The sequence below is a fragment of the Epinephelus fuscoguttatus genome, linkage group LG3 (genome assembly GCF_011397635.1).
Source record: "Epinephelus fuscoguttatus linkage group LG3, E.fuscoguttatus.final_Chr_v1".
NCBI lineage: Eukaryota > Metazoa > Chordata > Actinopteri > Perciformes > Serranidae > Epinephelus > Epinephelus fuscoguttatus.
This window is the reverse complement of record NC_064754.1, coordinates 7,078,599-7,222,777: the sequence shown is the minus strand read 5'-3', so window position 1 is coordinate 7,222,777 and position 144,179 is coordinate 7,078,599. Positions and strand designations below refer to the sequence as shown.

General features: G+C 41.0%; 4 protein-coding genes across 5 annotated transcripts; 3 read left to right on the top strand and 1 right to left on the bottom strand.

Moving 5' to 3' along the window:
• Positions 1-22,844: 22,844 nt before the first annotated feature.
• Positions 22,845-59,003, top strand: zgc:92360 (uncharacterized protein LOC436988 homolog). Its single transcript, XM_049571806.1, has 11 exons — positions 22,845-23,332; positions 27,653-27,783; positions 30,516-30,607; positions 38,955-39,037; positions 39,136-39,248; positions 42,271-42,417; positions 44,622-44,705; positions 44,959-45,021; positions 50,901-50,972; positions 53,767-53,998; positions 56,626-59,003. Exons 1-11 carry the CDS (start codon positions 23,245-23,247, stop codon positions 56,652-56,654), a joined length of 1,134 nt encoding a protein of 377 aa, XP_049427763.1. The 5' UTR covers positions 22,845-23,244; the 3' UTR covers positions 56,655-59,003.
• A 1,278-nt stretch (positions 59,004-60,281) lies between these two features.
• Positions 60,282-61,355, top strand: uts2r4 (urotensin-2 receptor 4). Its single transcript, XM_049571808.1, has one exon. The coding sequence runs from the start codon at positions 60,282-60,284 to the stop codon at positions 61,353-61,355; it is 1,074 nt and encodes a 357-aa protein (XP_049427765.1).
• Positions 61,356-63,997: 2,642 nt separating this feature from the next.
• lgals2b (lectin, galactoside-binding, soluble, 2b) lies at positions 63,998-68,668 on the bottom strand. The gene is made up of 4 exons (XM_049571809.1): positions 68,646-68,668; positions 66,422-66,495; positions 66,086-66,257; positions 63,998-64,408 (listed from the first exon to the last, which is right to left on the bottom strand). The coding sequence occupies exons 1-4, from the start codon at positions 68,646-68,648 to the stop codon at positions 64,262-64,264; spliced, it is 396 nt and encodes a 131-aa protein (XP_049427766.1). The 5' UTR covers positions 68,649-68,668; the 3' UTR covers positions 63,998-64,261.
• Positions 68,669-70,432: 1,764 nt separating this feature from the next.
• gtpbp1l (GTP binding protein 1, like) lies at positions 70,433-90,571 on the top strand. 2 transcript variants are annotated; one of them, XM_049571801.1, is made up of 15 exons: positions 70,433-70,528; positions 70,831-71,021; positions 71,627-71,738; positions 75,020-75,200; positions 77,142-77,325; positions 77,965-78,129; positions 78,282-78,405; positions 79,710-79,824; positions 81,511-81,655; positions 82,369-82,551; positions 83,507-83,642; positions 83,850-84,028; positions 84,125-84,271; positions 85,737-85,787; positions 87,731-90,571. In XM_049571801.1, exons 2-15 carry the CDS (start codon positions 70,833-70,835, stop codon positions 87,842-87,844), a joined length of 2,025 nt encoding a protein of 674 aa, XP_049427758.1. In that variant the 5' UTR covers positions 70,433-70,528; positions 70,831-70,832; the 3' UTR covers positions 87,845-90,571. The 2 variants fall into 2 exon arrangements, with proteins under 2 accessions (XP_049427758.1, XP_049427759.1); XM_049571802.1 differs by lacking the exon at positions 85,737-85,787.
• Positions 90,572-144,179: the final 53,608 nt, after the last annotated feature.

Genomic DNA, 144,179 nt, shown 5'->3' with positions numbered 1-144,179 from the left:
GCTAATTCAGAATGCAGTAGCACATGTACTAACAGGAACTAAGAAATGAGATCATATTTCTCCTGTTTTAGCTTCTCTGCACTGGCTCCCTGTAAAATCCAGAATTGAATTTAAAATCCTACTGTTAACTTATAAAACTCTAAATGGTCAAGCTCCGTCATATCTTAGAGAGCTCATAGTGCCATATTATCCCACCAGAACACTGCGCTCTGAGAACACAGGGTTACTCGTGGTCCCTAAAGTCTCCAAAAGTAGATCAGGAGCCAGAGCCTTCAGCTATCAGGCTCCTCTCCTGTGGAATCATCTTCCTGTTACGGTCCGGGAGGCAGACACCGTCTCCACATTTAAGACTAGACTTAAGACTTTCCTCTTTGACAAAGCTTATAGTTAGGGCTGGCTCAGGCTTGCCCTGTACCAGCCCCTAGTTAGGCTGACTTAGGCCTAGTCTGCCGGAGGACCCCCCTATAATACACTGAGCACCTTCTCTTCTTCTCTCTTTCTCTCTCTCTCTCATGTCCTGTTACTGCATATCACTAACTCGGCCGCACTGCATGTCAGTAACTCGGCTTCTTCTCCAGAGCCTTTGTGCTCCACTGTCTCTCAGGTTAACTCGTATTGCAGCGGTGCCTGGATAACGTGACGTGTGTGGTTGTGCTGCTGCTGTGGTCCTGCCAGATACCTCCTGCTGCTGCTGTTATCATTAGTCATACTTCTACTGTTATTATACACATATGATTATTGTCACATATGTATGCTATCAGATATTAATATGTACTTTCAACATATTGTACCAAAATTGTGATTTGTGATATTGGGCTTTATAAATAAAATTGATTGATTGATTGATGGATGTAGGGTCAGGACAGATTATTTGGGCCTATGCTTGTATCTAAAGCCAGTGTTTGATTTTTCTATTTTGGGATACTGTTGAATAAAGTAGTAAACTCTGTAGAAGAGGACCCCATATATAGGTATAAACAGCTCAGTCTAAGGTAACAAGAACACCATTCTTATTTTCAGGTTATGAATATTATATTCCATTTCTGCCATTATGTGCTCCTAAATCCTACACACTGGACCTTTAAAAAGTGAGGGCGGTAAACCGTCCACCCTTCTCAGGATTTTCTTCTTCCCTGTATCCTTACAATAAAACATGCCCTCATGAAAACAGAAATGAAAAGACACACAAACACACCCACACATGCAGTGTGGCACACATATACACATGTGTAGTATATCCCTCCTCCCCTTTTGCCATATATGCAATTTGCAACGTATCATGTGGGGTTTAAGCCTCGGCCCACACTTCACATTCTGCTCTGCTCTTCATTTCAAAACGCAAACACTCCCGCGGACCAAAAGCCTCTGAGAGCCAATATATGCAGAGGCTCTCTCTATCTCCCCCGTCACGTTGATGGGCAATAATATTCCATCCACATTACATAACTCAGATAAACCTCTTAAAAACGCTATGTCTCTAAGTGTGAAAAATTGCTAATCCTAGTGGATGCTTCGACGGCAGGCGTTAGCCAGTTTAATTTTCAATAACAGTTAATATTTTAACATTTTACCAATGGTGGACACTTTTATCCAGAGTGCTTCAGAGGGCTGAATTTCAGCGCAGTTCATCTGCTGCCCTTGGCTTTCACAGCTGACACCAACACAGCGGTGGCTGCCATCTTAACAAACTTCAAAGGGAGTTAAGTTGTGTTTGTTATGTGTTAGTGACAGACAATTAAAGCAGACAAAAGAGAAGAGAAGGTTTTCTCGAATCACAGACTGTCATGTTAGCAAGTCAAAGCTAATCGTGAGTCTTTTGTTTCTGTTTGTCTCCCCCTCTGTTCTCTCAATTTTCCATCTGTCTCTGCTCATATCATCATAAACTCCAGACACAATCTCAGCTTTTTTGTTTGTTTATGCCTTATTTCTCTCTTCATTCTACAGATTTGATGTGGTTGTCTCTTGCCATTAATTTCCCATTAAAGCAATGTTGCAGAAATGTATAGAGGAGTGGAATTACACACATGCGTGCACACACACACACCCCAGCCCTACGCCCACATGCACCCCCACAGCCATGCACGCACAAAATGGATAAATTCAGTCAAGCAGCATTGTTAATAATTTTCCTCTAAAAGTGGGAGTATGATAATATACTGTCTTTCTTTCCCTCACTCACACAGCTTAATTCATTTAGTTCTATAAAAGGAAGCATTATAACGCACACTGTCTGTCTCTCCCTGTCTCACTCCCACATGCATGCTTCAGTAAAAATAGACTGAAGCTTGATGAATCTGCTTGCTGTAGCGGTGAATCCTCTCTGTCATCAATAGTGAAAGCTATTGTTGCTGCAATAAAAGCCCCGTCAGTGGGAGGGAGGAAGGTGGGGTCTCGGCGATGATAAACGCACCTGGCAGGGGCAAAGTAATTATTTAGCTGATGTAAAGTAATGTTAGAGGCGCCTCCCACAGCGTCACCGTAATCTTGTTATCTAAATGATGAGGTAGAAAGGAGAGAGGTAAGAAGAGAGGGAGGGAGTTGTAGGAGTGTAACACTCATCTTTGTTTACTTGGTCTTTGGACTGATTATGAAGTCTTAAATGTAGCTAACTAAACACTAGTGTTATGTATACACACCAAAATCTGAAAAGGAGATAATGAATATTGATGGAGAGGTGTGAAGAGTTGGAAGTCTTGTCTTTTAATTACTCCTGTGGCTGGCCTGAATGCTGAGGCTGCAACTTGAGGGCTGTGATTGGCTATAAGGTGATGAGGTTAGATCATAACCCTGCTACCTTCCTCTATTATTGATTCAGCAGTATAACTTGATAACAAATGATTTTTTTTTGGTGCCAGTAGGGTTGAGATTCAACTGCATTTTCTCCCCTCTCAATCCAATATTGAATCTGATTATTAAATCCTTTTAAGCCTCTTATCTCATCTCTTATTTTACTACCTACACTCTTCTGCCCACGGGGCTCAAGAGCTATGAAAAGTTACATGAATACAAACACGTAATAGCGGTAACAATAAATCAGACCAGAGGTTTTCAACCTGCAAGGCATGGCTCCCCAGGGGGGTGTGGGAGAGTTAAAACAGTGGCGAGGAGGGAAAGATGTGAGGCAAAGAGGTGAGAGAGACAGGTGCATGTTGGTGTTCTTAGAAAAGGAATTTAGTCTCAGTCAGGAACACTTTAGTCAAAGAAAGCTTTATTTCCATTTGCAGTATTATATTTGGCGGTATGGCTCTGTTCTGGGGCCTCTCTGCCTTTCCTCTGGCCTACGCAAAAAGCCTCTTCCACACGCCTACATGGAAAGCCAAAGGCAAAGAGAGCACACCTCCCTGCCCTTCCATGCACAGCAAAAAAGAGTACAAAATGTGACAACACCCAACCATGTTTGTTTTCCTAAACCTATATGTAACTTTACTTGCCTCAGTCGAACTCATGTAATTTTTATTAAGTACATAACTTTTTCAGTATGTAACATGACACCCAAACATATTTCTTTTCCAAAATCTATCCTACATAACTTTACTTTCCTAAACCTAACCTATGTGTAACCCAATTTTACTAAAACCAACCTACATAACTTTACTTTCTTAAACCTGACCTACGTAACTTTACTTTACTTTCCTAAACCTAACCTATATGTAAACAAATTTTCCTAAAACCAACCTAACCTACATAACTTTGCTTTTCTAAACCCAACCTTCATAACTTAACTTAGTCTGACCTTTCGTAACTTTACTTTCCTAAACCCAACCTATGTATAACTTTACTTTCCTAAACCTAACTTATGTGACTTTACTTTCCTGAACCTAACCTATCTGTAACTTTACTTTCCTAAACCCAACCTTCATAACTTTACTTTCCTAAACCTAACCTATCTGTAACTTTGCTTTACTACCTAACCTATATGTAACTTTTACTTTCCTAAACCTAACCTTCATAACTTTACTTTCCTAAACCTAACCTATCAGTAACTTTGCTTTTCTAAACCCAACCTATATATAACTTTACTTTCCTAAACCTAACTTATGTAACTTTACTTTCCTAAACTTAACCTATGTAACTTAATGTGAAGTATGTAACATGACACTGTCATTTATTGGGCACTAATTTGTGAGATATTATACAAACCATTGTATTTGCATTTTAATAAGATATCACGCAAACTGTCGTATGAGTATGTGTTGTTGTAAGACACAGATGGCACTTTAAAAATTGCATCAAAAATCTCTCTCCTTCTCTGAATCATCATTCAGTCAGTCAAATCTAAACCCCCTGACATGACACATATTTGTAGATTCAGTGTGACTCACATTTTCGGAGGATATTATTATCACTGATGTCCATTCAGAATAAATGTCCTTTAATCTGTCCAGAAAACTCCAGAATTTGCCTCAGAATCATCATGTTTTTTAGTAATCTAGTGATAGTTGTCAGTACATTAATCGGTACACTGCAAACAGGAACTGCTAATAGCTAATTTGACATATATTTAATAGTGTCAATCTGCCAAAACTGAAACTTATCTAGTTGTTACATTTTTGTCTGAGGGGAATAAAAGAATATTGAAAAAGGAAACCTGCTTTTGTCTGAAATGTCTTCAGTCAAGGAGTTATTGTTTTAAAAAATTACCAAGAGTTTTAAGTTGTAAACTTACCACCATCATTACTTCAAAGTGCATAATGTGCCGTGTTTTTAGTAACAGTAGTAACAGTAAGTGACGGGGCAGGGCCTGCCAGCTCTCAAGTGCATGAGTAACTAAAAACAGAATTTTCATCTACAGGTTTTTGATTACTCATCTGTTTACAGCAGTTTGCCAAAATATTCAATTTAAAACTTTAAATTACTGCTATTTGTGGTTACTTTTACAGATCTCCAAAACACCTTCTCTTCCATTTCACTGATTGTAGTTTGAATAAAGTGAAAATTCTGTTTTTAGTTACTCATGCACTTGAGAGCTGGCAGGTAAATAATGAAGGGCAACATTCAAGATGCTTTGTGTGTGTATGGGAATAAGCACACACACACACACACACACACACACACACACACACACACACACACACTCTGAGACATTCTGCCAGTAGACGGAGGAAACAGATGCTACCCAAGCAGAGCACAGTTTGATCTTCCTTTCGCACGCCCAAATGTCAAACTGTTGCAAGTGTACAGGACACACACACACACACACACACACACACACACACACACACACACACACACACGCTGACACCTGCAATGAAATTGAACAGGTAAAAGATTTATCACTCATCCAACATATAACCGCCGACCACTCAGCTTTCTATTTCCTGCATGCACCCAAACACAGAACACACACAAACCCACAGTTGGTGTGTTCGTGCATGCAAAACGTTTGTGTTCTTCAGTGTAGAAATGTGTTGGAAACAAAATGCTTGGGCAGTGGCCCTTGGCATCAAATACCGACGAGGGCTGTCAGCTATAAGTTATAGATTGAAATCATCAGTTGTAGACCTCTCAGTCGATTGAGACTGTTTCAACTTGAGGACATGTTTTTTTATTTTTGGCCAGTCAGTGTACTGTGCAGTGTACTTCCAGGCACATTCTGGTCCCCAGATTTTGCTGCAAAGCTTCAGACACAATGCAGCGGTGTTGAGGAAGACAGGCTTTGCACCATAAGGCTCTGACACAACATTATCTTTTGCTTTCTACTTGGAAGTGGTAAATTTAAAGCTCACAGCAACTTCATATGATACAGCCATGGGCTTTTCTTTGATGTCTTTATATGGAAATAAAAAAGAAACTGTCATAGTCATATTGAATGGCCAAATCAGATTGGACTGGCATAATTCTGAGGCGGGTACAGGCCTAATACCGACACACCAAAGGATCCTTAGGGTCAGTATGAGATGCACCATGTGATGTCATCTTTTGACACTCCAAGCAACTGCTGCAGTGTAAAGAGCAAGAAAGTCAGGACACCCAGTAGCTCACCTGGTAGATAGAGCACCCCATGTACTGAGGCTGTGACCTTGCCGTAGCGGCTGGGGGTTTAAATCCAACTGCAGCTCTATGCCGCATGTCAGCCCCTCTCTTTTACTCTGAAGCTGTTCTAGCAAATAAAGGCAAAAAGCCAAAAAAATAATCTTTAAAAATAGCAAAAAAGAAGTCCACATAACAAACTCCAGAATTTATCATAATTACAACGTAGCATGTTAGAAATACTAGCATATTGTGCTATGCTAGTGACATATGCTATGTGGTGTATACATCACAGAACATTAAGTTAGTCCCAAACATACTTATTTTAAACCAAACCAGAAGGAGGAAAATCTGTGTTGGAGGATTATTTGGAAAAGATGTATATATTGAAAAGATACTGCATATGGTGAGTGTAAATTGACACGCCATCCCTGAGCGTCCAAACCTGACGCCGTAGGGGTACCCATAGCATCGTAGTATAATGTGTAAGGGCCACCTACCAAACAACAGTAATTGACAAGTTGGGATTGAGAACATGTTGGCAAACTAACCTCGCTTTCCAAAAAAATGTCTCTACGAGGTTTAAATTGGTCCTTACACAACAAATAAACAAGGACACACAAACACACATTCAAGTGGCTTTTAACTAACATCCAGTAAATATTTGCTGCACACAGCATGAAGATGGCAGAGCTGCAAATGAAAAAACTATGAAGGGGAGAAAACAGCCATATTAGCAAAATGAGAGGCAGTGGAGCAGAGAAGGAAATGTTAATAGAAGGAACATTGGATGGATGATAAGGGCTGCAGAGGATCAGTGCTGAGACACCGTAGGAAGGCCAGTTATAACACCTTTTTATTCAGGGAAGCATTTAGTTGTGTACCTCTAGACTGTGATGCTGGAGAAATGGTAATTGATGCTGAATTTGAGGCTATTATGGAGGCTGTAATGGGTAAATTACCCACATTTGTATAATGTATGAAGATTTTTTTCTTAAACATAATGATATAAAATATACAGAAAACAACATAAGTGGCCATTGCAGTGCAAAAAAGTTGGATTTGTCCCCTGATAACACTCCAGTGGAAATGTACCAAAATTGACTCATTATCAAAAATAACAGCTCAGGTGAAACATCTGCTTTATATGCGGCAGCACTGCTCTGTGCAGGTGAGACAGCAGCTCAGTCAGATAAGAAGCAGCCACAAGGTGGGCCCTTCTCAAACCACCCCCTATACCCTCTCCCTATCCACGTTCACATGGAGAGTCCACCATATTGAGTACCGTACCAAACCAACTAGTGAGGAGTGGAAGTAAGTTAAAGGCTGAATCCAAATGTCTGGACTGCACCGCACTTGCAGACTTGCGGACTTTGGGAAGTTACTGGGAAGCCTGGGAGTGCTGAGGGCTGTCCAAACCCTCAATTCCTCCAGTCCACAAGGGGCCTAAAGTGGACTTTCTGCAGACTTCCAGAGAGTCCACTTAGGGTGCAGACTTAAGCAAACTTCAGTGATTTAATTGCCCACAACTCAACGCAATACAGACGTGATGTGGTAGTTTTTTTTTTTTCAATAGTTGACCAAAGGATCAAAACCTATGTATATGTTATACAGTTACTATAGCCTATTAAAACAATACTTGAATTGTATCATGATACAGAAATATGTAGAAATATAGGCTACAGGAGGAGAGCAATCAGAATGCATTGTATTATTTCAGCCTACCCTTGTGCAGTGTAATGTCAAATATAAAGGCTAGAAAAGTGGCCGAAAAACTAAAGAAGATCATCCGATGTAACTAACTTACTGTACAGGTCAACCTGAATTTTTTTTTGTCATAGCCCAGTCCTTATTTCCACCATCTCTGTATCTGAATGTCTGCAGTTTATATGTTATACAGAAATTTATTTTGCTCACTCACAGAACAACCCTATACATGGGATTTATATCTTGCTATCTGCGGGGGCCACTAATGAGATGGCAACGAGTAAAAAAACAGTCTCAAGGGCTGTTCATCAGCGGCTTGTGGTCTTTGCCCTTGCAGACTTTACGTGATGACAGTGAACTCGTCACAGTATATACAACTGAAGTTCCCAAGGGCTCAGTTCGCTAGTCCAGAAGGTGGACATTTGGATTCACCCATAAAACCCTGCGACAGTGAGCCTGCACCGATGCTGACTTACTGACCATGTGCAACGGCGTATTGCGTTCGTCACAGAATTTTTTCAATTTCAAATTTAAATTTAAATTTTCACTAACCAAGCAGTAGAGATCAACGTGTCTACATGTATCTCATGTCATTTTAGTCCACACTGATGTGTAGCCATGCCAACATACTGGTTTTGCCAGGGTTTTAAGATTGGAGCGAAGTGATATTGAGAAGACGTGTAGACTTAGAACGGCCTTGATAGTTGGTTCTGGCACACCACTTAACAAAGGCCTACTAATGACATTAGTGGCAGAGATTGGCTAATCATTAGCCTCCCGAAAGGCCTCATTGGCTGTTTATAATTTCAAAGAGAAACCACAATTTCATGTCATATTGCCTGACAAATCAGTAAACTTGGCAGAGTGAGCAGAGTCCAAGGTCTGGACCAAGGTAACGTTCGATTAAAAGCATTCAAATGGTGAACTCTGGGTGGCTTTTATTGTGAAGCAGCCACAGGAAATGCATTTGTCATCTTTAAAAATCACTCGATTTTTTTTGCATTTCACTCTCCTTTCCTTGGGGAGCAGATCTGTTAACTTCATCACATAATTACTGGACAGTTCATGGCCTCATGACTCCTTTCCTGCCATCGTACATGACGCGTCTGTCCTCTCAGGTGCTGACACGAGACAGAGCCCTCACACTGCGAGGAGCTGACACTGACATATGGGCTCCTGTGAGGAAAATTCCTCGGTATGAGAAAGGGAAAGTCTCTACTGCAGGTAGAACAGACAGACATCACAGTCCTCTTCCTGGGTCTTAATCTGTTCAGTCTTTAACCTTGACTTTCATATGCACCGCAGGAGCTTAGCGTGCATCGTGAACCTTGCATATGTCATTCATTTGGTTCATTAATCATTTCCATGTTAACAACGCTGTCAGGATATTCCTAAGAAGCTCATCTGGCCCAGATACTCGTGCAAACAAGGCTGCATAAAAAGTCCCCTGTGATCTATCTCCACCATCACGATCACTGTGCAGGTATACAATCACCAGAATGTTTGCCAATGCCTCCATAAATAGAAGCCGTATATTATTTCTACCAGAAACGCAGCTTAAGCATGTAATCCGTGTGTCATGCCCCTCTGCATGCATTCCATCAACATGAAATGATCAACGATACAAAACAGGCGATGTTGTTTGCAAAGAGGGGAACGTGTAAACAAAGAGAGGGAATACGTATAACATGAAAGCCTATATGAATAAATTGTGGAGAGGGTGATTTTGAGATGTCAAATTCTTCCTTAAAGGGTGTGAATAATTTAACGTTGCCCCACAAGGATACTCTTATCTGCTGCTGCTGCTGCTGCTGCTGCTGCTGCTGCTGTGCAGGAGATGAATAGGATCTGTGCATACTGCGCTCACTGTCGTTTATCAGATGAGAGATGGAGAGTTTGGAATTGTTGCATCGTTGTATTTACTGGAGGAAATTGTGACCGTGACACAGCATTGGACGACAAACCCGATGACTCTGATTAGGGATCAGAAAACGAGATTACAAAAAACAAGAGTTAGGCCAAAGGTATTACAAAGATGTATTAGCACATTAACAACCTCACCGGAGTCACAAAAGTTTAGTATAATTAGTTAGATTGTGCTTTGTGCCAGGGAGAAACAAAATATCATGAGTGTCAACAGAAACTATAAAAAGGGTAGTTCCGGTCCTTGTTCATGACTGGCTAAGCCATGTTGGAGGATTTTGTAAAATACTCTGTAAACACACAGCTGTGACAACATTATACCAGTATTACTGTGCCAATTTTGTTGTGAATTTGGATTTACTGGGTGAGCTAATCATGGATAAGTGGTTGAAAGAGAAGGAGATAGAGGAGGAAGATACAAAAGAAAGGAGACGTACTGGAATTGGCGAAAAAACAAAAAAAACGAGGAGCTGTAAAGGTAAGGACAAGAAGCCGGAACCATTAAACAGACTGTAGTCTGATAGTAAATACGCAGATACGCCGCACACAAGAGGGCTGAATTGCTTCTTCTTTTAATTTAGTCTTCATTTGAAATGATCTAAACAACGCGTTTCATCAGGTTTGTTGTTACATACAATGCACAGGTGTTTTTAACAAGGCTGCAGCTGCACTGAATCCAATCAGCAGTAGATTGGATTGTGTGCTGTGCAGACTCCATATGTGGTGCTGTACACATGCCCACCACCCACAAACACCCCATATCACACAAACAATCAGACATCGCATTACATGCACCCCACAACTGACAGTTTCATCGATTATATCTTCAATTACATCTCTCTATGTAGTCTGTTTACTGTTTCCAGAGCTGGTGGGCTAAGAACGATCTGACTATTGACTTTAAAACAATAGAAAATGGAGTTATACAGCCACACCATCAGATTTATGCTCTGAAAATAATGGTGAACCCTTAGCCCAGTCACCAGAGAAAAATGTTGGCAATGCACATTTCTGCAAACCATGCATACGTTACATTTGCAGTTTTCATACCTATCCTATCAACGTTCCTAAATTGACGTAGTATATGAGCTAACTTTTCCACTGGGTGGTGGACGGATCAGTGTGTCATCAATGTGTTTTCAGCAGCTTTTTAGGCACCGAAGGTGGGTGTTTTCTAGCTACCCGTTGCTGTTTTTCTGGCAGGGGTAGTGCCATGAAAAGCCATTATTTTTTAAAGAGACGTCACTGCTTTTCCAGCGGCACCCAGAACCAGGTATTTTAAGACAAAACATAATCTTTTCCTGACCACAATTAAGTGGTTTTTGAGCCTAAAACATAAATTGTATAAAGATGGACCACCCATCTCCACCTACTTCCAGTGTACAAAAATGAAGCCAAAATATCCTGAATACATCCGCCGCCATCTTGCGCAGGTGACGTCAGTTAGAGCCACAGTCTGCACAGCAGCAATCTCCACCGGTTTATACTGCAGCCAGCCACCAGGGGGCAGTCAAAATACTTTGGCTTCATTTTCGGAGAGCTGCCATGTTGTCCATCTTTATATACCGTCTATAGCCTAAACCTAAGCACATGTTAACCAAAGCAGTGATAAAATATGAAGTTTTAATGTATCCGCTACATAATAACATGAAAATGTAACATATCCATGGGTTGCAGAAATGTACAATGCCAACACTTTTTTCTGGGGACTTGGTTGACATGCCATTCAACTGCATTTAGTGCAACCGCACGTGCTTAAGGATGGTTTTTTGTTTGTTTGCTTTAAATAAATAAGACATAAGTAAGTGCTAGGAAGGATTAGGATATAATCTGAAAAGATGGAGTTAAAGCCTGAGGCAGAAGATGGGTAGTAACTGTGCTGTCCTAACTTTAAAATTAAAGATGCACCATTTGAATTTTTAATTACGTTTTGGCCACTTGGAGGCAGCAGACGAAGCTCAGAACGCACCATCATGACAGCACATCAAGCTCAGTGTTAACTGCTGAGTCTGTTGATTCTTCACTTGGACCCTTTTAACACTACACAGTAATTACACCAGCTGTTAAAACAAAATTAATTGATTAGTGGAGCTTTAAACAACTCAATAACAAATTTAAGTGACTAGACATGAGGATGTATTTTTTGTCATGCTAACAATGGTATTATTCACAGTGTTGTAAGCACAAAGGTGCACAAGGCAGAACATCTTAGTTTGTCGTTATCAGGAAAATCACTGCAGTGGCAAAGTTTCTCCTGAACAAAAAAGATGAACAAGTAGGGAGGGCAACACAAGCAAGGCTTGCTGTCTCGCTTATTTGTTGTGCCTAATTCTCCTCCTGTCTAACTTGAGGCGAGGCGTTTAATTGTGTAAGCATGAAAGCTGTCTTTGGAATCAATTTCGAGCTCAGATAAGAAGACAGGGGAGTTGTTTTGCCTTTTCTCCTCCCTGAAACACACACACACACACACACACAGATTGAATCAACCTGTGTGAGTCGTGTTGAGCCTCTGTGCACTGCAGGGTGAAGTGAGTCCTCTGAAATGTAGGCAAGGTGAAGGGAGGGGATGTATGACAGTGACCTCCCTCTGGCTCTGGCCCTCCTTCTCCGCCTCATTCATCTCTCCACCGCCTGACTGAGGATTCATCCACCTGATTACCCAGCAGGTATCCCACCTGCTCATCCCTATCCCAGCCTTGCTGCGCTCAGCATAAACAGCTTTGGGGTTCAGTCCTTGACCCGGAGCTTATTGCAACATTAGCTGCTTATAATATCAGGCATTCTGGAGTTTCAAGCTGGTCAGGACCTTACGTCCCCACCGGAGCAGCTGTGTTTGTCCCTGAGCAGGGCTCTTAAATCATACCTGTTTCAATGAAGATGTGAAGTGGTCGCAAATATCTTCCTTATTATCTCTATATTTTGCTCACTCAGATGCTTGTCACTGTGTCAAATAAAGGCAGTAATGAGGTAAACACTGAGATTCTGGATGCAACTGAGGTCAGGAATCAGGTCATGCAAAGTCAGGAGGAAACTATGGAGACCTTTGAATGTACATTTTGTAAATATTTCTAAACCTAATGCTTGCTAGTTGCATTTAAAAGCAAGTTCTCCACCCTTGGCTGAAGATATTACCCAGCAGCATCTGCATATCCAACAGCTGAATTTCAATGAGGGTATATAGAGGGAATCTACAACATCTCAATTAGAGAAAATAGCGCTGTCTTCCGTGTTAAAACCCCAATTTGTGATTTGGGATGCTAATACGGGCGTGTTGTTACATAAAGTATGTAGTGCAGATTTAAATGGAAGCAGGGAGGCAGGCACCAGGAGCTTGCTGACAAGTCGTCCCGCAGACAAAGAGGAGACGAGGCCCCTGGAGGAGGCAGAGCTGAGAGTTAATGATCTTTCTGTATGCAAAGGCTACGGTTCAAAAGGCACTGGGATGATAGGAAGTGGCAAAACCCCATTAACTCCATGACAGAGTCTGCCACGAGTAATATGCTCTCTTCCGCTTTCTTTCTCTCCTCCCTCGGTCTCTCTTTTCTCCCTGTTTCCTATCCTCTGTCTCTTATGCTGGTTCTTTTCCTTCCTGCCTCTCTCCTCCTTTCTGTCTCTGTCTTTTACTTAGTATGTGTCTAAGTGTCTCTCTTTGTCTCATCCTGTCTCTCATTCTTTCTTAGGCTCTCTTTTCTTATTTTTTTCATTTCCTCTTAGTCATTCTATCTTCTGTGAACCAGTGCCTTTTTGATCACATGGTTCACAGTAATCCAAATGTCTCTATAAAACCAAATTCTCTAATTTGCTTAATAATTGACTATCCTTGACTACCCTCCCCCTTTGTTGATATACCTGTCAAGCTTTACACCACATATGAAGATGGACAATCCGTCCCCACTTCGCCCCACTGTACAAAAATGAAGCCCAAATATCCCGGATATGGCTGCTGCCATCTTGCGCTGGTGACGTCATTTGGAGCCAGAGTCTGCGCAGTAGAGAGCTCTGCGGTATTAAGTTTATGCCCATACACCTGTCCGAGGAATTGTGGACAGCACCATTGACTGCGAGGATACCGACTGGCACAAACAGATAGCATTAAATAACTAATTTAAATGAATTCTATCAGAAACAAATACAGCTGCAGGCGTGCTGCGTTTACATGGGAACTCGCGCAAGACGTTCAGAGACGTTCTTGTTCTCGAGTCTCGTGAGTTGCAGGCTAACTGACCACGGTGAGAAATGATGCTATAGAAGTGGAGTAAATTATGTCTTTTCAAATCAATTTTGCATGCCGCGGCATCAGGGCACTTGGATTACGACGGATGAGGCGTTCTGACGTTTTTGAAATGCATTCGTGGAGTTTTATTACATTTTCAAAATGATTTTCAACGTGGGTTCTATGCACTTCAAGTGTATGGAAAAAGCTGGTTAGCTGTTAACCTCCAATAACCCTAACGAGTTTTGTGGATGACAAAACTACACTGGACTTCTTGAGTAAGTACTGTCTGTATTTTCATTCTAAAGTGGTCATTTCCTTTAATGATGAAAAATTCCTAAAATAACAAAAAAAAATCTTTGAGTTATTAGTTTGGCCCATGTCCAATCTGCTCTGAAGATGGATGCATCTTTATGTACAGTCTGTGCTTTACATTCTCATTTTTGAGACAATGAGTGTGTAGATCAGAAGTAAATGAAGCAGGCTTCACGTTTGTGGCCGGGAGTTTGTTGACTGAAATGATTTCATCAGCTGTAGCTAGCAAGAGTAAGCTAATGCTGAAAACCCAACAGAAGTATACGCACACAATGTCTACATACATGACATGAGCTAAAAAGCTAAGCTTCGTGTTCCAGGGTAAAAGTCAGCATCCTTACATTTGCTCATGTGGTTTTGGTTTTGGAAAAGTGAGGATGCCATCCTGTGAATGTAGCGCTTATCAGAGTCCAGTGGACCCTGTTTTGCTATGAAGAAATCCCAAAGTGATCTCATCCCTACTTATTTTGCCAGTTGGGTGGAAGCTCCAAGCATTACTACGATGGAGGGCGTTGGCAGTACCAGTCAACATTTGTATGTGGGCCCCATGTGGCTAGTGAATGAGCTGAAAATGGACCCTATATGGGACTGTCTATGAGTTCTGTAATGGACCCAAGTGGGCCCCACATGGGTTATGCAACGGCTACATGGGTTAAGGACCAAAATGGGCATCTTATGTGGGGCCCACTTGGGTAACACCACCCATTTGGGGAATTGGCATGTGCCCATTATGGAACCCTTGGACAGTCCCATGTAGGGCCCATTTTTCAGCTCATTTACTACCCACATGGGGCCCACATACAAGTGTTGGCTAGTGAGTGGCACAAAGGCAGCTGGAAAGGCAGTGATGTGTTGCTAGAACCCAACCCAGCTTTGATTGGCACAAATGCTGCAACCGATGTTGTTGTCTCTTGGTCTTGAAAACTGGTCTCCTGGGTCAAAGTGTTTATTGGACCCATCCATGTCCCCTCCCATCCACCCTGAGCAGACTTTTACACTCATAACTACATCTGTTGCTTTGAGCATTTAGTAGTGATGCGGATGTGTTTACATTTGAATTGGTGGAAAGCCCAATGCATTTCACACAGATGCTCCCAGCGTCATTAGAGTAACACCAGGGGGAACTGTCCTTGTGGTGTATTTTGACGCCCTAGAAGTGAGACCAGGCTGGAAATCCAAGGCCTTACAGGCTTGCTGTGGCTTATTATGGCTGTAAAGCTATGATAAGACAATGGCTTTTCATGGGCAGGGTTCACATTTGGTCATAATGTCTGAGAATAGTCTATGTGGTCAGTAAGTTTGTTTTTATTCTCCTGTTTTGATGAACATTTTCAAACATCACTGAAGAGATGAAAAAAATAGCACCAGACAAAACATCAGACGTGTGGATTAATAAGGAGCCTGCAACGTTCCTCAAATTAATACATGAAAGAAAAATAAATGCCACATTTCCATCACTTTTTTGACATCATTTGAGGTTTGACTGGTGCTCTGATGATTCACCATTCTGCAGTGGTTTAATTGCATCCCACTGGAGAATCAGTGCATTTCATTTAAACACAATTGAACAGGTGAGGTGAGATTTCTTGTATGGGATCATACATCTCAATACTAAAAGGCTGGATTGCACAGTATTGTAAGGTGTTACGCTCTGCATGAATACACAGCAAGTAGGCATGTGTTTTAATGACGGTCAGGTCAGTGTAACCACAGGTTTTCAAAGCCTGTTTGATGCTTTTATTCTTGTCTTTGACCTTGATGTGTGTTGATACAGTTTCTGCCTGATGGTGAAAGCTCCTGATTACTCCCACTTTGTGCTCCAGTCAGTTGGATTTCTTGACGTCAGAACTAAACAATTAATTCAAATGAAAGGTCTTCAAACATTTAGCACAACAGTTCAGGAAATTGATTTCAACATTGTTGGGCAACTCCTGTCGTCTAATTTATGGCTGTATAGCACAGAATAGACCAAGAGTCCAGACTCAAAGGCAGGGCCACAGACAGGGCATGATATGTCAGAAGCACCCAGCAAGACACATACTAATGGCCTGGACTTGCTGCCATTTAGTCCCTTGTCATACACAGCAAGCTTCAAAATGCCACCAACTGCGTGCATATAAATCATCAGAGACAGAGAAACTGAGCAGAGATACAGTGTTCATTTTTACCTCCAAATTGGTGCTACAAATAAGGGGGATACACAACCACACCATACCAACCATAGTCTTCTCATTGTCTTCTGTGATTTGATTGTAAATGTGCTGCAAAGAGTAAAATTGAAATTAAAGGCAGGAATTTCACACTGTTATGCCACCTTGCCATTCTTTATAAACGGTACAATCACAGAATTCACGGACAGAGTTGTCTTGTCTCTAAGCCAGCAGCAGAGGTAGTAACAATGCCGAATCAACCAGGAGATTTACAAGGCAGCTAGAAGCAGTTAGCAGCTAACTCAAAGAGGAAGAACAGCAACCAAAAATGTCCACAAATTGGGAAAGCAACGAGGTCTGGGAACTTCTTACCCTCTGCACAGAGGATGAGATCAGCTGCCATGTAACAGGGATGGTAAATATTTGTTATTGCAATATTATGCCCTTGTTATTGTTTATAAGGTGCTGCCAATGCTTGTGTTATGTCACACTATAGGGAGAGAGACGGTTTTGTGTTACAAGTCACACTTGTCATACCACTTTTGCTTCTGGAACATTGGCATGCTGTCTAAAATCACACAGTCGGCTGCTTGATGCTGCTGTTGTTTGGTACTGTGTAAAAAAGCAATGACAGCATAAAGAAGGGACTTTGTAGCAGCCCTATCTTGCCATCTCTGTGTAAAAAAGGCTATGTTGTTGTGTCACTAGTGTGTGACCATGGGTGTGTAGGTCTTAAAATGTGTTGTAGTCAAGTGCACTGTTGGTGCATTGCTATTCTAAGGTAGCAGAAAGTGACCACTGACCAACAAAAACCCGGTCTAAAGTCAAAATAGCGGAGTATTTTCCTGCTATTTAAAGAACACATTATTCATAGTAAGATGTGCCTACATTGGAGGGTCCACTCTGCTTGTTAAACACACAGGAATGCATGGATAGGTTACGAGTGGTGAAATATACATCAATAATGACGAAAATATTTTACATTCTCTTAAGTGTAAACAGAGCAGAGCGGAGCAACAGAGCGGCTGTCCGAGTCCCCATTGACACCCAGGCCACGCTGCCTGCGTGAGCAGCGCATGACAGCGACCACGCTGAACAGCCGCAGCTCACATACATGTTGTGTTCACACAGACAGTGCTGCTGCTACAGCATTTCAGCGGAGTTGCCTGCTTCTAAAACTACTGTATTTCCAGTTGTAATACAATAATCAAAAAAAACCTGTCTAGTTTTGCTGAAAACTGTGTGTGTCACTGAAAAAAAAAAAAGCAAGACTCCTATTCTCTAGATGTTTCACAGTTGAGCAGCAGCCGAGTAGTGCCTGAGCAGCGCTGCTTGTGCTGGCAATGTGGCTGCTCTAATCTGTTCACAAGAGGGGCAAAATAAAACACACGAGATTCTGCGATGCACACAGTCTGCTCATGCAGGCAGTATGGCCTGGCCGTAAGAGAGATGCATTCATGTACACAGAGCAGCGTAACTTTATTGATTATTTCAGAAGTTAAAGGTTTAGTTCTGTCGACAAGGTGTCAGCGCACCTGGCTGTTGTGCCTTAGGGTGCTTTCAGACCTAGAATGCATTTGCTTTGGTCCGAATCAGGAACTAATTTTGTTACAAAGCTGTATACTTGCCTAGAGTTGGTTCGTGTTCTGGGACCAGATAAAATGCCTTCCGCGAGAAGTCTGCTATTGATTAGTCAGAATTTCCATGCGGGACACTTTCTAATGTCACAATGGGGGGACAACTACGCAGGTTGATTTTAGCGCTGCTCATCGTGGACTATATTGCTGTCATTGTTCATTTTAGTCAAACCATACAGTTTGAAAACGAGGCGTGGCTCCAACTAGAAAACAATGTTTTGATGCATTTCCTCTTTCCTCTTTGATAAAGCTTGTAGTTAGGGATGGCTAGCCTTACTTAGGCCTGGTCTGCCGGGGGACCTCCTATAATACACCGGGCACCTTCTCTCCTTCTCTCTCTCTCTCATGTCCTGTTACTGCATCTTGCTAACTTGGCCGTACTGCATGTCAGTAACTCGGCTTCTTCTCCAGAGCCTTTGTGCTCCACTGTCTCTCAGGTTAACTCGTATTGCAGCGGTGCCTGGACAGCGTGACGTGTGTGGTTGTGCTGCTGCCGTGGTCCTGCCAGATGCCTCCTGCTGCTGCTGTTATCATTAGTCATCCTTCTACTGTTATTATACACATATGATTATTGTCACATATGTATGCTATCAGATATTAATATATACTTTCAAAATATTGTACTATAATATCCGTAATTAGAAATATAATATTATTACTTTCATTAATGTTGTTGTAAGCTACTGTCATTACTGTCTGTCCTGCATCTCTCTCTGTCTCGCTTTCTGTCTCATTGTGTCATACGGATTACTGTTAATTTATTATGTTGATCTGTTTTTCCTTATCCGCTGTGAGGATCCTAAGGACAGAGGGACGTCGTATACTGTAAAGCCCTGTGAGGCAAATTGTGATTTGGGCTTTATAAATAAAATTGATTGATTGATTGATTGATTGATTGATTGATTGATTGATTGATCGATTGATTGCATTGGATGTGCTTAATGTGCATATTAAGGCAGTACAGGAGGAGGTGCACATTAATAATCCTCCAGGACTGTAACATGCTCATGTTTAACCCAAACAATGTGTCATGTGACTGCAGTTGGTTCGGATCGAGGTTGGAACACGTTCTTACCACAAAAGAACCGCACCAGAGTTTGTTTGTAACCGAAACAACTGGACCGAGACCTTCTTGAAGAGGTGGTCTCGGTCCGGTTGTTTCGGTGCACACCTGAGCGTGATTGCTGTGTTCACACCTGCCCAAACAAACTGCACTTAGGGGGCAAACGAACTTGAGTTCAATTGAACCATCCCAAACAGGGCAGGTGTGAAAGCACCCTTACTTTATGGCCAGGTGCACTTCAGATCACATGCTATATCTAGTTTAAATAGGGCCCAAAAAGTTTGCTTGTGTCCTTTATTCTTTTATGTATGTAAAAATCACTTGACTGATGCCATTATGCAACACATCCAGAGTGAGGAGAATGGAGGAGGTGCTCTCTCATTCTCTATCTCTAAAACAAACACACCCACACACCCACACACACACAGACTTTAACCCCAATCAATTAGGTGTCACCAACCCACGGCTCGACAGTTGTTGGTATCCAACTCCAAACTTGTCAGAGAGAGAAAAGGAAGATTTAGGGGCTGGGTTGGGAAAGAATAGACACGACATTGTCTCCTGGATTGGTGTTGACAAATGAGCTCGGTAACGGAGCATTAGCCTTTTACTGTCATGGGGGAAATCCAGTTCTGCAAAATAACATCAAACCCTGGTTGCTCGCAGCCTGTCAAATCAGCCTAACTGTTATCTGTCTCACTTAGGCTATCACACTGGGGTAGTGACTGTTCAGTCGTGAGGGAAGTTACTTCAGAGAGAAAATATTTTGGTTACATTTTCACAGAATATCATTTTCCCTGTAACAGGAAGACTGTTGAGCTGCTGATTATTATTAGTATCAGTGATAACAGGCGGAAGTGCTCCTTCTTCCCACCAGCCTGTGTATCTTATACTTTTCATGGTGCTGACGGGAGGGGAGGGATATTTGATTAAAAGACAGACACTGTATATGTAGGCTACAAACAGCACTGACAGCCACACCTGTACCAAACAGAACTAAACCCCTATAGTCATAGCAGGCAGAAAAGTGGTGAGCTGTTGCCACCTACTGACCAAACATGGAGCTACAACTGGCAGCTGAGTGTGAGGAATGCAGAGGCAAATCTGCCCTCATATGAGCTGTAATGTTTAATTCAATTTCAGACCTTTAGTCTACATTTGAGAGGGAAATATTGTTCGCAACAACAACAAAAAACATACACCACATGCAAAGACAAAAGTATGTGGACATCGACTCAAGTAAGGGATGTCCTCAAGATGTTGGTATCTGGGTGCTGTGATGGGTGCTGTGACCACCAGCCAGTGGTGCCAGTACTGGGAGCAGGCCCTACAACAATGTGTTGAGCAGAGGATTTTATTTTCATTTATTTAACCTTCTTTTAACCCGGAAGTCCCACTGAGATCGAAAATCTCTTTTACAAGAGAAATGTGGCAGAGGAAGCAGCCAATCAAAACACATTTAAAATGCAACAAATACAACATCGAAGCTAAACGCCAATAAAACCAAGGCCCTGCTCATCGGCTCCAAATCCACCCTCACCACATCACAACACACCCCAGCTCCACCCATCATCATTGATGGATTACCTGTGCCCTTCTCCTCCCAAGTCAAGAGCCTCGGCGTCATTCTGGACAGCACCCTCTCATTTGCACCTCATATTAAAAACATCACCCGGACTGCATTCTTCCACCTCTGCAACATCTCCAGACTCCGCCCATCACTGTCCCTTTCCAGCACTGAAATCCTGGTTCACTCATTTGTCACATCCTGCATCGACTACTGCAGCGCCCTCCTCACCGGCCTCCCCACCAAACTCATCAACAGACTGCAAATCATTCAGAACTCGGCCGCCCGGATCACCACCGGCACCAAATCATCTGACCACATCACCCCTGTTGCCATCCAACTTCACTGGCTCCCTGTACAATACCGCATCCACTACAAAACCCTTCTCCTCACCTACAAAGTTCTCCACAACCTCTGTGACCTCCTTCAGGAATACACCCTCCCGCATCTTCCGCCCAACCTCTGCTGACTCCTCACCATCCCCACCTCACGCTTCAGTACCATGGGTGGTACATTTACACCTACACTACATTAGCCTCCTGAGACCCTGTGTCCTCATATGAGGACGTCACATTAAGGGTTGACTTCATCTTAAACTTTTTTATCATTATGGTCCTGGTGTCTAGAACAGCCTTCCCGAGGACCTGAGGGCAGCAGAGAGTGTTGATATTTTTAAAAGCAAACTTTTTAATTTGGCTTTCAATTGAATTTTACTTATTTATTAATCTGCCTTTTATTTTCTATCTTAGCCTGTCCTACTACTCTTCTGTTTGTTCTATTTTATTGTTTTTTGTCTGTTTTACTTCATTACTTTTTACTCCTAATATTGCCAGTTTTACTCACTTTATTCTATACTATTCTTTCCTTTAATATATTTTTATATTTTTACTCTATCCTTTCATGTATTTTTTAAACTTAATTTTATCTCTGGTGTTTCCTCACTGCAGATTTTCAGAGTTATGATGGCGTTCCCTGAGTTCCTATTTTTAATAACTTCCAATGCTTAATGCTTTTTTTTTGTTCTGAATATGTGAAGCGCTTTTTTGTTACATTACAATGTATGAAAAGTGCTACACAAATAAAGTTTGACTGACTGATTAAACTTTATTCTGCTTAACTTCATGGACACTTTTTTGTGCTTTCTTCTTGTGGTAAGAGCACAATACACTAATCCATGTAAAAACAAGATGGCAGCCATCTCTGCCAAGTCAGTTTGCAGCTGATCCCGACACAAAAGTGGAGAAAACCTGATCAAATTTTATGCTTGAAACTTGTTTGTAGTGTTGTGACGTTCACGAACAAACCGATTCTATTGAACGGCTTGTTAACATGAACGATGGGACAAACAATTTGTATAAAGGGTAAATCCAAAATAGTGATGTCACTGTCAAAGCAGAGTGATATGGCGCAACCTTGTGGAATATTTACAATGAATCCAGATCAGACTTTAAAATCTAGTCCACACATGTCAAATGAGGTTATAATCAATATTTCAGAATAATTCAAACTCAGATATTGGTGGGATATCTAATTTTGTATTATTTTGTTCCAAATCTCACCCCATCATACCTCCCAGTGATTGTTTCCAAGATAAAATGAGTTACCACCAGGCTGGCTTCTTAAAACTTAATAAATATAAAAATCAGTCAAATGAGCCAGTTTTTTGAACGGCTCTTTGAAAGGAACGGCTCACCAAGATCCGGCTCCCCTCAAAGAGCCATAAATCCCATCTCTACTTGTTTGATATGGCAACAAATTTGACCAATTTTAGCAACAGTAACAAGCTAAAACACTGTTAATTAGGAAGTACTCCTTTGAAGACATAAGGACTTTATTGTTTGTCTCATTTGAGGACACTGGGACTTTGTTTTTTATACTTACGGGTCCTACTGATCCCAAGCAGATAGGAGAAATGAAAAATGAATTCCAAACAAAAGTCTCAGGAGGATAGAGTGACTCATAAGATGTTGAAATGTGGCTTAAATGTGCATTTGCAACCACATTCCTTCATATTCATAGCCTGAAAACATGAGTTTTAATCTTGTAGGCCTGTTAACTCATAAACTTTGAGGAAACCTGGAAAAAACTTGATGAGGACACGTGATCTTTAATATGTCCATATCAAGTTCTGTCATCTTCCTAAAGGCCAGCTCAGTAATCTGACAGGTCTACTGTGTGCTCTTCTAAATGCTCCTGTAAGTGCCGTTTGCCTGCTGCACACTGCGCGCCGGAGTAAAACACTCAGTGATCTAACCTCGAATTATGCGGAAAAGCAAGTTTGAACAACCTCTGCATTTCACTTCCTAGTGTAGGGTTTCATTCCCGTCCACACACACCTCCTCTGCGCACAGGCGGGCTTGTCGCTGCGATTTGGCTCCAGACTTTTGTCAGGACGCGTGTCTCAAGCCACCTGAAAGGTGTCCGCACTGGCTTTTAGGGGCCCCGCAGCAAAGGACAAGAGAGAATGGACGTTTCCGTGCAAACTTTATGAAGAGGCCTTGATTTCATTCGTCTGCAATCGGAGGGAAACACCTCGCCTCTGCTGAGGGCGCGTACCTGTGCAGACTTGTCCACAGCCCGTTAGGAGGGACTCCAGTGGGGGAGTCAAGGCCGAGGAGACACACCTTACCCCCCACCCCCACCCTCTCTGTCTGCCTGTCCCTCTCTTTCTCTGAAAGCGGAGGAATCTGAAAACTGAGATGTCGGCAAATGATAGATCAACGCGAGCACTGAGGGAGATCCTGCAAAACCCTGGAAATGACGCTTGCGCAGACTGTGGCGCACCCGGTAAGACTTACCTATCCTAAATAGCTGTAAAATGTAGTGAACAGGGAAGTCAAACTTTGTAGCGTATCTTGGATCGCTGAGACGTGACGTGCACGGGGTGGCGGTGCGGATCATTCACCTGTGCCAACACAAGATATCCCTCAAAACATTTTTACTGTTCAACCATTGCAGCCAAAAGTACTTCACTACTGATTTGACCATAACACTGTAAGGGCCAGACACTCATTGTGTGCACTCTGTTATCTGACCTTAGATGTGTGGCAAGGTGAGTCAGGAGTAGAGAGTACTTGGGCTAACAGCGCAGGTGAAGCCTTTCTCTGAGGTGGAAGCTGCAAGAGAAGAAGCTCTCACAGTTCAAGTCTCTACATGCAGGGTGAAGGGCTTGTACACACCCTCACCCAGTGCTTTTAACCCACCCAAAGAGGTCCTGTATGCTCAGTTAGACATTTCACATAAGAGCAAGTTTACTGCCCCACAAAGACTGAGCAGGTTACTGAAGAAGTGAATTTGACTTAAAAGGGTTTAAAGCAGTAATTCTCACCTTGTAGGGCTGAATCTGGTCCCAGGTAGGGTGCTGGGTGGCCCCTCAACTATCTTCTAATTAACCATTAATTATTCACGCTTGGAGTTGTTTTTGTATTTTTTATTTATAACATGCTAGAGTGCATAAAAAAACAACAACAAAAAACATAGGGAGTTTTTCCATTACCTGCTGTGAGGGTCCAAGGACAGAGGGATGTCGTACGCCTTTAAGCCCTCTAATAAATAAAATTAAAAATGTTGCAATATGGTGACTATTGTGATAAAATACATTGCGATTTATTACCTGTTTATAAATGATGTCCCCAAAGGAAAACTTTGTCAACATCTGCATTATCTAATAAGAAAGTTTTCAGTCTCCTCATCTCACTTCAGCCATTTTTTTTGCAGCAAAATATATGTAGCGGACTGAAAAAGCAACTGCGTATATATAATTCTACGTAAATTTAAATAATATTAATAATTTGTATAATGAAATACTTGGCATTGTGTGACAATACAGTATTGCCACAGAAAAATATTGCGATACTATAGTGTATTGACTTTACCCCACCCCTAGTTAGCACTGGCGCCTCACAGTGAGAGGGTTCAACAGGGATTCAGGTCAAGAGGGTGCTGGGTTTGAACCCGCCAGCCCCCTGTTTTAGCGTAGGTTTTCCCTGGGTGCTCCAGCTTCCTCCCACAGTCAGACATGCAGATTGGCTTAATTGGTGACTTTAAATTGTCCGTCGGTGTGAATGTGAGCGTGAATGGTTGTCTGTCTCTACAGCCCCTTTTACACTGCCAGATTTTCCGCGAATGTTGGGCCGTTTTTCCGGCAAGCTGCGAGCGTTTAGACACACAGAGGCAGAATTGCGAGTTGATCTGAGGTGCCTAATTTTCCGCCTTGTAGGGTAGACATATTGGCAGAACCCTTTTAGCTTAAACAGACTGAGGCGTCCTTCCGCAACGGAAGGGGCTGTTGAAGACTTGTGGGAGGAGCTGTTGATGACGCCACACGTGTGAGCCACTGGCGGTGATAGCAGGAATTAGCGAGCTGCTAGTGGCAAGAGGGAAACGCAAACCTGACAGACACTGTAAAGATGAGCAACTAGGGAGATCTGTCTAAAAAGAGTTTATGTGTCAGCCCTGTGACAGTCTGGTGACCTGTCCAGGGTGTAGCCTGCCTCTTGCCCAATGTCAGCCAGGATAGGCTCCAGCCCCCCTTTGACCCTGACTTCGATAAACGGTCATGGATAATGAATGAAATGAACAAATAGAGGATATCAGTCAATCACAATGGGTATTTTTTCAGTTAGGCTATAGATAAACTTTTGGAAAAAAAAACAAAAAACAAAAAAACATGTAGCCTAAATTTCGCTCAAAGCTAACAGTTGCTCACCAGCTAACCCTTACTTGATACGGCTCTGTAGCTTTAGTCGTATGGACTACCTCTCTTGACTGCAGTTGGGCTTTGGGAAAATTTTATCTCAGTTTTGTAGTAACTGCAAACATAACATGCTGTTGATAGGCCTAACAGACAGCAAAAAGTCAAATTCTGGTTCATTTCCATTGAATCGGGGCCCTGAGGCACCGTGTTGCTGGAGTGAAGCACTGCAACAAAATAAAAATTATATCACCGCCAGGAGTTATCTCTCCATCTTTTATATCATACTTATCTAAGTAAGGCTGTCTGGCTGCACATCTTCTGATATTTGTGTCTATTGAGGAGCTCGACTTCCCAGGTTATGTGACTTGCTCAACAACAGCTTTATCTGCCAGGTGCTAAGATTTAACCCCTCTGGTCACATCGTGGCACATATTCCTGTCATTTCCTCTGTTCCTCATGTTCAGAGACGGGCATGTATGGACTTGTTCGTTTTTATTCAGCTTTCTCTCCGGTGTTGTCAAATGGTGATGTAGCAAAAAATTAGGCATAAGTATTAACCAGCCAAGCACGTAGCATTTCTGATCTGCAGTAAATGATTGGAAAATTAAAGAATGTTCTGTTCTCCATACTCAGACATCTGTGATCTCTGGTGATAAGGTACGTCTCTCTCTCTCTTTCTGACACACACACACACACACACACACACACACACACACATACCGATGCTCTGTTTACTGGCAAGCTGTAGAATGTGTGTCAGGAAGATAAGACAGGTGTGGTTAAAGCAAGGAAAACATTTCTTGTATATCAGTGCTCAAGAAGAATTTATTGTCGTAGCAGTAATCTGCTCATGAACGTAAAGTTTATACAACAACTGAGTTGCCCATAAGCAAAGCACAGAACCCCAAACTCTTCCTGAAGAGGCAAACACTACAGTCCAAATACTTATCTGATGTGAGGCTTGGTGCAGCTTGAAAAGTACATATGGGAACTTTAAAATTAAATTTTTGAACAAGGAATGTGTATTTTTTTTAGGGATACACAATGTTGGATATCCGATATCCAATATGCCGATTCATAACAACCTATTTGACGGATATCCCCACCTAATTTTAGTGATCATAAAGTCTCTACTGTAGCAGAATTAACATCATATTAGAAAAAGAAGAAGATATACTTTATTAATCCCAGTGGGGAAATTCCACTCTGTTGTCATATACACCCAGACGCATACTGTAACACACACACACATCAGAATCAGAATCAGAATCAGAATCAGACACGCAGGAGTGACTGCAACAGGCTGCACACGCACATGCACAAACAGGACCTATACATGCATTAAATGGAGAGATGTCAGAGTGAGGGGTCAGTGCCCGGGAGGCAAACTGGCTTCTCTCCAGCTACCAGTCCATGCTCCATATTTTGGTCTGGAAAGGGACTTGAACCGGCGACCCTCAAGTCCCAACCCAAGTCCCTGTTATGGTGATGGCCCACCAGCAGATGGAGACACGAAATACAGTACTTTTAAATATACGTGATATTCATTCATTGAGCAAAATTGAAAAACTGATAGCGATGATGTATCAATATTATTAGCATGTTGACCGATTCCGATATTTAATTTTAAATCCAATATTAAATATGTGTTTTGCTGTCAAAATAAGACTCCCCTGAAAATACGCAAACTTAAAAAAAAGATAATACATAAAAATCCGGAAATTATTTGTAGATTTATCAGTCCATCGCCACAGTCTACCACAATTCTAATCATCGAAGCAAAAAAAAAAAACAAAAAAAAAAACCTCTGGATTCACTCTCTTACATTTGAAGATTTGCTGCCTTTCTCTCCATAATTGGTTAGATATCTTTGAGTTTTGACTTTTGGTTGGACATAACTAATAAGCTGAAGGCGTCACCTCAGGGTTTCCCCTGGAAAATTGGTTAACAGAGAAGATAGCAAGTAGCCTTTGCCGTGAGATGGAATGCCACTACTTGTTTTCCTGAAGCCAAATAAATCTTACATTATATTTAATAAAATGTAGTCATTTCATCTGACTGCACCTTGGTGTCTCAGGACTTGTGATGGTAATTTTGTCATTATTTTTATTTGGCTAAGAGAAGAATTCATTTATCAAAAAAAAAAAGACAGCGTCATCTACAGAATCAATCAGTAAATAAACAAGTTTTAGTTACAGCCTTAAATCTGAGTCACACAAAACATGTAGGTTATGTCTTGACTCCCAAGACTTTATATTGACAAGATAAGGATAAGGATTCCTCTCTCTTAGCCCATCCATGTTTTCATCCATGTCATTGTTCTGGCCCCTCCATGCCCACTTCAAAATCTCCCTTCTTGTCCATTTCTCCCATTCATCCCATTTGTTCTCTGTCCATCTTGCTCTCTGCAGATCCCAGCTGGGGCTCCTGCTCCTTGGGTGTGTTCATCTGCCTGGCCTGTTCTGGGATTCACCGCAATATCCCCGACATCAGCAAGGTGAAGTCCCTGAGCCTTTCACACTGGGAGGACCACGAGGTGAAGGTGAGACCACAGAGCCAGCAGCATCCTCCCCTCAGTGCTATATATTTTAACGATGATCTATTTCAGGATGGGTTTTTTTCATGAATATCAAGCAGCTGAGATCCAAAGACAGCATTTCTTATTCCCCAACCACCCATAATTAAGCCCAGATAGATCCCTAATTTGGACCAAAATGGACAGAATAATAGTGAGACCTTTGATGTTCTTCTTGAATTGCATCTTTTCAATGTGTTGGAGGGGTTGCTCTCACTGTATGGAACTGTGGCAGTTATTTGAAAAAGCTGGTTGGGTGACGGATTACGGGGTACCAGGGTTGCTGCTACAAGCCATCTGGTCCCTGCATGACCAAAGTGAGAGACATACTCGGCGTAAAGTCAAACACGTTCTCGGGTAAGTGTTGGCCTCTGCCAGGGTTGTCCGTTCTCACAGATCCTGTCAGTGATAGTTATGGACAGGATCTCACGGCGCAGCCAGGGGGTGGATGGGGTCCGGTTTGGGGACCTCAGAATTGCATCTTTGCTTCATGCAGATGATGTGGTTCTGTTGGCTTCATCACACCGTGACCTCCAGCATATTCAGGGGTGGTTTGCAGCAGAGTGTGAAGCAGTCGGGATGACAGTCATCACCTCCAGATCTGAGTAGTTCTCTGCCAGAAACCGATGGATTGCCCCTTCCGCATTGGGAGAGTTACTGCCTCAAGCAAGGGAGTTCAAGTATCTCGGGTGCTGTTCACAAGTGAGGGTAGAGTGGAGCATGAGATGGTGTGGCATCTGCAGTGATGCGGGTGTTGCGTCCGACAGTTGTGGTGAAGAGGGAGCTGAGCTGGAAGGCAAAGCCTTTGATTCACTGGTCCATCTACGTCCCAACCCTCACCTATGGCCATGAGCTCTGGGTAGTGACCAAAAGAATGAGATTGTGAATAAAAGCGACAGAAATGAGTTTCCTCTATGAGGTGTCTGGGCTCAGCCTTAGAGATGGGGTGAGGAGCTCAGACATCCAGAGGGAGGTCGGAGTAGAGCCGCTGCTACTTTGCGTCAAAAGGGGTCAGTTGAGGTGGTTCAGGCATCTGATCAGGATCCTCCTGGGCGCCTCCCATTAGAGGTGTTCCCGGCACGTCCCACTGGTAGGAGGCCCCGGGGCAGACCCAGGACCAGCTGGGGGGATCACATAGCTCATCTGGCCTGGAAACGCCTTCGGGTCCCCCAGGAGGAGCTGGAAAGTGTTGCTGGGGAGGGACACCTGAGGGGCTTTGCCTGGTGTTCTGCCCAGCCTTGGATAAGCTGATAAAATGGATGGCTGGATGGGTGATGAACAGTTTGTTTCGTTAACATCCAGCTGCCACCCTCTAAAGTATTGATGTGTACCTCAAAATTTACAAAACTTCAGTATACTGACTTGTTATTAGGCTGAGCGATATGGAGCGCAAATATCATGATATATTTGACTGAATACCTCGACATCGATATTGTGATAATATTGGGGGTTGACTGTTGATGCTTTCACAAACTGTTTACACAATGAGATTTTTGAAAAATAATCATCAGTAATGTGGATATAATGACCAAGTGGGTGAAGGCAAATAATAAAACAGCTAAACAGTCTGTTCAGCCCAACTTGTAACATATGATCACTGCTGCTTTGTTACTTATTTCCAGTCTGGTTTTTTTTGTCCTGTACCATGGTTACATAATAAGTCTAGTTTTGCTTCTCAGTGAATAATATTTGGCTGGAATAAATACTTCCTCAGCACTTCTATCACCAGCTAGGCTCTGAGATGTTGTGACACCCCACTTCTTGCCTTCCTTAAATATTATTTTATGAGCTTCCCCTAAATGGTGACTTTTTAGATTTAAGGACACTCCACTGACTAAAAATATGTCAGGCTCGGTGTGTCTGTGTAATATTTGTTCTCCTTTGGCATTAAGAAGAGAAATGTGCTGTCAGCCTCTTCTGTCTTCCAGCAGAATGAAAAATATGGCTTAAATGACCCTTAAACACAGGAACAATAACAGCTGTCCAATGCTGAACGATTCTAAATAGGTTTTTTTGCTCTTACAAACCTCGCAGTGTACGCTCAGGGAAGACCTGTATGATATTGTATTCTCTTTAAAGAAATAGTTTGACATTTTTCAAAATAAGCTTATTGACTTTCTCACTGTGTTAGATAAAAAGATCAATACCACTCTTTTGTTCAGGTTAGTATTAAAGTTAAATGTTTTCCAAAGTTTTTAGATACTGTATCACATCATAAGTCCTGCATCATAAAAGTGATTACAGTCCATGGTATTTCAGGTCTAATGATGGATGACTGATCTTACTACAGTGCTGATTATAGAAAAGTACACTATTGACAGAATACTACAAAAAGTACCACTTAAAATGCAACCATCATGAAAGGAAAAAAGTTTTTATTTTTTTATTTTGGAGTTTTTATGGGGAAATAAATCACGTGCACATCAGGACATCGCATTCTTGCCCAGAACATTTCCCAGTATTCCCGAAACCGGCACCAGATAATAAATGATGTTGGTACTTTGCACATCTTTATCTGAAAAACATTTGTCGCATTTATCATGTCAGCTCCCTGATTTATGTGTTTATTGTAACATTTTTAAGACTGTATTCCTGTTGAGTTCAGTCTTGTAACTGTGAAACTGGCTGGCAGTGTTTCAAGGTGTCATTCACCCTTGAATAATCTGTTTTATGTCATGTGTGTTTGTGTGTTTTATTAGTTCATGGCTGAGAATGGTAATGAGCTGATGAAGAGTAAATATGAGGCTGCTGTTCCCGTCTACTACTACAAGCCAACCCACAAAGACTGCCAGTGAGTAACCTCAGCAATACACACACATAAAACATAACTGCTATCAAATGTACAGTTTTTAAATGTTCTTTTTAAACATAGTTTTTAATTTAATTTTATTTTATGCTATATTGTCAACGGAGTGTGTTTGCATACAGAAATATACTGACAATGAGTTACACTTAAAGACCCCCTTCAATGAAAATCAAGTTTTGTTAACATGTTCATATTGTGTTCATACAAGACATATCATGAGCAAAATAAGCGGTCAGTGCTGTGGCTGAGCATTTCTGCCTTGGAACTACAGTGTACCAATGACAGTGTCAAAAAATCGGGTTTAGACTTCCAGGGTTTGTGACATCACAAAATGCAGGATACCATTCTCATCAAATTGTGGGGTGTCAGAGGAAAAGCCAGCTGTGGCTACATATTGGTATTTTACAAGCTAGTTTTCAGTTTCACTTCAACTTGTCAGAGCTGGCGAGTTTGTACAATGTTATCGAACATTAGCCATCAGGTGTTTGATAATGTAGTCAATCCAAAGGCTCTGGTTATCTATGCCTGATTATAAGCAGAGGTTTGTGTGTTTGATGAGCAGAATCAAAGGTGAGCGGGTACACTCGGGCTGCAGGTTTAGTCATAAAGTGTATAAAAATAATTGATGTAGCTACTATGACGTCACCCACCGGTTTGTGGGTGGCTGTTATTAAGCAATGAGTGTGGCATTTTTGCTGTTGCAATCTTGGATTTTTGCAGCTAGAAGTGAGCATATTTTGACAAGAGGGTGGAGCTGGGGAGGAAGGAGGGGTGGATCTGACTCATAGACTGTGATGGCATCACGCAGACAGCTTGTGACTCAAAGTGGCCACGCCCTTAATTACGTGTAACTTTAGGCCATAATGACATTTAAATTGGTGAGCTATATAAAAATTCAACCCCTTCTGTACTAACCCGGTCTCACTCCGAAGTTGTCAAAATTCAGTGCTTGGGCAGTGAGTAAGCTGTCCATTCATGTCGGCATGATACTTGGCCAGTCTGCGTTATTGTTTTATGGCACCCGGTGGTGGGACAGTAAGAAAGTTAGGGAGGCGGAAGTTCGAGTATCTGGTTGATTGGTAGAACGACCACCCACTTTCACCGGTATCAGCCAGGTGATTGCCTCCAGTAAAGAACTATTTGGACGGGATTAGTTTTACATTGGGATGTGGATTAATGTCAGTTTACCACAGGATGTCTGTAATATAAATGTCTGATTTGCCCAGGACAAGAAATCTCCGTAATTCTACCAGAGATGGGAGTGGTAACTCGGTTTGCGCCCTGGTGTCACCTCCCTGACGGCATGTGCGTGCTACGTTGCTTCCTGTAAGCATCACATGAAGGATAATAATAATCATTGATTAGCCCAATATGAAATATTGCCCATGATCAGGATTGTGTGTACACAACTATTAGCAGTATGGATATATATTAGGCCTACCTAACACAACCAGAAGTCTCATGGCTCTGAAAAGTGCTATCACTATCATGACTGCCGACAACACCGAATGCTTCTTCAAGCGCCTCCATCATCGAAAAAACACGGAAAGCTAGTTGTAAATGCATAAAAATGGTTGTAAACAGGACGTGACGAAATATTTACATACATTTTTACAGAGGATCGCGTTCGCACGTGATTAATGTTACCCGAGGTATTTTCTCCGGACTGTTTGACAGAAGGTAAAAGTCACCGTAATTTTTACTGACATTATCTGTAATGATTACAGACATGGCACATTTGGACGGGACTAAACTCCCTGGTAATAATGACTTTACCTCACGTCTCCACGTTTAACTAATCTCGTCCGAATAGGGCTTAAGATTGTAAAGCCAAATCCTGTTCTTTTTCCTAAACCCAACCACGTGCCTGTGTTGGCTAAAAATAACCATGTGTGTTTGTCGTCGAAGGACAATAACATCAATTCACGGTGTTGTGCCAAGGTAGTACTTTTAAAAAAAAAAAAAAAAAAAATTAAGAGACTGTATTCAAACGGTGCATTTCCTGTGAAAATGGAAGTGTATTTTGAAATAAGACAATGCATATAACGGGCAGAACTTGATACGGCGTACCAGAATGTCAACAACCAACGCACCCAGGGTACCTTACACATCGTATCTCGACGTGGAAAGTCCATGACCAAAAGTCAATATGTGATGAGGTTTGAGAGCGAATGTGTCTGTACAGTTGTCATGAACGGGTAAATAAGCTATAGACCCCAAACTGTTTTTTGCACCACATTCTAAACAAAGTTGGGCACTTTAACATGGGGGTCTTATTGGCTTCTGGAGCCAGCCTCAAGTGGCCATTAGAGGAACTGCAGTTTTTTGCACTTCTGTGTTGGCTTTTTTTTTTTTTTTTTTTTTTTTTTCCCAGCCCTCGAATTTAGTGCTTGGGTTCAGTTAATACCAGGAGTGGAACTTTGAGAGTGAGCTAGGAGGGAGAGGGAGCACTTCCATATCCTGTAACACACTTTTCTTTGCCCTGATGTTACTCATCAGTTCTGATCTTGACTGACTTTTGTTTTAACATTTGAGTAAAACTTTATTAATATAAGATTTTTAAAGTTCCCTTCATCAAATGATGGTTTCACAGGGAAGCTGACTTTCTAACAATGTAATCATTGTTCTCATTTACCTTTGAAGGTTGTGTTTCTGAGCTTGCAGGGCTGAAAGCTCTGTCCTTCTCACAGCAGCTGGAAATCACACAATGCCTTTAGAAACCAATCAGCTCCCCATGTACTTACCTTTAAAATGTTTCAGAGTGAAAGACAGACATATTCGGCCCCTGTGACAGCACTCTACTGGAGCACCTTTTGGCAGCGACTCACATGTTCTTGGATATGTCTCTATTGTGTGATTTTCCGCTTATCCACCAAACTGATTTGCTCAAGCTTGGTCAAGTTGTAGAGGGTGTGTCTGTGGAAAGGTTGCTTCCTCAAAGTCATTCCAAAGATTATAAATGGGATTCAAGTCTGGGCCTTGACTCTGCCATTCAAGACATTTTTGGCATTCTGACTCTGACGTGACTCCAGTAGACCGGCACCATGACAGTAAAACTGATAATAGGGATTATACTGCTGGATGTTGTTATCACAGGTATCATCATCTTGGTGAATTGCTGCTGTAGTCCTATTGTGACACTGATTCTGGCTGTCGGTCAGTGTTGGGCCATTGGTAAACATCCGTGGCCTTTGTCGCTGTGGTGTTTACTGCACCAGTGGCCCTCATTGGTGGTAGTTGCCTTTTTTGTAGTTGGCATTGGAAACTGCGGAGCCTGTCAGTGAATTAAATCCCTCTGATTGGTAGTTCAGTTCAGCGCAGGGAAGAGAAATGGAAGTGAAGAGAGTAAACAAAGAGCTAAAGTCAAGAGGGAGTGAGACCAAAACAAACTTGTAATGCAAGATAAGATTTTTTCTCTTTAGCCATTAAGCTTTTCTGCAGAAATGTTTCTTGATGGTTTGTGTTATTGTTCACTGGCGCATGGTAAATGTGCTTTGTTCCTTCAACATGGATTTGTGTTGTTATGGTGCGTTCGTTTTGTACTTGGAGGTCGGAAAATCCCAGTTCCCAGTCGGAAGTTTAAACTCGAACACACCCTGAGATTGGATTTCCAACTCACGGACTTACGAATTCAAGATGGCTGCCAGTCACATACATAGTGAGTAAACACTCTGCTAAAGTACTGTTTATAGTAATTTTATCTTATTTGTTTTACATTAGGTCAGCCTCATCTGCGGTGTTCATCAGTTGGAGTGCATGATGATTTTGAAGCTGTCTATACTCCGAAATTGCATGGGCACCAAAGGCCTTATTGCAGGCGTCCATGTTTTTTTCCGACTTCTAACTAGAATGCAAAAACTGTTGTCAACTTGGAGGTGACGTCAGTCCCACTTCCGACTTCCAACCTCCAAGCAGCATTAATGTGCTAACTGTCAAGATGGTCTTCTGGTTTCCCTTTTTGAATGACAATTACACAGGCATTACAGGCTACTGCCGCCTGCTGGTGTGGAGATTTATTTCCTCGTATGCAAGTGCAAACATATATGTTGGCCACTGGCTAAAGTCTTTGCAGTTCATGTGCAACATTGTGGCCAAAACAAAGGCGACCTGAGGTGACAGTTAATCCTTAATTCACCAAGTTAGATTTGAACTGCTCTGTCGCTGCTTGTCTGCTGTTTACAGTCCGGTCACGTTATCCCCACCTCCCACCACCTGGAGTCGCGGTGTCTGTCAGATCAGCTGGCTGTTCCACCAGTACAGACCTAACGATCTTGTGGCGTGTGATGTCCACTACATACAATGAATTTAATAGCGAGAGAAGCACCTGTATGTTTGACTGTATTAAAAATCATTCTGTGAGGATTTATGAATAGCTGATAATACCATATTACCACCCAAGCCTGGTAATTAGTAACTACATACATGCATATAAAAAGTATAAAAGAAGGTATATGAAAATGATTGTAGACAATAGACACTGCCCAACCTTAATTGCTGCTGTATGTGTGTGTTGGCAGATCACCCACTGTCTTTAATCACCTGCAGTTTGAGGATCTTAAACGTTTCAGACTCCTCTCCACTGTGAAATAAGTATTCTTGACAGAGAACATTGCCTTGTTCTCAGCCTGAACACAACGCTAACCATTTCTCATTAACAGCCAGTTTCTCTGCCCTTGTACTTTTTCTTCTGGGCTCTAACAACTTTTGCATCGTCTGTTAAACGTCATCTGTTTCATACTTTCTTCTATGATGCCTTCTTGCTGCTCCGTCTGATCTCTGCCCACTCATGAAGTGATCATGACATTTTACAATGAAAACGTGATCTGATTTTGTAATATTACTTCTAAATGACTCAGTCCTGAGTGTCAGCCTTTTGGCATTGGGTGTGTGAACCGGCATTCGTGTTTGCAGCTTGTGAGGGCATGATTCTTTGAGACATTCATTTAGTGTGCCACATCATCCCTTGTAGCTGCTATTAGAGTCGCTGTCAATCATCCACAAACAATAGACACTGATTTAATGAATAGGTTACTTTATTACATACACTTATAACTGCAGCGAAGTAGAGCTGGGGACAAAAATGGCACAAGCTTATGGCATTTTACATTGTATAAATTATCCCAGTGGCTAGCGGACTTTTCCTCTGCTCATAAGAAGCTGGGGACAACAGCAACATTTAACAAAGGTGACGTTATAAAATCAGCTCCATTAGGAGGTGTACGTCAGGCTACGGCGAAGGATACAGTGTAAGCTCCATGGCGACGCAGAGCCTAAGTCTTACAGAAGTATAAATCTCACACGAGAAGGTCCATCTCTGGCGCAGCTCAGCGTGGCACGGTGCATCTAAACTGGTAATGGAAACTCGGTGCAGTATGGCTTTACTTGGCGTGGCCAAAAGTGACAGTGGAAAAGGCCCATAGTATTGTACATGTGCTACTGCGGTAATTTCATTAATCTCACAGAGTGATTTAGCGTAGCATGTGCGATTTATAAACTGATGTCTGATGATTTATAATCCTTCTAAATTTGCAACAACTTTATGTGATCGTAAAAAGCAGTTTGCGTTTTGCTGCTGACGAAAGAGAAGAATAAAACCAACCAACGCAATTTTGAAAACCATTTCTGAAGCAATTTTGTCAACTGTCTTTGCTGCAGACCTGTCTATGGGTCGCCTCCACGTTACCTGTAGACACACTTTGATGGTCTTGTCGTGTGTGTTCCTGTCGCTGCACCGGGCACTTCCCAGTCAGGAATGTTTGGAATTCTGTGTATGTGAAGCAGGGAATTTTCATGAAAAGAGCAAACCCAAATGATACACAAGCTGCTACAGTCATGTCCAGCCCTCTGGCTGACAATGTCTTTGCTCGACCGAAAAATGTAGTGTGTGTGTTCAATAGAAGGATCTGTAAAAATTTGCCTGAGGGCATCTCAAATTTCCACGCCCTTCTCTTCTCACATTTATACACACATGTAGTTCATTGTTCGATCGTTAATAATAAAGAGTGGTGCAGAGGAAGGCGGGTAGGAGAGAGGGAGGAAACACTTCACCTCTTACTCACCTCTCACAGCTGAATCAGCTGGATTCAACTTGACCCATTAGATTTTTATTGGCCTCTGTCTTCACAGAGTCACACACACACACACACACACACACACACACACACACACGAACACAAAACAGGACAAGTGAACTGTAGACAAAGATTTCGTTACACAGTGTTTTGACTCTGAGCCAAGTTTTCTGTCATTTAAGGGTAGAGTTTCAAACAAACTAGTTTCTAATATGTTAGCTTTCATTCTAGAGCTTCTGTTAGGTATCGGGTTATCCAGGACAGATATTTTCCCCCATATTTTCCTCTTCGCAACCTTCATTTCACAAAATATCTCTGTCCACACCAGAACGCTTGTCTTTGGCAGTCTCTGAAAGTGTTCAGGCTAACAACATCTTTTTCAAGGCCGCAATCATCACCATTGATTCTGCTTCAATATAAGATTAAAGGATCTCGCTCAAAGGTACAAGTGATGCTCTGGACATGCCACTTTTTCTTAAACTTCTCATCGGCAACAATCCCACTCTCAACATTGTCCTGCTGATTCGACTGGGCCTGATCCAAAACCATTGTCTCTGGGTGACTTTATACCTTGTATCTAAGGGGGACCAAAGAGCAGAAGAGATTGCTCCATCTGTCCACGATGTGGTGCAACAATAGAGACTTTAAGTACAAAGTAATTATTAGTCCAAGCAGTGCAAACAAAATTTAAACAAACTGGCAGTTTGCCATTGTTGTTGATTCTGGCGTATGCTAATTATACAAAGCAGTGATGGGCATCCATGAATAAAGGAGATGACGTCAGTAGCTATGTTTCCATCCAAAGGTGATTCGAATCATTGGGAAATGTGCATTAAAAGAAATACGAATCCTGAGTTTTTCCATTTAATGTATGGACTTTGGTGAAAAGGTTTTCCGCAGAACCGGAAACAAAACAAGTCTCGCATTCTTCTTCTTCTATGTTTTCTGGCGGTTGCCAACCAGCTTGTAAATGCATTACCGCCTTCCCGACCCGGAGTGTGGATATCACCATGGAGAGAGGTGCGCTACGTCAGACTTAACTCGAACATAACTGTTTCCATCCCCGTTTTGCGAATGACCATTTTTTCGAATCAACCAAAACCCGGCTAAAGCGAGCGTATTTTAGTTTGTGTAAATCAGGGGATTTTAATTCAAATTTTGGCGTTTCCATCATAATTTTTCGATGCAATACTTCTAGATGTGCATCTAAACAGGCTGAAGGAAACATGGCTACTGTTTCCCAAATGATCTGTTTTACATGTCCACATGGATACAGAGTAACCTGATTTTTGAAAAAATCTGCTCCTTAAAAGTTGTTTTATTTTAAAACTCCATTTGTGGACGAGTGGCCAAAGTGTTAAGTTTTCAAAAATATCTGTAGTATGTGTAGACAGTGCCCAAGTAAGACCTTTATTGCTGTCTGGTGTGGTGTTGTTAGCTTTGCTAGCTAGCTAGTTAAACAGCCAATAGCAAATGTTATGGAAAAGTAGGAATATTTTCAGGCATTTTGTGGTACACATATTATTAGCAAATATATTTCCAAACATACATATTTTTGAATTATGTTTTGAATTTTAAAATTGTCTAACTTCAAATCCCCATTGTTGGCTGTTAGCTCAGCAACTGGGCTGGCTAACAAGGATAGCTAACGTGACAATAACCAAGAAAATGCAAAGCCGTAAACACAAGGTTCAGTCTGTCAGCCTGTATGTACATTGAATGAGTATATTTGATGTTCCATTGTTTCACACAACAGTTGTTTCTAAACTTATGAAATGTTTAAAAAGCTTTATAGTTTTTATTGCAAGGGGTGGCAGGAGCTCAGTTCATAGGGACTTGGGTTGGGAACCAGAAGGTCACTGGCTCAAGTCCATGCCCGGACCAAACATGGAGTGTGGACTGGTAGCTGGAGAGGTGGCAGCCCATGCTCCTGGGCACAGCCAAAGTGCCCTTGAGCAAGGCACCGAACCCCCAACTGCCTTGGGCGCCCATCCATGGGCAGCCCCCACACTCAGACACCCCCCCAGGCAATGCACATATATGTCCTGTTTGTGCATAGTGTGTGTATATGACAACAGAAGGAATATTGAATTTCTCCTCAGGGATTAATGAAGTATATTTCCTTCTTCTCCTTGAAAATGAAAGCAAAGTAACCCATCTACTCTTCCTTTTATCTACCACAAAGTACACAAGAGGCATATACGACTGCTTTCAGCTGGTACTTGTTTTACAAGCTACATAACATCTGTTTGTGTGTTCAGGACGTTGAGGGAGCAGTGGATTAGAGCAAAGTATGAGAGGAAGGAGTTCTCTGAGCCTGGGAAGAACTTTATATATGAGGAAGGTGAGTGTTTGTGTACGACACAACACACACACACATATATGCGTGCACATACAAAAGTTCACTCATGCTAATGAATGACCTTTGCTGATTTCCTGCAGGAACTAAAGATGGCTTGTTGATGAAGAGGGGGCGGGACAATGGGCAGTTCCTCAGCAGGCGTTTTGTCCTCTCAGAGAGGGAGGGGACTTTGAAGTATTTCACCAAATATGACGTAAGCAGCAGCTTTTAAGTAGACTTTGAGTGGCCACATGCAGCTAAACACTCTCTTAACCTACACAAAACCATGACCGCAAGACGGCAGTAACCCACTGTAATTAGACAACGTCCTAGTTAGTGTCGTTTGAAGGCAGTAGTTCTCTGTCAGCACATGTGCAACACCCACACACATATGCGACCACAACACAAATATCTTAATTAGAGAGCCCTTTCAACAAATCAAATGTTCTGCAGACAACACCCCCGCTTTATGTGCTGCAGTATTTTTACACACAGCTTATAAGGCACTCATACATACCTACCAAAAGCCTGCGAAAAGTATCTCTACCTGCTCCCTCTGCTGCGTCTGAGCATGCTCAGACAAGCTTAACCAGCAGTCTGTCCTCAGTCAGTGTGGCTGATTCACTAAGCTGTACACCACCCAAACCAATTAGGGCTGGAAGCACTGGGAGCTTTTTGTTTGTCACGGTAAACCAGCTCAAGGGAAGTGGGAATAATATATTTTTAAAATGGAGAAAAAAGACTGTCACTCTCCTTTTGTTCACATACAGTATGTCCTGACATGCAGATATTTTTTTATTATGTTTTTCCTCCCTCTTCTCCAGGACTGCTCCTCCTGTGAAATATTTCACTTCATATTCTCTTATTGACTCTGCTACAGCACACAACTAAAAAACCATCCTCATACAGTCACAGCGGTGATAAAGTGAAAGTGTCGCTCAGGTGCTTCAGGTTTTTTCAGCCACTGAGCTGGTCAGGTTTCAGACGAGCAAAAGTCTGACTTCTTGCTACTAAACAAATTTGTCTCACTTACACTTGCTATATTTGTCATGCTGGGAGAGCCGATACTCACAGTGACGGAAAAGTGTAAAATCTAATCAGTTGTCAGATCTCCAGTGTAAAAGCACGGGGCGTTTGCTTTCTGTTAAGGTCAAGGGCAGAGGGTACACGCAGACACAGGTTCTGGTCCCATTTAAATTCAAGTCAGGACAGAATAAAGCACAGCTTCCACAAACAGTTTTGGCTGGGATTAGTGTCGGTCTGAGACATGATTGTTATCAGTGATGCAGACTGATGTGTAGGTAATAGCTGTAGATGTTATTTTCATGGTTAGGAAGAGCACAAAATGTGCCCTCAAGCCTTGAAACCCTGCACACACCTTGACTCCATAACAATACTTTTTGTTCTGGTCAAGCACTGACAGCAGTAACACAAGTTGTTTTTATCCAGAAGTTTTTGTTTTGTTTAGTTTTTGTTTTTATAATCCTGACTGGTCAAGAAAAAAAAGAACCACAAGGTTTATTATTTTTTTATTTTACATCTCAGCATAGTTTCTTTGTTTTTATCCATTCATTGACTTTTTAAACAATTTACAAAACTATATTTAAAATAAAAAGCTATCAGGGTAAAATATAAAGGTTAAAACAGATGAGTAATAGGGCAATATAGCACTAAAATAATATCACAATATTTCAGGGTATTTTACACAGTATTTGTGACGATATGACAAGTTGGTCTCATTTCTTTAGTTTGTGAACAACAACAGTAACTCAGAGTAAGATTCAGATTCTGTATACAATATTATTAGCTCAACAAAATAAAATCTACCACAAATTACACATTTAAACAGCTCCCAAATACAAAAATGTCCCCTGGGATCTATATATATAAATCAACAGGTAGTATAATCTCAAATGATTGAGTTGTTTTTTTTCCCACCTGGACCTTTATGCTCTGCCATTTCTCCTCTAATCATCACGCTGTAACCTGTGACAGGCTGCTATGATACCACAACTATCACACATTCGCATATATGGAGTTTTTTGTCGAGCCGCAAGCATCACATAGGTTTACATTACCAAAATCATTTGACGACACGACTCCTGCATGCGCACAGCGAGAGAGGAGAGGGAGAGACGCTGTGTTGCTGCCAGAGGAGCCGCTGAATGAGTTCCCTCTGAGCGGTAAGTCACTAAAAGAGTCTGAGAAGTCCGGAGCTGTTCATAAAACATTCAGGACGCCACAGTTTATTCCACACTACTGAAGCTGCTCCTCTTTTTGGAACCACTGCTGAGTCGCTAATAATTTGCCTGCGGCCATGCTTGTTGTTGCCGTGGGTAACAGTATGACGTCAATATGTCAACAAGTCAAAATATTATGAGTATCACCATATGAGTTTATCATATCATATCAAAAATGATACCAGAATTATGGTGAACGAGGTGATATGGCACAACCCTAGTGAGAAAAATAAACATTATATGGAACAAAATCAACAATCAGCTGTCTTTGTCATTCAGAGTCATTTCATATTAACAAAGTGTACATGCACTCTTTGAAACCCTGGAACCATCCGATATACAATGACCAGTCTTGGATTGATCCTAAATTCCCTGAAGAGAGGGCACGTCTGCAGTTGCAGTGTGTAGGCTCCATGTTGCTGACCCATGCATTTGCAGGGCTGTTCATTCCAGTTCAGGTGTTGAAGGTGGGAGGTGTGTCTGCAGCAGTGAGGCCACAGGGCTAAGGTTTTAGGGAGATGTATTCTCATACCATTCATAAAACCAGCCATCAGACCAGAAGCTGCTGGGAGTCCACAGGAATAAGTAATACACTTTCTCACTTTCTTTCTATTGTTAAATATTAGAGTGAGTCAAAGAAATAACAAGGTGTGTATTAGCAGCTTAAGCCCTACAAAGGAGTGCACTTGTTTTGTTTGTGTGTACGCTCAAGTGTGTCTTTTGTGACGGTACAGATAATACAGTCGTGATAATCATCAGGAATTACACAGATCTTTTGGCCAACATAAACAAACTTAGGCCTACCGAAGACAAATACCCAGTCAATAAGATCAGGAGACTGGCTTTCTATAGTTCTTCTCTTACCTCCAGTCACCCACAGATGACAGATTTAAGTGACACTAGGCCGCACGACCCTGTGGCTTTTCTCTTCAGTTTCTGATTTGGTTTGAATGCAGCCTAACACACAAACACACTCCCTCTCCTCTTCTCCTGCAGGCTAAGGAGCCCAAAGCAATAATCAAGGTGGACACCATCAACGCAACCTTCCAGCCCGAGAAGATAGGAAACCCCAACGGCCTGCAGATCACCTACCTCAAAGACTACAGCACCCGCAACATCTTCGTCTACCATGACAACAGCAAGGTCTGTATCGCTGTGCAGCGTGTGTGGGATCAGTGATCAGTGCATATGACAGAACCTAAAGAGAAAGACAGAAAATGTTTACTGTTTCCAGTGATGCAGCGCAGGACTGTGAAATAATGACAGACTTTCCTTATAAGTTTTTTCCCTTCGCTGTTAACTGACTTAAATTACAGCCTAACTTGGCCACCACAGGGAACATGTGTCATCCATCACACTGAGGGACAGGCATGTGTTGAAACTACCTGGTTTGTGTTGTTGTGGGCGTGTCTCCAAACCTTTTCAAATCATCTTTACCAATTTTTGCCGGCTGATGGAATCCATTAGCAGATGACATTCAAGCCCCACATCTGTCATTCTGTGTCGTTCATTAATACACATTGAAATATATGGAATAATTAGGTGTCAGCGTCAGGACGAGAAGTGATTTGTGACGGTCTATCATCGGAGACTTGAGAGTCCGCTGCAAAACATCAAAATCCTGAACACATTTCTGATTTTCTGAAGCTGCACATTAATATTTCATTTTGACAGACATTAAAGAAACACTATATTTACATGCAGACTGAACAAGAACACAGTGTTAAGCAGTATTTTGGCCGCTAATTTAAAGCACCCTGTAGTTAAACGGTGGTTTCAATAGAAAGTGTGATCTAGACAGATATGCTCCAACTCATATTTTCTTTGCAATCAGTGGAAGCAAAGGTCATAAATAGGTAACACATAAAAGATGCTTTTAGCAACTATAAACAGGAAAAAATACTTAGAAATCACAACCTGTACTGATCTGAGCAAACATGAAGAGACTGAATTCAAAATCATTATTACAGTGAGATTGTTTTTAATAATTTTATGGCTGAAACCATGTCACCAAAAGTGTTGATAACACCAATGCACTATTAGATTTATTTTAGGGATGCACTGATAGGGATTTTTCAACCGATACGGACAACCAATAATTACCTGTTTCTCATGGCCGATAACCAATAATTTCACATTTGTGTAAAGTGTATAATCTGTAGTTTATGTACGCCTGAGGGCAAGAAAGGCTGAGATGTAGTGAGAAAATATGGATGATTTAATATTCCATAGCTCTAACCAGGGACTGACTGATAAGGCTTTTTCAGAGCAGATGCCGATACCGATTATTATGAAACAGAGATACCAATAGCCAGTATTTACAACTGATATATGTCTGTATATATATATATATATATATACATATATATGTCTCCCGATTATCTGTCGACCCATAGCTTTAACCCTAACCAAATCAATGTGACATCACTGTTGTTAACACAACAAAAACAAAGAACAGTTCTGACTCTTTCATACCTGCCGACATTAGGCTGTGGAAAAGAGGGAGATTTTCTGGGGTATTGTCAAATAACTCTACGCTACAGATGAACATCATAAATACAAGGAGGAAAGTAAAATGACTTTTAATAAGTATTAAATTTATAGTTAATGGTAGGAGAGATGATGAAGCCCAGTGTTACTGTGTAAAACTACACTGCAGAGTGGAGTCTCTACTAACAGAGACAAACAGTGACAGCTGACTTATATGGCGTCGTCTCACTGTCCCACGATAGATAACCCTTCAGCTACCAAGCAGAATAGCGATGAGCTATTGAGTCACCTCACACATCAACACTCAACTCAGAAAAGCAAGCAGCTGTGTCTCTCACACACACGCAGCCAGACGCTCCAGATCGGGTTGCCAGGTAACAATACAAGTAATTGCTAACTGTATTATTAGGTTAATAATAAGTTTGATCAGAGTCAAGCCTTTTAAGAGCTTGGAGTTGGATGTAAGCCACTGCTGCTAATTAGCTCGTGCTAACACTCTGGAGACGGTCCTTCAGAGCGGTGTCTAACCTGTTGGAAAGTCAAAGATCAAAAACTCGGCACAATCCTGTCGTCTTCCTCTGGAACTGTGAAAGACGTCCTCACCGCGACATGTTTTGCTCTCTTCTCTTCTTCTCTGTGTTTATTTGCAGCTCGCAAACCAAGTTAAAAGGCACATGTACCGCCCCTCACTGTGATAAGTGATGACATGTTTGGCCATGTCATAGCTGTATTACCTGCAGACACTTCACACAAACCCCTGTATTCCCTGTCTTGCTAAACGATGGATGGAAAAACAAATCATTACAGGAAGACTCTGTTTCCTCACTCCTGTCTTCACCTCTCTCTGTCTTCATTAGGAGATCGTAGACTGGTTTAATACGATTCGTGCAGTTCAGCTTCACTATTTAAAGGTGGCCTTTCCTGGGGCTACAGATGCTGAGGTGAGCACACACGAACACACAAAAAACTCACACAAAAACTTAAGGTATTTGAAAAATGCCTACAACGATTTCTGGTATTAAAGGGATAATTACACTGATTTTATGCCTGCTAGTGAGAAACTAACACTGAGATGGTAAGAACATTGTTGCTGTATTCATTACTTACTGTACATGTTGCACACTACTTTATCCAAAATGGACATTTAGCTCTGAAACCCTTTGTATTCTCACACGCTCACCTTGCTGTTTCCAGCTGGTACCCAAACTTACCCGTAACTTTCTGAAGGAAGGATACATGGAAAAGACAGGTCCCAGGGTAAGTTACACACACACACACACACACACACACACACACACATACATACTCACTGCAGACTTGTATCTGAAAACATTTACACTAGTGGTTCCCAACTGGTGGGTCACAGCTCCATTCTGAGTGGGCCGCAAGTGGAATAGATGTCTTCATAAATCAGTGATTGTAGATCTTGGTGTATTAGAAAAAAACAGGGATGTCAGAGTAAGCTTTGAAATATAATATACAGCGACATACTATATTCAAAAATTTATTAATTTTTTATGAAGGATTAAAATCACACCGAGCCTTTAAACCAAATAAAGACAAATATATTAGGTATCTCTCAACAACGTAGCCAGTGATAATAACTGGTGTTCATTTCAAATGGAATTTAATTCCAGGGGTATGGAGGTATTAATTACCAATAATCAGACCTCCCTTGGAAGAACAGAACTAATCACAGCATATTTGTCAATTGAGTCAATATAAAACCCTGTTCCAATACCTGAGGGGGCTCTATGATTTGTGGTAATTATAAAGAGTAGTAGTAATTACAGAGAAATGTCCACGTGTACCTTTTTTAAAGTAGAAATCCAAGTTAAAATTGCCAACCATGTTTTCCTAGAGACATAATTATACCCCTGCACTGAATCATATTACTCATTGCAGCAATAATTTAGCTTTATAATGTGATTATGTGTATGAGGAAAAGGGGGAAAGTTACCCACGTAGAATTAAAAAGGAAAAAACTGAAACTTATGCAGTTGTGTACAGGGTTACCACCCAGTAGTCGACCAAATGTTAGTTGACCAGAAAGGTCATTAGTCGACAAGGAAAAAAAAAAAAAAAAAGCTGCACCCTGTCAAAATAACTCAAAACCTATATGACTGGACCATGTGTGAATTTAATTTGAAAGGACAGACACAGGAAGTGTCCACGCTCAGCAGTCAGACAGGAGTCAGGTTCATTTCCAGGGCTGGTACCTGCGGTTATTCCACAGGCTAGTTAATAACATGTCGGGCAGGAAATCCAAAGTGTGGGATCATTTTGAGAAGGTGAAGGACGAACCCAAGGTGATATGTAAACTCATCTTCATTGGTCGACTACAAACGTGACGTATCATCTGAAACATGGAAGTAGCTACATGCCCATTAGCCCACAGCGTCATTAACAGGCGGCTCGCTCAGTGTGTGACGTGCACTTGGAGATAAAATATAGGCCTATATTAATGAAGGTTCATTAGTACGGTTTTGTATTTCTCTGTAATGTAGCACAGTGTTAACAGTGTTACTGATACTATTCTTTCTCACACCTTCAGCTCAAACCACCAAAATATATCATTTAATAATTAAATTAAGATCATAAACATGCAGGTGACAAGATGCCAAACGGCACTAAATGACGACTATTGGTCGACTAGGAAAGTTCTTAGTCAGGTGCAGCACTAATTGTGTATTGGTCACTAGTGATTTAATTCTCCTGTGCAAATGTGTTTCTCATAAAACAGACACCTCAAGAATTACATGAAGTACCTGGATTATAACCGTGATTAGTAAACAGAGCTTGACTTTTCTAGGATGGACTGCTGTCCAGTTGCTGTTATTCTGTACACATGATATGCATGTTTAACCTTCATCCTACCGGCATATTTAACATACAAGGACTACCAACTGACCTCCCCAAGGACCCCAAGAATAAACTACTGTAAGAAACAGCGATCAAAGCAAAACTCATTTCTTCTCAAAACATTACAAAACTGGATCACAAAACGGGCCACAGAAAGCTGAGCCTGGTGGAATTGTCCCTCTCGCTTTCCTTACAGTCAAGATGGGGATGAAGATAACATAAAAGGCGCTCAATTTATCTCCCTTAACTGTAGTGGATCATAACAAATCTGGAATTAATCTGCAGATGCTCCGGTTCAAAATAAGACCAAACTTATTTATGGATGTCAATTTTTTGAGCCACAGTGAAGGCCAAAATGTGGCCTGCAGCAGACTAGATAAGGCTTGTAGCTTTTAGCCAAGGCCTATTTATGGAAAACTCGCAGCCCCTACAGGCCGGTTAAGAGGCATGAGAAGTCAGCAGTCACTGATGGAAATAACCACAAGAGGTCCTTGAGGATACGGTTATAAATGTGCACACAAAATATTAGGCTGACTGGTCCAGTAGTTTGGTAGATTAGGTGCAGACAGACAGATGCACAAACACACGCAAGCAAACACATGATCCCCTCCATCATGAGATGAAGTCATCATGAACAAATTGATTGACAGTCAAGAAAAAAATGCAATGAAATGAAGCACCTGTGAGATATGAAACTTTGGGGTATATTTGAGGGTCTGAGGGTACTTCAGTTGGTAGGGTGAGGGAAAACGTAGTCTTGATTACACCCGAACACATACAGACAATTGAGATGTTTTAAATGTCTAAACCAGGCTTGATCCTGAATTGAATTTTAAACTAAATTTCAATCTAGCTAGTTGGACACTGCTCCCTCCTCAAATCTCCTCCTGTGATTCCAGCTCCCACTTCCCCTGCTTTAATTGAATAGGAGCTGAACTAAGAGGTTAACTAGCCCAGCTGTCAGTGTAGCAGCTTTCCACTGCTGCCTGACAGGCTGACTGACAGCTGAGAGGACCTACCTGCCTGCCTCGCAGTCTGTCTGTCAGTCTGTGGGAGAGGGAATAAAAGGCTTCCAGCTGAGGATCAACATAATCCTGAAGTGTCAAACTCTCAAATACACACACAAACACCAACATATGTCGGAATGAAGCAAACACACAAAGAGATATTGGCACATATTCACGCAGTAATGCACAGTACACAGAAACTTTTATATTAGCATATGCGAACACAGGCAGGTGCTTTCACACACAGGATTCAGACTCAAGCACCTGTGCAGGAAACACTAAGCATCCGATCCTCAGCGACACAATCGGTTCTGTATTGAGCCAGACACAGACTCTCAGTTTAATCTCCGTCTGTCAGGCTGAGAGATGAAAGGACTCACTAACTTGCTGCTTTGGGCTGATTTGCTAAATGGATGCCATTATTCATTTCCCTCACGCACGTGTGAGACATATTTGCAGAGGGAGTCACTGGCAAACTGAGAAGGGAAAAGTCGGTTGTTTAGGCTTATGCCACGATGAGAAAATCAAACACTTTTATGAGGACAATTTGGCAGCAGTCAGGGACATGAGCGTCCTCGTTATCTGAAGCTCGGCTCACTGAAAAGAGCTTAGGCTGCTTGTGCACTTCAGTAAACTCTCTGCTTCATGTTCTTCGATAGCTGCTTTGAGCGTGGATTTGGATCTGCGACAGTGATGTAAACTTTCAACCGTGACAACAAGTTTGACTTTTCAAATTCAGTATATATCAGAGTGTTCTGACAGTGGCTCTATGGACAGACGGGGCTGCCAAGGAGAAAACCAGTTTTGGTATTAAGAACAGAAAAACCATTTCAAATCAAACAAGGAAGAGTGCTTTTATATCACTGCCTCTAATACCTGAGATCAGGTTTAATGCACCTTCAAGGTCGAAGAACATTTACCAAAGAATGTGACACTTCCATTTCATAAAAAGGGAAGTATTCTTGACAAAGTGATTGAATTAGGCTGCAAAGACATTTTTATCAGTCAAGCAAAACATAAATAAAACACCAGCAGCGCACACTCATCTGCAGTTCTCTGAGTTCCCATGAATTTTTAATGTTTTAGAATTGTTGCTGGTACAAAAATGCCCTTTTTTGACTTTGACTTTCAGTGCTGGAACAGTTACTCTCCACTGACGAACAGCTAGAAATGAATTGGCAGCAATTTACATGATTGATTTTGCTTTTTTGAGTAGTTATAGGCTAAAATTGGGATACTGAATTTGCTTTGTCTGGGAGGCCTTTTACAAACAGACATTAATTTATTTAACAGATTTATCAGTGTATATATATATATATATATATACACACACACATAATAAAAGAAAGCATTGGAGACGGGGTTCCGATCACTCCTATGAAAGTTGCTTGGTGACGTTAAGCTGAAAAAGTTCAACTGATGAGACTGTGGAGACTGGCGCTGCTTCTGCTCTGTGTGGCTCATAGAGCAGGCGCACTAGAGACTTCCGCTGGCCAAATCCACAAACTTCCGGTTTTGCGCTGTGCTAACTTGAGTGGGAATAAAATGATTCAATCGTACGGCTCTTCTAGACTTTCAAAATGTCATCAGACTAATTGGATCAAATTCTGAAAGTGAAGTGCGTCATTTTGCGAGGGTTGTGACATAAAAAAAAAAAATGTATCCACTAAAGGCCCAAACATACTCGGGTGGAACGTACGCGGAGTGAACTCTACGGAGGTCTGCCCGGACTAAAAGCGGAAGTCTGCAAGCCCTGTGCGCGCAAAGCTCAGATTTTACGACCACGCGGACGCCGCTCCGCGCACCAGTGTCACACAAAAGACTGCTCGGCATGTATTTTTCACATCGCGGGGATTTTTCACGGACAATTTTACAGGAAACTACAACGTGGAAGTGTGCTCGAGTATGGAAGCCCGAATGACTGCGGACATTCTTTGTGGAGTCTGCTCCGCTTATAGTATGCCCGAGTCTGTGAGCACCTTAATTCACAGATGTCTCTTTCGCGATGTAAGTCTATGGGAAAAGTCGTTTTGGGCCACATGGCATCACATGACAGAAAATTTGCTTTAAGCCCAGCGCACTTCCTCGGTGCCTGAGCATGGGCCGGACCCTGCTGGGGGGGAGAGGGTGATCTTCTTCAGTGTACATTCAAAGCACCAAAAATCCCCAGCATGATATCAGTTTATTTTCATTGTTCATTCATTCATTCATTTTCCATAACTGCTTATCCTGTTCGGGGTCGTGGGGGGCTGGAGCCTATCCCAGCTGACATTGAGCAAGAGGCAGGGTACACCCTGGACAGGTCACCAGACTATCACAGGGCTGACACATAGAGACAGACAACCATTCACACTCACATTCACACCTATGGACAATTTAGAGTCACCAGTTAACCTGCATGTCTTTGGACTGTGGGAGGAAGCTGGAGCAGCTGGAGGAAACCCACGCTGACATGGGGAGAAATTGCAAACTCTGCACAGAAGGGCTTCCCCACCTGGGGGATTGAACCTGGAACCCTCTTACTGTTTTGCAACAATCCAACCACTGCACCACCATTCATTGTGAGTTAGAAAATAGTCAGCGAGCCACCTGGTACCATATTGGATTGCAAGTTGAGCATCCCTGGGCTAAATGGTGATGTGCAAAAATTGTTGCAGCAGCAGTTCATAAAAAAAAAAATTAATAAAAAAAAAATAAAAAAAACGGACTGTTTTGTCCAGGATTTATCCCCATAAAACTCATTTTTACACCCAGGAGCAATACAGTAGTGAACTCGCTTTGTCCTCTTCTGTCCTGTGGCTCATCAGTCTCTATCTTTCACTCTTTCAGTCTTTTATATCTATTTCTTTCATTGTCTGTTGAAATCATCAAAGGCAAAGGCAAAATGACAGCACTCTTGCAACTAAAGATATGATGTGGATTCTTTCTTTCTTTCACATTCTACATTTGTCATGTTTGTTATATAAGTGTTGATTAGAGTGGAAATCCATTTAGTTAATTACGTTAACTTGATTGACTGCTTGGTATCCACTTAAACAATCAACAGTCTTAGATGAAGTATCGGGAAACTCTGATGCATGAATTCCTAGTACAGAACAATCAGTTTAAGAGCGTATGAGCATGAATCACATTTAATCTAGACACCACACAGACACCACTGTTGGTGCAAGGACAGAGCTGCTTTGTGTCTCTTTCAGTCTTTCTCTGTCTCGCTCACCTCATGTCTGAATGTCTCTGCCAGCTTTTTTTTTTTTTTTGTCTTTGCAGCAAACGGAAGGCTTCAAGAAACGCTGGTTCACTCTGGACCAGAGGCGACTCATGTACTTCAAAGATCCGCTGGTACGGCATCTTTACACACACCTACACACATCGGGAAGACTTTATTCTAGGCATCAGTTTTTATTTTAAGGTCTTAGTTGATGCCTGAGTAAATACAGTCCAGCCATGATGGAAATCCTGTGCTCTAAAAAGATATAAATGAACACCATGGAGAGTGGGAGGGTTTTTTTTTCCATAAAGTAAATTAGATTAAGTAGACGATGTTGGGGATATGAAGCTATGAGTCAGTGGGGAGTGATATAAGGTACTTTCATTCAAACGTAATGTTATTATACACGTGGCATTCATTGCCATGGCCTCACAGTATGGACTGCCTCAAAGTGAAGTGAAACACTACCCTGCAGAGTAGCTATATCCTGTAAGGTAGAGACATTGTGAAAGTGAGTTTCAGTCATTTGATGATTAGAGCTTTTATTGCAGTAGTTATCACAGAGACTTGCCTTGGGGGGGGGCTCAGATTGCCCAAGACTTGACTAAATACACATCAGATAGCCAAGCCAGATTAGCTCAGCATTGTTGCTGATGCAATAGCGCAATGGAGAGGTGCAATAATTATAGGTGACCGAAATGTCTGACTAACCTCGAGAGTGTTAGACAAGAACAATTGGTAGATGAAAGGAAGAGGAAGTCTAGTGAAGTAGAGTGTGGACTGGGAATTTGTGGAGGAAGCTCAAAGCAAGTGTAATTTGACCACTTGGATAGTGACTAAATTATGCATGTTTGATGTTGTGTATGCAATGGTTCACTGTGTGTGTAAGTGCAGTTGATTCACACTTGTAGAATGAGATTTATCTGAGACGAACAAATAGTGTCACCTTTCAGTAAAACAAAGAAAGTTAAAGAACTCAACTGTATCTTTTTAAAGGGTGTCATGCAACAGGTGCTTGTACAGTAAATGCTGAAGTGTTTTTGAGCTCTTCACATCATCTGTGAAGTGAGGCTGACAAAAAATATGTATACCCATGTCAATACCCAAGTAAAAAGTCCTGACATTGATTTTGACTGAGAATGCATCATAATGCACGTTGATAACTTAGCCTGTTCTAACTGCTTGGCAAATAAACTCAGACAGGACAATTAGTGCTTCTCTCTGTGATGCTGTCCTTAGCACAGCATAAATGCTGATGTCAGCATGCTAACATGCTGATGGGTTGCTACTCAGCCCCTTCTTTATGCCGCCTTTGCATTTTTACACTTTGCTCTGGTGTGACATTTTAAAGAGCATCCAAAAGAACCAAAAGAGGTGTGACGGGCATGACGTTTAACACGACAGTGGCGTCCTCTAATGTGACAAATAATACACGTGTTGGCAGCACTTTATAAATAATAACAATGGCAGAAACATGGCAATAACAGTCATTTTGCAATCTGCTCAGATGGTCGAAACCCCCGGACCTCATTGTTTCTCCAATTTGTTTTGTTCTAAACCCGTCCTGTCAATGATCCTGTCCTGCCTGCTGTCCTTTTTATAGAGACATCATTTCGGCGCTGTTTTTACCTCCTGAGGTGGCTTAAAGGCGAGACGACTCTGCCCCCCCCATTCTGCGATCATACCGTATATAAAGAACAGCAAGGCGGCATAACAGTGCAATATTCCCACTTGAACAGGCAGTGTTAAAAGGCCTGTTGACAATACTAACATGCTGATGTGACAGGTATAAAATTTACTGTCCTCACCATTTTAGTTTAGGATGCTAGCATGCTGTATTAGGTAAATAGTAAATGCAAAGTATATTTTAGGCTGAGGGGAATGGTTGTTTTTTAGGTATTTGGTGATCAAAAGAAGTATTGGATATATTAAAATTTTGACCTAAGGATGGCAATTGATGAAAAGTTAAAGGTTAAGTGTGAAAGATTTAGGGGGATTTAGTGGCATCTGGTGGTGAGGATTGCAAATTGCAACCAGCTGAATATTCTCCCACTTAGATTTCCTTCAGTGTTCATTGTTCAGGAGGTTTTTCTGAGACCCAAATTATCCACAGAGGTCTCTTCCTTTCCAAAACAAATGGACCTGTGGATTTTAACTGGTAAAAACACTTGATAAAACAGTTTAACATTACATTGTGTAATCCCAACGCAGCTTGTTGCAGATGGGCTTCAGACAGTGGTTGGTTTGTCCATTCTGGGCTGCTGTAGAAACATGGCGATGAACATGATGATCTCCATAAACGAGGACCCGCTCCCTGTGTGGAACTAAAGGGTTTATTCTAATTTAACAAAAACACAATGATGCTTATTCTCAGGTGATTTAACACTAAAGAAAACATAATTCTAATATTAATTTCTGCCATTATATCCCACTAAATCCTACAAATTGAACCTTAAGGGCATCACTGTTGTTAATACAATAAAATAATCGTATATTGAAGTCATAAATATCTGATATCTAGAGCCGAAGTCAGGGGATCACCACAGCCAGTAGGATTCATCCTATTGTTACCATCAATAGTCAGGTTTCCATTCAAATGTAACGCAAACTTTAAGTGAATTTTTTAGAACATACAACAACATGTACATGGGGCACCTGTTTTACCAAATGTGCTGATCGGCAGTCCGTTTGAACAAATTTCATAGGAATCAATCTCAACAGTTGTGGGGATATTTCAGTCTGAAGGTTGACCAATTGACTGGCCAGCAGACAGACAATGCCATCCCATGAGCCACACAGTTAGTATGGCTAAAAACAGCTGTTTGAGAGCTGAGAGTAGCACAAACCTAAAGTTTCTCTTTGTCAAAGCACCCTGAATTCAGCAGTATTCAGCTGATGTTTCTTTCATTCTCCCTCTGTTTGAAGGATGCCTTTGCCAAGGGTGAAGTGTTCTTGGGAAACAAGGAGCACCATTACAGCGTCTCGCCCGGCTTGCCTGCTGGCACCTACTGCAATGGCGCCTGGCAACACGGTATCACCATAGACACACCTGATCGCAGCTTCCTGTTTACTTGTGAGTCAGAGAGTGACCAGCAGGATTGGCTGAAACACTTCACTGATGTCATGAATGCTCCAATGTCCCCTCAGGACTACACAAGTAAGAATTCAGAACTTTTTCATTGTCGTTAAATACTTATTAGCTACAAGCCTTTATAATGAGCTGCTGATTACTTCTTTTGTAAGTGACTGTTGCTGTTTTTTTCCACATCAAATAGTTACTCTGCTCCACAGCGGCACAATGGAATAAATGCTAAGCCACACAAATGAATTAACACTCAACACAAAAATAATTATTTACATTCAAATAAAATGACAGAGGTCAAATATAGTGCACTATACTGAGGTGGTGGCTCTGTGAGGCTGTAATGCTTTGTGCATAGAAATCCAGATTGTGGGATGGATAGTTCTCACCTCATTGTCAAGTGGGGTTGTATGGGGTACTTATCCATAGACAGTATATTACTTACAGTAGATGTCAGTCGGCATGCCCCTGGTTTGGAGAAGCAGGCTGGAGTCTGACATGGAATCTAATGCTGTGAAAAGGTCGGCAACAAAACGTATTTTAGCCACCTTAAAAAGTCCAGCCTTAAAAATCAATATCAGTTTGAGTGAATGCTATATTTAGAATATTTTCACGGCTTTACCTGAATGTCAGACAGTAATTTCCAATGGGAAAATGAAGCTGTTGAATCGCTCTCTTCAAAGCCAGACTCCATTGAGAAAAACGGTAATTTACATTGCTAAACACAGGAACTGCTCATCTACTGCCGCCGAGATCAGTTAGTTTGTGCTATTTTGAGACTAAAAGGGATAATGCACCCAGAAATGAAAATTCAGCCATTATCTACTCACCCATATGCCGAGGGAGGCTCAGGTGAAGTTTTAGAGTCCTCACATCACTTGCGGAGATCCAAGGGGAGAGGAGGTAGCAACACAACTCCACCTAATGGAGGCTTACGGCGCCCCAGATTCAAATGTCCAAAAACACACGATTAAAACCACAAAATATCTCCGTACTGCTCGTCCATAGTGATCCAAGCGTCCTGAAGCCCCGACATAAAAAGTTGTTTGGAAAAACGTCATTTGAACTATGTTTTTAGCCTCATTAGCTATGTTTCCATCCAAAAGTGATTTGAATCATTGGGAAATGCGCATTAAAAGAAATATGAATCCTCTGTGTTTCCATTAAATGTACGGACTTTGGTGAAAACTACGAACTCGCACAAGTTTTCCACAGGACTCTCAAGTCTCGCATTCTTCTTCTTCTATGTTTTCTGGCGGTTGGCAACCAGCTTGTAAATGCATCACCGCCTTCCCAACCCGGACTGTGGATATCACCATGGAGAGAGGTGCGCTACGTCAGACTTAATTCGAACATAACTGTTTCCATCCCCCGTTTTGCGAATCAACATTTTTTCGAATCAACCAAAACCCGGCTAAAGCAAGCGTATTTTAGTTTGTGCAAATCAGGGGATTTTAATTCGAATTTTGGCGTATCCATCGTAATTTTCCCATGTGATACTTCTAGATGCGCATCTAAACAGGCTGATGGAAACATGGCTATTGTAGCCTGTGGCTCTAACTGCCTCTGTGCACCGCGCTTGCGTTGCAATAACACAAACAAACAAACTGGTTGAAATAGCGGTAGACCAGCAGCTCTTGTGTTCAGCAAGCTTAAATTACTGTTTTGTCAATGGAGTCTGGTGGCTTTGACGAAAGCACAGATGGCGAACTGAAACTGTTAATGGCCTCCCCGTCAGTAAAGGCTGTCTGCGTCAATGTAAAGCGGTGAAATTATTCTGAATATAGCGTACACTGAAACTGATGCTAATGTTTTTTAGGAACGGTATTTTCTTTAGGTGACTTAAATACGCTTTGGTACTGCCCCTGTCCAGAGCACTACATTACTTAGCCTCTATGTCAGTACTCCAGCCTGTTTCTCCAAACTGGAGGCGTGCCAACCACTGTCTACTGTACGTACTACATTGACTGTGGATAAGTACCTCATAAAACTGCACATCACTAGCTCCAAACTATCCCTTTAAGTACAGTACTTGAGTAAATCTAATTAGATGCATTCCACCACTGGTTGTGGGAAAATAAATGCACAATAAAAATGGTAGTAGCTGCCATGCTAACTCCATACTGACTATATTCACATGCTGATGCATGCAGGTAATACATACCATTTTTTTGTTCAGCATGTTAACATGCTAATTTTTTCTCATTAGCACTCAATACGAAGTACAGCTGAGGCTTACGGGCTGCCAATAGTTGTTGAGACATTTCTTTCCGGATCAATAATATGCTACAGAGAGAGTCAGTTGTCAAGGGACCATGAATGTCTGTACAAAATGTCATGGCAATCTGTCTGATAGCTTTCAAGATATTTCACTCTGGAACAAAATGGCAAAATGACCAACTGAATGCTCTGTATTAACAACTGTGCCACGAGCGCAGCCACACACCTAAGCTTTTTACTGTAAAATGAGTCCATTAATGGATGATTCTGATTTTGCATCAAGCAGTGTTCTTCAATACATTTCTTTTACATTGTCGTGAAAGACTACACTTGTGTCACTATAAGAATCACAAGACTGAATGTTAAAAAGGGCAAATTACTGCACATGAATGGAACACCAGGGCTCTGATGTATTGAAATGATTTGTCTGCATGGGTTAAAGAGCACTTTTTCCTAACTTCTAACTTTGATTTGTATTAAAGTGGAAGCCTTGTTCAAGCACAGGCATTGATGGACCAGCGGCCTGTGGGACCATCTCCCCTCCTCTCTCCCCAGCCCATCACCAATCTGACACCGGACTCACTCAGCTCTGCCTCTGAGCGTGCCATTGTACCAACATTTGATCTTCATCACTACTATGGTCAGACTGGAGCTTGTTCCAAGTCCCAATGCTGTTCTTTGACAGTGGGGTTAGAGATGCAAACAAGAGGATCAATGCAACGTCCAGTGGGAAATTAAAAATGTTATCTGGCTAAAAGAAACAGTAATTGTTGATAACCAATAAGATTGTCTTTGATTTTGTTGTGGTGGTGTTTTTGCACTGCACTGGTCAACCAAACAGTCAGTGCAGTTCTATAACATATTTCTTTTTCGGACTTCATGTAACACAGTTCTAGATGTTGATTTTTATTTTCATCATGGTAAATAATGAGTTTCTAGGTTTGTTAAATAATTAATGTGAGATTTAAGAAAATGGCATTTAATGTGACCGGTGCCTTGGTCCTCTTGTCCTCTTGTATCACGTATTTTATGTTAAAGGTCCAGTGTGTAGGATTTAGGGGGATATATTGACAGAAATGGAATATAATTTAATAAGTATATTTTAATTAGTGTATAATCGCCTGAAAATAAGAATCACTGTTTTTGTTATCGTGGAATGAGCCATTTATATGTGCTTAGGAGGTGGGTCCTCGTCGCACTGCCATGTGTCTACAGTAGCCTGGGGCGGACAAACCAAACACTGGCTCTAAATAGGGCCATTCACGTTTTGCATTGGCAACCATAGTGAGCAACTCCTCAACAATGAACATAGGACACTTTTTTAGATGTAAAACTGCTTTATTCAGTGTTTTACCGGTTTAAATCAGTGGGTCAGTTTGTTTCGGAGAGGATAAAGCTGAAAACAGACAATCATGCAAAGTTATTACACTTTTACTGAAAGATCTGTACTTCCTCCATCTTTGCATCAGCTTTAACTCATGTGTGGATAGCCCCTAATTAAACTTGATTTCTCACCTGAAGAGCGATCTTGTTTAACTCGGAATATTTCCTGACCTCAACGAGGTGACCTCAGCTACAGAGCTCTCTTTATACATCAGTGGTGAGGGGAGGAGTCGAGCTGCTATAGGACCAGAGAAAAAGAGCAGTTACAGAAGTTGGTCCGTACAAGCAGAGAGCGAGTGGGGGGAAAAATGCATTTAATTCCAGGGGCGACAAGGCTGGAAATATGACAGTGGCGTCAAGTGCGGCGTCCAGAAGTGCCGACGTGCATCCAGCCACCAGCGGGGGTCGTACATTTAACATAACGGGCGTATTTTTTGACGTGCACCGTTCCCTACCAGTTATTTTTTTTTTGGTCTAAACTTGTATAGATAACTTCTGCTGAAATCCTCCTGAACCTTTGGATCTTAAGTTATCAGAGGAAGAAGGTGTTTTACTCATAGAGGAGAGGAAGAGACCTCTGTGGATAGTTTGGCTCCTGGTAGAAAACTCCTGAACAATAAACACTGAAGGAATTCTAACCAGGAGAAGTTTAAGCAGTCTGGTTGCAGTCTGCAATCCTCACCACTAGATGCCACTAAATTCCCCTAAATCTTACACACTAGACCTTCTAACCTTCTAAAAAGGTACAGGGAGTCAGATTGCTCAGTCAGGTACAGACCATCAACAGCACAGAAAACAACTATGTCTGCGATGGATTCAGAATTCCTTTTGATTTCTCTCTCCCTTTCTTTTTTTTTTTAAAGCAATGTCATTTATTGGTTGTTTTATGTAATCTTTGTAACTACTCATGACTTGCATGATTTAGATAGAGCATTGCAGTCGGTGCAGCTCGGTGTATTGTGCTGTTTCAGTCAGGGAGTTTATTTTTAACCAAAGCAATATCTTCACACTACATGACTTTTTTTATGATTTATTTGCTTTAAAGACAAGTGTTGATTTTGTAAAACTGTTTTTAAAATGTGCAAGTACTTCTATCAAAGATGTAACCAAATGACAATAAAGGGGATTTGCAAATGGATTGGGATACAAAAGCTCAGAGCACTCCAAGCCATTACATGGTCTAACAGTGCCTCCATGTGGCGTACAGTACATACACTAAGTCTTTATTAAAAGCAATACCAATAATAAGTTATTTCTACCATTTTTCAGATAAAAAAAAACAATTAATACATTTTATTGGTATATTTTTGTTGTTTCATTTTCTGTTTTTTGGTTAATGATGTACTCACATTACATATTAATTTGATGTCATTTTTAAAATATATTTCTATGCTTGTGCATGGCAGACTGACATACCACATGAAAATATTGACAATCACCAATAAAAAAAAAATTTCCTCTGGAAGTTGTCAAGGAATCTTCGTACAGATTTGTGCACAAATTCAGTCATATAAATAGTTTCTTGCTGTCTATTATCACTCTCTACAAACTGAAGGTGACTTATTCCAAAATGAGGTTCCACCCTGAGCCCATTCAGTGCACTGTGGGAAAAAGAATATATTAAATTAAAACTAAATAAATCAGTTTGTGAATTTGATAATTTCATATTTCCAGCAACACCAACTTCAATATAAATTTAAGTACAACTTGGCAAAAACTTCAATGCTTCTTATAATTTACAGAGAGAGCAGACATATGAATACGTTTTTAAAAGTTCTCATTTATTTCAGCAAAACTGAAAAGGTAAATGAGCTTAAATGAATAAACACGCTCTTTTTTGTGCGTGCATATTGCCCCCACCTGTGATTTCTGGGTGTCTAAAGCCACAGAGACAGGAGGCCCATGAGGAATACCTCATAAATCTATAGGCCCATGCTAGTTTTTCACCTAGGTGAGAAAAAGGGAGGACAGTGGAGAGGAGAGCAGGGAGAGGACTGTGACCACGAAGACCCCAAAGAACACAGACACAACAGTCTTCGTCACAGCTGGGAGTCAAATGGATGTGAGGTTCATCTGCCATGCATCAATAGAGAGGTAAAAATCTAGAAGAAAGAAGACAAGACGAAGTGTAACTGGATATAGTACCATTGATGATCAGTTTTTTTCACCCAAGCTGGACTGTGGTCACCACATGGATGAAAAAGAGAGGGATTTTTTTTTCATGAATTGGAGCTGAAATAATCCCCACAAGGAGTCTCTCTGGAAATGTCAGCAACTGAGGTTTTGCTCACCCCGGCACTGCAGGAGATCTTCAACACAGTTTGTCAGGTTGAAAGGCGGTGTCCTGACTTGCACTGATTTTGGAGAAACATGGGATCATGGCTGTGTGGACGACCCTATTTTTGGGGATAAGCAAGTCACAGGCAGCGTCGTAGTCACTGAAGGCCATGTCAGTGGTCTACTAACATCTTCTCTGTGGACTGATACAGTCGTTCCCGTCATTCCTGCTCTTTCATCTGCTGCCCATTTACGTCATTTCTTGGATTAAGCTTCAATGCAAGCAATGTTTGCTTTTCACCTGGGACAAAGTTTCCGTCAATCAGCTGCCAACTTCAATCTGTGCTCGGCATCACAGCATGAGTTCATACAAACTTCAAAACCGATTTCATGCAGAGGCCATCCACCATATAGCTGCGTGTAAATTGGCTCTTAAACATTAGAGCCTGACCTCTGACCTTTGATCTGCGAACCTGCAATGAACTGCACTCCCAATGCCACCATCAATCCGCAGCTGGGACTTGTCCTGAGCCCAGGGGCTGGAGATGATGCATCTCAGGAGAGTGGTGGTGGTGGTGGAAGCAGCGGGGGCATTTGGGTGACATCCCTTCTTGGAGCCACACTGATGATCATGTGCGCCATGGGTGTGGTGGGCAACACATACACGCTCATCATAACCCGTTCAGCCGCTTTGCGCCGCACAGGTTCCATGTATGTTTACATCATCAACTTGGCTCTGGCTGATCTGCTCTATCTCTCCACCATCCCCTTCGTGGTCTGCACCTACTTCGCCCATGACTGGCTGTTTGGTGAGGCTGGCTGTCGCATCCTGTTGAGTCTCGACCTCCTCACCATGCATGCCAGTGTCTTCATTTTGGTTGCGATGAGCCTGGAGCGCTACCGTGCCGTGGCTATGCCCTTTAGCGCGCACAGGTCCTCGTCCCGTAAACGAAAGCTAGTGGCAGGGATTATCTGGGGGTTGGCTTTCGTGCTAACGCTCCCCATGATGGTGATGATCCGGCTCAGGGAGGGCAAACCAACTGCAGCTGGTTTGGTCAAGAGGATCTGCTTCCCTACCTGGACCCCTGAGGCCTTCAAGGCTTATATCACCGTCCTGTTTCTTACAAGTGTCTTAGTTCCTGGATTGATAATCGTCGGGCTGTATGTGGGGCTCGCCAGTCGCTACTGGGCAGTGCAGGCTAGCTTAGGAGGTAGCAGCCGCTCTGCCCGGAGGAGAGGACTCAAACAAAAAGTCGTATCAATGATCTTTAGCATTGTTGTGGCGTACTGGGCTTGCTTCTTGCCTTTCTGGGGATGGCAGCTAGCCAAACTGTTCTCCCCAGAGTCCCTCAAGGCTTTGTCTCCGGCTGCTCATAATTATGTGAATTTCTTTGTGACATGTCTGACCTATGGGAACAGCTGCATCAATCCATTCCTTTACACTCTGCTGACCCGGAACTATAAAGACTACTTGGCACAGAAAGGTCAGTCTGTGGGTTCAAGCAGGGGTGACCTCGGGTCAGCCGTGACTACGCCGCTGCAAGAGCTTTAGTGGATGAATAAATGATCACTGTGTATTGACTGTGGAGCGAGAAAATGTTATTGACTTTCATCAGCCTGAAGGAGGACATTTTTTACAAAAATGGAAAATGAGATGTAGCACTTTCTACAAGCTTTGTAAATGCTTTAAACATAATGCAATGTGATGCAACACATTTCCTGCCCTGTTGAGAAGTTCAGTCAGAGCAGTTTACCGTTCAGTGTGTAGGAGTTAGGGGGATATACTGGCAGACATTGAATATAAGAAGTATGGTTTTTTTAGTATATAATCACCTGAAAATAAGAATTGTTGAAAGAGGTGTTTTTGTTACCTTAGAATGAGCTGGAAATATCTGCACAGGGAGCAGACCCTCGTCTATAGAGTTCATCATGTTGCATTGCCATGTCTCTGCAGTAGGACAAGCCAAACCGGTTTAAATTACCACGTTGTTTTTTTAGTTTTTTGGGGGTTTTTTTGAAAAGGAAGCACCTTTGCTGGTAACTCGGCTCCCAGTAAAAACCTCCTGAACAATAAACACTGAAGGAATTCTAACTGGGAGACGTTTCAACTGGTTGCAATCTGCAGTCTTCACTGCTAGATGCCATTAAATCCCCCTAAATCTTACATACTAGACCATTAAAGATTCAGAGAAATTTGAAAAGCAGTTTGCGACCACAAAAGTCTGACTGCAAGCCTCCTGGCTAGAGGACAATCAGCACAAATGACATAGTATTTGATATGTGCTCTTTACTATGTAACCTAACATTTTCCCCATGTGCACAGTACAGATGCCTGTCTAACAATCTCCAATTCTGCCCTCTTGACATCCGTATCATTGTGACAAATATGCACTTGATAGGATATTTAAACTGCTGATATTTGGGTTCAAATGTGAGTTATTTTCCAAATTAAAAAGGTTTATATCAGCAATGATTTTTGTCCCCCTAGTAGTGACGAAAATATTTTGGAAGAAACAGCAATGATGAGAATTTATTGTAGAACTTAATTACTTTGCAATTGCTGTGAAAATTCTAATAGTTAGGAAATTAAATTTAATGTAAAGAATGGCTTCAATTTTTCCTTCACTCCTGTATTTGCTGTCCACCTTACACACTCATAGTAAAGGATATTTCATCTCCCTCTAGGGAATGTGGTTTTATCGTGCCACATTCCTCAGCCTCAGGCCACGGCTTCTTTGAGTCCTCCTGCAAATTGTCTCACCTCTGTCATATATGGTCTCTCCCTTTGAGTTATCCTGTTTTATCCTCTATTATACAGTTCAGCCACTATATTGATTATATTCACACTTCAAGCCTCAATGATCAATTCTTATTTCAGCTCAGTTCCAGTATTTCTCTATTTTCTGCCTTTTCTTTTCTGTCTTATACCAGATTTAACAAGTCGCCCTTCTAAAGAGACTTGCAGTTAAAAGTCAGCAGTGCCACCAACATCCAGATTTTACATTTATTAAGTTGTCATGCAGCTGCAGTGAGTCTTGTCTGGTTTTAACAGTCTTAATTCCATTAAAGGTATGTTGACATCTCTTTTCAGATGCTTTCAAAGCGTCAGTGGTTTCATTACTTTGTGTTTTGCTCGCATTGAAGCAACATTTTAAGTAAAAATGTAATATAAAACTTCATTGTCCTCTCTGAACAGCTCCACAAAAAGTGCCCTTGATTTTTTGAAGAAGGTTTGTTAGACTGGGCGGCACGGTGGTGTGGTGGTTAGCACTCTCGCCTCACAGCAAGAGGGTTGCCGGTTCAATCCCGGGCGTGGGAGCCCTTCTGTGTGGAGTTTGCATGTTCTCCCCGTGTCAGCGTGGGTTCTCTCCGGGCACTCCGGCTTCCTCCCACAGTCCAAAGACATGCAGATTGGGGACTAGGTTAATTGATAACTCTAAATTGTCCGTAGGGGTGAATGTGAGCAAAATTTCTCCAAACACGTTTTGTATATTTAAACATTTATTATCAAACGCTAATTGTATGTTCAATGTCCAAGTTTCTGCAAAAGTTGGTTTTAATTGTTTATTTGATTCTATAAACAGTCTGACCATCTCGAGCTTTTATTTTGGTACTTCCGGTGACCGGTAGTGTGAATTTGCATATTAGCTAAATATTTAGTTTCACCCAAAACATTTAGATTTAACATTTATATTTAGATTTAGATTTAATATTTAGATTTAACATTTATATTTATATTTATATTTAGCATTTAGATTTAACATTTAGATTTAGATTTAGATTTAATATTTAGATTTAGATTTAGCATTTAGATTTAGATTTAATATTTAGATTTAACATTTAGATTTAGATTTAGATTTAGCATTTAGATTTAGATTTAATATTTAGATTTAACATTTAACATTTAGGTGCCACATTTAATATTTAGATTTAACTATTTAATATATTTCTAAGTTAACAAATATTGCTGTAAATGTGGTAAAAGGTGACGTTAAAAAAATCACAATACTTTTTTAAACATTGTTTGAAGCTAAATGTGGCAAAATGTTGATGTTATTTTCAGCGTGAGACACTTTACAAACGGCACCCCATAAAACACAGATGAAATGTGAGTTAAGACTCATCACTGGAGATTATAGTGTGTTATATCAGTGTGTGTCAGAAAGTGTGAGATGAAGAGAAAGAGAGACAGTTTTTTTTCCCACAGCATTTATTGACAAAGCCAGTGACTAACAAGAGCTCAAGCAGACACAGAGCAGTAAGATGTGTTGTGGCTCCCTCTGTACGCCATTCCCTCTTATTACAACATCAGCACTCCCTGTTGGTATAAATCTCTGGTGTTATTTTCCATAAGCCTTAACATGAGAAAAGACAAAGAGCTCAGTAATGTAAAAGACTATTTCAGCAACGAACAAAAAGTGGACACATCAAGAGTCAAGGGTTGAGAGAGTTCAACCTTTACTTGATCTTGATGCCGACGATCCTTGCGTCACCGCTGACATCAAAGTACTTGTACTTGACGTCTCCCAGGCGGTTGGGGAAGTTCACCATGCAACCATCAGGAAGCTTGATGTAAAACTGCTCACTGTTGAAGTTGATGTAAAACTGGGGAGTGAAGGACAGAGAGAGAACACACGATTCATTCAACAACCAAAAGATAAGAGGACATGTGTGTAAAAAGAATGGCTGAGACAGACAGGTAAGCCTATCTTTCTCAGGGGCTATTAAGCTTTATGAGCCTATAAACCCCCCTGATGGTTGGATAGCTCAGCGTCTGTTGACTTTACAGTGTACAGCACAGGTACCAAGCCCGCTGAATAACCTCCATATGGCGAAAGACATCATGGAAGTTAAGCTTTAGCCAAGTGACTACAATAAATACAGCAAAATGTGGTCTGCAAAAATATTTTCTTTCGAATACAGCAGGTTTGTGTGTGAGCCAAAAATTCCACCGAAAAGCAGCTTTGAGCCTTTGTTTTCTAAACAATGATAAAATCATAAGAATGCAACTTACTGCCATTTTAGCCGCTGCAGAGTGTGATGTCAAATCATTACAGGTATGTAAGGTTACATTTATTAATGCACGGGAAACTCTGTAGCACAATTTTAGGCAGTACCATTTTTGTTGTCAGATTTTTTGGTTTTGTTTATTTTAAATATCGAGACATTGTAAGCATGTAAAAGTTTTGCATTTGTAGGGAAAAGCAAACTGACTTCAAGTGTGAATATGTATGTAAGAGAAGAAATAACTTGTTCTTCCTCTGACATACAGAGTGGTGAGGGGGCTTTTTAGGCCAACCCGGTAGTTAGCGTCGCCCCGGATTCCTCGCCAAAACGCCAATGGGATTTTTCTAGAAGTAAAAAAGTGAATGTTTGGCTATACATGAACCACGCCACAATCATGGTCATTTAGCCACTTGTTAGCGATTGCCTTTCTTAAGATCTATAAAGGCTTAAAAATTCACAAGTGGGGTATTTACTGACGTATTTTATGTTGTAGAACAGAATGTAAAAAAATCTTCTAACCTTGTGTTAACCACAGACCTTATTCAAAAACCCACTGACTTCAAGATAAGGGAGCTGGGAGTGCTAAAATGCTAACTCATGTCAGGGTTTTAGGATTCACTTTTGCACCAAGGTGAAAGGTAAAAAGAAAAAAGGTGAAATACAAGCAATAAACACACCCTGAATCAATGACTTTACCGAGTCAGTTTACTGAGTAACTGTCACTTGTGGCAAAGGCTATGTAGTCTTATCTTAAAGTTAAAGGGACCGTTCACCCAAAAATCAAAACTGCATATTTTCCTAGTTTGATGTGGGGACTATTTTCTTTGAAGCTAACTACACCTGCCAACCGTATCACTGCACAGAAGGAAACATCTACTCTACCTCACATAGCACCACTGATGTGGCTAACGTTACAGTTGAAAAGGACATTGTTAATGTTAAGGCTACATCTTGCGCTGTCACAAGCACAAGCCTCTTGTCCATGAGTAGATGCACACCTCCTTCTGCATGGTGGTCCAGTTGGCATGTGTAATGTGGCAGAAAGAAAATAGTTCTTACATGAAACTGCTCACAATAAGGTTTCTGGATTATTTCGAGTAATTGGGTCATGGTTTCTGGAATTATTTTTTGTTTTGTTTTGTTTTGTCCTTTTAAGGCTTATGAGTGCACTGTATGTTTATTAAAGTGTCCCCACTGAGATGCAGTAGTTCTCGTGTTTGTGATCAGACTAAACAGAATTATTAGAGATAACACCCTCACACTCTCCCAACACACCTTGCATTCCTCCCCACGCAGGAAGGGAAAGTTACTCTCACGGTGCTCGTCACCCCAGCACCCCCCGGACAAGGAATTGAAGACGATGGTATTGACATCACCGCCGCAGTCGAAACGGGGGTTGAAGTGCATTGCGATGTTTTCGGAGTCATGACCGATGTTGATGGCAAAGCTGCAATGGAGATAGGAACACAGAGGTCATAAGGATGCAATAAAAAGGGGAAGAAGTGGATGAAACATTAACTTATCTCCCAGTAGGCTACGTCAGCTTCCTCTTTATTAAACGTAACTGAATCCACGTCATTTGCAATTTGATCTCTTGTGAGGGGAACTTACGATTCGCAGTCGTCCTTGGGCTTGATGCGGATCTTGAACTCATGCCCCTCCTTGAATGTCATATCCTTGACTTTCTGTAGAGGAAACACAATAAACGGAAATATTGGACCTCATTTGGATGAAACTATTGAGTGGATATCAGTTTCAGTCAAATGATATATTGTATTTCAGAACAGGTGTGTTTATCTGTGTGTTTCAAAACCACTTTTGTATATCATTTAGATATTTTAGAGACCAACAGAAATGACTGTGTTCAGTGCTCTCTGATAGGAAAATTAGTGATCATAGGTGTTTTAGCTGTTGATGATCAACCAGGGTAGAACGGTGTGCCCACGGCTGTAAAGGTACTGAAGCAGGAAGGCGCTGTCTTTCCTCATCAACATGTGGTTGTCATATATAGACAATAAAACCATAAAAAAAGACGCCCACACACAGACCTTCTGCAACAGTAGATCTGCATACCCTAGATAGCTACCACTATCACACCTCTTTAAAAGGCATGAATGTGTGTGCCTATCTGAAAAACTAATAGAATGAATAGCAGACCTTACAAAATACCTAAGATCAAATTTTGAAAATGCCCTCTACGTGTCTTCTTCAAAGTCAGTGAACATGTTCATCTAATCAATGAAGCAATGAATCCCATTCACTACTGTCCTTCTGTATCTAAATGCCGCACATCACCTGATTTGGGTTACACATGAACTTTAGCATCTTGCCCCCTATCTACTTACACCACACCTATAGATACCACCCATAATGTATTCTTTGAAGTCATGTCTTATCCCTTATCTCAGATCAATACTGGTTTATCATTGACTGCATAGGCAGGATGTTGGATAATAATTAAGTGCAGTTACATTTTGTTAATCCCTGTGGGGATCTGAGAGCAGTGTGCAACATCTCAGCACATTGCATGTCTTGTATTGCCAAGCCACTGGACATATTATACCCATGGATGGGTTTCTGAACGGGCCTAGCAGGCGCAGGCCCAGGGGCCCGAAGTGTCAGGGCCCCCCTTAGCCTTCACCTGCACTATGTCAGTCAAATTAACATGTACAAACCAGGAAGAGACACACAAAGACCACAAAGAGATGCAAAGGAACTGAAAGAGACAGACAGTAACTACCAAAGTGGCAAAGCAAACACAACATGACCTCAAAGAGACACAAAAATTAATAAACAAGGGTCAAAATGACAAAAAATAGACAAAAAATGACTATGAAGAGACACAAAATTACAACAAAAAAGGCCGAATCACAACAAATTCTGTGTGTGAGAGGTGGTGGGGCCTTTTATATGTCTGTGCCCAGGAGCCTATTGTCTCATAGTCTGCCCATGATTATACCTCACAATACATGCATGTCTCACAGGGATCAGAGAAGCTCAGGATTTTCTACTGAGACACGGTCCAGTTGAGCCACCTACTTAAATTTTGAGAAGCGTTACGAAAGTGAAGTGAATTAAGCATAAATTTGTGTCGCTCTGCGTTGGTTTTGATCTACACATTTTTATCACACTGCAGAGCTGAGAAATTTGTCTGCATCCCTCTAATGACTGTTAATGATTGACAAGATACTCCGTAAGAAACTGTGCCTGTAGTGACAAGAAATCTGAAAAAAATTATGAAAGTGCTTGTGCTCCGAAAACTTTACTGTCCTCTGTGTGGATTTAGAGCAAAGGAAACACTCTGCACATCTATTAAAAAAAGACAGGTGCGTAGGCGAGAGAAGACCAAAAAGTTGCAAAAGGACTGCCGCACACTGTCTAACTTGCAAACCAGTTTTGCCTGATGAAGGTCTAGTACTGAAACGTGGCAAATAAATTATATATTGCAAGTTAGACAGTGTGCGGGAGTCCTTTTGCAACTATATGTGGATTTGAAATCAAGCCATCAAATTTACAAAATCAGTGTTAACACAAACCTCTTTAAATGTTACCACCTCTGCTTTACTACTATTGAACATGTAAACTTGAAATGTGTTAATATTTGTTTAAACAAAGCAATCAGAAAGCTAAATAGCGAGATATGCAGTACTATCTCTCCTGTGTGTGTACTCGGCAATGTAATGTGGCAACAATGAAAGTTGGAGAAGAAATAAGAGAAACATTCTTGTCCTGAGCTTGTCCTAGCTAAGATGGAACAACAAGATAATAAACACATGTATTAAGACTATTCAGAATTAAGAAATGTCCAATGAATGGAGCCTTTCACACCACTTACCATCTTGGCTGTCTTCAGTGGGCTGTGCCTCAAGTGACAAAGCTCTGCAGGCAGGTGAGTGGTTTATATAACACCGGTGACGCTGGGGGGAGGAAGCAGCCAACAGGGAAAGGGTTGTGAAAAATTCCCACATAAGGATATTTGCCCTTCAATGGAGACACTCGCTGTTCTGCCTCATACTACAGGTTGATGGCGGTTTTTGATGGAAACTGTGCATGGGAAGAAATAATTCTGCGACTGCACTGTTTACAAGTAAATATAACAACACAGATCCAAGTGGTTTGCTTGGCAGACTTTGACAAAACACATATTTTTAAATGGTCCACCATCATAAGCAAATCGTCCTCAGAATGAACCTCAATAACTGGCAACTTATTTACTCATGACAAGTTTGTCAGTGTTCTGCTTTTGCATGTTACCGAGATGTTGGCACTGTCTGTCTAATAAACATGACTCTGAGATGGGTGGCACGGTGGGGCAGTAGTCACCACTCACAGTATGAGGGTTCCTGGTTCAAACCCAGGGTGGGGCATTGGAACCCTGGGGTGGTGGCGCCCCCCTGTGTGCAACCCACATGCTCCCCCCATGTCAGTGTGGGCTTTCTCTGGATTCTCTGGCTTCCTCCAACAATCCAAAGACACTCTAAATTGGCTGTAGGTGTGAATGTGAACGAGAGTGGCTGTCTGTCTCTATGTGTCAGCCCTGTGATACTCTGGCAACCTGTCCGGGGTGTACCCCATCTCTCACCCAGTGTCAGCTGGGATAGGCTCCAGTGCCCCTGTGACCCCCAACAGGATAAGCAGGTACGGAAAATGATGGATGAAAGTGTCTGAGATGCAGCTCAAAGTGCCTTATGTGTGTGACCTTTTTGAGTGTTGTTGTGAAATATATTCTATACAGGTGACAACTGAGTTTTAAGAGAGAAGAGGCTGTTATTGATTAGTTCACATTCAGTTCATTTCCTGTATGTTCTACTGTAACATAATAACGCAGGTAATTTCATAACCAAGTGACTCTGGGAGCAAATGTACTGTAATCACATACAGCTTGTGAGAAGAAACATGATAACAAAATAATATATATACAAAACAAATTACAAATATAATATGTTTGTACCAGAATATAGTGCAGCCATTATGAAAGTCTGAATGTAGGACTACATATGCAAATGGACATCAAATTATGAGGCCTCATATGCAGAATGCAGAAAATGAAGTGATTGGCACATTTGCAAAGGCATTTTTAAAACTTGAAATGTTTTATTGTCATATTGCAAAGCATGTTGTGTTTGACATGTATGTTGATATGGACATTATAATGGCTTCACAACAATAATGCCCTTCACATATTATGATGTGGTACACAACAAGAAGGACATGTATGTTTATATGTACATTATAATGTGCTTTACAACAAATTAAGTACAAACTCAAAATGGAAAGAAGACAGGATTAAAAAAACTTTTATTCACCTGCTGTAAATGCATTTAAATGACATTTGAAAACTAATATGATAGTGTAAGCATTTCTATTCACCGACAAATAATTTTTTTTTTTGTTTTTATTGTCGGCCATGCCTACATTTATTCAGGAAAATTATTATTATTATTATTATTATTATTATTATTATTATTATTATTATTTTATTTATTTATTTAGTATTATTATGTCACACTGTGCTTGTGTGTCTGAATGTAGGTCAGAGTTTCGTTTTACTTTTTTAGAAGCAACACGCTGACTTATGTTAGTGGGCGTGACCTTGGGTACTGCAGCCAATCCGCTGCCTCCATTCTTTGATGGGCGTGTCATCCATTCAGCCCACAGAAACCGAAGCTAGCCCGAATAAACAACTAAGTTAGCTTGTCAGCTAGTTAGCAACTTCTGGTAGGTGTTCATTTCATAAGAGGTTCAATATAAATGTAATTCGTTTTCATTAATTAATTGAGACGTCGAAAATTGTTAATTGTAATTAAACTATTACGGCTGTGGCAGTTTAGTTATTCCTGTTTTCTTTTTATAAGAGTGTTACAACAAGTTCGGTGTTTGATTAGCATTAGCTAGCTAGCTGTGATAATCAACCTAACTTTCTGTCTGTGCTAATGGCTTAAGGTAAGCTAGTGGAGCCAAGCAAAGGAGCTAAGTTTGTTTATTCGTTTTTGCTGCGTCTGCACTGATTCCCTTTCCAGAAATGGCGTCGTTAACGGCGACAGAAACAGCGATATGCCCGGGTGCAATACCAGCAGCAGAGTCCATAGTGCCAGCTTGTATGTTCGCACCGGACCGAGGATGTGCCGACGATCCATCCCACGGAGAGGGCTTTGAAGACGGCGAGGGCACAAACGGCGAGTCCGCGGATCATTTAGATTTAAGCAGCAAGGTGGGCCTCACTTTAAAGTGCACTTATTAACGTTAAGATGTTAAATGTTCCAGTCAAGCAGCTGTGTGTTGTGAATCTGTATACATATGCTGTGCAGTAGCATTACGAAATCCCTGTTGCATGTAAGCTTCACACAGCGCATTTTGTGCTGGCTGTGCAAAACACCAGAGAGTGACACGTATATTGCACTACGTATGTAACTCCATCCAGCTGGCAGGTTACCCATCCATGGGGTGTATATAATGTGTATGCAAAAGCTGCAGTTGTTTGTATGATTTGTAGAAGGAGCAGCCTGAGGCATCAAACTGAATTGGCAAAACTAAACTTTATGACTGACTTGTAAATAGCTCTTAAAACAAATTGCTACATCACATTTATTTGAGTGATGCTTTTATCCAAAGCAGCTTGCATTAAGCACATTCAACCATGTGGATACAACCCTAAAATTGCCAGAGTCATGCATGTACACCAACTTGTATTTGTGATTACTTCCTGAAGACGTGACCTTAAGGCACTAACATAAGACTTGTTTAGCTCTACGCTTGTTCTTGTTTGACCTTTTCAAGTTCTTTTTGTTGTCTCCTCTCCTGTCTCCCACTCTTCAGCTGGTCCTAGTGAGTCCAACAGCGCAACAGTATGATTCATTACTACGACACCTGAGGGAGCAGATAGATGAGGGCTGTGGAGAGACAATCTATGTTGTTGGGATGGGCTCAGGTAAGGGTATCTAACTTTTTGAACAACTTAGGGGTGAAGTCTTAAATTGAACATACACCTCAGTCCACTGGGCAGCACATAATTTGCATGTGGGTCATCTGTCTTATTGAAAATTTACCTTACGTTTGTCTTGCTGTGGTTGGTACAGCTGTTTGCATTTCCTCTTATTATTACTTTATCTATTATTCAATAAAATGCCTTTTAAAATCTATCAAGGAATATGATTTGTGATATTTAAAGAACATGTAACAAATAAAACATTTTGTAGTCTTTAAAATCTCAAAAGGAAACAGCAGACGGTGCAAATCAACATTACAAGTTTGGCTTTTCAATGTTCTTGGTGGATCTTTTGTGTGCTTACTTGAGGAGTGTAGAGATTCAGAAAGTGATGTACTGCAGGGTCTGTGCTGTATGTCTATGGAGCAATTTAATGACACATTTTCTGCATGTAGATGTAGTTTTACCGTCAGTAAGATGGATGGAAATGTTTGGGTTAGGAAAAGGTCAAAGATAAAAGCTTCTGTTGGGAGATTCTGAAGATAAAGTAAAGTGTGTTACTTTAAGACAGGGATACTCATCTTGCTTTGCCTAGGGGCCACTTTTGCAAAATGACAGGAGGCCAGGGGCCATTAAATAAACAGACAATAATAATTATCAGCTAAACCGAATAAACATTGAATATAAAGGCAAATCCATCTTTCTATTTTTCATTGAATTGCCTGTTTTGAATCTTTTCACATTTGCTGTCCTCACGCATCTTTGCCAAGAGGCAAATCCATTCACAGCAGCCCTGCACAGGTCAGCTATACGTAGGACCGTTTCTAGCAGTTGAGGACATTTGGGGCTTAGTCCAGACCTCTGTTGGGGCATCCTCCCCTAAGACTTTTTTTTTTTTAAGATAAACAAGCTGTATTTTAATGGTTTATTATGCAGACTGACACCTAATTTACATTCAAAGTTTTAAAAAAAATCCCAGTGTGAACTGCTTCATTGTCATTGAAATGAAAATGGTCAACAGGCCACTGGCGTATCACTGTCCTACAGCAACCTCTTCCTCTGCCTTTTAGCCCTAATTAGACCTTTTCTGGTGCTGTACTGTCCTTGAGGCTTTCATGTACGCATGCATTAGCTGTTAGTGCCTCTACAGTCACATATACTCTGATTTAATCGCGAAAACTTTAAAATGGGAAGCGGCGTAATTTCATGTATGAAAATGATGAGTGACTTTTTTCATCAGCTACTTTCTCTTAAATGAAAAATGAATTTAAAATAAAATCTGAATGAAATCTCTGTTTTGTTTTGACAAAAGAGAGAGGACAAAAATGTACTGAGATGGGTAAAAGATGAGCTGTCAGATTATTGAACTATGAATCATTTTTTGTATTTCATAGATTAAAATGTTGGGAGATTTTGTCGAAAACAAATTGACTGAAACTTTGAGAAGCATTACTTGATTACTCATGTGGACCTTTTGTATCAGCACTAAACTTGCCACAAAGGGCACTACTGACAAGTCAAAGAAGTGAATATTCTGTCAGCACCTGGAAAAAATATATATATTGAGTAATGATGGAGAGCTTCAGGGATTTAGTTTATCCAGTACTTTTGACATTTTACCAGCTCAATCAGTTGTGAGAATCGAACTGCAAAATCAAAAGCAATGGAAAACAAGGCAACATTCATTAGCATGTTGTAAAAGGCTTGTATTTATTTTCCATTCACTGCTGTCCCTGTGAAATATAGATAATGAAGCTTGCTGCTCTAAAAGATTTGTATTTACACATTGATCCACGCAGTGGAATATATTGTTGTATGTCTATATAAGTAGCTGATGAAAGTGCTTTTTTGGCATATTTCGGAAAAAGGCCAAGGCACTATTGTGAAGCAACAGAGCCACCACTTGTTTCAGCTGTGGTGCGGTGTGTCCTCCCAGCAAACCAACCCCATTTGTTTGCTATTTAGTTTTCATTCTGAAACCCTCCACCTTACACACCACCAGGAGGGCTTTTGTTGGCAACCAGAGTTATTTTTGTCTGTAAGAGCAACATGTGTGACCCATGTGACCCGTTGGTGGGTCAAAGTGCATGTGTGAAAGGGTGTCATTTTTCCTTACTCAGCACAGGGAGTGTCACTAGTTCATGTCTGTCTGACTGCCTGCACGAGCAGATAGCTGTCTGGCCTATTGACCTAAGTGCTTGTTTCTGTTTCTCAGTCTGGTATAACCAGGTTTTGTGTCCAGTTGGTTTTAGGGTGTTTGTGGTGTTTGTATTGAGTGAAGCTGCAGTGAGCTACTTAAACCGTAAAGTAACTGGTAGTGAGTGTAGTCCTGATGTTGAAACAGACACTGAATGAGTGGTTGGAAATTTACATTTACACAAAAAAAAACCCCACATCTCTAAGAAGTAGAAGGACAGTGCCATTCAACCAGGTGACTCTTTTTCTATATGCCGATCCAACCAAGCAGGGGACTCTGGTGAGGTGGCGTGTGCTGTACAGTGAAAAAGGACTAGTGTGTTGGTGGGAATGTGAGATGTTGTCCTGTTCCTGCCGTGGTTCACTCATACACTGTGCAGAACCAGCTGCAGAGCAGAGTTTTTGGGTGTTTGGGTGAAGCAAACGTACGGCTGTCGAGGTTGGGATGTGTGGACAGTTGAATCATTCCACAACCAGAAACCACTGATTACCAGGACCATCCAGAAATATAGACGATATTAAAACAGCAGCCATCAATGCTACCCGTCCACACTTTGTACTTAAGGCCATGTGGGACTTGACTGGCTACCCTCTGGTCCCATGGACTGAGCTACTGCCAGCCCAAAGTACCATCCTGTGTAGTAACCTTTGACAGAATCTGCTCTTCTTGGATTGTGTCTGAAGCTAACTGGTTATGATCCAGTTATTTTGGCAGGCATTGTGGTCACAGTAAATAACGTTCTCTCATCACCAAACTACACCCACTCTGACCTCTCCTACAAATCACCTGTTATTTGCGCTTTCTTCAACAAACTATACCCTCAGTGTGGCGTTTGTTCTCCTGGTCTCCACCCTGTCATATAGCAAGTTATAAACATTCCCAGGGCGAACCTTTACATTAGCTCCCACGTCTGCAGAAGTGCTTGGAAAGTATGAGCTCATTTTTCTGTAAGGCTCTCTTGATAACCGCATACAGTGAGTAGCAGATCATTATCTCTCCTGTATTAGAGTTACTCTCTTTTCTTCCTCCCCTCGTCTCTCTTTCACCCTTCTCCGTCATCTCCCCCTCCATTCTCCCCTCTGTTTAGATGGAGGTGACTACGGTCTGAATGAGAAGGACATGGAGGCGTCTGTAGCTACAGTGCAGTCGCTGTGTGAACAGATCGAAGCTGACCTGATCTTGCTGAGAGAGAGGGCAGACACTGGTGGAAAGATTCGGGACTACCTCATCCGCCGGCGTGTTGGTGAGCAGGATTTCCTGGAAGTCAGGTAAAATTAAGAGAAAAGGTTCTAGGTAGAGAAAATGAGAAAGTAATTTTTTCCTATACTGCCAATGAGTGGGACACGTTACAGTTCTGCACCTGTCAATAAACCCATCAGGGGTCATTCCATACCAGCTAACCTAGACCTCCCATTTCATGTCATGGATTTTCTTCTTTGTACTAATAAAATAGTTTTTCTTAAGCCCAGTTCGGACCAATGATTTGTGACAAGACAAATTGAAACAAAAACCTGCTGGTTAACACCAGTGTAACTAGATGAGACTGCGTGCAACAACTTTATGTACTTCCGTTCTGTGGCTGAATATAATTTGTAGCTTCTTAAAATATGAATGAGGATAGTGATAGTGAAATACTGGCTGCAGCTGTAATTATGGTAGTGATGAAATGGAGAAAAACATATTCATTAAAAGTACGCTACAATAATATTAGCAAGCAGCGCCCATCAGTGAGAATGTGTGTGTGTGAGGGAGCATAAGCACATACAGCGAGCAGCAGTAGCGACCCAACATCCGACACAGGCACACCATGAGGGCAGAAACAGAGGGCTTGGCAGGGACGGAGCACCTGCTGCAGCAAGCGTACACAGCATCTGCGGTCATTGTGACTTGACCAGCGGACATCACTACAAGCTAGAGCTGCAACGATTAGTCGACTATCGATGACTAAGCGACTATTAAGATAATCTGGGACTATTTTAGTAGTCGACTAATCGGTTTGAGTCATTTTTTTTTTTTTATAGAAAAGTACTCTAAAACTACCCCAAAATACTCTTATTGCAGTTTCTTACGTTCAAATATTGGCAGCTTTACACACTCTCCCATGACAGTGAACTAAAACCCATTGGTGTGAGTACGAAACAAGACATTAGATGACATAATTTTGGGGTTTGGCAAAGACAGACTGACATTTTTCAACATTTTAACACATTAATTAGTCAACTAATCGAAGAAATAATTGACAGATTAGACGACAATGGAAATAATCATTAGTTGCAGCCCTACTACAAGCCGCTTGGCTGTAGAAACAGGTGACGTACTTTACGTTCTAAAACCAGCTGCTGGCGATCTGACCACCAGAGTTGCAGATGACACCATCAACCTGCTTGAGTTGAGCTCAGACGGCAAGTTCACGGTGCTCCAACTTCTCTGCAGCATTCTAAGAACAGTTTTGTCTCGTTGCAAATCTTTATTTATATTTTTAATTTCCTCAAAACTTTCTTATGGGAAAGTGCTCAGCTCGGAGTGCCAAACTTAATGTTAAGTGGGGGGTCAGGGGCTGAGTTCATATGGAATGACCCTCAGATGTTTTGCAATGTAAAACAATATTGATAGTCTTTTTGTCCTTTTTCCTAAGTCTTCTCTTTTGTGCCACATTGTTAGTAAAATCTATACGCTCTGTATTCTTGAAAATTTGCTCAGTAATTATGGAATGTACTTGAAGATATAGTTTGTAACTGATTAAAAAAAAAAAACAAAAAAACTTTTTCATATTTGCCAAAACTGTCACTATATTCACACAACACTAAATAAGACAGATTATCTGTGAAAAAAAAGTCATACTCCTGCTCTATTGCCTTGTAGCACTTCTAATGACCTTAGTGCGTGAGTTGAACACATATGTCAATCATGTCAGTCACTGCCTGTGAACTGAGGTCAAACTGTCAAACTAGGCAGCGTTGATCAAGTTTGAATCAAGATTCTCTTACTGCATTGCCTATTTCTCACCTCAAAGGTTTACAGAAACATATTTTAGTGTACTGTTTAGCTGTAAACGTCATTAATAAACAAAGTACATGCTTCATTAAGGCATTTACAGACAAAAGGGGATGTGTACGGACTTAACTTTACAACCAATATAACAACATATATTTCTCTACACTGATACCTGTAGTGCTCACTCTTCATATTCTCCTTCATCTTGTCTCCAGAGTGGCAGTGGTAGGAAACGTGGACGCGGGGAAGAGCACTCTGCTGGGGGTCTTGACCCATGGTGAGCTGGACAATGGCAGAGGCTTTGCTCGCCAGAAGCTCTTTAGACACAAACATGAAATGGAGAGTGGCAGGACCAGCAGTGTGGGCAATGATATCCTGGGTTTTGACCAGGAGGGACAGGTGAGCTTCTGCCAGTGATCAGGGCTTACTACATGAGCAGTGGATGCCCGTGGCAAGTGCAAAATGAAGAAAGTGAAAGCCCCTGTGCTATGTTTTCCGGTTCTTTACTGCTTTGATTTTTAAAGATGTTTGGAGAAAGTACTGTAGAGAGAGAGGCCATGTTTTGACCTTAAAATCTCATTTAACTTTATAATAAGCTGACTTTGTTGATTCCTCAAGGTGTAATACAACTGAGATGTAATACCATATCAACAAAAGACACGTCATCACACTGTGCACAATTGTTTGGTTGCATGAGATCAAAACATAGATGCAGGTAGAGCCTCTCACGTCACTCACAATTGTACAGTGGAGATGTTTTTATGGTGTGAAAGGAAAAGAGGCGCTTTGTTGTGCTGACAATCCAGGTTCAAAGCCACTCGTCAGAAAGCCTTTTTCTTCTGAATTGTTCTGTCACTTTCACTCCTGAGAAAATACATATATCTGTTCATGAAGAAGACAAGTTTGTTCAAAAACATTTTCCATTCAGATGAAATTACAGGACTGGAATGTAACGTTGTCATACCGTCTGGTTTTCTTTTTCTTTCACATACTGTGTGAGTCATCTTCTGTTACGTGTGTTTGCTTTCGCTCCTTTAGGTGGTGAACAAGCCAGACAGCCACGGTGGCGGCCTAGACTGGACCAAGATCTGTGAGAAATCCTCAAAAGTCATCACCTTCATCGACCTGGCTGGTCATGAGAAGTACCTCAAGACTACTGTCTTCGGCATGACAGGACACCTGCCTGACTTTTGCATGCTCATGGTAAGAGAGGATTGTAAAAGTGTTTGTGCCCTAATGCTCAGCCCTTGGTTTGTTAAGTTTCAAATTCCTGTTTAAATTTCCAAGGCAACCTACAATATATTACTAAACACAGCTCTCTTCTTTGTCACTGCTCCTCCTTTCTCTTGCTTCAGGTTGGCAGTAATGCCGGCATCGTTGGCATGACGAAAGAGCATCTGGGTCTGGCTCTGGCCCTCAATGTGCCAGTGTTTGTAGTGGTTACCAAGATAGACATGTGTCCAGCCAACATCCTGCAAGGTAAACAGACATACCAAGCTAATACTTACTGAAGTCATAGGACCCTTACACACCAAGCTGAAAGTTGGCGGTTGGTTAATGTTGGCCCGTTGGTAAGCGTTGGTCACCCTAGGTTTTTTTGGTGTGTCCACACCATTGGCTCTTGTAAGCCCTTGTCAGCTATTGATGATTTGGCATTTTGGATCGGCGTTGGAGCTAACGGACCTTGTCAGTGACAGAAATCACTCTGAATGAACAAATGTGTTATATAAGGTAACACTGGTTTTGTTTTTCTTTCTGAAGCCATTGCACTCTTTGTGGCATCTGCAGTGATGCGGGTGCTTCGCCATACCGTTGTGGTGTAGGGGGAGCTGAGCCAGAAGGCAAAGCTTTGTGTTGTTAATGTGCAAACCAGCACCTTGAATTCATCCTGTCGGTCTTCCAGTTTCCCTTTTTAAACGACGTGAGGCGATGCAACAGTTGGCCTTTGTCCCCCCTAGTTCTTTAATGTCAGTTTGGTGTGTTTGGGCCTTAAGACCTCTTTGTGTTTGTTCCCAAAAGAAGCTGTATATCTTTAATAACTAGCATCACATCTCTGCACAACTTCTGACAAAGTAAGATAAGTTATTCTTGGTGTTTCAATATGTTTAGACTGCAAACACAGCAAGAAGTCAGTTATTAGTGAGAGTAATGTCTTGCATTGAAAATTCAGCATAATATACATTCCCAAAGCAGTAATTACATTAATACAACAACACAGCCATACCATATTTAGCATTCTGTCGTTAAAAGCTGGGTTTAGGCAGTAATTCCTTCCAATACTCTTCTTGCCTGTGTCTTAATGATGTTAAGGTAGTGTTTATGAAGCTCAGCACTCACAATAAAAGCCTCTTGGGGAAGGTTAGGAATTGCACCCCTAAACTGCTTTAAAGGTTTTAATGTGAAACAAAGGGAGGACGAATTGAGTTTGCATAAACAGCAAATAGCTGCAAGAACAAATTTAAAGAAGCAAATGGGAGCAGTTTGGAAAATGTCTTCTTGCTAAAATATGATTAACTATGCTTTTAAAAAAGGGAAGTTAGATATTAAGGGCTATCTCTGATAAAGACGAACCCCTTTCTCTAGTTTGCTTATTGTATAGTACTGTATGTACTTCTTTAATCCATATTCTTGTGAAGCACTTAACTGCTCAATATTTTTGCAGTCTGTTCAGTTTGTACTCCCAGACGTTGTGACAGCCGTTGTTTTTGTTTTGAGAATTACTCATATGATGGATTTCGTGCAGATTTATCTTTGTGTGTGTGTGTGTGTGTGTGATTCTGCAGAGACGCTAAAATTATTGCAGAGGTTATTAAAGTCACCAGGCTGCAGGAAAATCCCTGTGCTGGTCCAGAACAAGGATGATGTCATCGTCACAGCCTCCAACTTCAGCTCTGAGAGGTAAGGGATGCCAAGACAGAAATAATGTGGTTGAAGATGAGGTGAAAGCAAGAAAGAAAATGCTTTTTTTAATGCTTTATTTAAAACAGGTAGACTTACTGAGACCATGATCTTATTTTCAAGAGACCTGCGTACAAAAATAAACATGCAGTTTAGGTTTGAGTTAAACAAGTGAACCAGAATTTTAATTTATTTACTGTTATATAACAGTAAATAAGAGGAGGTTCAGGGAGTATCTTAAAATATATAGTTTTTATATAATGTAAAAAAGGAAAAACAAATCACAATCGGAATTACAAATATATACATTTAGTCTTCAAAAGTGGGAGTGCGGGACTTTTACATATAAATGAACACCTGTCACATTCATGCCCTCGCCAAATGAGTTCAACTTCAGCCTATCGCTGACAGAGAAAGCGTTCTGTATTATGCTGCAGTATACCCAGTTGTGGTGTCTGTGGCACATTGCACTAGTGCACCAGAGGTGATGTGTTTTATGTCAACTAGACAGAGCGAAAGGGTGTGGGAAGAGAGGGGAGACCATAGTGACGGAGCAGCAGCTGGCAGAAATATGGCAGATTATCCTAAAAAGCATCAGAGAAAAGTTTCTGGAGTGGATGCCTCAGAAATGAAAGAAACTCAATGTGCAGAGGATGGATTAAAGTGAAAATGCCTGCACCCGGGGGCAGGCATGCCTCATACGCACGTGTTGACAGTGTTGGTGTAATAACTCTCACTGCCAGACGAGGGAGACAAAAGTCCCGCACTCCAGGTGTGAAATCAAGTGAAGAGAAATTTTAGTTCAAAAGATTACTGTTGGATGTTGTTCAAACCCCAGGGGCGGAGGTTGCATATTCCTCATGTTAGCATGGGTAATGGTAAGCATGGTTGTCTGTCTCTTATGTGATAGTCTGGTGACCTTGTCCAGAGTGTGCCCTACCTCCTGCCCCATGTCAGCTGGAATAGGTTCCAGCCCCACTGCGACCCTTAACAGGATAAGTGATTAAGGAAAACGAATGAATGAAAGTTTTTTGCAGCTAATTTTTTTGAGAAGTATAGTAGTTAAAAGTTTGTCAGTGTTCAGTTTAAACATGGCACACTATCCACAATTTAAATAAACAGAAACTATCCTAATAGTTAGTTAAAAAATATACTTCTTCCCATAATTTTTACTTTTCGTTGAAATGGCCAAAGCGCACAGCACTTCTGAGGGCTTCCATAACTTTATTTTGAAGAGTTATCTTGTTTTATCCATAGTTTGTTACATGACAGGTGGTAAAAAAAAAATTGAAATTGTGACTCCTTCACATTATAATTTTGGCAGAACAAGAATGCTTACTGTTGCAGCCTTAGTTTGTATTTTAGTCTCATATTGTGGTGCATTTCTCCTTAAACATCTTTTCCATGACTCAAAACAACTCGTCTTCAGTCTTAAATGTATGTAAATATGCATGTGCTGGTTTAGCAATCCCTATAGGGAATCTGCAGAGGACTCAGATGTCAGGGTTGGCTTAACAACAACATCCCTGAGGCTAGTAGTGCTTTAAAGTCTTGCTGTGACACTCAAGCTTCAGTCCCAAGTTGTCATTTCTGTATCGGTACTATGTGTTTGTCTTGTAATTGCTGTGTTAGAGCGTAATGTTTAACCGTCATGTTTCTTCTCCTCTGCTTCTCCCCTCGCTGCAGGATGTGTCCAATTTTTCAGATATCAAATGTGACGGGGGAGAACATGGACCTGCTGAAGATGTTCCTCAACCTCCTCTCCTCTAGGACCAACTTCAGCAATGATGAGCCTGCTGAGTTCCAGATAGACGACACATACTCAGTACCGGTATGAAATAAAGACACGCAGTCATCTGTGTTCTATCAGATGTTTAATTTAACTTCCTTTAGCACAGTCACACTTTTCTCGTCAAGTTGTAAAAATGGTTACCAACAGGGGCAACTAGACCAAAGGTCTGTTAATGTTAAAGTCAAGCCCTGAGTTTGAGAATCTGTAGCAGGTTACTACTGATGCAAAAGCCACTGTGTCTCTCAGCAGCAGAGTGTCATGTAAAAATGTTTTGAGTGAAACACTGAACTATGTCACTGTGTCTGTGCACTTGCTGTTTAAAACCTGATTGTCAATGTGAACGGAGCAAGACACAATGGTCTGATTTGCACAGTAAGGCTGTCACTGCCTTTAAAAAGCAGAGCAGAATCTAAAAACAAGCACCTCCTGCACACTTCCACGGCACATTTCACAGTTTCAACGGCTTAAAGTTTTTTTTCTTTAAATGCTGCTTGAGTGAAAGCTGTTGACACAGTGTTGAAAATAGAGAACATGGAGTACTTCTTTCTGAGTATGAAAAGCAGATTGTGGGTGTTGTGTGAAAACTCAAGATAAGGTGTGAAGATTCATAGTTTGAATTGTTTACAGTTACACTCTTAGGAAGTCCTCAATGTGCAGACCCAAGAGAACCATACACTCAAAGCTTCACACTAATGGAGACTGATGAAGACTTTCTCTATAAATGTATGTGATTGTTGATCGTCTCTTTGCAGGGTGTGGGCACAGTAGTTTCAGGGACTACGTTACGTGGAATGATTCGACTCAACGACACGCTGCTCTTAGGCCCGGACCCACTGGGCACCTTTATCCCCATCGCTGTTAAATCCATCCACCGCAAGAGGATGCCTGTCAAAGAGGTTCGCGGTGGACAGACGGCGTCCTTTGCCCTCAAAAAGGTCTGTGGGAGAACAATTGGTAATACGGTATCTACATAAGGCTAACATGACACTGTCATTACTATGACAATGTCACTGACACACTGTCATGAACATGTCATAAACATTATGTACATGTTAAACGTTTATGACTGCTGTCATTAAGTGTCATTCGTTTTTTTAATGACACGTTGACATTGTTTGGCTTGTCTTGAGTATGACAACTTGACATTAGTCAAAGTGACATTACCAGAAGTTGTCTTTGTCATGACAAGTTGGCATTGAATTGGTTTGGGATGTCCTTATAATGACAACTTGACATTAACCAGGATGACATTACCAGAAGATGTCTTTGTCATAACAATAATAATCATTATATCAACTTGTCATAAACACAAAAAGAGGTGCATTTCTTGTTAATGTCAACTTGTCATGACAAAGACATCTTCTGGTAATGTCACTTTGATTAATGTCAAGTTGTGATAATCAAGACAACCCAAATAATGTCAACTTGTCATTACAAAAACCGAATGACACTTAATGACAGCAGTCATAAATGTTTATGACATGTACATAATGTTTATGACAGGTTCATGACCGTGTCACGTCATAGTTATGACAGCGTCATGTCACTCTTATGTAGATACCTTCAAGTAAAGTGTTACAGAACAATTTGACTGATATACTGCTATCACAGAACATTTTAATCTTTTATTCCTCTTGCTAAAACAACATACAGACAACCTGACACAAAGTTTTAAGTTTAAATCTCCTGGAGAGCACAATTATTCTGAAACTTTTGGATGGAATATGCATATGAATTAGTTTCCTAGCTTTATAATCAGTTTTATAATACATGCAAATCCTAACGTGTGGGTTTAGGTCGTGTTCTGTCTCTAATACTGGTTTGGCTTCATCACTTCCCCAACTTCATTTTCCACTTCTGTTCCTGCTGGGTTTCTCCTTCATGTCTCAGATCAAACGGTCATCTATAAGGAAAGGCATGGTGATGGTTTCCCCGAAGTTGATGCCACAGGCCACCTGGGAGTTTGAGGCTGAGATTTTGGTCCTACACCACCCCACCACGATATCCCCAAGATACCAGGCCATGGGTTAGTTTCAACAGTCAAATCCCTTTAACACTGATTCGTATCAGTTTGTGTAGCTTCTTATTGCCTTTGTCTAATCTTCAGTACATTTTGGATGCAGTTACATTCAAATTTTATGAGGTCTTGCTTAATCCAAAAACATCATGGTCAGCCTGAAACATTCCTACCAAGAGTAACTGTCACACTCTCTGTCTCACTCCATCATACCAGTGCACTGTGGCAGCATCAGGCAGACAGCCACCATCCTGTCCATGAACAAAGACTGTCTGCGGACAGGGGACAAGGCCACAGTCCATTTCCGCTTCATTAAGACTCCCGAGTACCTGCACTGTGACCACAAACTGGTGTTTAGGGAAGGACGCACCAAAGCTGTGGGCACCATCACCAAGGTACTGAAGCTCTTGGTAACTTCTGTATTTCAGCGTTAAATGTAAAAACACTTATTAATGCAGGATGACTGAAACTGACTGTGTTTGTGATTCCAGCTTCTCCAAGCAGTGAACACCCAGGCAGCTAAGGCCCAGCAGTCCAAGATGCAGGCCAGTAAGAAGAGTTTTAAAGATGGCACAGCAGCCAGTGAGGACGTTGGATCATCGGCACGGCCGCCTAGTCCGAACACAGCACAGCTACCAGTGAGTAAATCCTCCCTCAGTGAACCCAACACATTTTGTGTATCCAGTATTGTAATTAAAGGTATGTAATGTAAAGAGTTAAATCCATGGGCAGAGTTAGCCACGTCCATACTGTTTAAACCCCCACTTCAGCCAGTGTTAACGTCCTGTATTTTGGTCAACATTCTTTCTCAAACAGAAAACAGGACTGTGTTTAATAGACATAATCCACTGCCATGGCAACCAGATTGCCATTCTAACCTACCCTTCAAAGCGATAGTGGTCGCTCTATCATAGGTTATGAGGTGGTGGATTTTTCTTAACCTCCTTCACCAGAAGTAAATATGAATGTAACATTAGCTGCAGTTCAGTTACTTGAATGAAGACCACGTAGCCACTTCAATTGACAATTGATATAGGTGCTTAGTTTGTCTGCTAGTTTCTGTAAAGCAAACAGAAGTTAATATAATACCCTAATTTTAAATCAGTATCTTCTGTCAATGCACCTATGAGCATTTACTTTACACGTATTAGCGTGTGGTTGCTTAGTAACTTGATTCTATACATAGCTTATTTTTGTCTGTATATGTTAGCTTACCCATATTACACAAAGTCCATGAAAAAGTTGAAGACTCTCAGCGCTGTGTCGGGTGTATTATGTAAAATAATCCCACAGATTCCAGAAACGAAAGCTCACTGTCCTGTTTTGCCTGTGACTCACACAGCCCTCTGGCATATGTGTGCTGCAAGCGTAGCCCGTAAAAGATACATTACGCTCCACTAACTGTCCGCATGTTACATCTGCCATGTTGCCAAAATACAAGATAAGTTGACGAGGTAGCTCACAATGATGTTTATTGATTTTGCTGCTCGGATGCAAAGAGGCATGACTGGCACAAGCTTGGAGGATGACACGTGACCTGCAGCTTCGACTATAGTCATACGTCATCTTCCTGTTTTAGCTACAACCTTGTTTATTTTGAGCACAAATTAAGTTATTTGTCAGAAAGTGGTGAATAGAGTGGCAAATCAACATTGTCAGGAAATGATTTAGGAAAATATGAAAATTAAATTCAGAACAATTTTGTAACGCTGCTCCAATTTGGATCTTTACAACAAACTGAACTGTGTTTGAATGTTGAAAGTCGTCGTTTAAAATGCTACTCGTTTCCTTTTCTTCCTGCTTTTGACTCCTCAAATTTGCCAGTTCATTTCTTCATCACTGTCCCCTCTCATGCCTTCCATTCGCCTTCTTACCCTATCATATCCTGCTTTCACCTCCACATACGTTTACACCTGTCCCCTCATCATTCCTTTTCATTTACTCACCACCTCGTTTCCCTGTCCGATCCTCACCCCTCCTCTCTGCCTCTTTCTGCCCCTCATGCTCTTTCGCTCAACTTTAACACTTGACTTTTTTTCTGCTACCGTCTCCTTGCTCTCTCTCTCTCTCTCTCTCTCTCCCTGTCTTGGCATGCTGCGTCAGACAGTGGCAGAGGAGGAGGCTCTATGTAAAGACGGCAACAAAGAGAACAAGGTAAAGAAGCTTCTGCAGACTGAGAGAGTCATGATGAGGTCATTGTCTTTTTGTGCTTGGATGTCGTTTTGTTGTTGGTTTCTTCACTTTTTAAACTTCATGAACTCGTGTTTTCTGAGCATGCATACTAGCATCACAGTTTCACAGAGTCATACCAAGTGCTTTAAGTGCTTCAGGTAGTTACTGAACTTCTTTCTGGTTTAAAAACAGTTGAGGAACTTGTTTTCTAGAGAAAAGTCGATAGCTTGTGCTGTTATTTTTCTCTCACTTATAGTTTTTTAATGTGAAGTCTGTGTATTTATAACTAATTTAGGGTCCTTCCCTGTCATGGAATTTATTATTAAAATTTTAACAATTGTTTTTTTTTTTTTTTTACAAGGTTTGAAGATCTAGTTTGAAGTTGCAACATTAAAACAACTACTGCAATTGCAGGGTTTTCCTCAGTGTATTAGTGGAGGTGGGCCACCCCAACGGAAATGAGGGCCACACCTGCTATTGTCAGATGAAACTATTGCACTTTTACTGAAGATAAAATAAGTAGAGGTAGGCCTGACATGATTATTATGTTATCAAATTATTGTACAATATTGACATGACCTCGATCATTTTGCTGACCATAAAATTGCCCGTAGTGTTTACATGAATGTGCTTTTACACAGTAATGTCCTCAGCATGATGCCACAATAAACAGCAGAGTTTTCCTGATCATTTTAAGACGGGGCACAGCGTTTTTCCCTTTTTTGCTCTCCACCCCTGCCTACTTGCACAAGCACAAAGAAAAATAAAACCCTTCAAAGACGACACAGCGTAGTTTACCGGTAGCCTTCAGCTGCACTTTTAGAGTGGAAGAGGCACAGTACTGATAGTCGTTAGCTGGCAACGAGCCAAAAAGTTCATCTTTGTAGTTTTATCCTCCAACAACTTCATCCTCCACTCCACAAAAACCACCATTAAACAGCTCGAGTCCCAGGCCGTCCATTCTCAGGAGTCAACTGCAGCACAGCAGTCAGGTTATTGAGGCAACTGCTTTGTTCATGGAGCTTCGCTAAGCTTGTCTAATAGTCACAAAATGCACCACTTAGTTTTGTTTTTGTTGGCCAGATGTTGTAGTAAGTCTCCAAATGAGTACTTTAAGGCTACTCCTAAAAAGGTTCTATAAATTTATAAACACTTACTTGTATATACAAACAAGTGTTGAAATAAGAAAAAAACATGTTAAGTATTTGTTTGATATTTCAATTTCAAGTGTCGTCAATTTTTAAAAACTGAAAATACAAGGGTGCACAGTACCTCACCTTGTAGAGCGAGCGCCCAGTGTACAAAGGCTGTGTACTTGCTGCAGCTGCAGTAGGTCTGATTCCAGTCTGCAGCCCTTCAATTCATGCCATCCCCTCTCTCTCCCCCCTACACCCTAAAGCTATCCTATCAAATAAAGGCAAAAAGCCAAAAAGAAAAGAATTAAAAGTGTATTGATCTTTGAAAGGCTGTTCTTGCATAACTGTCCTATTATAGTATCATTATATCAGTGGCATAGAATGGTCTCAAAATGACAGTAATTAAAATCATATCGTCCAACAAAAGTAGATACCGTGATAGGCCTAAGCAAAGGTACGGCATCACACAAGAAAAGGTGTGTATTTAATTATTGAGGAAATTGGAAATTTAAGGGGACTTACCACCTCCACTAAAACTTTCTGGGGTAAACCCTGAAGTTGTGACTCATTTTTTTTTATTCCTTCCCCCAGAACAAACTTTAACCAACTCTTCACCCTCTTAACCTTTTAAGTTCAGAACACGAGCGAGAAATTCATTCCTGTTTCTCAGAAATGCATCTTAAAGTCCGAAATGTTGTGGACCAACAAGATTTATCTGCTGTCTTCATTAACCTCTAATCGGATTTCACCCAACAGCTGATTCACTGTGGTGTTTCTGTTTGTCTGCAGCTCAAGTCAGGAGGTGGAGGACGCAGAAGAGGTGGTCAGAGACATCGAGGGAAAGGCCCGAACGCTGCAACAATCACTACAGCAGTGCCTGCAGGAGCAGCAGGCACAGCCTAAAAACACAACCTATCATCTCTCCTCATCTCCTTTACACGGCGGGGAAAGTGACTGCATGGCCCTCAGGTGGCTGCGTTCAAAGACTGAATACACGTGTTTCTAATATAAAACAACAATTCGACAAGTTTCATCATGAGAGTGAATAATTTTCCACATTGAGTCAATTGAAAGCTTTATCCGTGGGCTGCTGAGGATGGTAACAAGGTGTTATTTAGTTTGGGTTTTACTGCAGTTATCGGCAATTTGTAGATTACATTATATATTCTTTTCTGTTTTAACACATTTTGGGGGTGTTCATCGTGTTGGTAGTTCATCAGAACTTCTTTTATAGCATTAACTGTTTTTCCCCAGCCAGCAGAGGCATCAGTCACTTCCCCTGCCTAAACTGTCTCTACCCTCCATCAACATTTTTTTCAGTTGCTCATTTTCTTTTCCCCATTCTTCATCCTTTTTCAACTCCACCTAACTTTCATTAATGCATCTTTTTTGGACGGCACCAGAGTTGGAGTCTACCTGAGGAAGTAGACTTTGTTCAGTAGTTAAAAACAGTGTTTTCTTTGACAAAGCTTCTCGTCATTGAAACTGGCAGTTTGAATTCATGTTGGGAATTGACTGAGCTGAAAGGGAATTGTTGCCAACCTTAGGTGTATTCATGTCCGTGACACAAAGCAGGAAAGAAAAGAAGTCTTACCAGCCAGATGCTTGTTAAATTTTGTAGTTCTGATGTTTGTTTACCCTGCCATTCTCTTGGGTGGTAGCTAAAATTGTCCTTTGTAAATTACTGTCTGAAGATTTGCTTTCCTGGTGTGACAGTGCCAGGGTTTGGCAAATTTTGTTGCCAAGCGACAGAGAAGTTATTGTCCTATCCTGGACCGCTATAATGCACTGTTCACCCTTTGTGAAACATTTCATCGTAGATAAAGAGCAAAACAGTCTCTTATCCATTTTTATCTTACATGGCCCACTTTTAATCCTGCCATAGAAAGATCATTGTGTCATCATCCCTTTCTTTTTGAGCCAATATCAGCACTTTCACTAGATCAAGTTCATGCAGCCAGAAAATAAGCCAGACATGCTTTTTTCCCCCCAAAGTAATGTCAAGTGTCAAAGTGGCTTTGTCTTGTGTTAAAAGAATATTTCCAAAAAGCAAAATGACCATTTGTGTATCATAAATTCATGAAGAAAACTTTGTTTTTCCCCCATGCCTCCAGGGTGAATGGAGAATCCAAACAAAGAACATTCCTCATGAGTTGAGGTCACTGGGAACCAACAACAGCAAAACTATATCAAAACATCTGTTTACGAACTCCCACACAACTTGTGCAGTAAAATCCAAGTTTCATAGATCCAGCCGTATGCTCAGTACATGCCAGACACGTGGCCTGAGCATACAAGTGCGTATGAGCTTGGCTTCAGCAGAGTTCAGACACATGCACATACCCGGGTGTGCTACACCAATGTGCGTGAGACAGTTTGTACTGATGTGTTTTAACTCGTGACATTTTAGTGTAAATAGTTGTGTTGGGGAAATACTGAGCATATGACTGGATTAATGAGACTGTGATTATACTGCATGACTTGTGTGAGAGTTTGTAAAGAGAAGTTTTGATATCGTTTTGCTGTTGTTAAATGATGAAGAAGGTTCGCCTTTTTGCATGCCTCCATTAACCACGGAGGCATGCAAAATACAAAGCTTCTTCTCAAATTCAAGATTACACGATAATTTGAATACGAATGGTCATTTAACAGGTGAAGAATTCCTTAAATATGGCGCAAGTCCTTGTGAAGTATAAGCACAATTTCCTTCCATTTTGATGCAGTCAGACTCTGAGCACCAAAAATCCAGAAGCTGATACTCTCATGCACAGAAATTACTCATTCAGTAGTGGTGTTTCGCACCTTAAATGTCAAAAAGCCAAGTAAGAACATATTTAATTCAGTAGAAATTATGCCACTGTGACTTGACTCTCTGCACATTATCTCTTTGTACTCTGTATGAATCAGAATGTGGCTGCCAAACACGTGTTTCAAAGCCTCAAGGGTCAATTCCAAATGTGTCTGACACAGGAAGTCAGTGTTTTTATGTGACCTGAGATAAAATCTTTTTTGGATCAATGGCACCAGTAATTACAGGTATTTTATACGATTCAGTTCGGACTCTGTAGTAGTCAATCCACCAGGTCAACCTATGTGACAGGAAGTGTGTGATGTTTTTGTTAAGGTTCTAAACACACCGGTCGATAGCAAAGTTATTGCCAAGCATCTCAGACTGTCTCTGATAAGCTAACACTGATCGACCATTGATCACCTTGAACTAACTAAAAACTAAGTAGAGTTGCCACGTGTTTTATCAAGTTGTTGGATGGTCCTCTTCTTAGCTCAGAGTTTATATTGAGCAGGTAGTTTCTGGGTGTCTCAATTTAAGGGCTGTTTTGTCTCCCCAAATCCCTAATGTCCCCTTTCATATCTATCCTGATTTCATGCTGGTCAGTCTTGTCTGGGTCTTTTGGGACACTTAATTTCCTATTTCATGAAGATCACAAACGTACTGAACTGCCAGAATGTTAGACCTTACCAATTCTTTTGAAGGGACACATTTTGTGTGTGCGTATGTTCCAAAACACAATGTTGTGCAAAAGAACTAAGGATAAAAAAGATGCCATTTAAATTAAGTGGTGCCAGTTTGTGTTGTAAATCCTTTTAAATAAAGATGTTATAGAAAACTGACATATGGGTAATACTTTATACATTAAGAGACATTTAGTTGATGCTGCATAAAAGATGATCACAAATTGAGTCTAACAGGACTGAGCTGAAAGGAGGCTGTTAGTGAAATATAGCTCATTTTTTTAGATTAGTTAATTGCTTTTGATATTTATATGCCATCATTACCCAACCAGCTTTCTACATTAGCTTGTAGATGCCGTTTGACCCCCTTCGTGATATTGCTGGTTGTTTACAGCATTAAATTCAATCTGAATTGACATAATCAGCAGGAGATTTATGGGTCAAAAACATTAGCATAATTACCGGTATTAGCATTTATTTGAATGCAAAGAAAATGACTTACTGGCTGGAAGAATTTCAGCTTTTTTATTGCCATGCAAATGTTAAAACTACTCTAATTGATGCTTATATGTTTGTTTTTTGGCAGTTTCACCTACAGTATGTGGGACAGCAGCCAGTATAGAGAAAGACAGGAATTAAGGGGACAAGAGAGGCAATAATGGCATGCAACTGAAGTCCTCAACAAGAATCAAACTGGGATTGTTGCAGTTATGTGGTATGCGCTCTAACCATTTAAACACCCCAATATTTTTATACAGGGTTCCTACGCAAGTATGGAAAGTATGGAAATAAATTTGATCAATTTCCAGGTATTAAAAAGTATGGAAAATGAAAAATAAAGTATGGAAAAAATTTATATTTCCAGACTATTACCACTGTTCTAAAATATTGTTTTCTAAAATAGAAAATTAGGTATTTCCAAAAATAATTTAATCAATCCAGATCGTGTTTTATGCTGGGCTAAGCACAGTTTGTGTGAGAGCAAACGTCTCAGAAAACAAACCGCCCCTTTTACCTGATTGACAAGTGGTATGTCCAGTCCGCTGCCCCATGACCCCCTCCAGCCCCCCAGGTATCAAGTTTCACTCCAACACTGCACCTTCGACAAGAAGATGAGTTTCACGTGGTTCACAATGGGTAGATGCAAGGTTTTGGATGGATGACTTGACAATACCTTATATAAATACTACATGAAAGGAAAAAACACAGACGTCTCGTTACTGCATCGCTTGCACCCAGAGTCCCAGCCTTTTTGCCTCAGCCCAGACATTGAACTTACCTGAGTTTTTATTTGCATGCCATTATGGTACTTGGCTACAATCACCTATTAAGAATAATTAAATATGATGTGAAATCACAGAGAAGTCTGGAAATTAGGGTATGGAAAAGTATGGAATTTTGAAATTCCAAATGTGTAGGAACCCTGTTTATAGCAACAACTAAGGAAGATACTAAACTCCCTGTCGCACATGCACTGCAGACCTTAAATTATCTAGATACTAGTCCATACCCATTGGTAGCTTTGTCACCTTCTACCTATGCCAATCCTCAGTGCCTATGTGCAGTTTCACATAGATTGACCACGTCAGTGAGTAGAAAAACGTGGGACAGACAGAATGACTGACTGACAGAATGACACATACCATACAGCATACCATACCATGACTTAGTCATACCAAAAATTAGAAAAAAAACAACAACATTGGTCCACAGGGGGAGCCACAGCGATCGGTCGCATTTTAGCCATGTTTAAGCATTTTTCTGTTGTTATAGCGCCACCCAGTTGCCAATTAGAGTTAAATTTCTCCACTCACCTTGAGGCGTCCTGTTCTACATATCTACCAAGTTTAGTAAAAATCCATTTGGCGGTTAGGCCTAGATAAGAAATTAGCTCTGTAGCGCCCCCATTTTGTTTGATGGGGTCAATAATGGAGGGGTCCCCTCAGATTATGTGTGGTCATATGCCTACAAAGTTGCGTGGTGATGGGTGAAACCCTTGAGATGTTATACACCTTTATGTGATGAGCCACGCCCTCCGCAATATTCATTGCCTTATAGAAGCTCAGTTCAGCTCAGATGAATCTGACATTAAACAGACTTTCTTCTGCCAGCTCCCCAACACAAAGTCCATGAAATGTCTAATTGAGCCCATGTGTGACTAGAGAACGTAATTGTCCAGAGAATTCTCAGGTAGTGAGGGCATGTGTTGATGACGTTTTGCAAAACCGGAAGAGAACAAGAGTCATTATACAAAGATGTCAATGAAAATGTCTGGGTGAAGAGATTATGAGATTTGGGAACCTCTGTCATTAAGGGACAAAATCGTCGGACAAATTCAAGGAAAAGCATGGGACTCTGTTATTCACCAAACTACTACTGGCTATGGGAGCACCATGTAAGCCATATCACGTTCTGCCCCCTACATGCTCTGCCCAGGTGCCATCAGGTCTGGACCAGATTCTCTGGACATTGTCCAGAGTTCATAGGAGAAATCGAATGTGAAAGAAGTTTCTTGCAGTGATGAACCATATAGAAGTACCACCACCTCTGCAGCTCTTCACAGCAGCATGGATCAATTTAGTCTTTTAGCACATTGTTCTGGTTGTCAGGCCCACTCCTCTGCTCTCATCAACTTTGTTTCCAGCTACAGACGTTTTCACCAAAAAGGCTCTAATAAATCCAGCGAATGAAACCTGTTCAGTACTAAAAGGCAGACGGACAAAGTTAGCAACAAGAAGGAACCACATGTAATCTGCCATGTGTTTGTTTATCTCTAAAAGTAGATACCTGAACATGTATGCAGAAACTATGAACAGCGGGACAAGATTTTGGTATGGGAAGCATTGTGGTCTCTATTTGTAATCAAAGTAGCAATGACCAATCACGTTTGAGCAACAGGTAAACAGTTCATGTGAAGAGGTCATAATGTTATCTCAGAACACCATCAGTTATCATCTATGATTTTTAGATAGATAGGGATGAGATACCTTGGCCCAGGTATCCCAAAACATCGGCACTTTCCCCCAGGAAATGCACCAGGCCTTAAAGTCTGTTTTTGTTCTTGTACTTTTTTTGTACCAAACAGTGGAATTAAAACTTCAGAGCCCGTCTTGTGATGCCATAGACCTTTTCCTTCAGACTTGCATTATAAAAGAGATGTCTGTAGCTCAGTGGATGCATTTTTTTGTATGTTTTTTTGTGTGTTCCATCACAACCCCTGCAAAATGACTTACTTCACTTTTGGGATTTGATCCATTTGGTCCAGTATCATTTGGAAATTCTAGAAGAACTGCAAGATTATATTATTTTATCCTTATTCAAGTTAGCAAAGCGCTAAACCAGAAGTTCGTGGATTGGCCAGCAGAATATGGGCCCCATGACGCAGAAGCAGCGTCGAGCATTGGAGTAATTTTATACACGTCAGTTAAATGTTTTGGCTTCATGCACCACTGAGCAACTTTCATAGGAATGAACAGCGTCCGGCCTCCAATGCTGTATCAAGGTCTTTTTATACATCCATGCTTTGCCCCCAGAGGCTTATCATCGTTGCACTAATGGGGGATGGGTTTGGTGATTATGGGCTTTTGGTTCAAGTTTTTGTTCTTATCTATAGACATTTTTCCTTTTCACAGGTTTTTTATTGAAAACACCTCACCTACGATTATGAGACATTATTTACTGTTTAGCACACCTGCCGAAGAGCTGCATCACTCGTGCACATACACAAGCCAAACATTCGACCTATAAATCTGATGTTTTGGTGCTTTTTTTTTCTTCATTTGTGATATGAAAACATCAGATTTCCAAACTGTCAGAGTAGGAATAGTGTCCCAGAAATAGTTCAGTAGCAAAATCCTATAGCACCACACTGGATGGTGGTAGAAGACGTACCAGTGTCCGGTTCAAAAGCAGTTAAGCTTCTTTGTCCTTAACTTTTTTTAAGTGATACAGGTCCGGATCGACCCGGATCGAGAGAAATTCCTTACTTGCCAAAATTACGAAGAATACATCACTAAACCAAGTACTTAATAACATTGGAACCTTAATATGTTGGAGAGAAAATATGGATTTATTCCCCATGACAGATGTGAGAATCATATCTGTATATCTAAACTGATGTGTTCTTGTAAAAGCTTTGCCTCATATTGGCAGAATCTTAACAGTTGAGTGAAGTATCACCAACAGGAAGTCATGGCAAATGATTTGAAATTGCTTTTACAACAACACTAACACAAACAACTCTTTTTTTATGGCTCTGGGACACTCTGCATGGCAGCCCACTATTGATGCAAAGCACTTTCAATCAAATATCTTCAATAGTTCAGAAAAAAGTCACCCTTCCAGTCATAATTGTTTTCAACCACCGTAGACCTTAATATGGTAGTCTGTAACAACTGATTGCTTTGGTAGCATTTCAATCAGAGTCTCCCTCTGTGAACCTGTCTCATTTCCACATGTGGTGTTTGCTCAGTTGGTATAAAATGGAAATAGGAAAGGTCTTTGATGCAGAGCTCGAGATCAATGAATCACTTGATGAATGTACAGGTGGGGGCATCTCAAGGTTGCACTCTTAACAGTTTATGAAAGTATTCAAAACAGACGAGTTTCAAAAAGCAGCCAAGGTGAACACGCAAGGAGAAATAGGGAATAAACAAACACTGGAAGGTGTGCAAGCCAATAAAATCAGTTAGGGCCTCATCAACAAGTCAGCAGGACCGAATTGGCCGAGTCACTGTCAAAATATGCAAAGTCACTGTTTCATCTAAAGCAAGTGAGATATGAAGGGACTTAATTATAGCCCTATTGGAAATTCTGAAAGGGCAAAGATATATTAGGTGTGATGCAAGCCAACTGAGCAGTCAGCAACTTTATATTATATATTCAATTTAATAATATATTGAGTTTATAGTTCTCTATTTTACACTGCATATTATACTTTTGATGCTTTTATTTAGACTGACGAAGAAGTCCAACGGAAGAACAATCTGCAACAGAAGCTACAAGCAGCTGATAGCAAGGCAGTGCTGTGAGTCATAACACACTGACAATAGAACTACAGGATGTCCATGGGGTCTTAAGAAGTAATAACACTTGATAAATCAATTAAGTGACAATTACTAAAACAGAAAACATTCTCATTGCACAAAATAAAGCACTAGCAAACAATGTGCAGTGATGGCAAGCTGCACAGACCAATAACAACAAACTGAGCAACCAAAGAGTGATCAACCCACACTCTAAGAAAACGACATGCAATTGCTTGTGGGCAAAAAACAGGCAGTGTAACAACTGCAACTGTGAAAAAGAAGAGCTGGACTAGAGATACACCGATCCAGCTTTTTCAGTTTCGATACTGATCCCGATGCTGTGGCTTTGAGTATCAGCTGATACCAGATACTAATCGTTGACCTAAAAAGCTATATACCTTTACATGTAGAACAGAAAAGACTAGAGGCATCAGGCATTGATGACTACACAGTTCTTTCCTAAGATAAAATGAAACAAGATGAAACAGATTAATGCAGTGATGAACTATTTATTTCTGACAAAAATAAACAATTGTCCAACGGCAGTTGAAAGAGTGTGAAATACCTCCACACAGCAGATTCTCTCCTTCGCTCCATGATGTATGACGTAGCTTGTGTCGCAATAGATTTAAAGGGAAAGGATCGCCTCAGGTATAGGTTGCATTTTCCAATACCCGATTCATCTATTTTGATGATATTGGGGCCGATATTCGATCTAGATATCGGATCGGTGCATCCCTAAGCTGGACACCAGAATCAGATGATTGTATTTGTGGTACACATTTCATTTCAGGTAAGTAACGTCAGCTAAGAAATTAGACAGGATTTGCAGGATTGTCAGTCACTGTAAATGCTCGCCATTGAAAGTGAAAGTAAAATCCAACCCCAGATTCATTCTTGTTTGGCATTTTGCCCTCGCTATATTAGCAGGATTTTATTCAAAGCTGTGTCTCTTTGATGTCCGCTGCCAGGGCTTGGCGATATGGCTTATAAATAACATTGCGATATTTTTAGACTACATCGTGATACATGATATATATATATATATATATATATATATATATATATCTTGATATCTTGAAATCCATAAATTACTAAACTTTTAAATACACTACAGTTACAAAAAGTTAAAACAGCTCCTGTTACATAACCAAGTTACATAAAGTAAAGTTATAATAAAGCGAATTAACAAAGCGTTGTAATGACATAAATCAACACTCACCACTGGTGCTTTTATTCTGAAACACCTGGCTGATCTCAGGCCGAAAGTGTGGATGGTGTTTCTGTGAACTTGATGCTTCCGTTCAAGTCAGATTTTAGCAGTTAGCAAAAAAGTTAATAAACTGTTACAGCAGCGTAACAGTGAGGATTGATTCACTGTGAACTACAAACAAACTAACAATTCTCTAGTTCATATATGAAGAATATTTCCAAGTCCTACTGGTGCTCCATGGTCACAAATTGTGACTAAACAGTGGTAGTCTGGAGCCCTGCAAATACAAAACACACCTCAACTGTTGGAAGTATTATTAAACTCTTTAAAAGATAAATGTTGCCACAGCGTTGTTAAGCATAAGGACTTATTCACTGTGAGTTGGAAACAAACAGCTCAGATATTCAGATATTAATATCGGTATTTGCAAGTTGCACTCTAGCTCCATAGTCACAAAATGACCACTGGGAAAACAGGGAGGAAGCCATAGGAGAGAGCAAGAGGCCTGAAACACTGAAGCAAGTCCCATGCCAATGGCTTAAATAATGATGTGACAATTAATATTTAATGATCATGATATGGTCATTATATACATTCCAAGTTGCGATACATCGAGTATGATTTATGTTTATCGTCGACCACCCCTACTTGCTGCTTATGGTCTGGCACCTGGTTACTACCTTCATGCAAACTTCACTTTAACTTTAACTTTAACATCGCTTTGGGACACAGACAGCAGGCGGCAGACGAATCAAACTACAGATTTACAACTGTGTGCATGCACAAAGACAGAAATATTCATTGATCCTTTGATTCATTTTCTGTAACCGCTTATTCCGCTAGGGATCACGGGAACTGGAGCCTATCCAAGATGACATGGGTGAGACACGGGTTACATCCTGGACAGGGCGCCAGAGTATCACAGGGCTGACACATAGAGACAGACAACCATTCATGCCCACATTCACACCTATGTCCGATTTATAGTCGCTAATTAACCTGCATGTGGGAGGAAGCCAGAGTACCCAAAGAAAACCCACGCTGACACGGGGAGAACATGCAAACTGTGCACAGAAGGGCTCCCCCATGTGTGCTTGGTTGTTTTACACATCTCAGTCATTGTGAAGCTGGGTGGACATGCAAAAGCCTTGTTTCCACTCTGTTCTTTAAGTACAGATGAATGTGTCCTCCTCACCTACACTCTATATGCTAGCTCAATACAACGGATAAGTACACATCATTTTGGCCAAGACACTTTGTTTATCTCTGACTTCAACATGGTAGCCTCCGCAGGCTTCTGGCAGGCTGACAACATAGAAAAGTTCACACCATTAGTCATGAAAAAGCCAATTAGTTGGTGGACAGTATAGCCTGCAGACAGAAGATGGTGGATAAGAAGCATTTACTCCTTGCCAGAAAATAAACTGATTTTTTTTTTATTTCTTCATTGAATGTAATTGTTTTGTTAACTTTCCAGCAAATAACTCAGTATAGAAGAAGGAATACGTCAGTTGCTCTGCACAGACACATACCTACATGTTTTATGACTGGGACTGAAGTATCTGATTTAAGTTTGCAAAACCATTTAAATATAATGTTTATTAATATACAGTATGTTTATTTTTGCAGGTGCATATCAGAAGCATATTTTTAGCTGTCCTCAGTGCCACTTGTGTACTGTAAACTGCAGTGAGTATAATCATCTTGGAGCATTACTACCAGATTTGGATGCATTCAACCTAAAATCCGAGTGGAAAACAAACATCATTCGCTGTTGGGTTGGTACAATTATATAAATCAATGAGACCTGAGAGTAATCCACTACAGCCTGGAAACCAAGTATGACTAAGCATCCGCATCATCCCAAGTGCCTCAGGCTGAGGCCACTGTGCCAAAAAGAATGGCGTTAAAAGTTTTCCTGGACCTATAGTCTGGATTTTGACGGAGATACAGTGAAGAATTCTAGTGTTTGCTGCCAAAACTGAAGCCTCATGCTGAGAGAAGTTAAAGGTCAGGTTTTGCTTCGCTGTCCACAGGTTTTAGGTATTTGACAAGCTGCCAGAGCCATGAGATGCACATGTACATCAAAATCAAAATTTTAAGGGTAGAATACCCTTGTTACAAACTTAATTTTACATTTTTGTAATAAATAAAAGTGTTTATAGCTGTGTAATGTCTTATAGCTGTGTAATGTCTGTATCATTGGTGGGTCAAACAATCCCCTACCTATATATGACAGGAGTATATATATATATATATATGATATACTATGACATACTTCTGTCATACTATACTATGGCTTATTTTAATGACTTACTGTACTATGACTTTTTATGATTTTTTTTTAGGACATATAAAACTCAATTTTTTATGACAGGCCTACTATACTATGACTTTTTTCATGATTTTGGACGACATGCTATACTATAACTTTTTTTCAAGGTTTTTAAACAACATTTTAATTTTTAAAATTTTTTTTAATTTTATATACTTTATTAATCCCCGAGGGGAAGTTCAATTTTTTCACTCTGTTTGTCAATTACACACAGGTCCGAACACACACATGCACAAAATGGACCTATACATGCACTAAGTGGAGAGATGTCAGAGTGGGCTGCCCATGACAGGCGCTCTGAGCGGTTGGAGGGTTCGGTGCCTTGCTCAGGGGCACCTCGGCAGTGCCCATTTTTGATGAGAGAACATTTTTATGACATACTATACTATGACTTTTTTGAGCACATTTTTATGACATATGTGATGGCCCCTGAGTTTCTGAGGTTGTTGTGGTATACCAGTGACCCTCTGTTCTTGAAGGTCTCACAGAGTGCAGTGGCTGATTTGGAGCACCTGCACTGCTCGTTCTCTCTCTCCACTTGGAATCATTGCCTCTGGCATCAGAACGTTTCGGCCTTTGTTTACTTTTTTTTGGCTTTTTGTTTTTTTGGTTCTCACTCTTCAACACCTTAGACTACACTATTTTCACTCACTCACATCCACATCACTGATTTACTGAGTGGCCACACTCCACGAGAAGTTCCTTTTACTTGTTTATTTTGTTGCAATAAAAACTTTTTTGATTTAACACCATCCACTGTGTCCTGTCCAGTATATACTATGGCCTAGGAGCTGTATTATGATATACTAGATACTACGCTATGTCTTTTTTTTTTAAACATTTTTTAAACATACTATACTATGACTTTTTATCATGATTTTAAACGACATACTATACTATAACTTTCTTTAATGATTTTTAATGACATACTATAACTTTCTTTAATGATTTTTAATGACATACTATACTATGAATTTTTTTCATGATTTTTGACGACATGCTATACTATGACATTTTTCATGATTTTGGACGACATACTATGCTATGACTTTTTTCATGATTTGGGACGAAATACCATAGTCATAGTATAGTATAGTATAGTATAGTATGTCCAAAATCTTGAAAAAAAGTCATAGTAAAGGATGTCATCCAAAATCATGGAAAAAAGTCATAGTATGCGGTCCAAAATCACATACTATACTATGAATAGTTTTTGCTTTCAGAATATGAAATGTTTTTCACTAAGGGCATCCAACACATTGTTAGCTTTGTTAGATTCTACAAAATTCATCCACTTCAATTTATAGACACCATTGGCATTAAAATGATAACTCATTCAGATTTGCTGGCATCGTAAACAAGAGAAACAATGGACACAGAGGTAGGACCCGCCCTCTGAGACAGTCCTGAAATAAGAATGTGAATATGTGTTGTAAATAAATGTTTCTGCGTGTAACTTTTCCATTACCTTGCTGGATACAAAGTCTTCTTGAGCTTTTCTGTGTAAATGGACTCTGTCATGAGTCTCTGTGACCACCATTCTACGACCTTTGAGGGCCTTTTCTTAAAGTCACGGCTTGGTGACAGTCATAATGTAATATAACGTATTTAGCTAATTTTTGGAGTATAAACAAAACTGATATCATTGGAAAGCTAAGAATCTCCTGTTTACAAACATATATAGTTTTTAATTGGCAACACACATTATTATTGGCCTAAAACAAAGGAAAAAAATAACATTGCATGTACCTTTTTATACACTGTTTAATATGTTACATTTTTAAACAGTGTGGTCTCTCACAAAGAGATTCAAATCGTATAAAGGTGTTGAAATGATGACTAGTATATATGAATTACAGTAAGAGATATTGAGGAATGGCAGATGGAGATCTTACAGTTAATAACAAGAGCTCCCTCATAACACGTCACTGGATAAGGACAGAAATGAGTGAAGTGACACTTTGTGTCTAATTTACTCACCGTTAAATGTCGGTAATTGTGGTGAGTTAATGGGATATAAAGCCCATTAAATTGCTCTTAGCGCATGACCAAAAGAGCTTATCATTTTTATTTTGACATGAGCCTGTTCTGGAAAAGGGAGGCCAGCTCCTTTAATTAGTCTGGGCAGAGTGTGTTTGTGCTCAACTGGTGGCTTTTTGTACAAGAATGAATCCAATCAGTTGTAAACCAACTGGCACCGCTCAGTGCCAGCCTGAATACTCATCCTTTTGACTGAGGCTTTTGAGAACAAATGTAAAAGGTTGCGCATTCCATATGACAGAACTACACATTTGTGTTTGCATTTTTGCAAAATATGTTTTTGTAAAGACTGTCTGTCAGTAGAGTTACATTTTCTATTGATTCTTATTTTTTTTTTTTTTTTTGGACAGAAAATGACCAGTCCATGTTCCAGTATTCATTATTACAAGTATGAACTCTATGAAACCTCACAGTTAAGAGCCTATACAACATTTGTGTATAGGTTGTGTCAGTGTGCAGCTTGTTTTGGCACTTTGTACTTCTAGGTTTTTGAAAAAAAAAAAATGCAGTTGCCCACATTTGCCCAAAGAGGCAGCCTCTTTTGCTCCATCTGATGGCCATTAAAGGAGATGTCTCTTCAGCTATGTATCCCTCTGATGTATGCTTAAGCAGCAGTTTTCTTCTGTTAATCAGCCCCTCCAGGATGTTGTGTAGTTGTGATCACATTTAATGCAAATTCAACCAATCCCCAGAAATTATGTGCAGTCACTGCTCAGCCTAGTCTCACACCTACAAAATCTGGAGTCAGACACCGACAAAAAAGCCATCCTTTCACAGTGGCATGATACACGAACACTCAGTAGTGTCAGGAGGAATGCTGTGGGACAAGAACAAAAGTTACATTTTTGTTACAAAGAAACATGCTTTTGTTGCCTAAACTGAACCACAGGCTGCTGAAGGGAAAAAAAGTCAATTCGCGGTGTTGCACCAACATAGTGTATTTATTTGGAAAGAGTATGTTTTGAAAGAAGACAATACATGTAACAGGCAGAACTTGACATACCATCAGAACGTTAACAACCAGCGCACCCAAGGTACACATTCTCAGAGTGAGAATGTGTTGGCAAATTTGACCTATAGTGTCTAGTGAGTTTCACCAATCACAGCCGTCCCCTGCATGTCACCAAACTCACTTCCTTGTTTCTGGTTGTAAAGATGCAGATATGAGCAACATGAATGTTTACTGTGAAAGACCATGCAAAGCAATTCCCTGTTGTTCTACACAAAAACAGGGGTAAACTGTTTTGTCAAAACAGAGTCATGACAAACTCTTCTCTGACCCAATGCGCTGACAAGAGTCCATCAAAGATCCATCTTGTTGCCCAAATTGGGATCCTTCTATTACATCATGGCCTATCAGTAGTGGGGTCACATATGTTACTTTTTGCGTGAGTAATTAGGTTATATCATTTGATTATTTACCTAAATAATGTAAATTCAGACTGCATAAGGCACAAACATATTTGAAATTGAAGCTTTAGTTTTGCAGCAGGGATAGCCCATTATTCCCTCTAAGTCAGAGAGGGTGTTGTTGTCACTGTGTTTGGCAACACGATTTCGATGTCACCCCTGTTGTGCCTTCACTATTGAAATTCCAAGGGAAGTCTCATCTCAGGGCATCTCTATTCATCCAATATTCATGTTCAGTCGTGCTCCTCTGGTCATTCCCAATGGACTGCACCACTCTGGAGAGACTCTGCATAGATCAACATGTTTTCTTTCTCTCCATTCCTGTTACCATGCATCTATCTCCTCTTGAATTTTTGGGAATGTCTTGTCTAGTGCCTCTTTTCATGCTTTCCTTTTTAATTATTTTATGAGCCCCCTTCCCCTGTGTTAACCCAAAACCTCTCATTCAAAGAAGTGTGCACTGCTGCTGGTCTTCAGATTCAGTCTTTACTCCTTAATTGTTTGTCTGTCACCTGTGTAACCGTGTTATGCATTCATATACCCACAGAGGGTATTTTAGAGAAAGCATTTGTTTTTTGTCCCCCGTGGCGATGCAGGAGTACAAACAATCACTCACATCGACCGAGTCACTCAGCTTGGCATCGATCGGCATTGTGCTCTGGGCCATCAGGATGTGAGACCGAGCTCCAGGGACCTCATGCTTAGTCTATGCTGTTGTTGAGTCCACTGTGCTTCCTTTTGATTATGTTTACTTCTTGGTTACATAAATCCTAGGATTTTATCTTAGGCTCAGATTACCAAACAAACTATAAATGTTAAAAGAAAGACCAGATTAGCTAAAAGCAGAAAATAGTATTTTCATGACAGTCCTATCTACATCAAAACTCCTTAGCTTCCTTAAAAAGACTAGGCATTAGTTTTCCTTCTTACAGATGTCATTAGTGTTCACATCAAAATTCAACTTGTCGTCTCAGACAGTGCCCAGATACTTAAATGGCTGCACTGCTGCCACTGGCTCCCCCTTGATCACACAAAGAGCAGGAAGGCAGGGCCTCCTCTGAAAATTGTTCACTGTCTCTCTTCAATGACACATTTAGTGGTTATTGGATCCTAAAGCATTTAAAAAATGTATATGAATTTCATCTGCCATATATTCTTATCCTCACTCGGAGAACAAGAGTGTCAAAGTGCACTGCATTCAACCCCTGCTCTTGCCTGACAAGGACTTGATGCACGAGCCTGCTATTTTGACATATCCCATCGAGACACAAGTGTTGGCGAACCAACCCTGTTATATGGATGATAAACAAGGTGCAGACTTTTCGCTCAGGAGAGACAGATGAGTGAAGATAAAGTTTAATACTGAATATAAGTTAATACATTAACAGATTAAAATTTAACAGAAGACTTTGGCACTTGGACACCAGAGGGAGATTTTTGTGATCAAAGGACATCTGAGCAGCAGGAGGATATATCCCCCCATTGGGTCCAGGCACTTGTGATGTGGAGGTGGCTGATGACTCTGGGGCTGATGGCTGATGAGTCAGGGGATGATGGCTGATGAGTCAGGTGAGGATGATGAATCAGATTAGGTGGAGATGGGGAAGTGGAGGCTATGCATGACAGCAGCATGAGAGGACTACAAGCAGCCCTGGGACCAATGAACTCAGAGCTATAATTTAAAATTACACTGTGTATTTTCATTAGCTGAGTTTTAATACATCTGTATACTAGCCTACTCATACTGGCACAGCTCAAATAAGCTAGCTCCCATGTTACCCAGTGTCGATTTCAGTGGGCTTCAGTCCACTGATAATGATATTTACAGTCTCTTGACTCCATCTAGCCTATCGAGGTTTAATTCAGCCAATGCGATGATGTCAGTCTCGTGACAAACTGCATGCACAATAAGTGTTTGTATGACAAACACGGCAATCTGCCGGAGAAGAGCAACAGGAATGGGAGTGGAGCAAGCCAACTGTGGCATACTATATATACAGAGAGGGAGAACAAACAGACTGATAGACAGATGGAGAGAAATAGGCTGGCAGTAAAACAGGCATAGGGAATAGTGTATTGATTCAAAACATGGGTGGGTGAAGAGAGAGACAATGAGACTGAGAATGAGTTAGAAAAAAGAGAACACTGGAGGACACTATATGACTGTAAAATATGGATCAGAAGGTACGGCTGTAGATATGAGGTCAAATCATTGTTTACTCATGTATTTAGCATCGTTGTGAGATATTTTTACTTAATGTAATCAACATTTTGAATTGGACCATTCTGCAAAATGAGATTTCATATGTTTCATATGTAACTGAGTTTTTCTACACTCTGGTATTCAGGTTTCCTTTAAGACAAGTTAGATTTATAACTTTTTAATTCAACTCAGAATGAAATTTAAGACCAATTTTTTAATCATTAAATAAAGAAAATGCCTACTTAGGGTTAAGGACAATTTTGCCAAAACGTTAACTTCAACACAGAATATGATTTCTATAATATGATTTGTCCTGCGGTGCAGACGGGAGTAGAGGAGATCTGGGATGTACCTGGCGTTTGTTGGCCAGTTTTCTGTGCGATTTTGTAAATCTCACTCTGCATATGGAAATCCACTACTTCAATTACCATTGTGCAGTTTCTGAAAAACGTTTTGCAGGAAATACACCAAACCATGTATACTTTGCCTTTCACCTGTTTCAACCATGCCATTAAATGTTGGTTCAAAAGTCAGTTTTCATTAAATTTGCACTTCTCCATGTCTTCCAGCGTACAGTGACAGCTAGCTAGCAGATAGTGGGTGAGCAGGAAACAAAATATGAGCATTGTTGGCTCGACTATCCTGATTTGCATGATGTTAATACCAGAGGCATTCTATAAATTACCTTAAAGGTAGGATCTGGAGGATTTTCAAACAAAACAAAATATAGACGTATACAAATGAAATCCTGCTTAATCATCACCTATGGGCTTCTACTCATGTGTGGTGAGCTCTGTTTGCAGAGCTCCTGCCCTTTAACTGTATTTTGATGTTTTTGTGAGCTCGGACCGCTTCTGGGTGGAGATTTCCCCAGCCAATGAGAAAGCGCAGGTGCCGTGCCCGAGCATGTCCAAGCGTGCACCAGTGCGAGCCATGCCTGAACCTCTTCTGTGAAGCCTTCTTCCATACCTCCGGGCTCCGTACACCCGGGAGAGTTGAGCCTGATAGGAGGGGTCAAATTTGAATGTGTGTTTACAAACAGCAACTGGAAAATCCTCCCGACCCTACCTTTAAGACCATACCTCCAATTACTTTGACATTTAATTCTAACATAACAAAAAGATTAACAAAATCCCACTTCCCATGTCTCAGCATCTTTAAGACATTTGAAGGATTGATTTAAGACTTGTTATCACCAATTAAGGCCTTATTTTTAGATTAATGATTTCAAAGCCTTTTAAGACTTTTAAAGAATTAATAACGGAGTACTTCTTCCCCCGCTGATTTTGGTTCACTAGAGAATGGGTCCAGAATGTGTTTAGCCTAGCTTAGCCACAGTATTTTGAACTATTTCATCATAAATGCTAAAAGCAGAGAGGTCTATTGTTTGTATTATTTTTCTGTGTCTTGCTTTATCGCTAGGTTCAGGGAAGTGGCTGCTAATGTTTGTTTGCTGGACTGCACCTCATGGACAACCCAGTGTCCATGATGGACGCTAACCACCGTTTGGTCAGAGACTTTTGGCAAAAGAGACTGACAAAAAAAGCTTTTATGTCAGCATGATACATGACCATTGCTGTTTAATGGTGCCTACTGGTGTCAGGGGGAAGCGCTGCAGAACAACAACAAAAGTTGAGGCTGAGTAGGGTGAGTGGGAGGGGTGGTGGATGGGCCCAACAACCACTGTCTTTCACTTGAGAGGCCGGTGTTTGCTTGTCAAGATTGTAAAGCCATACCATGTTCTTTTTTCCTAAACCCAACCACGTCCGTTTGTTGTTAATGGCAAAAACAAATGTCAATCTGCGGTGTTGTACTGATGTAGTGCGTTGTTTTTAAGAGACTGTATGCAAACTGTACATTTCCTGAGAAAATGGAAGTGTATTTTGAAAACAGAGCATGCAACAGACTGAAGTTGACAGGGCGCCCAAGAGCATTAAAAAGCAACACACCCAGGGTACCTTGCACGTCATATGTTGACAAGAAAAGTCCATGACCAAATGTCGATATGTGACGAGGTCAGAGTGAGAAGGCACTGATGTGTAAGCAAACCAGAGAGAAAGCCTGACGCCCTGGTTCAACTTTGACTCCTGTACTCTCTGTACCTGAGCCCATCATTACAAAATAATAGCTTATATTATTGAAGGAAACACTGAAATATTCAGGTGTGCAATCAACTGTGTAATAAGTGGTACAGTTAATATGGCTGAACATCTAACCATGTTGCAATGTTTAGATCTCAGCAAAAATATGATCTATGAATAAACTACAGCTGTATACACAGACTTTTCTTTAACCTCAATCATTTCTCAAGTTTCTCACTTCACCCTTACAAATAATAAGAAAGAAAAAGGTTTTACAGATACATTTCATGGACCTTTGTCCAACATCCCGTGTAGTTCCATGAACATAAAGGCATCAGTGACAATACAAAGAACTCTCTGCCTTGTTATTGAAAAAAAAAAAAAAAAACAGGAAAATGATTTTTCAAATGTGTTTTATGAGAGATAATAGTGATAAAACATTGGGGATTATGGTTTTCAATCTCTGAGATATATTTCCTTTAATGTTAAGCCAACGTGTCGCATCAGTCGATAAAGCTAAATTTGCTGATTTAGGAGAAACGGCCAATGAAAGGGATAAAGGCTGGTGAAATGAGCCGCTCAGCACAAAAGCCAGTCGGAGTCACATTCACACAGTCAAGGACAGAAACTTTACCAGAGAAGGATTTCACAAGCATTTATTCACTTAAGCTCTCTACACTTTAAGCAGATTTATTGTGAAATCGAGTCACTGAGACTCAGAAAGCTGCTAACCTGAGATGAATTTCATTAGTTTGGATTTTACTTATTGGCCCCTTGTAGTTGAAATCCTGTTTTAGCAGCTTTTCCACCCCGATACAAATTCGATTTTGAGGGGAAACTTAAAGTTTTGGCACAAAATATTATATAAACAGTTTTCAAACAAACCCAAGGCTTCCAAACCCCAGAGGTTCCAGGCAAAAGACTCTCTGCAGGGATATAGAGCTTATTAGAATTAAATCAAGAAAACTGCTGAATGACTGGTGAAATCACATCAACTCTCCTGTTGGTGCTGCTTGAATTAATTTTATATTTTAGTGAGTACATGTGATGATTTTTCCTTTAATTCTCTAAGTTATCATTCTCTATATGACACTTTGCAAGAGCCTTGCTTTGTACTTTATCAGCCTTCCAGACATGCCTTGTCAAACTTTAATTCATCCAGCTCAGAGCTCTTGGCTTGACTGGTTGACAGCTAACACAGGACATCTTTGCCATTGTCTTTATGTCAACCCCTGGGCCTGCTTTACAATGATCAAGTGTCTAACATAGATCATTTGGTTACAATGCAGTGTTCTGCTGGGAAAACCCACCCACCCAGTCACCACCGCAGACCACATATCCTCCTTATGGCAATAATGCTTCCCGATGGTAGTGCCTCCCTCAGGGGGACAATGCACCATGCCACACTTCAAAAACTGCTCAGCAATGGCCCGAGGAACATGAAAAAGAGCTTAAGGCATCAACCTGGCCTCAAAATCCCTTAGATCCCAATCTGATTGAGCATCTGTGGGATGGGCTGGTACCCCAGAGGTACCCCTGATCCACAGTGGGGTCTCCTTGGATCTGACCTGGCTCTGACCTGTCAAGGTAAACACATGCATTTGGGGTTGTCCTGTGGTGTCTGGTACCAGGGCATTGGTGGCAGATCCTGAGGGGAGTCCTGTGGGTTGTGAAGTAGGGTATCAGCACATCCCACAAGTGTTCAATCAGTTTAGGATCTGGAGAATTTGGAGACCAGGTGAATGTTTTCACAGTGTGGCATGGTGCACTGTCCTGCCGGGGGGCCCACTGCCATTGGGGAGTGCCGTTGCCATGAGGGGGGCACGTGGTGGACGGCGGTGTTTGGGTGGATGGTGTGTGTCAAGTGGCATCCACATGAATGCCAGGACCCAAGTTTTCCCAGCAGAATATTGCACTAGAAAGAGGCGATTCATGTTATTCACACCACCAGCCAGTGGTTTTAATGTATTGGCTGATCAGTGTCTGCTGTACAGACGGAGCCCACTTTGTGATCCATATTCCCAAAATGCCGGTCTTGAGTAGTGATATTGATGTCTTAACTGACTGATTATCTGCCTTGCAGACTCTTAAAAGAGTCAAAATGTTCTTTCACTGGAGCTACACGGTTTCTTCATTTGCATCCATTTAAAGCTCCTGCATTCTAAATGAGGTTCAGACATTTTGAATTAGGCAGAGAGATTCAAGATTAATTAGTCAGGAGCTGCAGTTGTAAACAAGATGAGATAAAACCACGGGATGATTCAGAGTTGGTAGAGCAAAAAATAACCCTGTTAATAAATAAAGATTAATATTTTTTCCCCCTTTCAGTACTTTTGGCTGCCATCCAAAACAGTGTAACTGGATTAATATAATACTTCATAAAGACTTAATGTTGCCTCAAACATCATTTGTTCTTGATATTTTCTCTGAAGTCTAGTTCTTAGCTCAACATGTGTGGTCTCTTGACCATGTGTGTAAAACCAAAATGTCTGTTACAGAGGACACAAAGTTGATTCCTGTGTCAGTCAGGTCTCGGTCGGCCAGCAGGGGTCATTGTTGTGTAAGGATTTATTTAAATGCAGCTGCATGAGAACGCAGCTAGTCACAAGTCATTAGTATATGCTAGTGTGCTTGAGCGTGACGGCCCCAGTCTGGCATGTTTCCACGCAATAGTATTATCTCCAGTAAAGCTGATACTGTAAAGGCAGCTATTGAATATAGAATTTTGTAAATGTGTGTGTGCTGTTTCTTCAGACGTTGACAGAGAAAGAGCGAATCGTAGATAAAGGAGAAAGAAGGAGAGAAAGGGAAGTTGTCTGTTGTATTTATGGTGCTTCATTAGGTGAGGGTGGCTCCCACTTTTGGACCTATTTCTCCCTGATTCAGCTGTTATCATCCCTGCCGGCTGCTCACTCTCACTCACACACACACACACACACTCACACACACACACACACACACACACACACACACACACACACACACACACACACACTACTCTGTATTTCTGCTCTAGCCTGCTGTCGGTCTCCTCTCGTCCAACTCTATGGGAGCATCCAGAGACAGCGAGGGCCAAGAGGAGCCAGACACACCAGCCAAGTTGTGACTCTGCATCCGGCTCCCAGTATGTCCGAGCCAAAGTCTGAATCTCTTACTTTCTATCTCTTCTGTTCCTGCATCTGTCAACTTGTTTGTCTCTTCTTTCTCCAAGATGTCAAGTGCTCTCTGTTTGTTTTTTCTGTGGTTTCATCTTCAGCTCTCTTTCAGGACCACTGCTCTGTTTCGCTTAATGTCTACTGGATCAAATGAAAAATCTTTAAAAAATAAAACAACAGTCCACGCTGAAATATCACACCAACTATTTAATGGATTACCATCCATGGTTGCCAGAGGAAGAATCCTCCATGTCTTTTGTGATCTCCTGACCTTTCCTCTCTGCCACCATAAGGTTAACTTTTTTTTTTTTTTTTTTTTTTAATGAAATGTCTCGAAACTGACGGATGTTTTTTTGAAATTTGGTAAAGATATCTGTGGTGACAAGATGATGAATCCAAACAACTTTAGTGATCCCTGGACTTGGCGCAAGTGAGTCACATTCCCTCAAGGAACAAACTGATGACATTTTGGATACAGCGACTTCTGATCACCATGCCCAAGCTCCTCCAGTCCAGCTTCTCTGGCATGGTAATCAGAGGAAAACAGCAAGGCTGCCAAAACACTTGTTGTGAATTCTCTGATGAATTTGATCAAATTAAATGTGAAAACACCACGTCAAAGCCTTATGGTCTACCTATTAGGAGTGGCATTGACATTCCCCTTGAGTGCAATGGATGTTGCTTGAAGGAAATGTGTTCCGTGGATTTCTTTGATCCTTGAAGAACAGAGGTGACAAGGTGTTGCCCAGAGGAGGATACACTTGACACTCCAAAAGCTCTTGATGATCTATTCAATCAGAGAGAAATTCACTTTATTCATTTTAATGTGAGGAACTTGTTGCCCAAGCTTGAGGAGATCAAGCACCTTGGAGTTTTAAAAGCTGCCATTTTCATAGTGCCTGAGATAGCTCCATTCAAGATGACATTGAGCTCAATATATTCAGTCAATATAATAATTAATTTACCCCAACATAAATATCAGAAACTTGTCTTATTATTTAAATAATTTCATTCAATCATGTTCTCTTAAAAACAATAATAACAGCGGTATATTATGAAGCTCAGCATCAGTTCAATCAGGAAGACTTTCTTTATCCATTCACAATCTCCTCTCTATCCCACTCCCACCGCTTCCTCCAATCAGATGACTTTGGGTGTTCCATCTCCTATTTAGCCAATCAAACTTTGCCACGATCTCCTTCAGCCATTCATGTTGCTGCTGCCAAACATTAAATCTGTTCTCCTCTCTGCTCCTGTAGCTGTCATTTTAGGTGTAACTGTCATGCCCTCCTCCACCTCATTCACCTCCAGTCACCTTATCCAGAGCCCTGGATGAGCTCATCACAGCCCACTCCTCTTCGCATCCAGATCCTCAGCTCTTCTCAGAATATATGACTTCACAATGGGGTCTAATCGCCTTTTCACATTTCTCATACTTATGTGCAAATGTAAATAAATATTATCTTCCCTCAGAACGAGTCTCTCCTGATTAAAGTTAGCCTAATTTCCACTTCAATGCTGTGTTATAATATTTAATAACAGCATATAATAATAAAGATCCTATTCGTTAGATGCCTAACCAAACTCAACTCAAATTCAAAAGGATTGCTGAGACACATACATTTAATCACTGTATATCACAGCAGCCCTTTCCCTAAACTGGAGAATCAGTGTTTTTTACTGTACTTGACCTTAAGCTTAAAATGGTTCTGACATGGATTTATTTCATCACTGGAGTAATATGCAGTTAAGATAATCATTAGCAAATGTATTTTTGCATTAGTGTGGGGCAAGAAAAATAAGTGGAATAATTTACAGACCGTGGCAGCAGTCACAGACTCTAACAACAGACTGTGATGTTAGTTTGAGCCATTTTCTCACTCATGCATTAATCAGAAAATATAAAATGACCACATAACAGCGTTAGTTGACGCATGGTGTAACGTTAGTGGTGCAGAAAGTTTAAGTGGTTGCTACTAACAGAAACATATTCCACGTGTTGACAAACCTAATATACAGTATCATGCTGGGTGGAGACAAAAGGAAACAAGATGGTGCTGACTTCAAAATGCTCTGGGATGATTTTGCTGTTTGTCACTGCATAACAGCAGTCCAACGAAAGCCATCTCCTACGATAAGCCATTTAAGCTTCAGCTCGTTCGCTGAAAGAAACAAGACGTGTAGCTGCGACATGCCCCTACAGACCACGCCCACCACTAGTGCAAGACAAACCCACCAGCGCTATAGCTATCTGAACCCTGTAACAATGCTACACTGTAGTAGATAAATGAGACCAAATGTAGCAATAGTCCACTTAATAATTCATACTACATGAAGGCATGATTCACTTCACACTCACATTCTAGTAATGTTTAATGTAATCCTTCCCATTATCCTTATGCTAACCTTACCTATACCTCATAGCTAACATTAACTAATCGCTAACTTAGCATCAACATAATTAACAAGATGTAGCCTTCTCATTACCCTTACCTGTACCTTAACTACCTTTCTTTTGATGAAATACGTCATAGCTTGCTAATTGCTAACCTAGCAATTTGGTTGGGGCTTCCTCTTCTGGGCCAAGGAGCTAAGGGAGCTGATCGTGGATTGACATGTGGGTATGGTAGGTGAATCATGTAGCTAGAGAGCAGGCCACGGATCTGCTCCAGCTGCAGTTATAACTTCTCGGAGGAATCCATGCTTTGACCAGATGTAGCTCACTATACTGCGATGCACCGGCGCATGCTTTGCAAATCAAGGTATTTCTGGGATTGATGACATCGATTACGCTGATGAATCACCCCAGCCCTACTGGTTACTTCATTTCAACAAAAGGAGTATGGTTATTTATAAGGAGTGATCTAACATTCAATCCACATTCGGACTTCTCAGTAGGAGGACTGGAATCAGCACGAATTGAGCTCTACTTTGATTTCTGAGATTTTCTAGCTGACCAGACGAGATTTTTAACTTTTAAGAAGTTTAAGAAGTCACATTTTCCAGTTGATTATGACATGAAAGAGAAAGCAATGAGAGGGAGTGGGGAAACAAACACACAGAGGTATAAAGAGACAAGAGGTACAGAGAGCTGAGTCTCCTGGAGGACGAAGATTCAGATAAAAACCATCTGGAACGGGGCACCGACAGCCCGGGGAGAAAGACGGTCCCAGGACAGCAGATAGTCCAGCACAGAGAAGCCATGGTGAAAAGAGAGGACAAGGAGAAAATAGAAAATGAGGAAGGGAGGGAGAAATGAACACACAGCTTGGATGCTCAAGTGCTTGTGGGACACAAACAAACAGAGGGTTAGAGACATTCAGTGGTTTTCAGGAAGGCTACAGTATTCTTGTCTGCAGGACAAACATGGACTATAGTTCAAGACTTAATGATTCACTGAGACTGAGACCAACGCACTGGAAGGATAACAGTAACAGGTACAAGGTTTGAAATAACCAAAGAAAAAGCAGCTACCTGAAAGTTTAGGCAAAAAGTTTGCATTCACAGGCCTCAACAAAGTCATGATGTCAACAAGAACGGGTACGATAGGAGAAGACCCTGCAGCCTGCTGACAACTTTTGACTCTGGGGACAGACAGGAGCTCTGTGTTCTGAGAGCGGAGAGCATGTGATGGAATATAGGGTTTAAGGGGATCAGACAGGTATGAAGGAGCGTACCCACCCAACCCGTTCTCAATCCCAGACCATTAAATATTGCAGCCTGGTCAGTGGCCTGCACTTCTGTTACTGACGCACATGGCACCCTGCAGCATCTGTATGAAACACCCTGGGCTTTCAGCTAACGCCAGTGTAACCCTGTCCACCGTAATACCGTATGTTAAACACACACAGGACTTTCGCCCAGAAGACTGGTGTCTCATGTGAAGCAGAAAGTTAAAGTTTTTTTAACCACGTAACTGTAAATGGCATGTGTCACATGAGATACTCACTAACTTAGAGTAAAAATGTAGTCATTTTAACCTAAACCATGATCGTTTTTCTAAACCTAACCAAAATATTTTCCTGCTTACACCTGAAGTAGTTCAGTCAGTAACACTTCAGCCAAAGAAAACTTTATTTCTATTTGCAGGATTATATTTGGCAGTATGACTCTGTTCTGGGGCCCCTCTGCCTGACCTCGGGCTTATGCAGAAATTCTCTTCCATGAGAGAGCACACCCCTCTGCCCTTCCATGCGCCTACACGGAAAGCCTAAGCCAGGGAGAGCAGCAGCCCGGGAACAGAACAGAGCAGCATCAATGACAAACAGAAATGACATTGATAAGTCAGACGCAGCATTAAAAGGAGGAGCTGGGGTGGAGGCAGGTTGCAAAGTGGCTTGCTGAGCTTGACATTGTGTCCTGCCTGAACTAACTATGCTTAATTTTTTTGTGGCGAAACTCTTAAGTTGCTCAAATGTGAAGTGGTTTTGGTGCTAAAACCTGTGTTTCAGCAAAAACTGATGCTAGAGGGGTAACTAAAGCATCAAGTTTCTTGCCGTCTTATTTGATGAGTTGGGAGTGAGAACGTGTTGACTCATTTAGGATTTTGTAAGTCAATAAAAGCACCTTCAAGTATGATCTCACATGGATAGGTAGCAGATGAAAGGAAGCTAAAAATATATGGAGTATGGAATGATATAGGGTGGCACGGTGGTGTGGTGGTTAGCACTCTCGCCTCACAGCAAGAGGGTTGCCGGTTCGATCCTGGGCGTGGGAGCCCTTCTGTGCGGAGTTTGCATGTTCTCCCCGTGTCAGCGTGGGTTCTCTCCGGGCACTCCGGCTTCCTCCCACAGTCCAAAGACATGCAGATTGGGGACTAGGTTAATTGGAGACTGTAAATTGTCCGTAGGTGTGAATGTGAGCGTGAATGGTTGTTTGTCTCTATGTGTCAGCCCTACGATAGTCTGGCGACCTGTCCAGGGTGTACCCTGCCTCTCGCCCGATGTAGCTGGGATAGGCTCCAGCCCCCCCGCGACCCTCAAGAGGATGAAGCGGTTAGAAGATGAATGAATATAGTTAACTATTCCAGTTTTAGTTAAAATGTGAAAAACTTAATATATCCTTGAAGAAATAATATTGCCAGATTTTTTTTTCTTTTTACACTGGTGCCATGTTGAGGATCAGCCTTCAGTTTCACACCCAACTGCTAAAAATGAGAGGAAGTCAGGTCCGATTTTCAATTTTTTTTCTTGTATGTTTTTATGTAGATGTTCCTTATTTAATTTGTGATAAAGTCGTTTTGGATTTCAGGATTTTATTTAGTCTAATGTTGTATGTCATGTTCTTGTTTTTAACATCTTGGGACCATGTTAGAAATAAGTGTTTCCACTTTGTTATTCCTTAGATTTTTTTTTTCATGCCTGCCATCCATAAATAAATCACACCATGTGTTTACAATGCCACTGACAGTGTTTTCTTTATTTTTACATTTTCTTTGAGGTGATGTAGACTTGATGTTTGTTATCAAAGGAAACAGAAAAAAGCTGTAAGTCTTACACGTTCCATTGTCATCTGGAGCATGTGGATATGTCATCTGAAATCAAATCTGATATCTACTGGCATTAAATGACAGTAGATAACTCTACCATCATAATTTAATGATATAATTTTGCTGCTCAAAGTCATTTTGCCGAACATGGAGCAAAGTAAGATGTGAATATAGCTCATTTCAGTAACCTAGGTAACTCATGCAATGATGGCCTGATATGTCCTTTCTCTGCTGAAGATATACGTCTACCCAGATAAATACATATATTTTTATCATATTAGTTCTGTTCAAAACATTTCTACATGATTGCTCTTAAAGTGATGAATTAGACTCTATTATGCTACACCTTAAAGCTCTGAAGAGGCCAAGCTGATGCTGGAATATCTCCTCTAGATCCTCATTGCATGATTTGCCATTGCTCTCAGACGCAGTGATGCAGGTCATGGACGAATATACAGAGAGAACACATAAAAGGAAGCTCCAGTAAAATCAGGAAAAGCCTTGATGTCTCTTTGTTAAAGTGTTCCCATTAGCTGCATGTTGCAGTAACACATTAAGTGTCTTCTCTGCTTCCTATCTTGCTCTTTTTGCCCCTAAAATTACGTAATTGGTTGGTGGCCAGTACAGTGTGTTTTTGAACGAGGTAGATGAGTTACTAATTGGTTCGGTGTTTATTACATACCAACATGCTGATCATCAACAGCAGTGTCGGATCCTGATGTTTGAAATGTGAAAAGGCTCAAGCAAGTCTGTGATAGGAACTAACACATCGGTCTGTTCTCATTCTCTGGGTTGTCATAACAATTAGGGATGCAACGGTTCTCTGTAAAATAGCGAACCGTTCGGTCCGCCCTGCAAGGATCAATACGCCCTTATGGAAAGCAGGTTTTGCAATTAATTTTGAGTTTGAAGAAGCACCGGCTTCATATGAATCTCCAGTGTGGGATCATTTCGGTTTTGCTGTTGAATACAACGACGAGGGAGTCAAAACAGTTAACAGAAATTTCACTGTCTGCAGATGTTGTGTAGTATCTGAAGTTCCACATGGTATTTGACGTCCTGAGTCTGATGATCAGTTAGGGGCCCAGGGTCAAGAGGGTATTTATGGCCCAGGTCAAGGATTGGTGAAGTCCATCTAGGGTGTCTCTCTGTCGCCTGTTTCATTTTGTCTCACATTTCACAAAAACAACCAACCTATATAAGCAGGGTGGTTGGAGCTGTTATTCAGAGCAGTTCATATTGGCTTCGAACCCTCTCTCAGGCAATCCTAGGTGCTTGATTTGATGCTGGACTTCTTGTAATAAACCTTTCTATATACAAGCAAGACGGTGTCAGCGGAGTCTCCTTCATCACCTTCACATCATCCCTATTTAATAAACAACCGTTGCTTGAAACACGAGCAATATGAGCAAGCATCTCCAGCGTAAGCACCCTGATGTAACACTTTCTGACAGTCGAGGACTCGAGAAGGTACCACCAGCGGAAAAAGTTACAAGTAGTCAAGGAATAAGAGGCAGTTTATCATGTTCAGTAACTGTTTACATTTGAAAGAGTTTCTTAACGATATGTTATACTACTGTATTTAGTATAGTGTATGCTGTACAAGTTGTCAAGGTTAAGAGGCTGTTAACTTAAAAGAATTACAGTATGTTTACATTTGGCAAAGTGTTATTCAGTACACCAGTGATACTGGAATATGTTTACTATGAAATTCAGTTTTTGCTGACAAGCAAAATGAAGAGATAATTTTGGGGAAAAAAAAAAAGTTCTCTTTACGCACAAAACTGTGGCCCAAAAACCGAGGTACGGACCGTACCGTGGGCTACCTGTACCATTGCACCCCTAATACCAATGCTTTGTCACACCCCCTTGGTGTGTAATACTGACACCGAAGGCACCCTTTTTAACTAACTGCAATTTCAACTATCATCGTCACATATCGACGTTTGGTCATGGACTGTCCACGTCCAGACATGATGTGCAAGGTACCTTGGCCACGTTGGTTGTTGACGTTCTGGGACACCATGTCAAGTTCTGCATGTTACATGCATTGTCTTCTTTCAAAATACACTTCTGTTTTCACAGCAGGTTCTTTCAAAATAAATACACTAGGTCAGTACAACACTGCATATTGACTTTTGTTTTTCCTTCAGAAACTAACACACGTGGTTGGGTTAAGAACAAAAAAAAGAACAGGGTTTGGCTTTATAACCCTACGGGATACAAACACTGCTCTCCCATTTGAAAATCGTGAAAGTTTGTTGAGCCACCCTATTCGGATTTTTGCCACCTTACCATTTGTTGTTGGCGAGCCGCATGTCATGCCGATGTTAAAGAACGCTTTTTTTTTATCGTTTTCTGACGCTGCAAGTCACTGCCCAAGCTCTGGAATTCGACAACTTCGGAGTGAGACTGGGTTGCAATACTTGAGGCTGAGAACAACTGACATAGTATAAAGAACAGGAAACGCAGTCTTTAACCCACTGTGTATGTCCCATGTCAAACCAGAAGTCAGCATAACTTATGAAGCTTACTCAGTTTCATGACATACTTATATCACTCATGTGATGTATTTATGTCATGTGACACACTTATTTGAACCCTAAACATGATGTTTTATCATATGGAAACAATTAGTTTTGTTGCCTAAACCTAACTGCAACCATACTACAACATTAACTATGCCTTACAAAGTGTTTCACCCAGGGGACAGTTGTGCATCACATTCAAACACTTAAAGATGCCCTGTGCACAGGTAGAAGATGCCGCAAAGCATTGGTATTTGAAACCTGGGAGAATATATCCAGAAAAAAAGAAAAACAAAACAACGTATTGTAGGTGTCACTGTCCACCCAAGTGATGTATATTCAACAGGCCGACAAACTGCAGCCCCCAAATGACCATTAAAATGAATTAACACCTTTCTAAACCAATTCAAACAAAAACTGAACATTATAACCTTCATTAAAGTCAGATTTATTGCAGGACTGGTTTAAAAGTGCACACATTTTGGCAGCTCTCAGTTTCCTGAATTCATTTTATGATGTTAAAAGACAGTTAACTTTCACTCCTTTCATTGGTCACTGCTATTGATCTGTTTTGATCTCAGCCTTAAAGTAAATGTCATTTTAGTCCGGTGCAGGACAGAAGGCCAGACCTCTGCACTGTCGGAGGAGACCTCATTACAGGCGTGTGTGTGTGTGTGTGTGTGTGTGTGTGTGTGTGTGTGTGTGTGTGTGTGTGTGTGTGTGTGTGTGTGGGTGGATAGCTTGTAGATATATTCAGTGCCATCCAAAGGACAACTGTTCACACCACTCCCTGCAATGATCTGAGTATTTAAATAACATCTGGCCTTTCTGAAGGTCATCGTAACTACTCATTGAAGAAATGATTGAGAACAAACTCCATCACACGCACTTATTGATGATGCATTAATAATCGATTGAGTTGAAAAAGCGCCTTAACCTTTGGCTGATTTACTTTAATGCAGGTGAGGTCTGATAAAAATGGTTAATAGTCCAGTAATAGTGATGAGTTAATTAAATTAGATATTAGTTGCATTTAATGAAGAGTTATAAGTGTAATTCAATCACAGTTATTTGCCCTTATTTGTAGCTATCTGATGTGTAATCAACCAACTAACTGCTTCATCACTCACTTGTGACTGACTGAGCTGCTATGTACGACCAGCACAAGACATATTATATAGGTATTATATCAGTGTAAATATGAATGAGTGGATAAAAGCTCTGGGTAAATTGCACACACATTCTTTTCTGTGATGTGTAGAAAGTGCTGACTGCGAAAAGCTCTTCAGGAGTCATTTATAATCACACTAATACGTGCAGTCAACTCTGCTGACAGCAGTGGATGCTCACTGCAGTTTGTCTCTGGTTGATTCTAGATTAATAAATAAACTCATTTTGGAGGCAAGATCTCGTCCTCTGAGATTCTTTCCCCTCGTAAACTATGATATGTATAAGACATGAGCTGTTTGTGAATTGAAAGTGCTGTCTTACCGCCTGTTAGACTGGCTAGTTAGACGGAGGTTTCACACCTTCTACACCCACACTATGAGTCAGGGATTTTTGGGGATGCACGGAGGTTAAAGAGGACAATCTGTGAAAGGCACTAGTTGAGCTAACTGGAGTAGTTTCATGTCGTATCCGACAACGGGAGGCTTTTAACAGACAACGTCCTGATGTTAGCTTTGCTGCTGTTAGCTGTCCCTGTCAGCTGATGCTTTCTAGACATTGTGATTTCCCAAAACTGAATAAATACCACACACAGCAACACAAAACTGCTTTGCTAGCTCAATCATGTTGTAACTAAGATATCTGCTGGAAAAAATATTTTTTTCACGGACCGTTTATTGAGTTATTACAGACACCGCTAACAGCTAACGGTTAGCCCAGCTAATCTATGATAACCATGTTGTTATTTACAAAACGTCACATCCTTCCTTGAGTATGTCCAATCAGCACCAAGTAAACCCTAAGCCCCAGCCAGGAGTTTTTCGGGGTCGTTCTGAGTACCTACCCCGAGGCAGGGACTTGTTTATCCCTGTAAAAGTTCCGGAACTCTGTCCTTCGGGGGTGGTTCCTGCGGTGAAGACACGCACCAACGGCCCCGGCCCCGTAAAATTACCCCAAAGTTCCTGCGGTGGAAACGGGCCTATTGAGAGACATGCCCCCCTCCCCCACACTGTGCCTGGCTACTGGTTGGATGCTCTCCATTCTGTCACTGTTGTCAAGAAAAAGTAATCTCAAGGTTTAAGCCTGCTTTCACAAACAATATTTTGTAGACAAATTGCACATCAGTCAAGCTATATATTTCAGGCCGACATGATCTGTATTTTAGTAAACTGTTTCCGAATTTTAGATTATTTTACTTGTCTTATTTTAATGTCCTGTCAGTGTATCTTTTAGAGATGAATAACTTTGTACTATGTGATAAATTACGTGTCAGAACTCTTTAGCTCCATCTACAAAAATGGTTGTTGGGTATTTAAAAGAAGGTTTTCTTCAGAATAGGGCTGCAATGGGCAGTGTGCAATTTGTTGGCTGACGGTAGTCTGTACATGTACTGTGGATACTGTGTGTGAGACTGTGAATAGTGATGGCTCTGTTTGTGGATTGTATATATGAAGGAACTGTATGTGTCAACTTTTTTGTGTCTTTTAACAGCAGATACTGCATGTATCCAGGACAAATTTCCTTCAGGACAATAAAGTCTATCTTATGTTATGTTATCAACTATTTTGATAACGCATTAATCTGTTTGATTATTACTTTAATTGATTATTAATCGTATAAGAAGAAAAAAAAAGCTTAATTATATTATTTCCAGCCAGGGGTATAAATGTAGACAGTGCAGGCAGTGTGGTTGCACTGAGGCCCATTAGATGAGGGGGCCCATAGAGAGAGTGGGCCCTCTTACAATATGTAGGGCAGAAAACGGGGCCTTGTGGGTACTTCAGTTTGCCACCTTAGATATATGCCCACGTTAAAACAAACATTTGCTAGACTATATGCCTCTGAAAAAGCAAACCCATCCCCAACATGGTTCTTTTTTGTAAAAAACAAAATATGTTAGAAAATATCTATAAATAATCTATTAAAAAATGATTCAATTAAAGGAATAATTCCTTATTTTCTTTGGTATTTTTGTCATATATGTATATGTGATGGATATTTCTTGGTAGTATGTTTGTTGGTGTTATACAATGTCAAGTCTCCCTTTACTCATGTTGTGAGACGACATCCATAAATAGTAACTACATGCATTAGGACCTTGTTTCCAGCATTTTATAAAAGACAAACAAACAATTAATTCATTGTCTTCTTGTACAATGCTCTTTCAAACAACTTGCAAATAAAAAAAGCAAATATGGGCTAGATCCAGTGTAAGCACAGACAAGGACACTACAATTAAAAAAACAAAACAAAACAAAAAAAACAACAACATAAAATTGGATGCTGGGGGTAAAGCCATAAGCCATGCACTGAGAATAAAAGGTAGCTTTGTCACCTTCGACCTATGCCAATCCTCAATACCTATTTGCAGTTTCACATAGATTGACAGAATGACACACTGACAGTTTCCGTGATTATGTACAGCATACCATACCATGACTTAGTCATACCAAAAATTAGAAAAAAACAAAACATTGGTCCACAGGGGGAGCCACAGCGATCGGTCGCATTTTAGCCATTTTGAAGCATTTTTCTGTTGTTATAGCGCCACCCAGTTGCCAATTAGAGTTAAATTTCTCCAGTCACCTTGAGTCGTCCTGTTCTACATATCTACCAAGTTTAGTAAAAATCCATATGGCGGTTAGGCCTAGATAAGAAATGAGCTCTCTAGCGCCCCCATTTTGTTTGATGGGGTCAATAATGGAGGGGTCCCCTCAGATTATGTGTGGTCATATTCCTACAAAGTTGCGTGGTGATGGGTGAAACCCTTGAGATGTTATACACCTTTATGTGATGAGCCACGCCCTCTGCAATATTCATTGCCTTATAGAAGCTCAGTTTTAGTAAGTTTTCCAACTTTTGCCAAGAGGGAACTTTAGATATTGGTCCCTAGATTATGTTCACCCAGTTTCATGCAGATCGCTCAAACTTCCTAGGAAGAGATCCATTTGAGGTGTTTATCAAAAAATTCAAAATGGCAGAAAATCTATATAATCGGAAGTTATGGGTTCTTGAGGCAAATGTGTTCCTCATGAGGAGAGGCATCTCTGTGCAAAGTTTCATGTCTCTACGACATACGGGGCATGAGATATGCTCATTCAAATTTTGCAATTTCAGTCAGTTGCTATAGCGCCCCCCTTTGGCCAATTGATGTAATATTGCTTCATCCTCCCATGACCCTCTACCACTGTGCCAAATTTCACATGGATTGACCAAGTCAGTGAGGAGAAAAACGTGGAACAGACACGCAGACAGAGTTTTCGTCATTATATAGTAAGATGTCAGATTGCAGACTGTCTCTGATGGTTGATATCAAATTTTCCATAAACTTCATAATGCTACATTATACTCCAGTGTCTCTGCCCAATTTTGGCTACTTTGCGCTAACTAAATTTGGCTTCTCTGGCAGATTTGTGTCTGTGCTGACCATAGACTGTACCAAACAAATGGACGACATAACAGGCCCCCAAAAGTGAAGCTAAAACATCTTGATTGCCCCCTAGTGGCGGCAGTTTAGTTCATAAACCCTGCCCTCTCCATGTTAGCGGATGGGACATGGGTCAAACTAAAAGATCAAAGTAGCCTATATATATCAAATCAATTTTTCCCAAAGATGTTTTTTGTCATTTTACATAGTTAGTTCTAATCATGATGTCTGTGCAAGTGTTCATTTTTTATTTTGTTATTTGATAATATAAAAAGGGGGGTTGACGTCATGACTGACAGCTGTGTGTGCCAATCAGTGCACTTGTTAATCAATGGCGCTGATTGCGATTGGTTGGCCAGCACAAACTCGATCATGCAGAGATCGCTACTAGGCAGACTTTGGCTCTTAACGACATCATCAGCGAAAGATGGCATCGACCGAATCGACAATATTTTGGCTTCATTTTTGTACAATGGGAGAAAGTGTCGTCCATCTTTATATATAGTCTAAGGTTTTGATGGACACATGCACAATTATTATTCAGCTATTAAGCCTAACATTTAAAACTTTATCAGGGGCCTGGCTACAATTGCATTAAATGCTTGAAGATTTCTTTTTATTCTTTACATGAACTACACAAGGCACAGCATTAGCTAGCTCACTGCTCCCACCTTAGGAGACACTGCCACAGTGTGTTCCATGAACAGACCCAACTAATCAATAATGAATATCTTTCTGATATGTGTGCCACGATACCATTTTTATTCCATTTAATTTAGGAGCCTTCAGATGATATGAGATGATATCAGTATTACTGTCCTTTTTCTAGACTTGACTTCCTTGGTGTGCTTGAATAGAAATGGTGACACAGACATGCCATGGAAATTCAAAACAAAGGCATAACTTAAAGATGACAATACGTATCAAAGTTCTCACTTTTCATCAATGATATTGGATTGGTGATCACGAAATCTATTTAACAGTCCAGACTGATGCATCATTACGCCCCTTGCCAATTATTTTTAGAGCTGATTTGTTGCAGCACTACTTGAGACCTCATCACTGTCCCCATTATTCCCAAAAGAAATAATGTCACAATGCATTTGAGTTTGTACAGAGAGGGTGTATGGTGTAAAAATAATGAGTTTGATATTTTCCACTCTAGTAGCTGGTGGATTAATTTTATTTCCACTGACCTTAGGGGTCCTTGAGCAAAGAATCAAACCTCCATCAGCTCCAGTGAAGTTGCCCAGTGGCCAAAAATTGAATGAATGAAAAACATTTTGTTGCTACAAAAAAAGTGTCCGTGCACATTTCTGTTGGCAGTTTATTTCATTTTCTCATCAGGCCTCTGTGTGGCTCTGTGTTTACCAGCCAGGAGCAAGTGTCTGAGGATGGAGAGGAAGCTGTGGGATATCGCCTCCTGCCTGGACTACAAGCACTGCCCGGGGGCCTGGTGAACCTCTTAAGCCCCGTGGGCACTGAGGAGATGTGAGAGACAAGTGGTAGCCAGCCAGCTACATTAAACCTGCCTTGGCAAAGCAGTTCGCCAGGTGTGCTTCACTAATGCCTCAGGGGGCCTGATGGCATAATGCAGTGGAGGCATCTGCATCAGCTCCTGCCTTCACAGTCGGGGTGAGGAATTTGATATTTTTTAATTTTACATGAGGGCTGGTGTGGCTGCCTTGAGTTAGCACTAGTGACAAGTGGAAGTTATTTGGACTTGTTGGTGTAAAATGACAGTTGAGTTTCCCCTCAGGCTTCAATAAAATATATATCATCTTGTTCCTTTTCTCCCCTTCCTTTTTTATCTCATACTTTCTCCTCTTAAGGTCCTGCTGCTGACTCTCCTGGTGATTTCTGTGCTTTGTATTTCTGAAGAGATTGTCGCTCATAAAGGATCATTTTCAAACAGGAGGCTGATTCAGTCAGTCAGAGCTTCTCAGTTCTCTATATCTCTTGTAGCAAAACCAGTGCTTGGCGGTTGGTTATGTTCATGGTTGGGGTCAATGTGTATCTCTGCAGTAAGTATGATTGATTTTAAATTGCTACCTAATTTACTCAGTGCAACTTACTCATAAACTGTTAAAAGCAAAAACAAAGCAATGAATAATACATGCAGTAGTTTATTAAATAAAGCTTTGGCAAAGTTTCAATGAGAAAGATTTTGTCTTCAGATTCTGCCTTTATTCCTCTGGAGATCTTCCGGCACTCATTCTAAGCGTTGATAACTCCCTTAAATGTTATTGCAATTCTGTCACTGTTGTTGAGACTGAATATTGCGCCACCCAACTCCTGCCCATCACCTCCTTGATCTCCAGGATGTCCAGGGAGACTCATATCCATCCACTCTCTGCTGGCTGACCTCTAGCACCACCAGCATCCAGACCTTGGGGGAATCCTGTCCCATCTCCTATCTCCATTTAGGCCAGTGAATCTAATTGCTTTTTTCTGTTGCTAACCTCAATAGATAATGTTAAACACTTCCGACTGATCTCTCCATATTGGCCCTTAAAGTTAACAAACTGATCATTTTGATTTATTTTACTGCATTTAAACATGGGAAAAAGATAATAAAGTTTAAGTTACATCTTTGATGGTATACTTTAGATAGCTCAATATATTATACTTGACATAAAGTGGACAGATTTTACCCATTACTCACTCAGTCCATCAATGACAGGATGGGTTTTTGTCAATGCCCATTCAAATAACCCATATCAGCAATTTTTACTCTGGTGCCCTCATCATTAGGACAGCATTGTTATGTTGGCATGACGTTTGAAGGATATGCACATTTAGAAGGGTCTAATGAAAGAGAGCTGTTGAGTTGCATTATGGGAAGAGTCGCCAGTTTATATTTTTTGGAGCTTGACCCATGTACTAAAAGACAACATTGCTGTTTTGCTTTTGATACTCTTTTTTAAGTGGCATGGCTCCAGGAATGGCAGCGTCAGTCAGTCCACCACTTTGGTCCAGACTGAAATATCTCAGCAACTATCCAATAGATTGCTGTGAATTTTGGTACAGACACTCATAGAGTGAAGTCAGAGGGTAAACCCTACTGTCTTTGATGATCCCCTGACCTCTCCTCTAGCCCCACCACGAGGTTGGCATTTTGTTGTATTGAGTGAAAATGTCTCTTGAAATATGATGTACACATTCACGTCACGTCCCTCTCAGGATAAACAATCCACCCTTTGTCAAGACCTGCCCATGGTCCCGCCCCCCTTGGTTACTGTTGCTGGGTTCAACAAGCCAAGCCTCGCGGGGGGGGGGGGGTCATTCCCATCAGAAACAATGGAAAATGCTGGGAGATTTAACCTTCTCGTAATTCGAATTGAATCGATCATTCTGTCCAAAACGCGGTGTCAGTGATAGAGAACAAACGTGGCTACAGTTGAGTGAATGGGCATTACATGACATATCCGAAAACTGTTGTTTTGTCCCAGTGTCTGACGGTAGCCATGGCCATGAACGTGAGCTGCCCCCCGCCGCGGTTGCTAGCTCTCTTGCCTGTGTCGTCTCCACAGACTTACTTTCAAGTCTGTCAGTGACTGGAATAAAAACTTCTCTGGGTATCTTGAGTCACTGTTGCAGACACCCCAAGCACACCTTTTGACCATGTTAAAATAATATAACTTAGTGATTTATCCGTGTTTCATGGTGACGCCATTAACAACGAGCCTGGGGCGGTGTTTGACGAACCCCAGTAAGATAGCAACAGTTGCTATGGGGAGGAGCACTCTGGTTGGTGGGTCAGCAGACCAATCAGAAGGCCAACAAAGGGTCAATTACTTTGCTGATCACTGAATTTCTCATCTAGCACCATCAGATTAAAATTTTATTTTCCCAATACGCTGGGGAACCTATGCTGTAATATGTGTTGGCAAATGTTAGCATGCTAACAGGCTAAACTAAGATGCTGAAGTGCAGCCACATAGAGCTTCCAGCATGGCTGTAAACTCATGGTCTTGTTATCAGTAAGACTGTAGCCTATCACAAAGCTGCACCTTTAAAAGCATAAGGCCAACCTCACTCTGAAGTTGTCTAAATCTGGCACCTGGGCAGTGACACAGCGTCCCAGAAAGTCAGCGACAGAAGCACCCAGGCTACTTTGCATGTCATATTTAGACATGGAAAGTCTGCGACCAAGCAGTGATATGTGACGAGGTCAGAGTGAGAATATGTTGACCTTTGCTCTTCCACACTTCCACTCTCTTGTCCAAATTTGGTCACTTCTGGCTGCAGAAATCCAAGAGGGCTAAAATGCTAAAACATCACAGTGGCGATGTTCAGTTCATACAGTCTATGGGGTTATCTAAGCACTGAGATCATTATGAAAGATGTTATAAAGTTGAACTGTGCAAAGTGGAAGTTCCAGGGTTGTTGGAGCTTGACCCATACCATCCTCTGCTGCATCAGTTTTGACCATTCTCCTTTAAACATGTCTTCTGCCAACTGCCAAACTTTTTGGACATACAATGACTTACTCTTTGACACTCTCTGAAAGAATTTATCCTAATTAAATGTAATATTTAAACTACAGTGGACTCTGGTCATGTTAGCTGAAGTCATGGAGAACAGCTCATTTGTCAAAATGAGACAAATGTTGGTTCAGGATCCCACTAAGGGGGTTCGGATTAGGACTAGTAGCACATTTCACTGCCTATCAGTGGAAAACTTCACAGTGAGGATCCACATTTTAAATCCATCTCCAAAAGCCGTCTCTAATTTGGCAGCCTTATTCGGTGAGTGAGCACTGAAAGAGTTCAGTGTCTTTCTCCTAACAAGGACACTTTAACAAGAGATCCTGTCACAGTTTTGTACTCATTAGTTTCTTTAGGGAATCAAACCTTTGACCAGATCATTTAAGTATTGTGTCTCCATCCTGATCTACCCTTCCCTGAGTTTAGTCTTTGTTGGCTTGTGTTTATGTTGTGACAGCAGTCACAACATCTGGAGGAAAAAATGATCCCTCACCATTGTTTGAAAATTAATTATACCTTTTTCCCTGCATTTAGAGGAAATCACTCTTCTCTGAAATTGACGGGACGGCTCAACAACATACATCGCACAGCTGAACTATATTTATTTCAAAAACAGTCTTTTTATCCCTGGCTCTCACAGGCACAATTGATTTCCTTCTGTCTGTGTTTAATTAAAATAACAAACAACGAGAAGAACTTAACATCTGGGCCATCAATTAAAGTTTTCTATAATTCTTTTCTCAATTGTGCAGATTGTAAGAGAAGGGAAATTGATCCAGGTTTCCATCACTCGTTGCAAAAACGGTGTGAGATAAGAAACAGCTTGAAATGTCAAAGAGCAATCACTGTGTGTGATTTTAAGAAAAGTCTTATAAACTTTTGCGAGGTGTTGATATTCCTCGATTTTGCTTCATCTGTTTCCACAAAGAGATTAAAGCGGACCTGAGCTTTCGCTTATTTTCTGTCATATGTATAATGTCACAGTGTTGAATGTTCATATAAGACGTGGTCAAAGTTTTAAATAATGAGGTAAATATCTAAAAGTAATTACTGATTAATGTCTCTGACATATTTTCCTTCTAATGCGACTATGTTGTCGTCAGCTCGTGCAACCCTTTTTCACTCCTAAGTCATTGAAAACTGCAGTTTGGTCAGTGACTTCCAGTGTTAGACACCAATGAAAAAAAGCTGTCCTTTCACATCGACATGATATGCTGCTGGTCGCTGTTATTGCTTAATGGTGTCAGGAGGAAACACGGCAGGACAATAATGAAAGTTAAGGCAGCGGAAGTCCAAGGGCAGGCCAGAGAGATGGTGGAAGGGTCAAACAACCACAGACTTTCACCTGGGAGGCCATTTTTCACTTCCTGTGAGATTGCAAAGCCAAAGCCTATTCTTTTTAACTAAACCCAACCATGTGAGAGTGTTGGCCAAACATAACCACATGCGTTTGTTGTTCAAGGAAAAAAAAAACGTGTTGTACCAACTAGTACATTTATTTTGAAAGAGACTGTAAATTTCCTGTGAAAACGTAAGTGTATTTTGAAAACAGACAATGCATGGTGTCCCAGAACATCACCAAGCGACCACCCAGGGTACCTTACACATTGTATCTAGACATGGAGAGTCCATGGCCAAATGTCGATATGTGACGAGGTAGGAGAGAGAATGTGTTGGCTCATGACTAGTCTCGCCACCAGACAATCAGAGATCTCCGCCTTCTGATAGTCTGGGGACACTCCTTTCTAAAGTGTGTTTAACACACCGGCGAAAACGGCCGGCAACAAAGCAACGTCTCTTGCATTTTTGAAAAGGACACGCCCTTCCGGAAATGTGCGTTCCCCCTTTTCTCGTCTGCAAGGACACAAACACACAGAGAGCTTGAAAATGGATGCAAAGAGATTTAACTCTGTTTTATCAAACGTGTGCTCAGTCCACAAGATTGTGGAAATGAAGGACTTACAGCGACTTTGTTTAAAACTTTTAACGCAGTTGGACTATGTTTATGAGCACAAGAGTTCAGCGAGCCACCGAAGGACCGCCCTGCAGATTTACTATTGGTTCTGCAACGTAGGGAGTTTTTTTAAACTCTGAAATTGTATCCGCCCATCTAAACACAAAATCAGGGAGAAAGTCATCAGTCTTTAGTTAAGCAAAGCGTCTAAAGACTGACTTGTGAGTCTAGCTCATGACAGATTTTAGTTATACGATCCTCTGCTCTGGGCACACTACTGCGATTGTTTAAATGATGTAGTCTTAACTGCTCTATGACACTACATGCTAACGTCGGGAAAATGTGTAATCTTTGTTGCTAATTATGTTAATTTCTCCGAGATTTCAGATAATATTCCTGTATTGAGTGATTTTTCACAGAAGAAAGTGCTACTATTCTTGATTACAGTCATTCCCCGGTTGCAACGATGGTGCAGAGACAAGATACAGAAGACCCAGAAACACAGACCAGTCAGAGAAGACTGGACTTTTTCGGAGGGAGCGCTTAAAGAGACAAGTGACAGGTGCTAAAATGTGTTTCAAGCAGAGGGTGAATACAGGTGTGAGGAAAATAAAGTGTTTTTTGAACATTACAGTATGAAAACATGTTCTAGCAGTGACCCAAAATACAAGTATGAGCACTGAAATTGAAAATGATCATATTAGGATCCTTAACATTTACTTTAGTTTAACAGGGAGGTTCAGCTATCAAAATATGTTTGGTAAGATTAATTATGCATTATTCTGTTTTTGCATGGGACAAATCCATTTCATAACAATCCCCATAATCTTGGACTGTCAGCTCAGTTACACTGCATTACACCCATGTTATTGCCAGCATTGCATAAATGAATTTTTCCTACTACAGATATTTCAGATAAAAACACTTCTTAGGTCAGATAATTGAAACAAACAATGTACCTACAAGCTGTACAACTGAGATAATATATCCTCTTTGTTGTTATATATCTTTTCTGAATTTTCATGTTAAAGCATTCCCCTCTGTCTTCTTTATGTAACACAGAGGCGAGGAACTTTTGGTCAAACACCATTTTCAGTCTGTGTAGGCCTACATTATTCAGCAATTCAGATCTGAAATATGAATGGATTTCATACACTTCCAAAATGGTACCGTGGTGCACAAAATAGATTCTTTGATGAGATGGCCGGATAGTCAGAAGAAACAATGCACTGGCAGACACATGTTCTGTCCTGTCTGAATTAAATTATTTTCCTGTAGTATTTTTTAAGTTTTTATTTTATCTATTTATTTATTTTTTTGCAGAGTAAGGTTCAATCTTTAAAATGTGACTGTTTAAACTCACTTTAAAGATGTGACCAATAACTACAAGCGTCATAGTTTCCCTGGACAGCAATAACTTACAGTCACTGGCTATCCATCCATCCATCCATCCATCCATCCATCCATCCATCCATCCATCCATCCATCCCTCTCCCCAGCAATGCTTTCAAGCTCCTCCTGGAAGACCCCAAGGCGTTCCCAGGCCACATGAGATATGTAATCCCTTCAGCATGCCCTGGGTCTACGCCAGGGCCTCCTACCAGTGGGGCGTGTCCAGAACACCTCTATTGGGAGACGCCCAGGGGGCATCCTGATCAGATGCCTGAACCACCTGAAATGACCCCTTCCGAGGTGAAACAGCAGTGGCTCTACTCCGAGCTCCCTCTGGATGTCCATGCTCCTCCATCTATCTCTATCTTGGTAGGGTCTCTTAAGGCAAAGTGATCCCAGGGGAGGGGCCAGATTAAGAGTGATTCAAGAAGGCCTTGATGACATGACATATTTGGACTTTGAGCACCTTGCCCAGTATGGGGACACTAGAGCCTCCCCCGGAGCCAGACCTGGAAGGGGAGCTCACCAGCAAGTGACAGGTGGCGGTCGGGCTCAGGCTGAATAAGTAGCATCGTCGCCCTGTGAGCCCACCATGCGCAGGGTCAGGAATCAGGGTCTGGTGCATTGTGTGCTGGGTGGCAGACAGGGGTGGGGCCCTGGGAATGCTGGTACCTGGCGTCGCAAGCTGGTCACTTGCTGGCTCCATGAGAAGAAAATAATAGAAAACTGAATTGTTAAATCCAGACTTGTCTCACATGGAAATCAGACTCAACCTAAAGCTGATAATGAGGTAAAGAACCATGAAGCTGGAAGGTAAGTTTGTTATCTTGCTTGTACTTGAAGCTTCAATAGAGACCTTGATATTCTTGCAAATGCAAATGACGCCGACCTTCAAAATCTCACATTATGTGAGAAGACTGCAAACGGCACACTTATGTCACATTCTATGAAAACAAATACCAAATAATCAAGCAAACAATCTAATCTCAGTGACTTTTTGTTCTGCTTTGAAGTGTGAATTAGTCACTGTCTCTGTACAGAGAAGAATTACTGCCAATGACAACATCAGAATGAAATAATGACAAATAGAATGAACTGTATTACATCTCATTAGGGAAGATTGGAGACTTGTTGCTGCTTCCTGCAGGCATACAGATTAGCCTGATAAAAGTAGTTTATTTTCATTTGCTGATTGTCCAACAGTGACATTTCTGTTTGAAGAGAGATATGATTTGCTCTGTCAAGTTTCCAGGATAAAAACAGGTCAACAATGAAACAGACACTCTTGATTTTTGAGAGTGTGCTTTTTACTGTAACTCTCCGGCCAACTTCATCCATCCAGCCCATACTGCTCCCCTGCTCTTTGAATTAAAAGTTATGTGTAACTTTCACTGGTGTCATCTAAGCCTTTAAGACAGCATGGGCAACCAGAACTGGATGATGGAAATGGCATAGATGATGAGATGGGTACACAGCTGTGGCTGGACAAGGGGGCGAGGCAATCAAGAGTGAGTTGATGACACAGTCTCTATGTTAACATGCACAGTTAATGCGGGATTTAAACTTCTGTGTCAAATATATATATAAGTATATAATGGTATACCTGTAATGTGTTGTATGGATATCCCAAGAGATCACAAAAATCCTTGATGTGATGATTATAATTGCAATTTCCCTGGGTCAAACCACAGATTGACTGTAGCAGAAAGGCAGATCTGAGCATGTCTTAAACCTGAGGGCTGCACCATGAAGCCAATTCAACAGAGCCAGGCTCACTTTGCCGGAGTTGACTTGACAAACCCTAAAGCCTCGGTCAGAAATGACAGGTACCACAAAGGTGGTTATCAACCTGATCTGTTAACCCAGGCTTTCTTCCTCAGACTCTGTGTGTGCTCTTATAAAATTAGTCAAATGAAGCGTCGATCGTCGATGTGCTGCCTACTTCTGCCTTAGAGCAATATTTTTTTTTTTTAAATTATTACAATAACAAGTAGCACTGCTGCTTCAATTGAGGTGAGAGAAATGCTGGCACAAAATATGAATTTCCAAGTGAATACATTTATTTTATCACTCCGTTTATTTCTAACGTGACAGCTGCACGTTCTACAGCTCTTAACTTTACACTTGATGCAGCAAATTTCAATATCAAGAACTGCATTTACGTACTATTTAAACATATTGGCAAATTAGCTGTATTACTGTTCCGAGTGTATGGAAATTATTCTCTTCACCAGAAACCACAGGCAAAAGTGTGGAGGTCAAGGCTAATGTGCCTAGCCATGCTACAACTGCTGCTGGCTTAGCAGCTAAAGGCAAAACCAAGACCTGAAAATATTCAGTGATTTAACTTAATTTCATACAAAATACCGGTATGTAGAAGTGGGTCCCTGCTCTCTCTTTTTGTGCAAAGGGGTCCTTGGCCTAAGAAATGTTACATACAGCATTGAGAAATAATCTGGGGTTTTGCAGAGTCGTTGCCATGCATGATGTGTATTCTTACAATCTGACTACAGTTTCTTTATTTATGTTGTGATCTTATATAACCTTCTCACATGGTTAAAAACTACACAATTTGCTGAAAACTTAACAGTTAAAACAAAACTTTAAAAAAGAAGAAATTTTAATCATGTTTCAAACTTTCACAACTCAAAGACAAACATGTTTTCCAGCAGATGTCATTTTTTTTTTCTTTCTTATCTCTCCCCATCCAAGAATTTGTTATCTATGTTTATGTATATTTATTTTTTTCCCTTTGGTTTTATTTAGGAAAGATAGCTGATTTTATGCTCTCTATCCTCCTACCTTAATTTGAGACAGCTTTCATCTCTCTGCTATCACTCCGGATTCCTGCACCAAAGCACACAGTGATGACCTCACAAACTTATTATTGATGATACTCAATACTCTGAAGCCATAGCTGTCTGGAGGAGTTATTCAATAATAAATCAGAGCAAAATGCAAACACACATACACACACACACACACACACACAGACACACACACACCTAACAATACAAATACACTCACAGCCCAATGTACCTGCAAAGAGTCAAACATAAGCCCTCTTCACACGGGACTATTATTACCAGGGGACCTCATGTGATTAAGAGTTCTTACCCAGCCGTATGTCCTGCGACACATTTGCATGGTATAAGCAACGTCTGTATTTCACTCAAATTTACTGACGTAATCCCCTGGATATGACGTGCATAGTCATTTGTAATTCTACACAATGCAGAAACATTACGCTGCACCGCCAGCAGTTCTTCTGTAGGTTAAACAAACACACTGCCGCACATTGACATGTGTTGTTCATCTCACTATCTTTCCAGACTTCACTCTCCTGCTGGATTTGAGCTCGGTCTTTCTGCGAATGGGTTTTTGTGCTGTGTAACAAGATGAGCCTCCTGCACCCAAAATGCTGTCAAAACTTTCATTAACAAATTCCAACACAGCCTCCATAATTCTCAACCAGGAAAAGGCAGAAAAGAGACACAGATAACCAGAAAACCAAAATACAAGCCCAAATCACCAATATGGATTCACACAGGACTTATATTATCACACAACCTCCATGTTTTGTGAAATATGGTAGGTAGGTTATGCCTGTTACACAATGTCTTCTTTCAAAGTACACATCCATTCTCACAAGAAATTTACCTTTTACTTTTTTTTTTTTTTTTTTTTGCCTTCAACAACTAACGCACGTGGTTGGGTTGTTGTCCCACCGCATTTCCCTCTGACGCTGCTGGGTGCAACGGTGACTGGCTGTGTAGCCCAAGTGCTGGATTTACCACTGTCAGTGGTTTCCCAACCAAACCTTCCAAAGGTCTCACAAGACAAATCTGAGTGGCAAAACAATTTCTGGGATAGTAAAAAAAGAAAAAGGATGTTCTGCCACATAAAATTCTATTTTCTCCATCTTTTTTGCAGGTGAAAAACTAGATAGAATTTCAGACACTTCACACACACTGTGCAGACACTTACACATAAGCACATGCAGAGAAACACACACACAATACCCGCCTCTAGCATCACCTCATAATGCCTCTATGTCAGATGCAGTATATTACTATTCTCACAGGCCCATAAATAAGTGGAAATATTGAGCCCCCTTGGGTGAATTCTTTCCATTTCCTCCTAATATGACACTAATATATCTGCAGCCTAAGGCATTGGCAGGAATCATTAAGGGGCAATGACTTTCCACAGTCATGTAAAAGTGGGCTCAACAGTATAAGTTAATGTGTGTGACAATATATTTATGTTAATTGCTCAGCTGTATAGAGTGTGTGAGGGGGAGTGAGTCATAGAAAGTAAGCTGAATGGTTTATCACATCAATGTGTTACAATGCAGGCGGATGCATTTCAAGTAATTTAAGACAGGTGTGTGGTTGTGCACCGCTGAATTATTAACAGTCACGGCAACAAATTTGAGAAGCAGAGGGGAAGACTTCATGAAAGCATAACCTTCTATCATCCGCCACTGATTTCAATGCGCAACAGATAAATATTAATCCCACTGCTTCGCCTCAGAGCCTCTCAAGCAGGTGGTGTGTTTTAAAACCCTCATTAAATGGTGGAGTCTTCATCCCAAATCAGAATTACATTTAATGGCTGCTGCCAGGCTAGAGACAAAGTTCCCCCTCCATTAAGAGCAATATGGCATTTACCCACACATATATTATATACCAGGCTTATAACAGTATTGCTGCATGTTTATGGCACTCTGCAACAGGGATTTAGGTAAGTTAGCAGTGTAGGGACAATAAGGTACCAATACTGTAGCAGGTAAAATACAATGAAACACATTACTGTTTATGTGAGTATTTAAGGAGTAGGCAGCACCAAACCATTCAAATAACATTGTACAGTACAAAATATTGACTTATTAAAATATCTAAACCCTCTTAATAAACTTTTTATTATCTTTGGGGTCTGAAACACGACACACTGTGATCCACCAGTTGATATGCTAACTGATACTACTAACAACATCTCCAACATGGCCCCTTATGTCCAAACCAATAATTAATTCCTTCTCTATAGACTTCACACCAACAACCAGTTGTCTGTACAGGCTGCAATGAGTTTCCCCTTACTGGATTTAACCAGAACAGAGAAAGAAATGACCGACAATAAATAAAGTTGGTGGACACCACAACAAGCATTAAGTTACATAAATTAAATAACCTGACACTTCTTATATAACAGCAGATTTAAAATCACCAAGGCAAAAAATATGGACCTGTCTAAACAATATAAACTTCACAGTGGTTACAGGAATGGAAAGACTGCGCAGTTTTTATAAACCATGTATAGCATGCACACCCAACATGTTCTCAGGACAAATTGCCAGATATCACCACTTTGTCAATGGACTTTCACATTTTCGTATTACGTGCTCTGTATCCTCTGCGTTAGTGTCATGTGACCAGCCTCCCTTACTTAGGAATGGGAGTCTGAGGACATTTGTCTTTCGTTTTGTAACAGAAATGGGTGGGGATATCCAGACCATGTGAAAATCAAACTTTGACTGTATCCCGTCAGTTAACAGGCCAAATCTCTCTTCTCCTACGTAAGGAATTTTAGACAGAGTCGCTGTAAATCCTTAATTTCTCCAATCTTGTGGTCGTTGCAGCTCTGCAATATAGCTGAATCAAATGAAATCATATCCATTTTAATCTCATCTTGCAATGCACTGAACACTTCCTTTTCTGTTGTACTACGGACAACAATTCGGGGAACAGCAATTCCTGTGTAGGCGGGTGTAAGGCAAAGCTAAGCTCCCAGCAACCAATGCTGGGACATTAACAAAAGCACATGGTTATGTTTAGGCAACAGAAACCCATGGTTGGGTTTGGAAAAAAACATCATTGGTTTACCAGAAGTGAACACTGTACTCCTGGGTGAAAGTCCGTGGTTTGCTAGATCCATCCACCACCCCTCCTGCCCACCCTATGGGGACTTTCCAACTCCTTGTATTATTTTAGCTGCTTTTGGGTGCTTGTGTGTGATGCTGAAATTACTGGCAAAGGGGCAGTATTTGATGACTTCTGAATGCACACCAACACTGCTCTGCATCTTAGTGGCTGCTGACCTCCACGTCTGAGTCACTTCAGTGAGCAGGTTAGATTAGATTAGATAGAATTTTATCAATCCCTTGGGAAGACTCCCTCAGGGAAATTAAGAACGGTAGGCTGTTTTCTAACCCATCTGAAGGTGAGTTTTGTGCACTGCAAAGTCCCCCTCAGTCTGCTTAAGGTTCAACTTATCTACTTGTTCATTCTCAAAGCATAATATAACCAGTCCACTCAGCCTCTCAGCTCCACTATGTTCCTCAGAGTTTTCAAACATTTTAAGCCGAACGAGGCTCTGTAGTCACATCAGGGATTGATGTCAGAAACCCTAGAAAGTCCTCACACACCTCACTAAGGGTAAACGTGAACACAGAAGTCACTGCAGATGGATCCACCTGGGTCACACATCACTGTAGGTGTGATTAATTTAGGTCACTTGCCGTACTCAGCAGGTGGTGCATTAAATGTGTGATTAATTAAGGTAGATTAGTGCAACCCTTTTCATGGTATAATTCTATGCATGACTCATGGGGACATGATGTTTATTTTTGTTGCATTGTTGTTCATTTTATACTGTGCTGGCCCCTGCGTTGTTGCACCTCTGTTCTGCATCCCTCCCACCTCCCGACCCTCGGCCGGTGAACATGTATCATTGCCAGAGTGTCAGCTAAGAGCATCTCCTCCACGTTGCTCTGCCCTCCTGCATACACACCAGCAGAAATACTCAAGTACAAGTAAACAAAAAGCGATTTTGTTAAAGTCCTGAGCGTAAATGTAACCTGTTTCTTCCATCCATAATATTTAACATTTGTCAAAAACTTAAATGCATCTACAGAATGACAGTCTTCCACAAAATAACAGTAATATTCCTTCACTTCAGGAGGCACAAAAAAAAAAACATTTTCACAGCCAGCACTATGACTACATTGAAAGGAACACTGCACAATTAAATAAATCTGTCATTCCATGTGAGCGGTGAAAATTTAATATCTCCGTCTGAGATATGTTCAATCATTTATTCATGAAATGTATGAATTATTATTTTCATTTTTGTGTCATACCACTGAAAGGGCCCATCACACATGGAAAATCACGACACAAAAAAAACTCCGGTAAATATTTATAGAGGAACGTCCTCTGGCAATTGAAAGTCACACTCAAAAGACAGACAGATTTTTGCTGCAGGATATTTCTCACACACACACACACACACACACACACACACACACACACACACACACACACACATAGACCGACAGCGTAGAAGCTACCTGTGCAACCATGTGTGCATTGTTACAGTAATCAATGTAAAACTGTCACGTTTGACAGAGACTTCACCAACAAAAAGTTATCACAATTGTAGATACAGCACTGCAAGATTCAAGACAGAGGCTCCTTCATGGGTGACTGCTCGGCAAATGGGAAGGAGAGGATGTGACACATTTAAAAAGAGGAGACAATATTAATGTGATGCTTCCTTCACCTAACGACGGTACATTAGCGAGGCTGTGTAAATCAGAGATGGCTGCCCATGCCCACTTGGTGATGGGGATAATATTGGGATTTCTGGATGGCTGGGTCGAGCAGATTTCGGCAGAGAGACACACACACACACACACACACACACACACACACACACACACACACACACACACACACACAGATAGATTGTATTTGCATTCTCTAGAGGATTTACATTAACTGTAACGTTCCTAAACCCAGGTCCACACCCTAAAACAGCCCGTTAAAAAAAGTTAATGCCAGACTGACTTCCTAAAAATGTCCTCACAAAAATGGCTTGGATGTCTCGTTGCATCAACCCTGCACTCATTTCTTCTCACTTGCGTATCTCCAGTCTGTATTTAGTGCATTTCAAAGTTTCAAACACTGATTCATCTTCCTTGCCATTATTCCCGCTCCCCTGCATCTCCCTCGCACCTCTGCAATCTCTCTCTGTCTTTCTCCCTCTCTCATGTTTAATCAGTCCACCAGGCGGTTGTCTCTACAGGGGACTGTGAATTATTGATGCAAGGGCCACGAGCAGAAGGAGGGGAAACAGCAGGAAGTAGGATAGAGGGGGGGAAAATGAGTGAAGGAAGAAACAGAACATTTCACTTAGCCAGCCTGTGCTGATGCAGATGGACAGATGAAGAGATAAGAAGAGAGAAAGACAAGAGAATAGGTGGAGACAAAAAGGGAGAAACACTTTGGGAGTGAGGCTGACGGGAGATTTCAGGTATAATGAGCTTGACAGGGGATCTCGGCTCTTTTTTTTTTTTTTTTTTTTTTAAACCACACCAGGAGTCATGCTGTGAGGCCTGCAATACTGATGGAATTTAAGCAATAAAGTCTGAACTTCCAAAATTACAAAACCCCGGAGAAAAGGTTCCTGCCCCAACAGCTGCTTTATTAATCTTTTATGCATTAATATTTTGCTAAAGCAACATTTCAAAACAGAATGTCAAGGATGTGGAGTCATTTGCCCAGAGCACAGTGACACCAGAAATTACATTTACATTGGACAATTTTGCACCTTGCAATTTACTTCTGCTGCCAAAGGTGAGTGCAAAGGACATAGAATATTAGCTTGGTAAGACCCTGATCACACGAAAAATCTGGTGCTTGGGCAGTGACTTGCGGCGTCAGAAACCAATGAAAAAAGGCATTCTTTAACGTCTGCATGATATACAGTGGGTTGCCATTATAGTTTATCGGCGCCCAGTGGCATCAGGGGGAAATGTAGCAGGACAAGGACAAAAGTTGAGTCGGCAAAAGTCGAAAAGCGGATGGCAGTGGTCATGGATGGGTCCTACAAACACCAACTCTCACTCGAGAGAGCGGTGTTTGTGTCCGATAAGATTCGAAAGCCAAACCCTGCTCTTTTTTCCTAAACCTAACCACTTCCTTTTTGTCGCCTAAACCAAACCACATGTTTGTTGTTGAAGACGGTGTTGTACAGATGTAGTGCGTTAATTTTGAAAGAGACGTTAAATTTCCTGTGAAAACTAAAGTGTATCTTGAAAGGAGAGAACTTGACACGGTGTCCCAGAATGTCAAAAACCAATGCACCCAGGGTACCTTGCACGTCATATGTGGACGTGGAAAGTCCACGACCAAAACATCGATATGTGATGAGGTCAGAGTGAGAATGTGTTGGGCACACTGCACTGCCTTTTTTTTTTCCAAAAAAAACCAAACAACGAATGGCACTACTAAAAAAAAGCTTGCTGCGCCTTTTTCTTGTTGCCAGGCAAACACTTCATCACGTCCTTACTCCCAGTTTCCACACACACACCGTCTGCGCAGTGCGTAGCAGATATGCTCCCATTCTAGTGAATAGCTTCATTTCTACAGCGAGTGCCACGCAGCGTCTCTGGAGCGTCCCAGAAGTGCTTCGTTGGAGATACGCACCAGGTCTATTTTTCAGTGTTGTTTATTAAATAGCGATGATGTGAAGGTGATGAAGGAGACTCCGCTGACACCATCTTGCTTGTATATAGAAAGGTTTATTACAAGAAGTACAGCATCAAATCAAGCATTGCCTGAGAGAGAATTCAAAGCCAACATGAACTGCTCTGAATAATGGCTCCAACTACCTTGCCTATATAGGTTGGTTGTTTTTGTGAACTTTGAGACAAAATGTGACAGAGAGACAATCTAGATGGAATCCAACCTTTCAACCTAGCTTATCAATCCTTGACCTGGGCCATAATAAAGTCTTGACCTGGGCCCCTAACTGATCATAAAAGACCCAGGTCATCACATAACATGGCACGTCAGATACTACATCAGCGACTGCGTGTCCATTGCATGTCAAACCACAAAGCTCAGACCACACCAAACAGGAAACAGAACACACACAGCATCCGGTAAATTTCAAAATACAACACAATGTGTGGACTATGGATTGTAAACTCTCAATTTTTTCAAAAATCGTGAAGTAATGTTGATGTGAACAGCAAGTCGATCTCAAGTTAAACCTGTTTTCTCTCTTTCTCCTTCTGAATGAACAATTGTTTTGGTCTGGCTCACACTTTATCAACTGCTTTTTATGGCGTGATTTCGCAGTTCCCACGTGTGCTTGTGGCTCTGCTATGCGGCGCGGCGCTCCAGAAATGCATCCAGTAGACAAGGGTACACGCCGTTGGTCGCTCCAGATCGACAGCGCGGTGCAGCGTGGCGCAGACGTAGTATGTGGAAATTGGTGTCACACGTTTTTTTTTTGTTTGATTGTTTGTTTTGTTTTTCCACAGTAATCAGTAGCTAGCTAAAATGCAATGGGTTGCTGTAGCTCTGGTTGAGGGTGAGAGTCTGTCACCAAATAGCTTGTTGGGCACAGGGAAACAGATCTGTGTGGGGAGTACCACCAGTTGGTCCAGGAGCTTCCCCTCGATGATGGCCATTTCAAATTTCAAATGTGCAGCAATGAACATTGCTAAAATTACTACATTAATTTGCATTTGTTTAAAGGTTGTCATTGCCAAAATCTAAAAAAAAAAAAAAAAAAGTTTTCAGTAGGTTGCTTGCTGCTCAAAATGTCTGGCCTGTTAACATTTTCTGGTTTTAAAATTCAGCCCAATTGAAATTCTAATTGAAAAGCCCTGTTTTACAGCCATGTTAAATTGCAAGCAATCCTCCCTGCATTTGTTGATGCATTGCTGCATAGAAATATTTATTTTGTCATCTGTGTGTATGAGACAAGCAGAAAGCTGGTCAAAAACTCCACATGGTACCGCTGATGGTTTCTTTTGTTTAACGATAATATTTCTGGCAGCACGGCGGTGTTGCCTCACAGCAGGAGAGTTAGGAGTTGAATCCGGCGGGGGCCCTGCTGAGTTTCCCTGGGTTCTCCAGCTGCCTCCCACAGTCCAAAGACATGCAGGTAAGGTTACTTGGTGACTCCAATAGGTGTGAATGTCAGAGTGAATGGTTCTCTGTCTCTGTGTGTCAGTCCTGTGAAAATCCTCACTTGTGTAACTCTTTGGTTTGTGACACAGCATTGTAAAAGTTGTGCAAAATAAATACAGATATCTACTGGACAGATTGTTACTAAATACACAGCAGTTCTGTCTAAGGAACTGATTTATGTTTCAGCATTAGATCTTTAGCTGCTGTCACTTCAACACCAGATGGATGTGTTGAGCATCATCAGACCATAGTAATTGTTTTTACATTAGTTTTATTCCCTTTGTGATAGAGTGCTGATGGCAACGTTTGTCTTGTTGTCTTACTGAATAGAAGACGCCACCATTTTTTAATCCATGTCTGTTTATTAACACAGTCTATTCTGTCTTCAATCTTTCTGACTTATCACCTGACACATCAGCATCGTGACACATGCTGCATTCACATGCTCCTCTGATGGTCGCATTTCCCGAGTTTGGAAGTCGTTTTCCGACTGTGTTCATGAGCTTTAACTGAAAAGAACATGGAGGCAACAAAGAAGGTGTGTCGTATTTTATTGCTCAGATCATTTAAACAACATGCTGATAATAGTTGGAAGCTTTGACTTGCTTCATCAGTACATCACCTAAAACTACTAAAATATTGCATTGGAAGAGATATGACCCCTAACCTGGGTCACTCTGCATGGACAACAACTAACTGTACACAGGTATTAGTCAGTCCTCTCTGTCCCAACTCCAGCTGGCTCAAACGGCGCTGCCTCAGTCCTCACTGGTACCTGGGAAAGAGACCATATCGCACCTGTTTTGGCCTCTCCCCACTGGCTGCCAGTAAAGTTCAGAATTGACTTTAAGGTTCTCCTGTTTGTTCACAAAGCCCTTAATGGTCTGGCCCAATCCTACATCGCAGACCTTCTAACCCCCTATTCTACACCCAGGTCTCTCAGGTCAGCTGACCTGGGGCTCCTGGCTGTCCCACGTTTCAGACTTAAGCTCAGGGGTGATTATGCCTTTGCTGTGTCTGCCCCCAAACTGTGGAACAGCATCCCTCTCCCAATCAGATCTGCCTCCACCATTTACTCATTTAAGCCTGGTCATATGTATGTATATTTTTTCATATTATCCCAACACCACATGAATGCAGGGACAGACAGCCAGCAAACCACTTACAATATTTTTCTTAACTAGTCCATACCTATTGAGTGCACAGTTGCCCATGTAGAGTTTCACATGGTGTGTGTTTGGGATACAGGTCATAGGAAATTGCAGATTAAATAGTCAACTGAACCCATTAAGAAGAGCAATGTATTCAGACAGAGTTTTTGTGAATTTGATAGTACGATTGTTTTATTGCAGAGTCCTGCACGGGTCCAGTTTTCAAGATCCGCCCCTACCCAACCCGGCGACATACAAACCAGCACCCAAACCGCAAACCCACACATCAGGCCAATTAGTACCGTAACCCGGTCCGACCGCAGCCCAACCCGTAACCTGGATTTAAAGTAATCATTTTGGGTCATATTGGCTGAATATTGAACAGCATATCGCTACAGTTAAGGTGCCAGTGAGTCAACAACAACCTGAATGAAGCAGCTCTCACAATAAAAACCTGACTTCAGCTCCATCATCAACCCTCTGTGTTCTTCTCCCATACGAGTGTAAAAGCACGTTTGTTACGTTTAATGCTTTTAAACTTTTAATCTATGTAAAGGAACTTTACATGTGTAATAATAGACTTACTTTCTGTCCAGAGCGATGTTCAGCAGTTACGAGCCGTCACGTGTTTTTAGAATCCATCGGGGAGAGAAGTAATCCATCAGGGAAACACTTCAGAAACATTATAAAGTGATAGTTGTACGTTTTATCCACTTATTTCTCAAATACCTAAATAATTATTTTCTGTTTTGGAAGCGGCGCTTGTTAGATGGTGGCAGCCATGTTGATTCTGTCGTCCAATCACAAATTGTGTTATTAGATGGTGAAACGTGTGTAAACAGCTGAACCAATGACGGTTGCGAAATAGCGGAGGCAATCCTCAGAGTAAATAATGACCAAGATAATTATCTGTAGTTTACCGAACTAATGACTGATGTGTTTATCTAAAACCCGCGATCCAACCCGCATGTTATTTTTTCCACCCAGATCCGAACCCGGGAAAAAATGTTTTTTTAAAAACCACCCGCAAATCAGCTGTTTCGGGTACCCGACCCAGTGCAGGACTCTGCTTTATTGTACAGTAGATTGACCACGTCAGTGAGTAGAAAAACGTGGGACTGACAGAATGACACACTGACAGTTTCCATGATTATGTACAGCATACCATACCATGACTTAGTCATACCAAAAATTAGAAAAAAATCAAACATTGGTCCACAGGGGGAGCCACAGTGATCGGTCGCATTTCAGCCATTTTGAAGCATTTTTCTGTTGTTATAGCGCCACCCAGTTGCCAATTAGAGTTAAATTTCTCCAGTCACCTTGAGGCGTCCTGTTCTACATATCTACCAAGTTTAGTAAAAATCCATATGGCGGTTAGGCCTAGATAAGAAATGAGCTCTCTAGCGCCCCCATTTTGTTTGATGGGGTCAATAATGGAGGGGTCCCCTCAGATTATGTGTGGTCATATGCCTACAAAGTTGCGTGGTGATGGGTGAAACCCTTGAGATGTTATACACCTTTATGTGATGAGCCACGCCCTCCGCAATATTCATTGCCTTATAGAAGCTCAGTTTTAGGAAGTTTTCCAACTTTTGCCAAGAGGGAACTTTAGATATTGGTCCCTAGATTATGTTCACCCAGTTTCATGCAGATCAGTCAAACTTCCTAGGAAGAGATCCATTTTAAGTGTTTTTCAAAAAATTCAAAATGGCGGA

Coding starts and splice junctions, on each gene's coding strand:
- zgc:92360 (XM_049571806.1), top strand. CDS start 23,245: ATGTCGGCAAATGATAGATCAACGCGAGCACTGAGGGAGATCCTGCAA. Junction 27,784..30,515: donor GGGAGGACCACGAGGTGAAG/GTGAGACCACAG, acceptor GTGTTTTATTAG/TTCATGGCTGAGAATGGTAA. Junction 45,022..50,900: donor TGGAAAAGACAGGTCCCAGG/GTAAGTTACACA, acceptor TTGTCTTTGCAG/CAAACGGAAGGCTTCAAGAA.
- uts2r4 (XM_049571808.1), top strand. CDS start 60,282: ATGAACTGCACTCCCAATGCCACCATCAATCCGCAGCTGGGACTTGTC.
- lgals2b (XM_049571809.1), bottom strand. Junction 66,258..66,421: donor CCCAAGGACGACTGCGAATC/GTAAGTTCCCCT, acceptor TCTCCATTGCAG/CTTTGCCATCAACATCGGTC. Junction 64,409..66,085: donor TGCGTGGGGAGGAATGCAAG/GTGTGTTGGGAG, acceptor TTCACTCCCCAG/TTTTACATCAACTTCAACAG.
- gtpbp1l (XM_049571801.1), top strand. CDS start 70,833: ATGGCGTCGTTAACGGCGACAGAAACAGCGATATGCCCGGGTGCAATA. Junction 84,029..84,124: donor CTGTGGGCACCATCACCAAG/GTACTGAAGCTC, acceptor TTGTGATTCCAG/CTTCTCCAAGCAGTGAACAC. Junction 85,788..87,730: donor ACGGCAACAAAGAGAACAAG/GTAAAGAAGCTT, acceptor GTTTGTCTGCAG/CTCAAGTCAGGAGGTGGAGG.